The sequence below is a fragment of the Megascapheus bottae genome, chromosome 4 (genome assembly GCF_031878675.1).
Source record: "Megascapheus bottae isolate mThoBot1 chromosome 4, mThoBot2.hap1, whole genome shotgun sequence".
In the NCBI taxonomy this organism is placed as follows: Eukaryota; Metazoa; Chordata; class Mammalia; order Rodentia; family Geomyidae; genus Megascapheus; species Megascapheus bottae.
The window spans coordinates 85,692,244-85,810,827 of NC_143512.1; the positions used below are offsets into that span (position 1 = coordinate 85,692,244).

Sequence of the window (118,584 nt, forward strand, 5' to 3'; positions counted from 1 at the left end):
TGATGGAGTGTGGTCCTGTGATGCTGGAGTGTGGTCCTGTGATGATGGAGTGGAGTGTGGTCCTGTGATGATGGAGTGTGGTCCTGTGATGTTGGAGTGTGGTCCTGTGATGGTTGGGTGTGGTCCTGTGATGATGGAGTGTGGTCCTGTGATTTTGGAGTGTGGTCCTGTGATGGTGGAGTGTGGTCCTGTGATGGTGGAGTGTGCTCCTGTGATGGTGGAGTGTGGTCCTGTGATTTTGGAGTGTGGTCCTGTGATGGTGGAGTGTGGTCCTGTGATGGTGGAGTGTGGTCCTGTGATGATGGAGTGTGGTCCTGTGATGGTGGAGTGTGGTCCTGTGATTTTGGAGTGTGGTCCTGTGATGATGGAGTGTGGTCCTATGATGGTGGAGTGTGGTCCTGTGATGATGGAGTGTGGTCCTGTGATGATGGAGTGTGGTCCTGTGATGATGGAGTGTGGTCCTGTGATGGTGGAGTGTGGTGTTGTGATGATGGAGTGTGGTCTTGTGATGATGGAGTGTGGTCCTGTGATGATGGAGTGTGGTCCTGTGATGATGGAGTGTGGTCCTGTGATGATGGAGTGGAGTGTGATCCTGTGATGATGGAGTGTGGTCCTGTGATGGTGGAGTGTGGTCCTGTTATGATGGAGTGTGGTCCTGTGATGATGGATTGTGGTCCTGTGATGATGGAGTGGAGTGTGGTCCTGTGATGATGGAGTGTGGTCCTGTGACGGTGGAGTGTGGTCCTGTGACGATGGAGTGTGGTCCTGTGATGGTGGAGTGTGGTCCTGTGACGGTGGAGTGTGGTCCTGTGATGGTGGAGTGTGGTCCTGTGATGATGGAGTGGAGTGTGGTCCTGTGAAGATGGAGTGTGGTCCTGTGATGATGGAGCGTGGTCCTATGATGGTGGAGTGTGGTCCTGTGATGATGGAGTGTGGTCCTGTGATGATGGAGTGTGGTCCTGTGATGATGGAGTGTGGTCCTGTGATGGTGGAGTGTGCTCCTGTGATGGTGGAGTGTGCTCCTGTGATGGTGGAGTGTGCTCCTGTGATGGTGGAGTGGAGTGTGGTCCTGTGATGATGGAGTGTGGTCCTGTGATGATGGAGTGTGGTCCTGTGATGATGGAGTGTGGTCCTGTGATGGTGGAGTGTGGTCCTGTGATGGTGGAGTGTGCTCCTGTGATGGTGGAGTGTGCTCCTGTGATGGTGGAGTGGAGTGTGGTCCTGTGATGATGGAGTGTGGTCCTGTGATGATGGAGTGTGCTCCTGTGATGGTGGAGTGGAGTGTGGTCCTGTGATGATGGAGTGTGGTCCTGTGATGATGGAGTGTGCTCCTGTGATGGTGGTGTGTGGTCCTGTGATGGTGGAGTGTGGTCCTGTGATGGTGGAGTGTGGTCCTGTGATGATGGAGTGTGCTCCTGTGATGATGGAATGGAGTGTGGTCCTGTGATGATGGAGTGTCGTCCTGTGATGAAGGAGTGTGGTCCTGTGATGATGGAGTGTGGTCCTGTGATGGTGGAGTGTGGTCCTGTGATGATGGAGTGTAGTCCTGTGATGATGGAGTGTGGTCCTGTGATGATGGAGTGGAGTGTGGTCCTGTGATGGTGGAGTGTGGTCCTGTGGTGGTGGATTGTGGTCCTGTGATGGTGGAGTGGAGTGTGGTCCTCTGATGATGGAGTGTGGTCCTGTGATGGTGGAGTGTGGTCCTGTGATGGTGGAGTGTGGTCCTGTGATGATGGAGTGGAGTGTGGTCCTGTGATGGTGGATTGTGGTCCTGTGATGGTGGAGTGTGGTCCTGTGATGATGGAGTGGAGTGTGGTCCTGTGATGATGGAGTGTGGTCCTGTGATGATGGAGTGGAGTGTGGTCCTGTGATGGTGGAGTGTGGTCCTGTGATGGTGGAGTGTGGTCCTGTGATGGTGGAGTGTGGTCCTGTGATGATGGAGTGGAGTGTGGTCCTGTGATGATGGAGTGTGGTCCTGTGATGATGGAGTGTGGTTCTGTGATGATGGAGTGTGGTCCTGTGATGGTGGAGCAGTTTAGCTTCAGTGCATGGGTTTACTGTATTATATTTTTATTTTATTTCATTGAGGGTCATACTGGGTTGCCGTCCTGTCTTCTTCTGCTCAGCGTGGTCCTAGCCTGTGTTGCTCAGTTTCTCAGCGCCTGGGGAATTTCCTGGGTGCCTTCTCAGGCTGACTTTCTGTTCCCCTTCTCTGTGCGCACAGGTCATGTTCTCTCTTAAACTTTCCTCCGCCCTGGTGGAGCTGAGCGTTTGCAGCACTGGGGAGCAGCAGGGAGTGAGAAGGGATGTCAGGTTTTCTCTGGTTCTGGGAGATTTACTGCCTTGACATTTCAGGACACACATTTGAAGCTTTCCACCACCAGGGTCAATCTTCAGTCAGGGTTTGCTTGCTCACCTTTCCTCTCTCCACCTTCTGCATTTAACACGTCATTTTTATGTTTGTGGCCTGTGTTTCTGTCACTGTGGCTCTAGTATTTTCCGGAGCAGGTTTTTCTGGTCCTGGGCTGGACTGGGTGTCCTCTGCTGGACGGATAAGGGTGGTGGCTGCCATCGTCTGCCCTGCACTTGGAAACTGCAGGTGGATCTTCCTCTCGTGTCTGTGTTTGGACTAGGGAGTGTGCCTGAGTGACTGCATCACTGATGCATCAACCCAGTCCCACCGTGTCTCGTGGTCATCACCGCGCTGACCAATTCCCACTTGCCCTCCTGGGCAGCATGTGAGTGTTCTCCTTTACCCACCAAGACAGATAAGCCACACAGAAGACACGAGGTTCACAGAGGTAAAAAATAAAGAAACCCACCAGGACAAAGAAGAAAACAAATCCAAAAAGCAAAATAACAGAACACCTCCTTCCCGTTTTCAGCGTTCGTTTCCATGAACAGCATTTTATGTGGTCCCCCATGCAGCTAGCTGGTGAGCCTCTGATCCTCTCCTAAGAGCCGCGTCCTCTGGTCTCAGCGGGTGAGGGTTTAGAGTCCTGTTTATGATGACCAAGTGTAGTGTTTTTGTCTTTTACCATCCTTCGTGTTTACTTGTGGATTTAGAGGCATATTTTAGTTACCACAAAGGAATGAAACCATGCAACGTCTGTTTCTTTGGATCTAGCTCACTTGGTGGCCTTCCTTTCAGAGGAATGTTTTGCTAGGATGATGTCGGCTTTGGTTCTGTCAGTCGTGGCCTAGTGGTAGAGTGCTCCCCTAGCATGCACAGACCCCTGGATTCAGTTCCTCCGTACCACATACACAGAAAAAGGCAGAAGTGGTGCCATGGCTCAAGTGGCAGAGTGCTAGCTGAGCAAAACGTGTTCAAGGACACGTGTCCAGGCTCTGAACTCAAGCCCCAGGATGGGAAAAAAAATAATTTAATTAACACCTACACAGAAATTGTACCCATGAGTGGGATGCCGTATGGCATTTTATATAGTACTCATCACGCTGTGTTTAAATCAGGTAGATAGACCTGTACCTTCACTCTTTCAGTAACTAACTCTCGGTGGCCCCTCCCCACCTCCTGGGCTTGGTGTTAAACCTGCAGCCAGCCCCAAGCTGGCCCCCAGCTCCCGCCTTGCTTTAACAAAAGCTTCTTTCCCCTGGATATTCGGTCAGCATCTTGGTATGAAAGGCCTTTGGCCAGTGAAATGTGTCTCTTGGGAAGGCTCTCCCTGCTGAGGGTGGGGATAGGAGAGGGGAGGGCTGGAGAGGGGGCAGCCTGATCTGGCCTCAGTTTGGGTCTGTGAGTCCACGTGATGCTGGTGAGCTTCAATCCCGATCAGGGCTTATTTTTAAAATGTATTTTTAACTCACTGCCTGAGGAAATAGAAATTAGTGACTGAGTATTGGCACACACACCAAAAAAGTAGTTCACATCGATAGCAGTGACTTTTAATAGCCTGTTTGTCTGCCTGGTGCTCAAGGGATGCAAGCCAAATATTTAAGGTTTGAATAGGGCGATTAAGCCAGGAGAACTGTCTCAGTCAACACTCCCCGGGCCAGCTACCTCCCCTCTATCCTCTTCAGGGGAGGGAAGCAGAGAGAAAAAACCAGAAGTGGATGAATGTTCCACTTTCCAAGCAGAACTTAAAGTTTAAAGCTTGAAAAGGAAAGATAGGCCAGCTAGCAGTCAATGGCATGCCTGCAATCCTAGCAACTCAGAAGACTGATGGGAGGGTTGAAGTTTGAAACCAGCCTGGGCAAGAAGGTCTGTGAGACTGATTTCCAATCCGCCAACCAAAAGCTAGAAGTGGAGCTGTGGCTCAAGTGGTAGAGTGCCAGCCTTGAGTGGAAAGGCTCAGGGACGTGCCCAAGCCTGGAGTTCAAGCCCCAGGACTTACACAAAGATAACTAAATCCAGGAAGCTTGAGGAGATGTGGTGACTGTCCCCAGGGGGCTGACCACACGAGTGCCTCACCCTCCTGCTGGCTTTATCGCCCCTGCTCTGAGCTGCAGTTCCTGGAGCTGCCTCCATTCTCCCTCTGCCCAGGCCATTCCTGCGCTCTGCGCCCTACAGAGTGACCTTTGTCGTGTGTCCCTTATCTGTGTTTGGGAACAGTACCTTGAGATCATGAGCTGGGTAAAGCACAGTCTGCTTATCTCCAGGCCCTGCAGCTGGCTGGTCTGAATGACGGTGAGGTATTTTTGTTTGGATAGTGCTTTATATGCTAGGAAATATGACAGATATAGGCAACCAGAGAAGAGCCAGGGGGAGGAAGAGGAGGAGCCAGGGGAGGCAGGGGGAGGCAGAGCGGGGACAGGGGAGGCAGGGGGAGGCAGGGGGAGGCAGAGTGGGGACAGGGGAGGCAGGGGGAGGCAGGAGGAGGCAGAGCAGGGACAGAGGAGGCAGGGGGAGGCAGGGGGAGGCAGGGGAGGCAGGGGAGGCAGAGGGAGAGGCAGGGGAGGCAGGGTAGCCAGGCCTTTTATCCACAGATCGACCCTAGGTGAAGTATCCTGTCTCCCAGACAGGTGTGCGGTTCTCTAGAAGAAGTGGCACACTTTGAATACTTATCACATGTGTACCCGTTCCATACAATAAGGTAGACAGCTGGACAGTTGTTGGGTAGGTTGATGGATAGCCTAGGAGCTGTCTCCTTTGATTGTTCTCTAAAGCCAAGAGGTGGACACCAGTCCCCGTCCATCCGTGAAGGAGGGGATGCTCACACATAGCTGATCGGGTGCCGGCCCTGTGGCTATGCAGTGCCCAGGGGCTGGGCAGGGGTGGCAGGAACAGAGGGGCCATGTGTAATTGGGGCAGAGTTCCCCTTTGGTCGGGCGCAGGTGGTGCAGGCAGAGCCATGACGCTATGTGCCCAGAGGGAAGATGGCAAACTTCCTGTTAGAAACTGTTTCCCAGCGGCCCCGGGTCAGTGCTGAGCCTGAGCACTGCACAAGGGCTTCCACTCAGTCAAGGGGAGGGGCTGGGGACATCTGGCTTCACCCCAAGAGGCACGCGCAGGGCACAAACAGGCAGTGAGCACTGGCTGGGGGGCTGGGGCCGGCAGGGCCTATCCTGCTCCCCTACTCCCCGGGGCTCCTGGAGTTTCTGTCTGTGTTCTGGCTGCCAGCTGTGTGACCCTGGCCAAGCAGCTGGGCCGATGGGGACACGGAGGGCATAGCGCTGTGCCTTCTCCACGATTGGGAGGGTGGAGTAGTGTCCAATGCAGCTGATGCCAGGGTGGGAGGCTATGGAGGGCAACACATTCAGTTCCCCCAGTAGGAGAGGAGCCACCGGGAGCCCAGGGCCCACTGGCTGGAACAGATGTCACCTGGGGATTCCTCCTGTCACCCTTGGAGACATCGTTCACTGGGGACCACGTGACCAGATGAGTTCCTGAGAGCGAGCTGGTTCCATGATTTATTTGCTGGCTTATTCCTTCCTGTGGACACAAGGGTGTGTCAGAAACAACCAGGTCTCAACTCCAGGGCAACGGGGACCTGGGGACTGCAGGTGCAGGAAACCTGGGCAAAGGGCAGGGTTCCAGACGAGCAGAACTGGCTCTGTGTTTTGATGGAATGCAAAGCGGCAGGCCAGAGAGGTCAGCAAGCTTCCCACTACCGTGTGTGTGTGTGTGTGTGTGTGTGTGTGTGTGTGTGTGTGTGTGCGCGCGCTCACGCATACTGCTTCTGAACCCCAAACTCAGTGTTCTCTGCTTTTTGTCTGGCTTTTCTGCTCAAGGCTGGTGTTCCACCACTTGAGCCACAACTTCACTTATGGCTTTTTGGTGTTATTGGAGATAAGAGTCATACAGACCTCTGCCCAGCTGGCTTTGAACCACAAACCTGAGATCTCAGCCTTGGATGACTGAGGTGAGTCACCGGAGCCTGGCAGAGCCACGTTTTCTTCCACCAAGCATGTCTGCACTCGAGTTGAAGCACTACTCCTGCTCTGATGGCCCAGGGTCCATGTACAGGCCAGCCGGGAGCTGCTGCTCTTCATTAGGTCTGTGTTTCCCTCCTCTGAGCTGTGGGTCCGTCACCACATTCTTCTGTTAGCAACTGGGTTGTGAAGGAAGATGGCCAAGGCACCAGCTCTTGAATCCCTCAGGATTCCAGCAAAGGTTCCTCTGGTCACCGTCATGGGGTGGTGTGAGGTGGACTGGTGTGATTGATTGATCGGGAGGTTCCTCTGGTCACCGTCGTGGTGTGGTGTGAGGTGGACTGGTGTGATTGATGGATCGGGAGGTTCCTCTGGTCACATTCGTGGTGTGGTGTGAATTGGACTGGTGTGATTGTCGAGGAGATCCTGTTCTGGACACTGGGTGTGTGCCCCTCCCCACAGGGGTTGTCCTGGGCACTGGGCTTTCTCTTGCACCCTTTTTTGATACTGCCTTGCCCAAGGAGTGTGTTGTTAATGGAGACCCCTGTGCTATCCACTGTGCCTGTGGTGGTTTCCAGGGGCCCCTGTGCTTGTGATCCTGTCTGCAAGTCTCAGTTGGATGTCAGACTGAGTGCTGTAATTGTGGGGCTCCCTCTTGGCCTCATGGTCTTTTGTCCAGCCCAGGGATTCTGGACCATGAGGCCAAACCTGCTGGGAAGGCTGGCACTTACTCCAGGCGTGGTGGAAAGGCTCGAGTGGCTTTTGGGGTGACTCTCCCCTTTGGCATGGACAGATGACTTTGGAAGAGAAAAGAGTGAGCAGGGCAGGTGGTGTGTAAAGAGCCAACTGGGGGACCTTCCTGTCTGCAGCCTGCTACGGTGGCCCAGAGGTTGGAGGCAAGCTCGGTGACAGTGTCTGCCAGCCCTGCCTTTCAGCTGTAAGACTTCCTTGTGGTGCAGTGACAGCAGCCATGTCCCGCTGGGTGGACTCCACCCTCCTGTCAGTCGGCCCAGTTCACCACCTCACTCTCTTTAGTTTCTGCCCCAGCTGCACCCATTCGCCGCTGGGTATTCTGGGCTTTCCAGCTTCACACCACAGCAGTACCGACCACACCCCGGTGGCAGTGCAGTGGTGTCTTTCCTCTTGGATTCCTTCCCATGGCACTGATGGGAACCCTCCAGGGACCTTGGCCCAATCCCCGGCCCCTCTATCTCCAGTGGTCCAGTACACAACTCACGTACTTGGACATTTCCTGGCACTGCTGCCCTCCAGGAGAATTCTGTTGGGTGTGGCTACCGTCTCCTCAATGGCTCAATCACACCGAGTGGGGACTTAGTGGGTATTCTCGTCTCTGTTCAAGGAGTTCAGCACTCAACTCAGTTCTGTGGTGCTGAGCTGCTGGAAGGCCTGCTCTGCCCAGCCTGCGGGGCCAGCCTCACCTCCCCTGGGCTTGGCAGCCTGCATGCTGCTCACCTGGACAGTCTCTGAACTCGGTTTGAATGGTTGTGAGTGAGAGCTTTGGAAAAGCCTGTTCAGGGCAGGATGCTCAGAGGGGCCAGGGAGGTCCCAGGCTCCCTCCCTGTCCCCCTGACTTACAACTGTGGGCTCTAGTGACCCTCCGGCCTCTTGTTGGGGTATCCAGGGCAGCCTTGTGCTCCTGGGCCCTCTGCTCTGCTCCCTCTCAAAGGCTACCGCAGATCTCCATGCACGAGGTATGTGAGCAGTGATTGTGGATCCAGCACCGGAGCCTGGAGGGAAGTGTGAGGCGGGGATCTTGCAGTTGGAGGTACTGGGGCCTCAGGACACCCTGGGGGGTAAAATCCCATGGGTTCTGACAGGAATCCAGGGCGGAAAGTTCAGGCAGGCAGGCTCCAGTTCTCTCTGCCCACAGTTAGCTGCCCATTTTTTTCTTTTATTTCTTTCCTTTCTTTTTAATATCTGTGTGTGTGCGTGCCCACACATGCCAGCCCCGGGGCTTGAACTCAGGGCCTGGATGCTACCCCTGATGTTTTGTTCAAGATGACGCCACAGGTTTGCGTCTAGCTTTTTGATGATTAACTGGAGATCCAGGTCTCAAGACTTTCCTTCGGGGACTGGTCCTGGAGAACTAGGATTACAGACGATTTGGGCTCTTTGTTTTTTCTTTTTCTTTTCTTTTTTTTTAAACTAAAAACGAAACAAAAAATAAAACAGCTTTGGGAAAGCAGAGCCTTTCCTTCCTTCCTCCCTGTTTGCCTCCTCCCTTCTCCCCACTCACCCCACGCTTTCCAGTCCCAGTATCCCTCTGGCAGGCTTTGTCCCAGGGACTGGAGCAGGCGCTGATAGGTCCTCTAGGAGTTCATGGAAGTCAAATTGGCTGGTGCCCCCGGAGGTCACAGGTCCACCTGTGGGTACCCGACATTCGCTGCTACGGGCAGGCAGCTTCTCGTAAGAAGAGGGTACTCTGGCCTTCTGGTGTTCCCTGCACTGATCCTGGGTTCCAGGAGGTCACTCTTCCCTGTCCTCAGCCCCCAGGGCTCGCCCTTCCCTGTCCTCAGCCCCCAGGGCTCGCCCTTCCCTGTCCTCAGCCCCCAGGGCTCCCCCTTCCCTGTCCTCAGCCCCCATGGCTCCCCCTTCCCTGTCCTCAGCCCCCAGGGCTCCCCCTTCCCTGTCCTCAGCCCCCAGGGCTCCCCCTTCCCTGTCCGGCCCTCAGCCCTCTTTCTGACTGTTCCTGATGGAGTAGCATTGCAGTCTCTCAGGACCCGTGCTGAGGGCTTCACTGGGGGTGGGGGGAATCCGTGCTGGAGGGCACTTTGTTCCTTCAGCAACATCCAGGTGTTTCAGCAGAGCACTCCCAGGCTTTTAGGGTGTTAGTTGTTCTCAGGGCAGGCTTGAGCATGAGGCTCTGGCCGGTTCCTCCCTGACCTCTGCAAGGCTGGAGCTGGAACAGTCCCAGAGCCGCTCAGGCCTGGCCCACCAGCTTTCCCTTCCCTGCATAAGGCAGAGAGAGCCACCACCACGGTCTCCTCAGGACCTTTTCTGGCTTTGTGTGGTCACCAGCCTGGTGACCTGGACTTTGGAAAGCAGAGCACCGGCCACATGTGTATGTGTGTGTGTGTGTGTGTGTGTGTGTGTGTGTGTGTGTGTGAACCATGCTGCCTGTCCCGTGTGTGTGTGTGTGTGTGTGTGTGTGTATGTGTGTGTGTGTGAACCACCCTGCCTGTCCCTGCCTTCCTGGGGAGCCGAGGCGGGCACCCCACACCCCAGGTCTGTCCAGGCCTTCCCGGGGAGCCCAGGCGGGCACCCCACACCCCAGGTCTGTCCAGGCCTTCCCGGGGAGCCCAGGCGGGCACCCCACACCTCACACCCCAGGTCTGTCCAGGCCTTCCCGGGGAGCCCAGGCGGGCACCCCACACCCCACACCCCAGGCCGTCGGCCTTCCCGGGAGCGGTGTCCGGGCCTGGAGACGCCTGCGGGCCGAGCCCCTCCCTGGGATCTGGAGCCGCCCAGCGCCGGTTCCGGCATCACCCGCGCTTCCCTTCCTCACCTCCCAGGCCGGGCCAGGGGCGCAGCCAGAGGGCGCGGGGTCCCGGGGTGCCGCGGAGGGAGCCAGGCCGGGCGGGGGTCCCGGGGTCCCGGGAAGGGAGCCAGGCCGGGCGGGGGTCCCGGGGTCCCGGGGAGGGAGCCAGGCCGGGCGGGGGTCCCGGGGTGCCGGGAAGGGAGCCAGGCCGGGCGGGGGTCCCGGGGTCCCGGGGAGGGAGCCAGGCCGGGCGGGGGTCCCGGGGTCCCGGGGTCCCGGGGAGGGAGCCAGGCCGGGCGGGGGTCCCGGGGTCCCGGGGAGGGAGCCAGGCCGGGCGGGGGTCCCGGGGTCCCGGGGAGGGAGCCAGGCCGGGCGGGGGTCCCGGGGTCCCGGGGAGGGAGCCAGGCCGGGCGGGGGTCCCGGGGTGCCGGGGAGGGAGCCAGGCCGGGCAGGGGTCCCGGGGTGCCGCGAAGGGAGCCAGGCCGGGCGGGGGTCCCGGGGTGCCGCGAAGGGAGCCAGGCCGGGCGGGCGGGCGCGGGCTCAGCACCGAGGAGGCGGCCCGGTGCACCGGAGCCCAGGGGGAGGAGACCTGCGGGCGGGCCCGCGGGGAGGGGCGCGAGCGGGGCCCACGGGGGGCGCCGGCCGGGCGGGACCGGGGCGCTGGGGATCCGCGCGGCGGGGCCGGACCAGCCGACAGGCCAAGAGCTGCCCGGAGCGCCCCGCCCTTCCCGCCGGCCCCGCCCCTCACCGCCGACCACGCCCCGCCGCCGGCCCAGCCCCTCGCCGCCGACCACGCCCCGCCGCCGGCCCCGCCCCTCACCGCCGACCCCGCCCCGCCGCCGGCCCCGCCCCTCACCGCCGACCCCGCCCCGCCGCCGGCCCCGCCCCTCACCGCCGACCCCGCCCCGCCGCCGGCCCAGCCCCTCGCCGCCGACCACGCCCCGCCGCCGGCCCCGCCCCTCCCGCCGACCACGCCCCCTCCCGCCGACCACGCCCCCGGCGCCCCAGGCAAACTTTTCCGCGGGCCGGGCGGGCGGGGCGATCACGTGAGGCCGGCGGCCCCGCCCCTCCCGCCCTGCCGAGCCGGGCCGCGGCGGCGGGCGGCGGAGGCTCCGGGCCGAGCGGCGGCGTGGCGCGATGCCGACCAACTTCACCGTGGTTCCCGTGGAGGCGCGCGCCGACGGCGGCGGCGGGGCCGAGGCGGCCGGGCGCACGGAGACGCCGGCGCCCGCGGACGACGAGGACCCGGCCGCGCCCGGCCCGGGTGAGCGCGTCCTGCCGTCCTGCCGTCCTGCCGCCCTGCCGTCCTGCCGCCGCCGCACAAAGGCGGCCGGGCCTCGGCGCCCGCGCTGGGCGGGCTGGGCGGCCTGGGCCCCGCGCACGGTCCGCGCGAGCCCTGCGGAGCCGAGTGCCCGGCGCGGCGGGGCGGGGCCTCCTCCCCGGTCCTCCTCCTCCCCGGTCCTCCTCCTCCCCGGTCCTCCTCCTCCCCGGGTCCTCCTCCCCGGTCCTCCTCCCCGGTCCTCCTCCTCCCCGGTCCTCCTCCTCCCCGGGTCCTCCTCCTCCCCGGTCCTCCTCCCCGGTCCTCCTCCTCCCCGGTCCTCCTCCTCCCCGGGTCCTCCTCCCCGGTCCTCCTTCCCGGTCCTCCTCCTCCCCGGTTCTCCTCCTCCCCGGTCCTCCTCCCCGGGTCCTCCTCCTCCCCGGTCCTCCTCCCCGGTCCTCCTCCTCCCCGGTCCTCCTCCTCCCCGGGTCCTCCTCCCCGGTCCTCCTTCCCGGTCCTCCTCCTCCCCGGTTCTCCTCCTCCCCGGTCCTCCTCCCCGGGTCCTCCTCCTCCCCGGTCCTCCTCCCCGGGTCCTCCTCCTCCCCGGTCCTCCTCCCCGGGTCCTCCTCCTCCCCGGTCCTCCTCCCCGGGTCCTCCTCCTCCCCGGTCCTCCTCCCCGGGTCCTCCTCCTCCCCGGTCCTCCTCCCCGGGTCCTCCTCCTCCCCGGTCCTCCTCCCCGGGTCCTCCTCCTCCCCGGTCCTCCTCCCCGGGTCCTCCTCCTCCCCGGTCCTCCTCCTCCCCGGGTCCTCCTCCCCGGTCCTCCTTCCCGGTCCTCCTCCTCCCCGGTTCTCCTCCTCCCCGGTCCTCCTCCCCGGGTCCTCCTCCTCCCCGGTCCTCCTCCTCCCCGGTCCTCCTCCTCCCCGGTCCTCCTCCTCCCCGGGTCCTCCTCCCCGGTCCTCCTCCCCGGTCCTCCTCCCCGGGTCCTCCTCCTCCCCGGTCCTCCTCCCCGGTCCTCCCCCCCCCCAGTCCTCCCCGGCCCCCCCAGGCCCCCGCCCGCTCTTGGCGCCCGGGGGCGGACACTCGTCGGGTGTCTTCGAGGGCACTTTACACTTTACCCACGCCCGCCGGCCAGGGAGGACGAGGAGGACGAGGAGGACGGGCAGGCGCCCAGCTGCGCTGCGGAGCCTCGGGACATGAGGACGCAGAGTTCCTGGGTGGAATCTGCGGGAGGAGGGCGCTGGTCCCTGCGTGGGGTCTGGGGTGGGTGGTCTCTGGGGTGGGTGGTCAGTATGGTAGGTGGTCTCAGAGTGGGTGGTCTGGGGTGGGTAGTCTCTGTGGTAGGTGGTCTGGGATGGGTGGTCTGGGGTGGGTAGTCTCTGTGGTAGGTGGTCTGGGGTAGGTGGTCTCTCAGGGTAGGTCGTCTCTCAGGGTGGGTGGTCTGTAATAGGTGGTCTCAGGGTGGGTGGTCTGGGGTAGGTGTCTGGGGTGGGTGGCTCCTGGGACCTGGGCTCTCCATCCGGTGGTCTCCCTGGGTTGTGTGTTCCACTACTGTCCGTCTGGGCTGCAGTGGTGGAGGGGTGGCAGTCGGCGCGGGACCAGGAGAGTTACTTGACTGCTCAGCATCCACCGCTCCAGCCTGGCTGCGGAGTCCCTGCCTGCTTTGTTCTGGGCTCCGAGTCTGCCGCCTGGACCTCTTGTGGCTGGGAGTCCACCCCAGCTCCCAGCGTCCTGGCCGTGACTTTCAGATCACCTTGAGCCAGTTGCCTCGTCCCTAGGCCTGGTTTCTCTGTGATGACCGGGCCTTTGTGGGGGTGTTGAGGAAGTGGTGCAGCTGTCCTTGCCACATGCCCTGCTCTGAGCCTGGCTGGAATTCCAGGCCCCTGCTCGTCTTGAGCCTGGCCTCAGAGGCAAGCAAGGCAGGCACTTCCTCTGAGCTCACTTCTGGGAGCCCCAGTGACGTGGTAGGTCGGGGGCTCACCCACTTCCTGTAGTGGCTCTGCACACTCTGTGCGAGGACAGCTTGTACCTCACTGGAGTGGTCTGGGTGACCGCCGGGCTCTCACAGGGTCTGTCTGGTGGGCAGTGTTAAAACGACCCCCTCCCGGGAACAGAGGTTCCCAGTGGCCGAATGCAGACACGTGTGAGTGTGGCTTGTTGAGGGAGAGGCCCCTCCTCTCTTCTGCTCTTGTCCCTGGTGAGCTGTTTGGAAGTCAGGTCTGAGGGAAGGCTCCGAGGACGGGGTGGGCTCTGTGCTGAGTTCAGGTGAGACTCCCACCTGGGCACTGGCTGGGAGGTATGCCAGAGAAGGGCCAGCTTCCTCTCAGGAGGCGTACCAGGTTATTGTGGAGCGGGTTCCTGGGCCAGCCAACCTGCCGAGCAGAGGGACTCTGCCTGTAAGAGGCCTGCTGGCCTGTGACCCCAGGGCAGGAAGAGGCCAGCAGCCCCGGGCCTCGGCGGCTTACGTGCTGAGGAGGCGGGTGACGGAAAGACTGAGTGAGGTTTTTCTAGGACCACTGTTCAGGCTGGACTTTGAGTCTTAACCCGTCCCTGCTGCTGTGTCCAGGGGGCCTGCGCCGTCCTTCAGAGGCCCACATGCACCCCGCGGGCCCCCTGTGGTGACCTCTTGGCAGATGAGTTGATGTGGGAGGGGCAGCCTGGGCAGGTGAGCAGCCCACGCTCACCCTTTGCTTCCTCATGTCCCCCGAGGGTGGGGTTACACGCAGGGCCCTGCACGCGCTGTGCCAGTGCGCGCGTGGTGAGACAGGGTCTCCCTGAGTTTCCCAGGTGGGCCTCCGCGTGTGAGTGTTGGAATTGTAGACATGCCCCTCCACATCCTGCTGTTTCTGGAAGGGTCCTGGGGCTTGCCCCGGAGCAGGCACCACACCCCTTCACACTTGTACAGGACAGAACATTTCCTGTGCTTTGTTCACTGTGAGGCTCCTCTACAAGGGGGGAGCACATGCTGACTTCGGGTGCTGCATGGGGCTGCTCTCAGAGCTGGTGTGGAACCCATGCTGGGAGGCAGGACACTGCTTTACGGATGGGTGGGTGCTCTTCTCCTGAGCCAAGATGCAGCCGGGTGTCCACGGGCCTTGGTCTCTTCCTGTCCTCCCAGGTTTCTGTGGGGCCTCTCCTCCCTGATCTGCCCTTCTGCCACCCAGCACCCTTGTCAGTGATAGCTTTGGGGGCAGACTTCTCCAGGACCGATGGCTGGCCCTCTTTTTGATCCCTTGCCTATGTGTTTGTGCTCTGCAGTGTCTGTGGCGCGGGATCTGGAGAGGAGAGGCTGCCACCATCTGTAGAGCTGACCCCATTCCACATATGCTCATTGTGACATCTGTAGGCCGTCATGCGGACTGGGATACCTTTCTGTGGGGGGCACACTTGGCAGCCCCCCGGGATGGTGCCGTGACACTCGCCAGCAGTCACAGGGGACTCACCACTGGAATGTGGGGAGTCGGGAACAGAGTCAGACATAGGTTTCCTGAGTCTGTCCTAACGGAGGACAGAGAAACAGCTGCCTTCCCAGGGTGTTAGGAAGGGACCTGTGGCCAGAGACTACCTTGGCAGGGTCAGTCATCAGTGGACCCCAGCACCACCTGGTCTGATATTGAGGCTGTGGAGACAGTACAGAGATGGTTGTGTTCATCACATGTGGAGACAGTACAGAGATGGTTGTGTTCATCACATGTGGAGTCAGTACAGAGATGGTTGTGTTCATCACGTGTGGAGTCAGTACAGAGATGGTTGTGTTCACCATGTGTGGAGTCAGTACAGAGATGGTTGTGTTCATCACATGTGTGGAGTCAGTACAGAGATGGTTGTGTTCACCACACGTGTGGAGTCAGTACAGAGATGGTTGTGTTCATCACATGTGGAGTCAGTACAGAGATGGTTGTGTTCATCACATGTGGAGTCAGTACAGAGATGGTTGTGTTCATCACATGTGGAGTCAGTACAGAGATGGTTGTGTTCATCACATGTGGAGTCAGTACAGAGATGGTTGTGTTCAGCACATGTGGAGTCAGTACAGAGATGGTTGTGTTCATCACATGTGGAGTCAGTACAGAGATGGTTGTGTTCACCACATGTGTGGAGTCAGTACAGAGATGGTTGTGTTCAGCACATGTGGAGTCAGTACAGAGATGGTTGTGTTCATCACACGTGTGGAGTCAGTACAGAGATGGTTGTGTTCATCACACGTATGGAGTCAGTACAGAGATGGTTGTGTTCATCACACGTGTGGAGTCAGTACAGAGATGGTTGTGTTCATCACATGTGGAGTCAGTACAGAGATGGTTGTGTTCACCATGTGTGGAGTCAGTACAGAGATGGTTGTGTTCATCACATGTGTGGAGTCAGTACAGAGATGGTTGTGTTCACCACACGTGTGGAGTCAGTACAGAGATGGTTGTGTTCATCACACGTGTGGAGTCAGTACAGAGATGGTTGTGTTCATCACATGTGGAGTCAGTACAGAGATGGTTGTGTTCATCACACGTGTGGAGTCAGTACAGAGATGGTTGTGTTCACCACATGTGTGGAGTCAGTACAGAGATGGTTGTGTTCAGCACATGTGGAGTCAGTACAGAGATGGTTGTGTTCATCACATGTGGAGTCAGTACAGAGATGGTTGTGTTCACCACATGTGTGGAGTCAGTACAGAGATGGTTGTGTTCAGCACATGTGGAGTCAGTACAGAGATGGTTGTGTTCATCACACGTGTGGAGTCAGTACAGAGATGGTTGTGTTCATCACACGTGTGGAGTCAGTACAGAGATGGTTGTGTTCATCACACGTGTGGAGTCAGTACAGAGATGGTTGTGTTCATCACATGTGGAGTCAGTACAGAGATGGTTGTGTTCACCACATGTGGAGTCAGTACAGAGATGGTTGTGTTCATCACACGTGTGGAGTCAGTACAGAGATGGTTGTGTTCATCACACGTGTGGAGTCAGTACAGAGATGGTTGTGTTCATCACACGTGTGGAGTCAGTACAGAGATGGTTGTGTTCATCACATGTGGAGTCAGTACAGAGATGGTTGTGTTCATCACATGTGGAGTCAGTACAGAGATGGTTGTGTTCATCACATGTGGAGTCAGTACAGAGATGGTTGTGTTCATCACATGTGGAGTCAGTACAGAGATGGTTATGTTCATCACATGTGGAGTCAGTACAGAGATGGTTGTGTTCATCACACGTGTGGAGTCAGTACAGAGATGGTTGTGTTCACCATGTGTGGAGTCAGTACAGAGATGGTTGTGTTCACCATGTGTGGAGTCAGTACAGAGATGGTTGTGTTCATCACATGTGGAGTCAGTACAGAGATGGTTGTGTTCATCACACGTGTGGAGTCAGTACAGAGATGGTTGTGTTCATCACATGTGGAGTCAGTACAGAGATGGTTGTGTTCATCACACGTGTGGAGTCAGTACAGAGATGGTTGTGTTCATCACACGTGTGGAGTCAGTACAGAGATGGTTGTGTTCATCACATGTGGAGTCAGTACAGAGATGGTTGTGTTCATCACATGTGGAGTCAGTACAGAGATGGTTGTGTTCATCACACGTGTGGAGTCAGTACAGAGATGGTTGTGTTCACCATGTGTGGAGTCAGTACAGAGATGGTTGTGTTAATCACAAGTGTGTAGTCAGTACAGAGATGGTTGTGTTCATCACAAGTGTGGAGTCAGTACAGAGATGGTTGTGTTCATCACATGTGGAGTCAGTACAGAGATGGTTGTGTTCATCACGTGTGGAGTCAGTACAGAGATGGTTGTGTTCACCATGTGTGGAGTCAGTACAGAGATGGTTGTGTTAATCACACGTGTGTAGTCAGTACAGAGATGGTTGTGTTCATCACAAGTGTGGAGTCAGTACAGAGATGGTTGTGTTCATCACATGTGGAGTCAGTACAGAGATGGTTGTGTTTATCACATGTGTGGAGTCAGTACAGAGATGGTTGTGTTCATCACATGTGTGGAGTCAGTACAGAGATGGTTGTGTTCATCACATGTGGAGTCAGTACAGAGATGGTTGTGTTCATCACATGTGGAGTCAGTACAGAGATGGTTGTGTTCATCACATGTGGAGTCAGTACAGAGATGGTTGTGTTCATCACATGTGTGGAGTCAGTACAGAGATGGTTGTGTTCATCACACGTGTGGAGTCAGTACAGAGATGGTTGTGTTCATCACACGTGTGGAGTCAGTACAGAGATGGTTGTGTTCATCACACGTGTGGAGTCAGTACAGAGATGGTTGTGTTCATCACATGTGGAGTCACTACAGAGATGGTTGTGTTCATCACACGTGTGGAGTCAGTACAGAGATGGTTGTGTTCATCACATGTGTGGAGTCAGTACAGAGATGGTTGTGTTCATCACATGTGGAGTCAGTACAGAGATGGTTGTGTTTATCACATGTGGAGTCAGTACAGAGATGGTTGTGTTCATCACGTGTGGAGTCAGTACAGAGATGGTTGTGTTCATCACATGTGGAGTCAGTACAGAGATGGTTGTGTTCATCACAAGTGTGGAGTCAGTACAGAGATGGTTGTGTTCATCACATGTGGAGTCAGTACAGAGATGGTTGTGTTCATCACGTGTGGAGTCAGTATAGAGATGGTTGTGTTCATCACATGTGGAGTCAGTACAGAGATGGTTGTGTTCATCACAAGTGTGGAGTCAGTACAGAGATGGTTGTGTTCATCACATGTGGAGTCAGTACAGAGATGGTTGTGTTCATCACACCTGTGGAGTCAGTACAGAGATGGTTGTGTTCATCACATGTGGAGTCACTACAGAGATGGTTGTGTTCATCACAAGTGTGGAGTCAGTACAGAGATGGTTGTGTTCATCACATGTGGAGTCAGTACAGAGATGGTTGTGTTTATCACATGTGGAGTCAGTACAGAGATGGTTGTGTTCATCACGTGTGGAGTCAGTACAGAGATGGTTGTGTTCATCACATGTGGAGTCAGTACAGAGATGGTTGTGTTCATCACAAGTGTGGAGTCACTACAGAGATGGTTGTGTTCATCACGTGTGGAGTCAGTACAGAGATGGTTGTGTTCATCACATGTGTGGAGTCAGTACAGAGATGGTTGTGTTCATCACACCTGTGGAGTCAGTACAGAGATGGTTGTGTTCACCACATGTGGAGTCAGTACAGAGATGGTTGTGTTCATCACATGTGTGGAGTCAGTACAGAGATGGTTGTGTTCATCAAATGTGTGGAGTCAGTACAGAGATGGTTGTGTTCATCACATGTGGAGTCAGTACAGAGATGGTTGTGTTCATCACATGTGGAGTCACTACAGAGATGGTTGTGTTCATCACATGTGTGGAGTCAGTACAGAGATGGTTGTGTTCATCACACCTGTGGAGTCAGTACAGAGATGGTTGTGTTCACCACATGTGGAGTCAGTACAGAGATGGTTGTGTTCATCACATGTGTGGAGTCAGTACAGAGATGGTTGTGTTCATCAAATGTGTGGAGTCAGTACAGAGATGGTTGTGTTCATCACATGTGTAGAGTCAGTACAGAGATGGTTGTGTTCATCACACCTGTGGAGTCAGTACAGAGATGGTTGTGTTCACCACATGTGGAGTCAGTACAGAGATGGTTGTGTTCATCACATGTGGAGTCAGTACAGAGATGGTTGTGTTCATCACACCTGTGGAGTCAGTACAGAGATGGTTGTGTTCATCACATGTGGAGTCACTACAGAGATAGTTGTGTTCATCACATGTGTGGAGTCAGTACAGAGATGGTTGTGTTCATCACACCTGTGGAGTCAGTACAGAGATGGTTGTGTTCACCACATGTGGAGTCAGTACAGAGATGGTTGTGTTCATCACATGTGTGGAGTCAGTACAGAGATGGTTGTGTTCATCAAATGTGTGGAGTCAGTACAGAGATGGTTGTGTTCATCACATGTGTGGAGTCAGTACAGAGATGGTTGTGTTCATCACATGTGGAGTCAGTACAAAGATGGTTGTGTTCATCACATGTGGAGTCAGTACAGAGATGGTTGTGTTCATCACATGTGTGGAGTCAGTACAGAGATGGTTGTGTTCATCACACGTGTGGAGTCAGTACAGAGATGGTTGTGTTCATCACATGTGGAGTCAGTACAGAGATGGTTGTGTTCATCACACGTGTGGAGTCACTACAGAGATGGTTGTGTTCATCACATGTGGAGTCAGTACAGAGATGGTTGTGTTCATCATATGTGGAGTCAGTACAGAGATGGTTGTGTCCATCACACGTGTGGAGTCAGTACAGAGATGGTTGTGTTCATCACATGTGGAGTCAGTACAGAGATGGTTGTGTTCATCACACGTGTGGAGTCAGTACAGAGATGGTTGTGTTCATCACATGTGGAGTCAGTACAGAGATGGTTGTGTTCATCACACGTGTGGAGTCAGTACAGAGATGGTTGTGTTCATCACATGTGGAGTCACTACAGAGATGGTTGTGTTCATCACATGTGTGGAGTCAGTACAGAGATGGTTGTGTTCATCACACGTGTGGAGTCAGTACAGAGATGGTTGTGTTCATCACATGTGGAGTCACTACAGAGATGGTTGTGTTCATCACATGTGTGGAGTCACTACAGAGATGGTTGTGTTCATCACATGTGTGGAGTCAGTACAGAGATGGTTGTGTTCATCACATGTGTGGAGTCAGTACAGAGATGGTTGTGTTCATCACATGTGGAGTCAGTACAGAGATGGTTGTGTTCATCACGTGTGGAGTCAGTACAGAGATGGTTGTGTTCATCACATGTGGAGTCAGTACAGAGATGGTTGTGTTCATCACACGTGTGGAGTCAGTACAGAGATGGTTGTGTTCATCACATGTGGAGTCAGTACAGAGATGGTTGTGTTCATCACAAGTGTGGAGTCAGTACAGAGATGGTTGTGTTCATCACATGTGTGGAGTCAGTACAGAGATGGTTGTGTTCATCACACCTGTGGAGTCAGTACAGAGATGGTTGTGTTCACCACATGTGGAGTCAGTACAGAGATGGTTGTGTTCATCACATGTGTGGAGTCAGTACAGAGATGGTTGTGTTCATCACATGTGGAGTCAGTACAGAGATGGTTGTGTTCATCACACGTGTGGAGTCAGTACAGAGATGGTTGTGTTCATCACATGTGGAGTCACTACAGAGATGGTTGTGTTCATCACATGTGTGGAGTCACTACAGAGATGGTTGTGTTCATCACATGTGTGGAGTCAGTACAGAGATGGTTGTGTTCATCACATGTGTGGAGTCAGTACAGAGATGGTTGTGTTCATCACATGTGTGGAGTCAGTACAGAGATGGTTGTGTTCATCACATGTGGAGTCAGTACAGAGATGGTTGTGTTCATCACAAGTGTGGAGTCAGTACAGAGATGGTTGTGTTCATCACATGTGTGGAGTCACTACAGAGATGGTTGTGTTCATCACATGTGTGGAGTCAGTACAGAGATGGTTGTGTTCATCACATGTGTGGAGTCAGTACAGAGATGGTTGTGTTCATCACGTGTGGAGTCAGTACAGAGATGGTTGTGTTCATCACATGTGGAGTCAGTACAGAGATGGTTGTGTTCATCACAAGTGTGGAGTCAGTACAGAGATGGTTGTGTTCATCACATGTGTGGAGTCAGTACAGAGATGGTTGTGTTCATCACACCTGTGGAGTCAGTACAGAGATGGTTGTGTTCACCACATGTGGAGTCAGTACAGAGATGGTTGTGTTCATCACATGTGTGGAGTCAGTACAGAGATGGTTGTGTTCATCACATGTGGAGTCAGTACAGAGATGGTTGTGTTCACCATGTGTGGAGTCAGTACAGAGATGGTTGTGTTCATCACATGTGTGGAGTCACTACAGAGATGGTTGTGTTCATCACATGTGTGGAGTCAGTACAGAGATGGTTGTGTTCATCACACCTGTGGAGTCAGTACAGAGATGGTTGTGTTCACCACATGTGGAGTCAGTACAGAGATGGTTGTGTTCATCACATGTGGAGTCAGTACAGAGATGGTTGTGTTCATCACATGTGGAGTCAGTACAGAGATGGTTGTGTTCATCACACGTGTGGAGTCAGTACAGAGATGGTTGTGTTCACCACACGTGTGGAGTCAGTACAGAGATGGTTGTGTTCAACACATGTGGAGTTGGTACAGAGATGGTTGTGTTCCTCACATGTGTGGAGTCAGTACAGAGATGGTTGTGTTCATCACATGTGTGGAGTCAGTACAGAGATGGTTGTGTTTATCACATGTGTGGAGTCAGTACAGAGATGGTTGTGTTCATCACACGTGTGGAGTCAGTACAAAGATGGTTGTGTTCATCACATGTGTGGAGTCAGTACAGAGATGGTTGTGTTCATCACATGTGTGGAGTCAGTACAGAGATGGTTGTGTTCATCACATGTGGAGTCAGTACAGAGATGGTTGTGTTCATCACACGTGTGGAGTCAGTACAAAGATGGTTGTGTTCATCACATGTGTGGAGTCAGTACAGAGATGGTTGTGTTCATCACACGTGTGGAGTCAGTACAGAGATGGTTGTGTTCATCACATGTGTGGAGTCAGTACAGAGATGGTTGTGTTCATCACATGTGTGGAGTCAGTACAGAGATGGTTGTGTTCATCACATGTGGAGTCAGTACAGAGATGGTTGTGTTCATCACATGTGGAGTCAGTACAGAGATGGTTGTGTTCATCACATGTGGAGTCAGTACAGAGATGGTTGTGTTCATCACATGTGGAGTCAGTACAGTGATGGTTGTGTTCATCACGTGTGGAGTCAGTACAAAGATGGTTGTGTTCATCACACGTGTGGAGTCAGTACAGAGATGGTTGTGTTCATCACACGTGTGGAGTCAGTACAGAGATGGTTGTGTTCATCACATGTGGAGTCAGTACAGAGATGGTTGTGTTCATCACATGTGGAGTCACTACAGAGATGGTTGTGTTCATCACACGTGTGGAGTCAGTACAGAGATGGTTGTGTTCATCACATGTGGAGTCAGTACAGAGATGGTTGTGTTCATCACATGTGTGGAGTCAGTACAGAGATGGTTGTGTTCATCACATGTGTGGAGTCAGTACAGAGATGGTTGTGTTCATCACATGTGTGGAGTCAGTACAGAGATGGTTATGTTCATCACATGTGGAGTCAGTACAGAGATGGTTGTGTTCATCACACGTGTGGAGTCAGTACAGAGATGGTTGTGTTCATCACATGTGTGCAGTCTGTACAGATATGGTTGTCTTCATCACACGTGTGGAGTCAGTACAGAGATGGTTGTGTTCATCACATGTGGAGTCAGTACAGAGATGGTTGTGTTCATCACATGTGGAGTCAGTACAGAGACGGTTGTGTTCATCACACGTGTGGAGTCAGTACAGAGATGGTTGTGTTCATCACATGTGGAGTCAGTACAGAGATGGTTGTGTTCATCACATGTGGTGTCAGTACAGAGACGGTTGTGTTCATCACACGTGTGGAGTCAGTACAGAGATGGTTGTGTTCATCACATGTGGAGTCAGTACAGAGACGGTTGTGTTCATCACATGTGTGGAGTCAGTGCAGAGATGGTTGTGTTCATCACATGTGGAGTCAGTACAGAGATGGTTGTGTTCATCACATGTGTGGAGTCAGTACAGAGATGGTTCTGTTCATCACACGTGTGCAGTCTGTACAGATATGGTTGTCTTCATCACACGTGTGGAGTCAGTACAGAGATGGTTGTGTTCATCACATGTGGAGTCAGTACGGAGATGGTGGTGTTCATCACATGTGGAGTCAGTACAGAGATGGTTGTGTTCATCACATGTGGAGTCAGTACAGAGATGGTTGTGTTCATCACATGTGTGGAGTCAGTACAGAGATGGTTGTGTTCATCACACGTGTGGAGTGAGTACAGAGATGGTTGTGTTCATCACATGTGGAGTCAGTACAGAGATGGTTGTGTTCATCACATGTGGAGTCAGTACAGAGATGGTTGTGTTCATCACACGTGTGGAGTCAGTACAGAGATGGTTGTGTTCATCACATGTGGAGTCAGTACAGAGATGTGTGTGTTCATCACATGTGTGGAGTCAGTACAGAGATGGTTGTGTTCATCACACCTGTGGAGTCAGTACAGAGATGGTTGTGTTCATCACATGTGGAGTCAGTACAGAGATGTGTGTGTTCATCACATGTGTGGAGTCAGTACAGAGATGGTTGTGTTCATCACACCTGTGGAGTCAGTACAGAGATGGTTGTGTTCATCACATGTGGAGTCAGTACAGAGATGTGTGTGTTCATCACATGTGTGGAGTCAGTACAGAGATGGTTGTGTTCATCACACCTGTGGAGTCAGTACAGAGATGGTGGTGTTCATCACAGGTGGAGTCAGTACAGAGATGTGTGTGTTCATCACATGTGTGGAGTCAGTACAGAGATGGTTGTGTTCATCACACATGTGGAGTCAGTACAGAGATGGTTGTGTTCATCACACATGTGGAGTCAGTACAGAGATGTGTGTGTTCATCACATGTGTGGAGTCAGTACAGAGATGGTTGTGTTCATCACACCTGTGGAGTCAGTACAGAGATGGTTGTGTTCATCACATGTGGAGTCAGTACAGAGATGTGTGTGTTCATCACATGTGTGGAGTCAGTACAGAGATGGTTGTGTTCATCACGTGCGGAGTCAGTACAGAGATGGTTGTGTTCATCACGTGCAGAGTCAGTACAGAGATGGTTGTGTTCATCACACGTGTGGAGTCAGTACAGAGATGGTTGTGTTCATCACATGTGGAGTCACTACAGAGATGGTTGTGTTCATCACATGTGTGGAGTCAGTACAGAGATGGTTGTGTTCATCACACGTGTGGAGTCAGTACAGAGATGGTTGTGTTCATCACATGTGGAGTCACTACAGAGATGGTTGTGTTCATCACACCTGTGGAGTCAGTACAGAGATGGTTGTGTTCACCACATGTGGAGTCAGTACAGAGATGGTTGTGTTCATCACATGTGTGGAGTCAGTACAGAGATGGTTGTGTTCATCACATGTGGAGTCAGTACAGAGATGGTTGTGTTCATCACATGTGGAGTCAGTACAGAGATGGTTGTGTTCATCACACGTGTGGAGTCAGTACAGAGATGGTTGTGTTCATCACACGTGTGGAGTCAGTACAGAGATGGTTGTGTTCATCATGTGTGGAGTCAGTACAGAGATGGTTGTGTTCATCACACGTGTGGAGTCAGTACAGTGATGGTTGTGTTCATCACATGTGGAGTCAGTACAGAGATGGTTGTGTTCACCATGTGTGGAGTCAGTACAGAGATGGTTGTGTTCATCACACGTGTGGAGTCAGTACAGAGATGGTTGTGTTCATCACATGTGGAGTCAGTACAGAGATGGTTGTGTTCATCACATGTGTGGAGTCAGTACAGAGATGGTTGTGTTCATCACATGTGTGGAGTCAGTACAGAGATGGTTGTGTTCATCACATGTGGAGTCAGTACAGAGATGGTTGTGTTCACCACGTGTGCAGTCAGTACAGAGATGGTTGTGTTCATCACACGTGTGGAGTCAGTACAGAGATGGTTGTGTTCATCACATGTGTGGGTCAGTACAGAGATGGTTGTGTTCATCACATGTGGAGTCAGTACAGAGATGGTTGTGTTCATCACATGTGGAGTCAGTACAGAGATGGTTGTGTTCACCACGTGTGGAGTCAGTACAGAGATGGTTGTGTTCATCACACGTGTGGAGTCAGTACAGAGATGGTTGTGTTCACCACATGTGGAGTCAGTACAGAGATGGTTGTGTTCATCACATGTGGAGTCAGTACAGAGATGGTTGTGTTCATCACATGTGGAGTCAGTACAGAGATGGTTGTGTTCACCACGTGTGGAGTCAGTACAGAGATGGTTGTGTTCATCACATGTGTGGAGTCAGTACAGAGATGGTTGTGTTCATCACATGTGGAGTCAGTACAGAGATGGTTGTGTTCATCACACGTGTGGAGTCAGTAGAGAGATGGTTGTGTTCATCACATGTGGAGTCAGTACAGAGATGGTTGTGTTCATCACATGTGGAGTCAGTACAGAGATGGTTGTGTTCATCACATGTGGAGTCAGTACAGAGATGGTTGTGTTCATCACATGTGTGGAGTCAGTACAGAGATGGTGGTGTTCATCACACGTGTGGAGTCAGTACAGAGATGGTTGTGTTCATCACATGTGGAGTCAGTACAGAGATGGTTGTGTTCATCACATGTGGAGTCAGTACAGAGATGGTTGTGTTCATCACATGTGTGGAGTCAGTACAGAGATGGTTGTGTTCATCACACGTGTGGAGTCAGTACAGAGATGGTTGTGTACATCACATGTGGAGTCAGTACAGAGATGGTTGTGTTCACCATGTGTGGAGTTAGTACACAGATGGTTGTGTTCATCACACGTGTGGAGTCAGTACAGAGATGGTTGTGTTCATCACATGTGGAGTCACTACAGAGATGGTTGTGTTCATCACACGTGTGGAGTCAGTACAGAGATGGTTGTGTTCATCACATGTGGAGTCAGTACAGAGATGGTTGTGTTCATCACATGTGTGGAGTCAGTACAGAGATGGTTGTGTCCATCACACGTGTGGAGTCAGTACAGAGATGGTTGTGTTCATCACATGTGTGGAGTCAGTACAGAGATGGTTGTGTTCATCACATGTGGAGTCAGTACAGAGATGGTTGTGTTCATCACACGTGTGGAGTCAGTACAGAGATGGTTGTGTTCATCACATGTGGAGTCAGTACAGAGATGGTTGTGTTCATCACATGTGTGGAGTCAGTACAGAGATGGTTGTGTTCATCACACGTGTGGAGTCAGTACAGAGATGGTTGTGTACATCACATGTGGAGTCAGTACAGAGATGGTTGTGTTCACCATGTGTGGAGTTAGTACACAGATGGTTGTGTTCATCACACGTGTGGAGTCAGTACAGAGATGGTTGTGTTCATCACATGTGGAGTCACTACAGAGATGGTTGTGTTCATCACACGTGTGGAGTCAGTACAGAGATGGTTGTGTTCATCACATGTGGAGTCAGTACAGAGATGGTTGTGTTCATCACATGTGTGGAGTCAGTACAGAGATGGTTGTGTCCATCACACGTGTGGAGTCAGTACAGAGATGGTTGTGTTCATCACATGTGTGGAGTCAGTACAGAGATGGTTGTGTTCATCACATGTGGAGTCAGTACAGAGATGGTTGTGTTCATCACACGTGTGGAGTCAGTACAGAGATGGTTGTGTTCATCACATGTGGAGTCAGAACAGAGATGGTTGTGTTCATCACATGTGGAGTCACTACAGAGATGGTTGTGTTCATCACATGTGTGGAGTCAGTACAGAGATGGTTGTGTTCATCACACGTGTGGAGTCAGTACAGAGATGGTTGTGTTCATCACATGTGGAGTCACTACAGAGATGGTTGTGTTCATCACACGTGTGGAGTCAGTACAGAGATGGTTGTGTTCATCACATGTGTGGAGTCAGTACAGAGATGGTTGTGTTCATCACACGTGTGGAGTCAGTAGAGAGATGGTTGTGTTCATCACATGTGGAGTCAGTACAGAGATGGTTGTGTTCATCACATGTGTGGAGTCAGTACAGAGATGGTTGTGTTCATCACACGTGTGGAGTCCGTACAGAGATGGTTGTGTTCATCACACGTGTGGAGTCAGTAGAGAGATGGTTGTGTTCATCACATGTGGAGTCAGTACAGAGATGGTTGTGTTCACCACGTGTGGAGTCAGTACAGAGATGGTTGTGTTCATCACATGTGGAGTCACTACAGAGATGGTTGTGTTCATCACATGTGTGGAGTCAGTACAGAGATGGTTGTGTTCATCACACGTGTGGAGTCAGTACAGAGATGGTTGTGTTCACCACACATGTGGAGTCACTACAGAGATGGTTGTGTTCATCACATGTGTGGAGTCAGTACAGAGATGGTTGTGTTCATCATGTGTGGAGTCAGTACAGAGATGGTTGTGTTCATCACATGTGTGGAGTCAGTACAGAGATGGTTGTGTTCACCACATGTGTGGAGTCAGTACAGAGATGGTTGTGTTCATCACACATGGGGAGTCAGTACAGAGATGGTTGTGTTCATCACATGTGGAGTCAGTACAGAGATGGTTGTGTTCACCACGTGTGGAGTCAGTACAGAGATGGTTGTGTTCATCACATGTGGAGTCACTACAGAGATGGTTGTGTTCATCACATGTGTGGAGTCAGTACAGAGATGGTTGTGTTCATCACACGTGTGGAGTCAGTACAGAGATGGTTGTGTTCATCACATGTGGAGTCAGTACAGAGATGATTGTGTTCATCACATGTGTGGAGTCAGTACAGAGATGGTTGTGTTCATCACATGTGGAGTCACTACAGAGAGGGTTGTGTTCATCACATGTGTGGAGTCAGTACAGAGATGGTTGTGTTCATCACACATGTGGAGTCAGTACAGAGATGGTTGTGTTCATCACATGTGGAGTCAGTACAGAGATGGTTGTGTTCATCACATGTGGAGTCAGTACAGAGATGGTTGTGTTCATCACATGTGGAGTCAGTACAGAGATGGTTGTGTTCATCACACGTGTGGAGTCAGTACAGAGATGGTTGTGTTCATCACATGTGGAGTCAGTACAGAGATGGTTGTGTTCACCACGTGTGGAGTCAGTACAGAGATGGTTGTGTTCATTACATGTGGAGTCACTACAGAGATGGTTGTGTTCATCACATGTGTGGAGTCACTACAGAGATGGTTGTGTTCATCACACGTGTGGAGTCAGTACAGAGATGGTTGTGTTCATCACATGTGGAGTCAGTACAGAGATGGTTGTGTTCATCACATGTGGAGTCAGTACAGAGATGGTTGTGTTCATCACACGTGTGGAGTCAGTACAGAGATGGTTGTGTTCATCACATGTGGAGTCAGTACAGAGATGGTTGTGTTCATCACACGTGTGGAGTCAGTATAGAGATGGTTGTGTTCATCACATGTGGAGTCAGTACAGAGATGGTTGTGTTCATCACATGTGGAGTCAGTACAGAGATGGTTGTGTTCATCACATGTGGAGTCAGTACAGAGATGGTTGTGTTCATCACATGTGGAGTCAGTACAGAGATGGTTGTGTTCATCACACGTGTGGAGTCAGTACAGAGATGGTTTTGTTCATCACATGTGGAGTCAGTACAGAGATGGTTGTGTTCATCACACGTGTGGAGTCAGTACAGAGATTGTTGTGTTCATCACATGTGGAGTCAGTACAGAGATGGTTGTGTTCACCACGTGTGGAGTCAGTACAGAGATGGTTGTGTTCATCACATGTGGAGTCACTACAGAGATGGTTGTGTTCATCACATGTGTGGAGTCACTACAGAGATGGTTGTGTTCATCACACGTGTGGAGTCAGTACAGAGATGGTTGTGTTCATCACATGTGGAGTCACTACAGAGATGGTTGTGTTCATCACATGTGTGGAGTCAGTACAGAGATGGTTGTGTTCATCACACGTGTGGAGTCAGTACAGAGATGGTTGTGTTCATCACATGTGGAGTCAGTACAGAGATGGTTGTGTTCATCACATGTGGAGTCAGTACAGAGATGGTTGTGTTCATCACACGTGTGGAGTCAGTACAGAGATGGTTGTGTTCATCACATGTGGAGTCAGTACAGAGATGGTTGTGTTCATCACACGTGTGGAGTCAGTACAGAGATGGTTGTGTTCATCACATGTGGAGTCAGTACAGAGATGGTTGTGTTCATCACATGTGGAGTCAGTACAGAGATGGTTGTGTTCATCACATGTGGAGTCAGTACAGAGATGGTTGTGTTCATCACATGTGGAGTCAGTACAGAGATGGTTGTGTTCATCACACGTGTGGAGTCAGTACAGAGATGGTTGTGTTCATCACATGTGGAGTCAGTACAGAGATGGTTGTGTTCATCACATGTGGAGTCAGTACGGAGACGGTTGTAGTCACTGTATTCTGGTGGTCTAGCTTGTAGTGCCCTTAAGGTCTGCCATCATGTGATTAAGTGTGTGCACGTAGAACTATGTCTGTAGGCCTATGCCATGTGCTTAGAGGAGTGGGTCTTCTGTGTGTATACTGTGGACTTAGAGGGGTGGTCCTCTGTGTGTATACTGTGGACTTAGAGGGGTGGTCCTCTGTGTGTATACTGTGGACTTAGAGGGGTGGTCCTCTGTGTGTACACTGTGGACTTAGAGGGGTGGTCCTCTGTGTGTACTGTGGACTTAGAGGGGTGGTCCTCTGTGTGTACTGTGGACTTAGAGGGGTGGTCCTCTGTGTGTACTGTGGACTTAGAGGGGTGGTCCTCTGTGTGTATACTGTGGACTTAGAGGGGTGGTCCTCTGTGTGTACTGTGGACTTAGAGGGGTGGTCCTCTGTGTATACTGTGGACTTAGAGGGGTGGTCCTCTGTGTGTGTACTGTGGAATAGAGGGGTGGTCCTCTGTGTGTACTGTGGACTTAGAGGGGTGGTCCTCTGTGTGTGTACTGTGGAATAGAGGGGTGGTCCTCTGTGTATACTGTGGACTTAGAGGGGTGGTCCTCTGTGTGTGTACTGTGGAATAGAGGGGTGGTCCTCTGTGTATACTGTGGACTTAGAGGGCTGGTCCTCTGTGTGTACTGTGGACTTAGAGGGGTGGTCCTCTGTGTGTACTGTGGACTTAGAGGGGTGGTCCTCTGTGTGTACTGTGGACTTAGAGGGGTGGTCCTCTGTGTGTACTGTGGACTTAGAGGGGTGGTCCTCTGTATATACTGTGGACTTAGAGGGGTGGTCCTCTGTATATACTGTGGACTTAGAGGGGTGGTCCTCTGTGTATACTGTGGACTTAGAGGGGTGGTCCTCTGTGTGCACTGTGGACTTAGAGGGGTGGTCCTCTGTGTGTGTACTGTGGACTTAGAGGGGTGGTCCTCTGTGTGTATACTGTGGACTTAGAGTGGTGGTCCTCTGTGTGTATACTGTGGACTTAGAGGGGTGGTCCTCTGTGTGTGTACTGTGGACTTAGAGGGGTGGTCCTCTGTGTGTACTGTGGACTTAGAGGGGTGGTCCTCTGTGTGTACTGTGGACTTAGAGGGGTGGTCCTCTGTGTGTACTGTGGACTTAGAGGGGTGGTCCTCTGTGTGCACTGTGGACTTAGAGGGGTGGTCCTCTGTGTGTGTACTGTGGACTTAGAGGGGTGGTCCTCTGTGTGTATACTGTGGACTTAGAGGGGTGGTCCTCTGTATATACTGTGGACTTAGAGGGGTGGTCCTCTGTATATACTGTGGACTTAGAGGGGTGGTCCTCTGTGTATACTGTGGACTTAGAGGGGTGGTCCTCTGTGTGCACTGTGGACTTAGAGGGGTGGTCCTCTGTGTGTGTACTGTGGACTTAGAGGGGTGGTCCTCTGTGTGTATACTGTGGACTTAGAGTGGTGGTCCTCTGTGTGTATACTGTGGACTTAGAGGGGTGGTCCTCTGTGTGTGTACTGTGGACTTAGAGGGGTGGTCCTCTGTGTGTACTGTGGACTTAGAGGGGTGGTCCTCTGTGTGTACTGTGGACTTAGAGGGGTGGTCCTCTGTGTGTACTGTGGACTTAGAGGGGTGGTCCTCTGTGTGCACTGTGGACTTAGAGGGGTGGTCCTCTGTGTGTGTACTGTGGACTTAGAGGGGTGGTCCTCTGTGTGTATACTGTGGACTTAGAGTGGTGGTCCTCTGTGTGTATACTGTGGACTTAGAGGGGTGGTCCTCTGTGTGTGTACTGTGGACTTAGAGGGGTGGTCCTCTGTGTGTACTGTGGACTTAGAGGGGTGGTCCTCTGTGTGTACTGTGGACTTAGAGGGGTGGTCCTCTGTGTGTACTGTGGACTTAGAGGGGTGGTCCTCTGTGTGTACTGTGGACTTAGAGGGGTGGTCCTCTGTGTGTATACTGTGGACTTAGAGGGGTGGTCCTCTGTGTGTACTGTGGACTTAGAGGGGTGGTCCTCTGTGTATACTGTGGACTTAGAGGGGTGGTCCTCTGTGTGTATACTGTGGACTTAGAGGGGTGGTGCTCTGTGTATACTGTGGACTTAGAGGGGTGGTCCTCTGTGTGTACTGTAGACTTAGAGGGGTGGTCCTGTGTGTGTACTGTGGACTTAGATGGGTGGTCCTCTGTGTGTGTACTGTGGACTTAGAGGGGTGGTCCTCTGTGTATACTGTGGACTTAGAGGGGTGGTCCTCTGTGTGTACTGTAGACTTAGAGGGGTGGTCCTGTGTGTGTACTGTGGACTTAGAGGGGTGGTCCTCTGTGTGTGTACTGTGGACTTAGAGGGGTGGTCCTCTGTGTATACTGTGGACTTAGAGGGGTGGTCCTCTGTGTGTACTGTAGACTTAGAGGGGTGGTCCTGTGTGTGTACTGTGGACTTAGAGGGGTGGTCCTCTGTGTGTGTACTGTGGACTTAGAGGGGTGGTCCTCTGTGTGTACTGTGGACTTAGAGGGGTGGTCCTGTGTGTGTACTGTGGACTTAGAGGGGTGGTCCTCTGTGTGTGTACTGTGGACTTAGAGGGGTGGTCCTCTGTGTGTGTACTGTGGACTTAGAGGGGTGGTCCTCTGTGTGTACTGTGGACTTAGAGGGGTGGTCCTCTGTGTGTACTGTAGACTTAGAGGGGTGGTCCTGTGTGTGTACTGTGGACTTAGAGGGGTGGTCCTCTGTGTGTGTACTGTGGACTTAGAGGGGTGGTCCTCTGTGTGTACTGTGGACTTAGAGGGGTGGTCCTCTGTGTATACTGTGGACTTAGAGGGGTGGTCCTCTGTGTGTACTGTGGACTTAGAGGGGTGGTCCTCTGTGTACTGTGGACTTAGAGGGGTGGTCTTCTGTGTGTATGCTGTGGACTTAGAGGGGTGGTCCTCTGTGTGTATACTGTATACTTAGAGGGGTGGTCCTCTGTGTGTACTGTGGACTTAGAGGGGTGGTCCTCTGTGTGTACTGTGGACTTAGAGTGGTGGTCCTCTGTGTTTATACTGTGGACTTAGAGGGGTGGTCCTCTGTGTGTGTACTGTGGACTTAGAGGGGTGGTCCTCTGTGTGTATACTGTGGACTTAGAGGGGTGGTCCTCTGTGTTTATACTGTGGACTTAGAGGGGTGGTCCTCTGTGTGTGTACTGTGGACTTAGAGGGGTGGTCCTCTGTGTGTATACTGTGGACTTAGAGGGGTGGTCCTCTGTGTATACTGTGGACTTAGAGTGGTGGTCCTCTGTGTGTACTGTGGATTTAGAGTGGTGGTCCTCTGTGTGTATACTGTGGACTTAGAGGGGTGGTCCTCTGTGTGTATACTGTGGACTTAGAGGGGTGGTCCTCTGTGTGTATACTGTGGACTTAGAGGGGTGGTCCTCTGTGTGTATACTGTGGACTTAGAGGGGTGGTCCTCTGTGTGTACTGTGGACTTAGAGGGGTGGTCCTCTGTGTGTACTGTGGACTTAGAGGGGTGGTCCTCTGTGTATACTGTGGACTTAGAGGGGTGGTCCTCTGTGTGTGTACTGTGGACTTAGAGGGGTGGTCCTCTGTGTGTATACTGTGGACTTAGAGGGGTGGTCCTCTGCGTGTGTACTGTGGACTTAGAGGGGTGGTCCTCTGTGTGTATACTGTGGACTTAGAGGGGTGGTCCTCTGCGTGTGTACTGTGGACTTAGAGGGGTGGTCCTCTGTGTGTATACTGTGGACTTAGAGGGGTGGTCCTCTGTGTGTATACTGTGGACTTAGAGGGGTGGTCCTCTGTGTGTACTGTGGACTTAGAGGGGTGGTCCTCTGTGTGTATACTGTGGACTTAGAGGGGTGGTCCTCTGCGTGTGTACTGTGGACTTAGAGTGGTGGTCCTCTGTGTGTATACTGTGGACTTAGAGGGGTGGTCCTCTGTGTGTGTACTGTGGACTTAGAGGGGTGGTCCTCTGTGTGTATACTGTGGACTTAGAGGGGTGGTCCTCTGTGTATACTGTGGACTTAGAGGGGTGGTCCTCTGTGTGTATACTGTGGACTTAGAAGGGTGGTCCTCTGTGTATACTGTGGACTTAGAGGGGTGGTCCTCTGTGTGTATACTGTGGACTTAGAGGGGTGGTCCTCTGTGTGTGTACTGTGGACTTAGAGGGGTGGTCCTCTGTGTATACTGTGGACTTAGAGGGGTGGTCCTCTGTGTGTATACTGTGGACTTAGAGGGGTGGTCCTCTGTGTGTATACTGTGGACTTAGAGGGGTGGTCCTCTGTGTGTACTGTGGACTTAGACGGGTGGTCCTCTGTGTGTATACTGTGGACTTAGAGGGGTGGTCCTCTGTGTGTGTACTGTGGACTTAGAGGGGTGGTCCTCTGTGTATACTGTGGACTTAGAGGGGTGGTCCTCTGTGTGTATACTGTGGACTTAGAGGGGTGGTTCTCTGTGTGTATTGTGGACTTAGAGGGGTGGTCCTCTGTGTATACTGTGGACTTAGAGGGGTGGTCCTCTGTGTGTATACTGTGGACTTAGAGGGGTGGTCCTCTGTGTGTGTACTGTGGACTTAGAGGGGTGGTCCTCTGTGTGTACTGTGGACTTAGAGGGGTGGTCCTCTGTGTGTATACTGTGGACTTAGAGGGGTGGTCTTCTGTGTGTATACTGTGGACTTAGAGGGGTGGTCCTCTGTGTGTGTACTGTGGACTTAGAGGGGTGGTCCTCTGTGTGTATACTGTGGACTTATAGGGGTGGTCTTCTGTGTGTATACTGTGGATTTAGACGGGTGGTCTTCTGTGTGTACTCCTGTACTGTGGACTTAGAGGGGTGGTCCTCTTGCCCCCGATCACGTGGCGTTGGGTTTGGACAGCAGAGTCTCTCATGGGTGGCCTCGGGTCACTGTCTGTTTGTGGTCTTGGGTTTGTGAGTCACCTTCTCTCTCTAGGGTCCAGGGTCTGCCCTCCCCAGCTCAGCCCTCATTCGTGTGAGGGCCTCCCCGGCGTGTGGCAGCGTGGATGCTCCTGTCTCCCGTTCTCCAATGTTTCTGACGTCTCCCGACCTCCACGTTATAGGAGTGGGTGCTGAGATGTCCGTAGGTGGAGGCCTGGGTGCTCCTGGAGAAGGGTAAGAAGGTGGCCACTGTGAGGGAGGGTTCTAGGGCCTGGCTCTCAGTCCAGCATGTCCCTTGAGTCCTGGCAGGTCAGAGTCCGCTGGCCCTGCTCACCACAGCCATTGCTGGGCTGTAAAGATGGTCTGTCGGATGGAGTGCTAGCTTACCCTGCCATCCTGGCTACTCAGAAGGCTGTGTTCTGAGGATCGTGGTTCAAAACCAGCCGGGGCAGGAATGTTCCTGATACTCTTCCCTCCAGTTCATCTCTAGAAAACGGGTAGTAATGGTGTTGTGGCTCAGGGGTAGGATGGTAGCCTTGAGCTGAAGGCTCGGGGACTGTGCCCTGGCCTGGCACTCAAGACCTAGGAGGACCACAAAGAAAAGACCATCTGCTGTGGTGTGGAGTGTGGGAAGGCGGTGATGGGACCCGTATGTCAGCGGGGCTGAGGGCCTTGCAGGACGTCCAGGGCCGTGGTTAGAAGGTGCACTGGAGAGCATGGGCCTGGGGTTGCCTGTGGTCCCAGGGCACCCATGGAGGTGGGCGCAGGGTTTGAGCACTGCTCTGGGCCGGGCTGGAGGAGCCCCAGCATGGGTGGGAATTTTCACCCCTCGCCCGCCTACCTGGCCTTTAAGATCATTCACCACCTGTATGTATGGTGCCAGTGGATTTGGGGGCCCCTCCAGGGCATCTGAGAATGGACTTCCCAGAGAAAGGAGGCTTTTCCTGGGCTCAGGCCATGGGGAAGTCTGAGACCCCAGCTGGGGTCTGCCACCTTGTCCCTGTCCCTGCTGCCTGGCAGGGAGACAGACTGGTGGACACCGGGCCACCGAGCTCTGTTGACCACAGGACCTTGCCAGGGATTCCCCGGCAGGTGCAGGCTCCTGGTCTAGGGTGGCCTCCGGCGCCTACCCAGGACCACTGCCCTCCAGAGCTGTAGGAGGCTGGACTCTGCCGAGAGTGCCCAGTTGCGGAGCCACCCTGGGGTATCTGCCTTCTAGGCCACCAGCCCTGCTTGGTGGCCAAGCCCTGAGGACAAAGGGTGAGGTTCTCAGTTAAGGATTAACTTGAGCCCAGCTTCCCAGTGGCTGGGTGCACCTCTGACAGCCGCATGGGGCTGGCTTGGGGCTGGGAGAGGAGTCACTCTGGGCCCAGTGGGGCCTGGGGATGGGTCTCAGGACAGACAGATGGCCTCTGGGCAGTGGGAGGGTAGGGGTGCTTGGGCCACGGCAGCTGCTCTCAGCACCATGAGAGCCAGCCTCAAAGAGCAGAGCACTGAGGATTACAGCTTTCCTGCATGCAAGGGAGGGAACTTGAGCATTCAGATAGCCTTCTGCTCCAGCACCGCAGGCCCAGCCAGTGTATGTCCACTTCTCCAAGGCCCTCGCACATCCTCAGTCTCCTGCCAGGATATCTGGTGGTGGGTGGCTGGTCCAGGGGTCCCCTTTGGTGAGGGGACGGCAGGAGCTTGTGCTTGCCGCAGCCCCGGAGGTCTTGGGAGCTTACGCAGCTGTGTGAGCATGGAGTCAGGCCTGGCCTGGGTGGTTCCCTCCTTCCTGGCCAGATTGGTGTTCAGGAAGTAGCTGGGCCAGCAAACCGGCCGTGCTGTGTTTTCTTTTGTTCAGACCTGCACAGGCCCTTGTGGGTGGCTCCTCGGGTCAGCCCTGCCCCTGTGGTGTACAGTTAGAATCACCCCTGCTTCCCCGTGCCCTCTGTGCCGCCTGCTGGAGCAGTGGGCCTGGGGTCAGGGAGTAGACCCTGCCCCTGTGTTGTACAGTTAGAATCACCCCTGCTTCCTCGTGTCCTCTGTGCCGCCTGCCGGAGCAGTGGGCCTGGGGTCAGGCAGTGGACCCTGCCCCTGTGTTGTACAGTTAGAATCGTTCCTGCTTCCCCGTGTCCTCTGTGCCGCGTGCTGGAATAATGAGCCTGGGGTCAGGGAGTGGACCCTGCCCCTGTGTTATACAGTTAGAATCACCTCTGCTTCCCCGTGTCCTCTGTGCCGCCTGCTGGAGCAGTGGGCCTGGAGTCAGGGAGTGGACCCTGTCCCTGTGTTGTACAGTTAGAATCACTCCTCCTTCCCCGTGTCCTCAGTGCCACCTAATGGAGCAATGGGCCTGGGGTAAGGGAGTGGACCCTGCCCCTGTGTTGTACAGTTAGAATCGTTCCTGCTTGCCCGTGTCCTCTGTGCCGCCTGCTGGAGCAGTGGGCCTGGGGTCAGGGAGTGGACCCTGCCCCTGTGTTGTACAGTTAGAATCACCCTTGCTTCCCCGTGTCCTCTGTGCTGCCTGCTGGAGCAATGGGCCTGGGGTCAGAGAGTGGACCCTGGCACTGTGTTGTACAGTTAGAATCACCCCTCCTTCCCCGTGTCCTCAGTGCCACCTAATGGAGCAATGGGCCTGGGGTCAGGGAGTGGACCCTGCCCCTGTGTTGTACAGTTAGAATCACCCCTGCTTCCCGTGTCCTCTGTGCTGCCTGCTGGAGCAATTGGCCTGGGGTCAGAGAGTGGACCCTGGCACTGTGTTGTACAGTTAGAATCACCCCTGCTTCCCCGTGTCCTCAGTGCCACCTAACGGAGCAGTGGGCCTGGGGTCAGGGAGTGGACCATGCCCTGTGTTGTACAGTTAGAATCACCACTGCTACCTCGTGTCCTCTGTGCCGCCTGCTGGAGCAATGGGGCTGGGGTCAGGTAGTGGACCCTGCCCCTGTGTTGTACAGTTAGAATCACCCCTGCTTCCCCGTGTCCTCAGTGCCGCCTGCTGGAGCAATGGGCCTGGGGTCAGGGAGTGGACCCTGCCCCTGTGTTGTACACTTAGAATCACCCCTGCTTCCCCGTGTCCTCTGTGCCGCCTGCTGGAGCAATTGGCCTGGGGTCAGGGAGTGGACCCTGCCCCTGTGTTGTACAGTTAGAATCACCACTGCTACCTCGTGTCCTCTGTGCCGCCTGCTGGAGCAGTGGGCCTGGGGTTAGGGAGTGGACCCTGCCCCTGTGTTGTACAGTTAGAATCACCCCTCCTTCCCCGTGTCCTCAGTGCCACCTAATGGAGCAATGGGCCTGGGGTCAGGGAGTGGACCCTGCCCCTGTGTTGTACAGTTAGAATCGTTCCTGCTTGCCCGTGTCCTCTGTGCCGCCTGCTGGAGCAGTGGGCCTGGGGTCAGGGAGTGGACCCTGCCCTGTGTTGTACAGTTAGAATCACCCCTCCTTCCCCGTGTCCTCAGTGCCACCTAATGGAGCAGTGGGCCTGGGGTCAGGGAGTGGACCCAGCCCTGTGTTGTACAGTTAGAATCACAACTGCTACCTCATGTCCTCTGTGCCGCCTGCTGGAGCAATGGGGCTGGGGTCAGGGAGTGGACCCTGCCCCTGTGTTGTACAGTTAGAATCACCCCTGCTTCCCCGTGTCCTCAGTGCCGCCTGCTGGAGCAATGGGCCTGTGGTCAGGGAGTGGACCCTGCCCCTGTGTTGTACACTTAGAATCACCCCTGCTTCCCCGTGTCCTCTGTGCCGCCTGCTGGAGCAATGGGGCTGGGGTCAGGGAGTGGACCCTGCCCCTGTGTTGTACAGTTAGAATCGCCACTGCTACCTCGTGTCCTCTGTGCCGCCTGCTGGAGCAGTGGGCCTGGGGTTAGGGAGTGGACCCTGGCACTGTGTTGTACAGTTAGAATCGCCCCTGCTTCCCCGTGCCCTCTGTGCCGCCTGCTGGAGCAGTGGGCCTGGGGTCAGGGAGTGGACCCTGCCCCTGTGTTGTACAGTTAGAATCACCCCTGCTTCCCCGTGTCCTCAGTGCCACCTAATGGAGCAATGGGCCTGGGGTCAGGGAGTGGACCCTGCCCCTGTGTTGTACAGTTAGAATCACCCCTCCTTCCCCGTGTCCTCAGTGCCACCTAATGGAGCAATGGGCCTGGTGTCAGGCAGTGGACCCTGCCCCTGTGTTGTACAGTTAGAATCATTCCTGCTTCCCCGTGTCCTCTGTGCTGCCTGCTGGAGCAGTGGGCCTGGGGTCAGGCAGTGCACCCTGCCCCTGTGTTGTACAGTTAGAATCACCCCTGCTTCCCCGTGTCCTCAGTGCCACCTAATGGAGCAGTGGGCCTGGGGTCAGGGAGTGGACCATGCCCTGTGTTGTACAGTTAGAATCACCACTGCTACCTCGTGTCCTCTGTGCCGCCAGCTGGAGCAATGGGGCTGGGGTCAGGGAGTGGACCCTGCCCCTGTGTTGTACAGTTAGAATCACCCCTGCTTCCCCGTGTCCTCAGTGCCGCCTGCTGGAGCAATGGGCCTGGGGTCAGGGAGTGGACCCTGCCCCTGTGTTGTACACTTAGAATCACCCCTGCTTTCCCCTGTCCTCTGTGCCACCTGCTGGAGCAATGGGGCTGGGGTCAGGGAGTGGACCCTGCCCCTGTGTTGTACAGTTAGAATCGCCACTGCTACCTCGTGTCCTCTGTGCCGCCTGCTGGAGCAGTGGGCCTGGGGTCAGGGAGTGGACCCTGCCCTGTGTTATACAGTTAGAATCGCCCCTGCTTCCCCGTGTCCTCTGTGCTGCCTGCTGGAGCAGTGGGCCTGGGGTCAGGGAGTGGACCCTGCCCCTGTGTTGTACAGTTAGAATCACCCCTGCTTCCTCGTGTCCTCTGTGCCGCCTGCTGGAGCAGTGGGCCTGGGGTCAGGGAGTGGACCCTGCCCTGTGTTGTACAGTTAGAATCACCCCTGCTTCCCCGTGTCCTCTGTGCCGCCTGCTGGAGCAATGGGCCTGGGGTCAGAGAGTGGACCCTGGCACTGTGTTGTACAGTTAGAATCACCCCTGCTTCCCCGTGTCCTCAGTGCCACCTAATGGAGCAATGGGCCAGGGGTCAGGGAGTGGACCCTGCCCCTGTGTTGTACAGTTAGAATCGCCCCTGCTTCCCCGTGTCCTCTGTGCTGCCTGCTGGAGCAATGGGCCTGGGGTCAGGGAGTGGACCCTGGGACTGTGTTGTACAGTTAGAATCACCCCTGCTTCCCCCGTGTCCTCTGTGCCGCCTGCTAGAGCAGTGGGCCTGGGGTCAGGGAGTGGACCCTGCCCCTGTGTTGTACAGTTAGAATCACCCCTGCTTCCCCGTGTCCTCAGTGCCACCTAATGGAGCAATGGGTCTGGGGTCAGGGAGTGGACCCTGCCCCTGTGTTGTACAGTTAGAATCGCCCCTGCTTCCCCGTGTCCTCAGTGCCACCTAATGGAGCAATGGGCCTGGGGTCAGGGAGTGGACCCTGCCCCTGTGTTGTATAGTTAGAATCGCCCCTGCTTCCCCGTGTCCTCTGTGCCGCCTGCTGGAGCAATGGGCCTGGGGTCAGGGAGTGGACCCTGGCACTGTGTTGTACAGTTAGAATCACCCCTGCTTCCCCCGTGTCCTCGGTGCGCCTGCTGGAGCAGTGGGCCTGGGGTCAGGGAGTGGACCCTGCCCCTGTGTTGTACAGTTAGAATCGTTCCTGCTTGCCCGTGTCCTCTGTGCCGCCTGCTGGAGCAGTGGGCCTGGGGTCAGGGAGTGGACCCTGCCCTGTGTTGTACAGTTAGAATCACCCCTGCTTCCCCGTGTCCTCAGTGCCACCTAATGGAGCAGTGGGCCTGGGGTCAGGGAGTGGACCATGCCCTGTGTTGTACAGTTAGAATCACCACTGCTACCTCGTGTCCTCTGTGCCGCCAGCTGGAGCAATGGGGCTGGGGTCAGGGAGTGGACCCTGCCCCTGTGTTGTACAGTTAGAATCACCCCTGCTTCCCCGTGTCCTCAGTGCCGCCTGCTGGAGCAATGGGCCTGGGGTCAGGGAGTGGACCCTGCCCCTGTGTTGTACACTTAGAATCACCCCTGCTTTCCCCTGTCCTCTGTGCCACCTGCTGGAGCAATGGGGCTGGGGTCAGGGAGTGGACCCTGCCCCTGTGTTGTACAGTTAGAATCGCCACTGCTACCTCGTGTCCTCTGTGCCGCCTGCTGGAGCAGTGGGCCTGGGGTCAGGGAGTGGACCCTGCCCTGTGTTATACAGTTAGAATCGCCCCTGCTTCCCCGTGTCCTCTGTGCTGCCTGCTGGAGCAGTGGGCCTGGGGTCAGGGAGTGGACCCTGCCCCTGTGTTGTACAGTTAGAATCACCCCTGCTTCCTCGTGTCCTCTGTGCCGCCTGCTGGAGCAGTGGGCCTGGGGTCAGGGAGTGGACCCTGCCCTGTGTTGAACAGTTAGAATCACCCCTGCTTCCCCGTGTCCTCTGTGCCGCCTGCTGGAGCAATGGGCCTGGGGTCAGAGAGTGGACCCTGGCACTGTGTTGTACAGTTAGAATCACCCCTGCTTCCCCGTGTCCTCAGTGCCACCTAATGGAGCAATGGGCCAGGGGTCAGGGAGTGGACCCTGCCCCTGTGTTGTACAGTTAGAATCGCCCCTGCTTCCCCGTGTCCTCTGTGCTGCCTGCTGGAGCAATGGGCCTGGGGTCAGGGAGTGGACCCTGGGACTGTGTTGTACAGTTAGAATCACCCCTGCTTCCCCCGTGTCCTCTGTGCCGCCTGCTAGAGCAGTGGGCCTGGGGTCAGGGAGTGGACCCTGCCCCTGTGTTGTACAGTTAGAATCACCCCTGCTTCCCCGTGTCCTCAGTGCCACCTAATGGAGCAATGGGTCTGGGGTCAGGGAGTGGACCCTGCCCCTGTGTTGTACAGTTAGAATCGCCCCTGCTTCCCCGTGTCCTCAGTGCCACCTAATGGAGCAATGGGCCTGGGGTCAGGGAGTGGACCCTGCCCTGTGTTGTACAGTTAGAATCGTTCCTGCTTGCCCGTGTCCTCTGTGCCGCCTGCTGGAGCAGTGGGCCTGGGGTCAGGGAGTGGACCCTGCCCTGTGTTGTACAGTTAGAATCACCCCTGCTTCCCCGTGTCCTCAGTGCCACCTAATGGAGCAATGGGCCTGGGGTCAGGGAGTAGACCCTGCCCCTGTGTTGTACAGTTAGAATCACCCCTCCTTCCCCGTGTCCTCAGTGCCACCTAATGGAGCAATGGGCCTGGGGTCAGGGAGTGGACCCTGGCACTGTGTTGTACAGTTAGAATCACCCCTGCTTCCCCCATGTCCTCGGTGCGCCTGCTGGAGCAGTGGGCCTGGGATCAGGGAGTGGACCCTGCCCCTGTGTTGTACAGTTAGAATCGTTCCTGCTTGCCCGTGTCCTCTGTGCCGCCTGCTGGAGCAGTGGGCCTGGGGTCAGGGAGTGGACCCTGCCCCTGTGTTGTACAGTTAGAATCACCCCTGCTTCCCCGTGTCCTCTGTGCTGCCTGCTGGAGCAATGGGCCTGGGGTCAGGGAGTGGACCCTGGCACTGTGTTGTACAGTTAGAATCACCCCTGCTTCCCCCGTGTCCTCTGTGCTGCCTGCTGGAGCAATGGGCCTGGGGTCAGGGAGTGGACCCTGGCACTGTGTTGTACAGTTAGAATCACCCCTGCTTCCCCGTGTCCTCTGTGCTGCCTGCTGGAGCAATGGGCCTGGGGTCAGGGAGTGGACCCTGGCACTGTGTTGTACAGTTAGAATCACCCCTGCTTCCCCCGTGTCCTCGGTGCGCCTGCTGGAGCAGTGGGCCTGGGGTCAGGGAGTGGACCCTGCCCCTGTGTTGTACAGTTAGAATCGTTCCTGCTTGCCCGTGTCCTCTGTGCCGCCTGCTGGAGCAGTGGGCCTGGGGTCAGGGAGTGGACCCTGGGACTGTGTTGTACAGTTAGAATCGCTCCTGCTTCCCCGTGTCCTCTGTGCCGCCTGCTGGAGCAGTGGGCCTGGGGTCAGGGAGTGGACCCTGCCCCTGTGTTATACAGTTAGAATCACCCCTGCTTCCCCGTGTCCTCTGTGCTGCCTGCTGGAGCAGTGGGCCTGGGGTCAGGGAGTGCAACTGCCCTGTGTTGTACACTTAGAATCACCTCTGCTTCCCCGTGTCCTCAGTGCCACCTAATGGAGCAGTGGGCCTGGGGTCAGGGAGTGGACCCTGCCCTGTGTTATACAGTTAGAATCGCCCCTGCTTCCCCGTGTCCTCTGTGCTGCCTGCTGGAGCAGTGGGCCTGGGGTCAGGGAGTGGACCCTGCCCCTGTGTTGTACAGTTAGAATTACCCCTGCTTCCTCGTGTCCTCTGTGCCGCCTGCTGGAGCAGTGGGCCTGGGGTCAGGGAGTGGACCCTGCCCTGTGTTGTACAGTTAGAATCACCCCTGCTTCCCCGTGTCCTCTGTGCTGCCTGCTGGAGCAATGGGCCTGGGGTCAGAGAGTGGACCCTGGCACTGTGTTGTACAGTTAGAATCACCCCTGCTTCCCCGTGTCCTCAGTGCCACCTAATGGAGCAATGGGCCTGGGGTCAGGGAGTGGACCCTGCCCCTGTGTTGTACAGTTAGAATCGCCCCTGCTTCCCCGTGTCCTCTGTGCTGCCTGCTGGAGCAATGGGTCTGGGGTCAGGGAGTGGACCCTGGGACTGTGTTGTACAGTTAGAATCACCTCTGCTTCCCCGTGTCCTCTGTGCTGCCTGCTAGAGCAGTGGGCCTGGGGTCAGGGAGTGGACCCTGCCCCTGTGTTGTACAGTTAGAATCACCCCTGCTTCCCCGTGTCCTCAGTGCCACCTAATGGAGCAATGGGTCTGGGGTCAGGGAGTGGACCCTGCCCCTGTGTTGTACAGTTAGAATCGCCCCTGCTTCCCCGTGTCCTCAGTGCCACCTAATGGAGCAATGGGCCTGGGGTCAGGGAGTGGACCCTGGCACTGTGTTGTACAGTTAGAATCACCCCTGCTTCCCCCATGTCCTCGGTGCGCCTGCTGGAGCAGTGGGCCTGGGGTCAGGGAGTGGACCCTGCCCCTGTGTTGTACAGTTAGAATCGTTCCTGCTTGCCCGTGTCCTCTGTGCCGCCTGCTGGAGCAGTGGGCCTGGGGTCAGGGAGTGGACCCTGCCCCTGTGTTGTACAGTTAGAATCGCTCCTGCTTCCCTGTGTCCTCTGTGCCGCCTGCTGGAGCAGTGGGCCTGGGGTCAGGGAGTGGACCCTGCCCTGTGTTGTACAGTTAGAATCGCCCCTGCTTCCCTGTGTCCTCAGTGCCACCTAATGGAGCAATGGGCCTGGGGTCAGGGAGTGGACCCTGCCCCTGTGTTGTACAGTTAGAATCGCCCCTGCTTCCCCGTGTCCTCTGTGCTGCCTGCTGGAGCAATGGGCCTGGGGTCAGGGAGTGGACCCTGGCACTGTGTTGTACAGTTAGAATCACCCCTGCTTCCCCCGTGTCCTCGGTGCGCCTGCTGGAGCAGTGGGCCTGGGGTCAGGGAGTGGACCCTGCCCCTGTGTTGTACAGTTAGAATCGTTCCTGCTTGCCCGTGTCCTCTGTGCCGCCTGCTGGAGCAGTGGGCCTGGGGTCAGGGAGTGGACCCTGCCCCTGTGTTGTACAGTTAGAATCGCTCCTGCTTCCCCACTTCCTCGGTGCGCCTGCGGGCTCTGAGACACGGTCTTGGGCGACCCGCCCAGGTGCCCCAAGGCAGCCTGCCGCTGTCCTGGGGTGTCCTCATGTGGGGGAGCGGCCCTCGTCTGGGGCGGCCTGAGCCCCTCTCAGGAGACATCTGTCCAGCTCAGGGTGATGCATTCCTGAGGACATGAAAGTGTTGCTCGTGGCCTCTGCGTGCCTCAGTTCTGCCGGGAAGCAAGCCACGACAGAGGGGGCTGCAGTGTCTTGGCTCCCCGAGTGTGGGCTGTGGTGCCAGCAGGTCGGGCTGGCTCAGGGAGCGCATGGCAGTCACTGGGGAGGATTGAATGAGCAGGAAATCAGAGCAGGGAAACTTTCCATTTAGTGGAGGGTCTTGACCGCAGCCAGACAGCCTGAAACAGGAGCCACCCCTGGGAGGGCCTCGCTGGTGCCTGGATGGCGGAGCTGGTGACCGACCTGGGCCTTCCTTCAGCCTGCATGTCCTTCCCTTGTCCTTGTCTCCCTTCAGCCTGCATGTCCTTCCCTTGTCCTGACCTCCCTTCAGCTGCATGTCCTTCCCTTGTCCTGACCTCTCTTCAGCCTGCATGTCCTTCCCTTGTCCTTGTCTCCCTTCAGCCTGCATGTCCTTCCCTTGTCCTTGTCTCCCTTCAACCTGCATGTCCTTCCCTTGTCCTTATCTCCCTTTAGCCTGCATGTCCTTCCCTTGTCCTTGTCTTCCTTCAGCCTGCATGTCCTTCCCTTGTCCTGACCTCCCTTCAGCTGCATGTCCTTCCCTTGTCCTGACCTCCCTTCAGCCTGCATGTCCTTCCCTTGTCCTTGTCTTCCTTCAGCCTGCATGTCCTTCCCTTGTCCTGACCTCCCTTTAGCCTGCATGTCCTTCCCTTGTCCTTGTCTCCCTTCAGCCTGCATGTCCTTCCCTTGTCCTTGTCTTCCTTCAGCCTGCATGTCCTTCCCTTGTCCTGACCTCCCTTCAGCCTGCATGTCCTTCCCTTGTCCTGACCTTCCTTCAGCCTGCATGTCCTTCCCTTGTCCTTGTCTCCCTTCAGCCTGCATGTCCTTCCCTTGTCCTTGTCTCCCTTCAGCCTGCATGTCCTTCCCTTGTCCTTGTCTCCCTTCAGCCTGCATGTCCTTCCCTTGTCCTTGTCTCCCTTCAGCCTGCATGTCCTTCCCTTGTCCTGACCTCCCTTCAGCCTGCATGTCCTTCCCTTGTCCTGACCTTCCTTCAGCCTGCATGTCCTTCCCTTGTCCTTGTCTCCCTTCAGCCTGCATGTCCTTCCCTTGTCCTTGTCTCCCTTTAGCCTGCATGTCCTTCCCTTGTCCTGACCTCCCTTCAGCCTGCATGTCCTTCCCTTGTCCTTGTCTCCCTTCAGCCTGCATGTCCTTCCCTTGTCCTAACCTCTCTTCAGCCTGCATGTCCTTCCCTTGTCCTGGACCCCAGACACCTGGGCATTTGGGGACTTGTTCACAGCCCCTTCCTTCGTGCCTGCTCCCCAGCTGACACTGTCAGAGAGAGGCTGGACCAGGACTAGCACCAGCCTTGTGACTGGGTGTCAGGAGCGAGGTCCCCACCACGGGTCACGCCGTATGGGTTTCGAGTTCCAGACCACAGCTTGCAGCACGGCGTCCCTGGCCCCAGGCCCACTGGATGGTGTAGCCATGGCCCTGTGGGGCTTTTGTCCAAGTACGTGGGCCGCTGTGTAGATTAATTATGTGTATATGAATGTTGTACATGGGTGAATACACACATGCAAGTATATATCTACAAGTCCAAATATGTATGCGTTTACACATGCTGGGTGCATGTCAGAGGTCTAAGCACACATGTGTGTCCATGATGTTTCTGTACATGTAGGAACAATCATGCATATATATGCATGGGCAGATTCATGCCCATATGAGTGCACGTTGTGTGGTATCTCATGCACACATGAGCATGTGTTTCTGAGTCAGTCCTGTGTCATGAGTAGCATGTGTGAGCTGCATGGTTCTAAACCTGAGCAATGCATACCTGCGTACGTGCAGATGGGCAGATTCAGGTGTCCAGGAGCGGCTGCCGGTGATGTGGTGTCTGAACGTGAGCACGTATCTGAAGTACACGTGAATGTTTCCGATTGCTGCGTGTCACGAGTGGGTATGATCCCGAGAGGATGTGTGAACAGCACACACGTGTGTGTGCACAAACAGCAGATTCATGTGTCCAGGAGTATATGGCAGGTGTGTTGTGGGGCCTGTACACCAAGCGTGTGCTGTCTGCAGCCTGCTGGGTAGTGAGCTGTGCATAGCTGGCGTCTGGGCTGGTCCAGTGTCAGATCAGACATGCAGGTAGAGGGCAGTCTGCCCAGACGGTCCTGAGCAGCTTAGAGTCTGTGCAGGGTCGGGGCCTGGGGCTCTCTCCGGGCGTGCCGGTCCCCCTGTGAGAGCAGGAGAGCTCCCCTTCTTTGAGGCCTTTCCTCACCCAGGCCCAGATCTTCTCAGTGTTTCCTCTTGGCTGCTAGGGCGGGAGGGACTGCCGGGCTGGGCTGGGTGAGTCAACGTCTCGGCCCCTCACTCAGCTGGCTTGCCCATTTCTGTTCCTACCTGTGTCTACACACTGGTCTTGAAGTCAAGGAGGGGTGCAGAGAAGCCGGGCTAGGAGAAGGCATGAGTGCAAAGGAGAAATCCCGGAATCCACAACCTCAGTGATGGTCACGGCACAGGGACTCCAGCCAGGGTCTCTACACTCATCTCCTCCTTAGGGAGGCCCAGAAGGGAGTCACAGGGTGTCACAGTGCTGGGAGGGGCGAGAGCCGGGCCAGCTGTGTGGCCCCATCCTGTGGGACAGGCCTGCTCTGTCTTCCAGCCCTCGAAACCCGAGGCAGAAGCCCAGGGTGGCGTGCCTGAGTGTACTTTCTTGAGAGGAGAATGCTGGGTGGAAAGGCCAGACTTGGGGGCTGGGAAGGTGGTCTAGTGGTAGAGTGCTTGCCTAGCATGCATGAAACCCTGGCTTCGAATCCTCAATGCCACATGAATAGAAAAGGCCAGAAGTGGTGCTGTGGCTCCAGTGGTAGAGTGCTAGCCTTGAGCAAAAGAGGCTCCGGGACAGCGGCCAGGTCCTGAGTCCAGCCCCAGAACTGGCTAAAAAAGAAGGAGAAAATGCCAGATGCATAGCGGCCTTCTGAGGCCAGCGAGGTAGTGGGTGGTTTCTGCTTCTCAAATATTTCTTTTGTCTTGGCCTTAGACTGTTCTGCTGTTTCAGCTCACTGTTGAGAGCCCTGGCTCTGGCAGTTTTCTGTGGCCTAAGGCATACCGTCCTCTGTCCCCTGTGTGCTGTTTTCCATGGTCTATCACATGGGTCTGTGTGTGCCGGGCAAAGGAGAGCCTGCTCCTCCGAGTGGAAGTCTGGTTCTAAGAGAGCCGTGGGGAGCAGGAGGAAGGTGGAGCACTGCCGGCCGTGGGGAATGGGAGAAAACGTTCAGGGCATTATGGTCGGCCCACGTTGTCCCCACCAAGATGTGCTGTCTTGGGGAGGGCAGTTCGTTTCCCGAGACCGGGCGTCTAGGCAGAGTCCCAGGCAGAGGGCTTGCCCAGGACCCTAGCTGAGCCCTGCCCGTGCCTGCTGTGCGTCTGGATTTCTGCCAGGAAGGTCCATGGCACCCCTGGCTGATGCATGCGCCTCCATCCGGGGTGTCGGGACCCTGGGGCCTGGCTGTGGAGAAGGCTGCTGCCTGAGGAGGCTCTCGCCTCCGTGCTCTGTTCACCGGCCGTGTCTGCAGGCTCTGGGGCCGGGGGGAGCTTTCTGTGGGGTCCATGTGCCCCCAGCCTTGGCAGCAGATGTGTCCGAAGGCTCTCAAGGTACACGGAGTCATATCCAGTCATCCTCAGCACAGTGATAGTGCCAGACGCATGCCCAGACCCTGCTGGCTGTCCCTTCCATGCCATGGGGTGTCACGAGGCTCTGGCTGCCCATGTGGCCTCCCGTGTGACGGGAGGTCCCCGAGGCCGGACCCGTGAGGTGCTCTTCCCTGCGCGGCTGGAGGCAGAGGTGTCAGTGGGCGCAGAGCCTGGTGACAGGGAGCAGGACCGGCAGGGAGCCCTGTTGTCTGTTGCTGCCGCCATGCAGGCGCGGAGGCCTCCCCTGTGCCCAATGGGCATCACCTGATCTCTTCTCTGGCTAGGCCAGGCCTCTCCTTTGGGAAGGAACCCAGAGAGCCACTGCCAGCCCTGTGACTGACTTCACGTCAGGCCACACACCAGGCCCCGGGGTGGAGGCCTCTTCTCCAGTCACCGCAGTGAACCTCAGGAAACCTCCGCCCCTGTCGTGACCCAGTGGTAACTAACATCTGCTCTGGTTTCTGCTGAGACCCCTGTTTCCGGGCACCAGGTTGGAGCGGCGGGCATTGTCTGGGCACAGCTGGCGGCCAGTGCAGGCCCAGGGAGCTGATGGCTGCTCAGGTTACCTGAGACCATTAAAAATGTATTTAGAGGCTTTAAGGAGACGTCACTGCAGGAAGTAGCTGTGTGTGGCCCAGGCCTGGTGCTGCTGTGAGGAGGTGTGTGTGTGTGTGTGTGTGTGTGTGTGTGTGTGTGTGTGTGTGTGTGTGTGTGTGGCTGTAGACAGCATCTGTTAGTTGGGGTCTGAGGAAATCAGACTCTACCCTGTAGCAGGTGAGCCCCAAGGTCAGGACACTTTGGTACCCGCCGCCGCCCCCATGGAGGGCCTAGACAGCCCTCCTCTGTGGTCCAGAGGAGCCCTCAGCCCTGGCTCTTTGTGCCATGTTGTGTGGCTCTGGGGTTTCAGTGGCCCTGGAGCTCTGTGTCAGGCAGGGGACTGTCAGCCTCCTGTCTCCACATGGATGAGGAGCCCTCAGCCCTGGCTCTTTGTGCCATGTTGTGTGGCTCTGGGGACTCGGTGGCCCTGGAGCTCTGTGTCAGGCTGCCACTCTGGGGGCCGCGTCTGTTCTGTCGTGGGTTTTCTTGGCTGAAGGTCGTTGGAAGAAGCACCCAGGGCTATCGGGGCGTGAGGCTAGAACCCGCGGGGTGACCTCTCCCAGTCCTCCCAGCCTGCAGAGCTCATGCAGCTCTCTGTGGCTGTCCAGGCTCCGTTCTGTGCTCAGAGGAACTGTGTGGCCCTGACACTTCCTGAATCTTATGCATATGGGCCCTGGAGGCTGTGGGCTCAGCCTGAGGGGTGGATTCCAGATCAGCCTTTGGATGGTGCACGCAGCGAATGGCAGCGCGTTTCCTCCGTCCTGTAGAATGGATCAGGGCTCCCAAAGGGTTCTGTCAATGTGGCAAGGTGGGCGGTTTCAGTCCTTCATTGAAAAGGTGCATCAGAGATGGGTCCACTTTCTGGGGGAGGGGAGGGGCGCTAGGATGTCTTAGCCATACTGCAGTTAAACCTCTGACCCTCAGTGGATCCTGGCCTGCCCATCACAGGCCGGCTCTGGCGGGGAGGGCTCTCTCCTGGCCCCGGAAGGCGGCTGGATGGGGCTCTCCACCAGCCGTGCTGGCGGCTGTGTTGAAGGGCCTGGTGGTAGACACCTGATCCAGGTCACCGTTTTTTCCTTATCTCTCCATCCCTCTGCTTTATTTGGCTGGCAGAAGCCACCCCGCGCAGTGCCCTGCACCGTGGGGGCTGCTGGCTGGGCGGGGACCGTGGAGGACCGCCCTCAGGAGGGCGTCGCCGGGGGTCCGCTCAGCCTCCTGCCAGCACGCCCGTCCTGCCCTCCTCCCAGGACGGCCCTCGGACCTTTCCATCGTGATGCAGGTGGACGGGAATGGGGACCCCAGCCTGGGTGAGCAGCTGTATCCCAGAGCCTGGGGTCCTCAGTGGGAGCACCCCTGCCTCCCGGGCCCAGGGGCCCTGGCGGTCACGTCTGGTGACATGAGTCCAGATGGGGGAGTGTAAAGGGGGTCCTGCATGTAGCTCCTATGGGGGAGGGATTGGACAGGTAGGTACAGTTCTCAGCTGAGTCCTGTGTTCATGTGTGCACAGGCATGTTTGTATGTGCGTGTACATATATATGTGTGTGTGTTCAAGGCAAGATGTCTGCTGTGCAAACTGAATTGTAGCACGGTGTCTCAGGAACTGAAACTTGAGTGTATTTAGGAGTAAAAGTAACGAGGGGAGATCTTAAAACTATGAATCAATCCTCCAGGAAAGGAAGGTTGGAGGCGCTTTCATGATGGAAATGCAGGAGAGTTGCTCAGTTTCCTCTTAATTAAGCATTTCCTGACTCAGGCAGCTTCCAGAGGGCGCTTGTAGCCTCTCCGGGGCTGGCTGGCCGGCCATTGGTTGGTGGGCATTTTCTCGTCTGCGCTCCAGCTCTGTCAGGACACTCTTCCAGTGGCAGAGACAGCGTCTTCACATCACTTTCATCGTGACTGGGTGACTTTTGTCAACAGAGAAGCATCTTCCCTTTAAAGGATTGGAGCTGGTCCTCTGAAGACAAGAACACTTGCCTGTGGGCCGTATTCTAAAGTTCTGGTGGTGTGTTTTTGCTGTGGTTTCCGTTGTTCTTTCTGTGCTCCCTGCTCTCCTGAGCAGGGGTGAGAGCCCACCTCCCTCCCCATCTAGACTCTGAAGCCTGGCCCTGGCCGGACTTGCAGCTTCATGGTCATTCTCTGGGGTGCAGGAAGGCCTGGATTAGCCGTTTCTTGTGTTGTTTTCTCCTTTCCTGCAGGCAGCTTGTGGGGGCTGCCCTGGGCTCTAGGCCTTGATTCTTGGTCATCCATCCTGTGAAGGTGGAGTTCCAGTACCAAGCTGTGTGAGCCAGGAGAGCCGTGTGGTGTGTGCCTATCAGTGGGACCTTGTGAGACTTTAACTGGGTTCAGCTGCCTCGCTCTGGGCCCTGCGCTGGTGGGGGGGCTCCCTTGCCTTTCCTTGTCCTTCATGTTGGCTCTCCCTGGTGACTGGAAACTCGAGCTGAGAAGGGGTGGCTTTGTCCAAGGTCATAGGCATGGGTTGTCTTCTAGGGTGAGGCTCTGACACCGCTATCAGCCCTCTCCCTAGGGCAGTTGGCTCTTGGCCACACCCTGGTCCTCTGTGTCCTTAGAGCGGGTGACAGACAGCCAGCCCCAAGGCCAGGGTGTGACCTCACGTGAGCTCTGGCTGGCGCTGTGGTCCTCAGATGAGCTCTCACGCTCTAAATGCCCATCTCTGTAGAACTGACCACTTGTACAGAGGGTGCTGAGTGGCCAGCTCTGACGTGGAGAGCCCGGGAATCAGGCCCCGGGGGCTTCTCTGGAGCAGCCATGATTTACTGCAGACATTCCAGCATCTGCCACAGAGAATAGGTCACTGGCAGTCAACGTGGGGATTTCTTAGGGTTTCCTCGCCCCACACGGCTGCCTGCAGGAAGGAGACTTGGGTCCAGCGTGGTGTGCAGTCGTTGGCCCCTTCAGTCTGCAGCTCTGTTCAGTCTGTCAGTCTGACTGACAGTGGGAGTGGTGGCTTGCTGGGGTCCCTCAGTCTCTGGGGGTGAGATGTCTTGCTAGTTCTCTTCTAGGCTGTGGCCTCAAAGACTTCTTTCTCTCCAGTTGGGTTTTGGACACGTAATCAGACGTCACATTTTTGGGCCCTGGGAGGGGCTCATATCGAGTTCATGGCTGTGCTTTGTGTTCCTTTGTGCACTGGCCCTGACGAGGCCTTGACGGTGGACTTCGTGGCTGGAGCAGAAGAGGCTGGGTGGTGGCAGGGACGTGGGTGCACCAGCAAGTCCAGGCAGTCCGTGGTGAGCAGCTGTGCTCAGGGCAGGCCTCTGTGTTTTGGTAGGCGGGAGCACTTACAACTTGTCTGCTGCCTTCAGGAAGAATGCCATCGCCCCATTCATACGGAAACGGAAAGACCTGGGAAAAGTCCTATTAAGGGAAGGAAGCCAGACCCAGAGGCTCCATGGCTTCCCTCATTTGTCATAATTAGTGCACACCTAGGACTCTCCTAGGGAAGGTTACGATAGGTCAGTGCACACAAGGTCCTATAGGATGAGAGTAAAGAAAGGAACTCTAGCTATGGAAACAAGAGTTATTTCTCTTCTTTTTTTTTGCCCTATGGTTAATCTCAAGTGGTTCCTGGATCTGCATCTGATTGTGTTACCCGGTTTGTTGTATATGCATTTATTTGTTTGTTTGAAGTAGGAAAGGGAAGGGGGGACAAGATGACTGGAGGGGCTGAGGGGAGGGAAAGGGGGGGAAAAACATGAGAAGGGGTATCAAGGTTCTATACCCCTTACCTGATGAATGTAACTGCAACCCCTCTATACATTATCCCGACAATAAAATACTATTAAAAAAATTGTGCTCTGAAAGGCAGAAGTCACCCCTGAGCCCAATATAATCCATCAGGATTTGGGGGATTTGATCTGCACCTCACTGTAAGAGGTCTAGTCGGGGATCGGAACTACAAAGCCCGTAACAGAAAGTGACACCCTGAAAACCTGCAGACTAGAATGCAGTTAGTGCAAAGCTTCTAAAGGCAAAACCACATCACGAGGAACTGACTCCAGCAAAGGCTCACTAGTTAAAGGTTATCTAGGGGGTGGCCATGGAGGGTAAAGGATAAGAATTCCCTGGAGCAAGACTTTCCTGGAACTGAAGGGCCCTTGACACACCTGCTGTAGTTCCTGTTAAGTCACCTCTGCAGTTCTTGGAACTGGGTGAAAAGTCCCCATCACCCATTGAGAAACCACGGTGGCAGTGAGGACAAGATGGCGTTACTCAGTCCAGTGTCCATACTTCCGAGTGAAGCAGAGCCAGCCGGGCCGTGTGTCCTCGCCCACCCTGTGGCTGGGGCCAGTCTGCAGACGCAGAGCCTGCCTGCTCTTTTGGAATTTTTCGCTTATTTTTTGTGCCTGTTATTGGGGCCTGAGCTCAGAGCCTGCTCCTCTTGCTTAGCCATTTCTGCTCCACTGGTGCTTGAGCCACGCCTCCATTTCAGGCATTTTTAATTGGCGATGAGGCTGGCTCTGTCAGATTATTCTGAGTGGGCCGGCTCCAAGCCTCAGGTCCTAGGGGGAAGTTGGTTTTTTCGTTCTGCTTTTGACATTGTCCTCTGAAATATTGAGAAAACATACCTATTCCTGGAACCTGAGCCTAAAGTCAAATCAGACTGGAGAGTGACTCTCCCGGGTCTGGAGGTGTGGCCCAGAGGTTGAGCCCGTCCTGCCAAGGGTGAGGCCAGGTTCAAACTCCAGTACCTCTCCAGATAACCGCCCTGCTCCCAGCTTTCCTCTCGGTTCTCCGGGGTTTGGGCAGCCTGTGAGGGTGGGGACAGCAGCTTGGCTGTCCTCAGGCATTCCTGGCTTTGTCAGGAGCTCTGGGCTCTTGAGTTTGCACTGAGGGGACTCCTGCTCTGAGGAGAGAGGCTTGCGGGGTCTGGTGGACGGGACAGCCCGGGCTCCTTCCTCCTGCAGACCCGTGGCACGCAGCCTAGGGCTCTGCGGGTCACTCCCCAGTGTGCCCCTCCCTCCGCGGTGGCTGCGTGGTTGAGCGAGCACCGTGACCCTTAGCACACTGGGTGCACAAGCCAGTGCCTGGGTGTCCACCTCGCAGTCAGAGGCGGACGGGAATCTCATGAACTTGTTTGTGGGGGCGGGAGGGGGGCTCCAGCCCACTGGCACCCCCTCTGAGGTCTCTGTTTGCCAAGCTCGTTCTCATCTCCCGTCCTGCCTTGCTTCACGCCCTCACTCCCAGACCTCGCCCCCAGCCCTTCCTGTCTCCTCTGTGGTCTCACTAGAGAGGGCAGGGCCCTCTCCCAGGGTTGGCATGCTGAGGCCCAAAGCCCTGCGGAGGGGATGCCAGCACCCTTTGTAGGACCAGTTGACGAAGGGGTGGGTGGCCTGCAGTCTGTGCCTCTGTGTCTCCTTTCCCATGAGGGCTAACTGAGGTAGGGAGGTCGACGTTAGTTCTCCCCTGTCTGTGCTCTGGGGTCTCCCGTGTCTGTGGTCAGGGGTCTCCCGTGTCTGTGGTCTGGGATCTCCCGTGTCTGTGGTCTGGGGTCTCCCGTGTCTGTGGTCTGGGGTCTCCCGTGACTGTGGTCTGGGGTCTCCCGTGTCTCTGGTCTGGGGTTTCCCGTGACTGTGGTCTGGGGTCTCCCGTGTCTCTGGTCTGGGGTCTCCTGTGTCTCTGGTCTGGGGTCTCCCGTGTCTGGGGTCTGGGGTCTCCCGTGTCTGGGGTCTCCCGTGTCTCTGGTCTGGGGTCTCCCGTGTCTGTGGTCTGGGGTCTCCCGTGTCTGTGGTCTGGGGTCTCCCGTGTCTGGGGTCTCCCGTGTCTGGGGTCTCCCGTGTCTCTGGTCTGGGGTCTCCCGTGTCTGTGGTCTGGGGTCTCCCGTGTCTCTGGTCTGGGGTCTCCCGTGTCTGGGGTCTCCCGTGTCTCTGGTTAGGGTCTCCCGTGTCTGTGGTCAGGGGTCTCCCGTGTCTGCGGTCTGGGGTCTCCCGTGTCTGTGGTCTGGGGTCTCCCGTGTCTCTGGTCTGGGGTCTCCCGTGACTGTGGTCTGGGGTCTCCCGTGTCTCTGGTCTGGGGTCTCCCGTGTCTGGGGTCTGGGGTCTCCCGTGTCTGGGGTCTCCCGTGTCTCTGGTCTGGGGTCTCCCATGTCTGGGGTCTGGGGTCTCCCGTGTCTGGGGTCTCCCGTGTCTCTGGTCTGGGGTCTCCCGTGTCTGTGGTCTGGGGTCTCCCGTGTCTGGGGTCTCCCGTGTCTCTGGTCTGGGGTCTCCCGTGTCTGTGGTCTGGGGTCTCCCGTGTCTGTGGTCTGGGGTCTCCCGTGTCTCTGGTCTGGGGTCTCCCGTGTCTCTGGTCTGGGGTCTCCCGTGTCTGTGGTCAGGGGTCTCCCGTGTCTCTGGTCAGGGGTCTCCCGTGTCTCTGGTCTGGGGTCTCCGTGTCTCTGGTCTGGGGTCTCCCGTATCTGTGGTCTGGGGTCTCCCGTGTCTGTGGTCTGGGGTCTCCCGTGTCTGGGGTCTCCCGTGTCTGTGGTCTGGGGTCTCCCGTGTCTCTGGTTAGGGTCTCCCGTGTCTGTGGTCTGGGGTCTCCCGTGTCTGGGGTCTCCCGTGTCTGTGGTCTGGGGTCTCCCGTGTCTGTGGTCTGGGGTCTCCCGTGTCTGTGGTCTGGGGTCTCCCGTGTCTCTGGTTAGGGTCTCCCGTGTCTGTGGTCTGGGGTCTCCCGTGTCTGGGGTCTCCCGTGTCTGTGGTCTGGGGTCTCCCGTGTCTCTGGTTAGGGTCTCCCGTGTCTGTGGTCTGGGGTCTCCCGTGTCTGGGGTCTCCCGTGTCTGTGGTCTGGGGTCTCCCGTGTCTGGGGTCTCCCGTGTCTGTGGTCTGGGGTCTTCCGTGTCTCTGGTCTGGGGTCTCCCGTGTCTGTGGTCAGGGGTCTCCCGTGTCTCTGGTCTGGGGTCTCCCGTGTCTGTGGTCTGGGGTCTCCGTGTCTCTGGTCTGGGGTCTCCCGTGTCTGTGGTCTGGGGTCTCCCGTGTCTATGGTCTGGGGTCTCCCGTGTCTCTGGTTAGGGTCTCCCGTGTCTGTGGTCTGGGGTCTCCCGTGTCTGTGGTCCCCCGTGTCTGTGGTCTGGGGTCTCCCGTGTCTGTGGTCCCCCGTGTCTGTGGTCTGGGGTCTCCCGTGTCTGGGGTCTCCCGTGTCTGTGGTCTGGGGTCTTCCGTGTCTCTGGTCTGGGGTCTCCCGTGTCTCTGGTCTGGGGTCTCCCGTGTCTGTGGTCTGGGGTCTCCGTGTCTCTGGTCTGGGGTCTCCCGTATCTGTGGTCTGGGGTCTCCCGTGTCTATGGTCTGGGGTCTCCCGTGTCTCTGGTTAGGGTCTCCCGTGTCTGTGGTCTGGGGTCTCCCGTGTCTGTGGTCCCCCGTGTCTGTGGTCTGGGGTCTCCCGTGTCTGTGGTCTGGGGTCTCCCGTGTCTGTGGTCTGGGGTCTCCGTGTCTCTGGTCTGGGGTCTCCCGTATCTGTGGTCTGGGGTCTCCCGTGTCTGTGGTCTGTGGTCTCCCGTGTCTCTGGTTAGGGTCTCCCGTGTCTGTGGTCTGGGGTCTCCCGTGTCTGTGGTCCCCCTTGTCTGTGGTCTGGGGTCTCCCGTGTCTGGGGTCTCCCGTGTCTGTGGTCTGGGGTCTCCCGTGTCTCTGGTCTGGGGTCTCCCGTGTCTGTGGTCTGGGGTCTCCCGTGTCTGTGGTCTGGGGTCTCCCGTGTCTGGGGTCTCCCGTGTCTGTCTCTGGGGCAGGGAGGGAGTCTCTGGTGGTCTCCCGTGTCTGTGGTCTGGGGTCTCCGTGTCTCTGGTCTGGGGTCTCCCGTGTCTCTGGTTAGGGTCTCCCGTGTCTGTGGTCTGGGGTCTCCCATGTCTGGGGTCTCCCGTGTCTGTGGTCTGGGGTCTCCCGTGTCTCTGGTCTGGGGTCTCCCGTGTCTCTGGTTGGGGTCTCCCGTGTCTCTGGTTATGGTCTCCCGTGTCTCTGGTCTGGGGTCTCCCGTGTCTGTGGTCCCCCGTGTCTGTGGTCTGGGGTCTCCCATGTCTGGGGTCTCCCGAGTCTGTGGTCTGGGGTCTCCCGTGTCTCTGGTCTGGGGTCTCCCGTGTCTGTGGTCTGGGGTCTCCCGTGTCTCTGGTTAGGGTCTCCCGTGTCTGTGGTCTGGGGTCTCCCGTGTCTGGGGTCTCCCGTGTCTGTGGTCTGGGGTCTCCCGTGTCTCTGGTCTGGGGTCTCCCGTGTCTGTGGTCTGGGGTCTCCGTGTCTCAGGTCTGGGGTCTCCGTGTCTCTGGTCTGGGGTCTCCCGTGTCTGTGGTCTGGGGTCTCCCGTGTCTCTGGTTAGGGTCTCCTGTGTCTGTGGTCTGGGGTCTCCCGTGTCTGGGGTCTCCCGTGTCTCTGGTCAGGGGTCTCCCGTGTCTGTGGTCTGGGGTCTCCCATGTCTGTGGTTAGGGTCTCCCGTGTCTGTGGTCTGGGGTCTCCCTTGTCTGGGGTCTCCCGTGTCTGTGGTCTGGGGTCTCCCGTGTCTCTGGTCTGGGGTCTCCCGTGTCTGTGGTCTGGGGTCCCCGTGTCTCTGGTCTGGGGTCTCCCGTATCTGTGGTCTGGGGTCTCCCGTGTCTGTGGTCTGGGGTCTCCCGTGTCTCTGGTTAGGGTCTCCCGTGTCTGTGGTCTGGGGTCTCCCGTGTCTGTTGTCCCCCGTGTCTGTGGTCTGGGGTCTCCCGTGTCTCTGGTCTGGGGTCTCCCGTGTCTGTGGTCTGGGGTCTCCCGTGTCTGTGGTCTGGGGTTTCCCGTGTCTCTGGTCTGGGGTCTCCCGTGTCTCTGGTCTGGGGTCTCCCGTGTCTCTGGTCTAGGGTCTCCCGTATCTGTGGTCTGGGGTCTCCCGTGTCTGTGGTCTGGGGTCTCCCGTGTCTCTGGTTAGGGTCTCCCGTGTCTGTGGTCTGGGGTCTCCCGTGTCTGTGGTCCCCCGTGTCTGTGGTCTGGGGTCTCCCGTGTCTGGGGTCTCCCGTGTCTGTGGTCTGGGGTCTCCCGTGTCTCTGGTCTGGGGTCTCCCGTGTCTGTGGTCTGGGGTCTCCCATGTCTCTGGTTAGGGTCTCCCGTGTCTGTGGTCTGGGGTCTCTCGTGTCTGGGGTCTCCCGTGTCTGTGGTCTGGGGTCTCCCGTGTCTGGGGTCTCCCGTGTCTGTGGTCTGGGGTCTCCCGTGTCTGTCTCTGGGGCAGGGAGGGAGTCTCTGGTGGTCTCCCGTGTCTGTGGTCTGGGGTCTCCCGTGTCTCTGGTCTGGGGTCTCCCGTGTCTCTGGTTAGGGTCTCCCGTGTCTGTGGTCTGGGGTCTCCCGTGTCTGTGGTCCCCCGTGTCTGTGGTCTGGGGTCTCCCATGTCTGGGGTCTCCCGTGTCTGTGGTCTGGGGTCTCCCGTGTCTCTGGTCTGGGGTCTCCCGTGTCTGTGGTCTGGGGTCTCCCGTGTCTCTGGTTAGGGTCTCCCGTGTCTGTGGTCTGAGGTCTCCCGTGTCTGGGGTCTCCCGTGTCTGAGGTCTGGGGTCTCCCGTGTCTGGGGTCTCCCGTGTCTGTGGTCTGGGGTCTCCCGTGTCTGTCTCTGGGGCAGGGAGGGAGTCTCTGGTGGTCTCCCGTGTCTCTGGTCTGGGGTCTCCCGTGTCTCTGGTCTGTAGTCTCCCGTGTCTGGGGTCTCAGAGGCCAAACTTGGGGACTTCCGTGCTGGTGTTAGGGGTGGGTGGGAAGGGAGGGTAGAGTTGCCTCACTTGCTCATGGTGTCTGTGCCGGCCCAGGGCCCCCATTTCCCCTGTATCCCGGTTCTCTGGACAGGATGCAGGGGGAGAGAGAGAGGTTGAGAATGGGAGCCAAGTGCACCAGGCGAAAAGTAGAGGCACTGTCCCTATCCTTCCAAGATGAGGGGGTGGGGAGGACCGGCAGGGCAGCTCTGCTCCAGTGGGGGAGGGGGGAGGAGGGGGAGGAGGAGCGGCAGGGCAGAGCTGACAAAGGCCGCATATGTAGGAAGGCTGAGCTTCTTGGCTGTAAATGAAGTCCCGCGTGGCACAGGAGGCACAGGCGCCCTTTTGACACGGCTGCGTGAGCAGAGCCTGCGTGGACCAGGCCGTCCACGGCTGCCGTGTAAAAGTGGCCCATCTTCTCCCCCAGGAGACGGGGCTGCCCGGGAAATCAGCCCGTTCCTCAGCAATGTGGAGGTGGAGCGGGAAGGCTACTTTGAAGGGAAGAACATGGCACTTTTCGAGGTAATATTGTGTACTTTCCACCAGAGGAGGGGCGGGCAGTGGCTCTCCCACGCTGAGGTGGAGCTGCTATCCCGGGTCGAGGGCTGGGTCCACCCTGGGGGCCGGAGATGCAGCTGGTGGTGGACTCGGGTGCCTGGCGGCACAGGCACCATGGAGCCCGAGCCCTCACCCTGGACCCCGGGCCTGGGAGGGCTCTGGGCGGGGTCTGCCCGGCCTCAGCTGCCGATGTGTCCACAGGAGGAGATGGACAGCAACCCCATGGTGTCCTCCCTGCTCAACAAGCTGGCCACCTACACCAACCTGAGCCAGGGCGTGGTGGAGCACGAGGAAGACGAGGAGAGCCGGCGCCAGGAGGCCAAGGTACGGACAGTGGGGCCATCCCTGCCCCTGGGCCCTCCCCCCACAACGAGCACCCCTCATTGCCCTCCCCCCCACGGAGCGGCCCCTCCCCCCACACCGAGCACCCCTCATTGCCCTCCCCCCACACCGAGAACCCCCCATTTCCCTCCCCCGACACCAAGCACCCCCCATTTCCCTCCCCCCACACCGAGCACCCCCCATTTCCCTCCCCCCACACCGAGCACCCCCCATTTCCCTCCCCCCACACCGAGAACCCCCCAATGCCCTCCCCCCACACCGAGAACCCCCCATTTCCCTTCCCCCACACCGAGCACCCCCCAATGCATTCCCCCCACACCGAGCACCCCCCATTTCCCTCCCCCCACACCGAGAACCCCCAATGCCCTCCCCCCACACCGAGAACCCCCCATTTCCCTCCCCCCACACCGAGAACCCCCCATTTCCCTCCCCCCACACCGAGAACCCCCCATTTCCCTCCCCCCACACCGAGAACCCCCCATTTCCCTGCCCCACACCGAGAACCCCCCATTTCCCTCCCCCCACACCGAGCACCCCCCATTTCCCTCCCCCCACACCGAGAACCCCCAATGCCCTCCCCCCACACCAAGCAACCCCCATTTCCCTCCCCCCACACCGAGAACCCCCCATTTCCCTCCCCGAACACCAACCACCCCTCATTGACCGCCCCCCCACGGAGCGGCCCCTCCCCCCACTGAGCATCCCCCCATTGCCCTCCCCCACACCGAGAGGCCCCGCCCCCCACACCGAGCACTCCCATTCCCCCCCATGGAGCGCCCCTCCCCCCACACCGAGAACCCCCCGTTTCCCTCCCCCCACACCCAGCACCCCTCATTGCCCTCCCCCCACACTGAGCCCCCCCCATTGCCCTCCCCCACACCGAGAACCCCCCATTTCCCTCCCCCCACACCGAGAACCCCCCAATGCCCTCCCCCCACACCGAGAACCCCCCATTTCCCTCACCCCACACCGAGAACCCCCCATTTCCCTCCCCCCACACCGAGAACCCCACATTTCCCTCCCCCCACACCGAGCACCCCCCATTTCCCTCCCCCCACACCGAGAACCCCCCAATGACCTCCCCCCACACCGAGAACCGCCCAATGCCCTCCCCCCACACCGAGAACCCCCCAATGCCCTCCCCCCACACCGAGAACCCCCCAATGCCCTCCCCCCACACCGAGCACCCCCCATTTCCCCCCCCACACCGAGAACCCCCCATATCCCTCCCCCCACACCGAGAACCCCCCAATGCCCTCCCCCCACACCGAGCACCCCCCATTTCCCTCCCCCCACACCGAGAACCCCCCAATACCCTCCCCCCACACCGAGCACTCCCCATTGCCCTCCCCCTAACTGAGAGGCTCCTCCCCCACACTGAGGCGCCCCCCATTGCCCTTCCCCACACCGAAAGGCTGCTCCCCCCACACCAAGAATCCCCCATTGCCCTCTCCCACACCGAGCACCCCACTGTCCTCCACAATGAGCACCCCACGGCCCTTCCCACATGAGCACCCCACTGCCCTCCACACTAAACCTCCACACTGCGCACCCACTATCCACACTGAACACCCACTGTCCTCCACACTGAACACCCACTGTCCTCCACACTGAGCACCCACTGTCCTCCACACTGAACACCCACTGTCCTCCACACACTGAACACCCACTGTCCTCCACACTGAACACCCACTGTCCTCCACACACTGAACAACCACTGTCCTCCACACTGAACACCCACTGTCCTCCACACTGAACACCCACTGTCCTCCACACACTGAACACCCACTGTCCTCCACACTGAACACCCACTGTCCTCCACACTGAACACCCACTGTCCTCCACACACTGAACACCCACTGTCCTCCACACACTGAACACCCACTGTCCTCCACACTGAACACCCACTGTCCTCCACACACTGAACACCCACTGTCCTCCACACTGAACACCCACTGTCCTCCACACTGAACACCCACTGTCCTCCACACACTGAGCACCCACTGTCCTCCACACACTGAACACCCACTGTCCTCCACACACTAAACACCCACTGTCCTCCACACTGAACACCCACTGTCCTCCACACTGAACACCCACTGTCCTCCACACACTGAACACCCACTGTCCTCCACACACTAAACACCCACTGTTCTCCACACTAAACACCCACTGTCCTCCACACTGAACACCCACTGTCCTCCACACACTGAACACCCACTGTCCTCCACACACTGAACACCCACTGTCCTCCACACACTAAACACCCACTGTCCTCCACACTGAACACCCACTGTCCTCCACACACTGAGCACCCACTGTCCTCCACACTGAACACCCACTGTCCTCCACACTGAACACCCACTGTCCTCCACACACTGAACACCCACTGTCCTCCACACTGAGCACCCACTGTCCTCCACACACTAAACACCCACTGTCCTCCACACTGAACACCCACTGTCCTCCACACTGAACACCCACTGTCCTCCACACACTGAACACCCACTGTCCTCCATACTGAACACCCACTGTCCTCCACACTGAACACCCACTGTCCTCCACACTGAGCACCCACTGTCCTCCACACTGAACATCCACTGTCCTCCAGACTGAACACCCACTGTCCTCCACACACTGAACACCCACTGTCCTCCACACTGAACACCCACTGTCCTCCACACTGAACACCCACTGTCCTCCACACTGAACATCCACTGTCCTCCACACTGAACACCCACTGTCCTCCACACACTGAACACCCACTGTCCTCCACACACTGAACACCCACTGTCCTCCACACTGAACACCCACTGTCCTCCACACTGAACACCCACTGTCCTCCACACACTGAACACCCACTGTCCTCCACACACTGAACACCCACTGTCCTCCACACTGAACACCCACTGTCCTCCACACTGAACACCCACTGTCCTCCACACACTGAACACCCACTGTCCTCCACACTGAACACCCACTGTCCTCCACACACTGAACACCCACTGTCCTCCACACTGCACACCCACTGTCCTCCACACACTGAACACCCACTGTCCTCCACACTGAACACCCACTGTCCTCCACACTGAACACCCACTGTCCTCCACACGCTGAACACCCACTGTCCTCCACACACTGAACACCCACTGTCCTCCACACTGAACACCCACTGTCCTCCACACTGAGCACCCACTGTCCTCCACACTGAACACCCACTGTCCTCCACACACTGAACACCCACTGTCCTCCACACTGAACACCCACTGTCCTCCACACACTGAACACCCACTGTCCTCCACACACTGAACACCCACTGTCCTCCACACTGAACACCCACTGTCCTCCACACACTGAACACCCACTGTCCTCCACACACTGAACACCCACTGTCCTCCACACTGAGCACCCACTGTCCTCCACACTGAGCACCCACTGTCCTCCACACTGAACACCCACTGTCCTCCACACTGAACACCCACTGTCCTCCACACACTGAACACCCACTGTCCTCCACACACTGAACATCCACTGTCCTCCACACTGAACACCCACTGTCCTCCACACTATACACCCACTGTCCTCCACACACTGAACACCCACTGTCCTCCACACACTGAACACCCACTGTCCTCCACACTGAACACCCACTGTCCTCCGTCTGAACACCCGCTGTCCTCCACACTGAACACCCACTGTCCTCCACACTGAACACCCACTGTCCTCCACACTGAACACCCACTGTCCTCCACACACTGAACACCCACTGTCCTCCACACACTGAACACCCACTGTCCTCCACACACTGAACACCCGCTGTCCTCCACACTGAACACCCACTGTCCTCCACACTGAACACCCACTGTCCTCCACACTGAACACCCACTGTCCTCCACACTGAACACCCACTGTCCTCCACACACTGAACACCCACTGTCCTCCACACACTGAACATCCACTGTCCTCCACACTGAACACCCACTGTCCTCCACACTATACACCCACTGTCCTCCGTCTGAACACCCACTGTCCTCCACACTATACACCCACTGTCCTCCACACTGAACACCCACTGTCCTCCACACTGAACACCCACTGTCCTCCACACACTAAACACCCACTGTCCTCCACACACTGAACACCCGCTGTCCTCCACACTGAACACCCACTGTCCTCCACACTGAACACCCACTGTCCTCCACACTGAACATCCACTGTCCTCCACACTGAACACCCACTGTCCTCCACACACTGAACACCCACTGTCCTCCACACACTGAACACCCGCTGTCCTCCACACTGAACACCCACTGTCCTCCACACTGAACACCCACTGTCCTCCACACTGAACACCCACTGTCCTCCACACTGAACACCCACTGTCCTCCACACACTGAACACCCACTGTCCTCCACACACTGAACATCCACTGTCCTCCACACTGAACACCCACTGTCCTCCACACTATACACCCACTGTCCTCCGTCTGAACACCCACTGTCCTCCACACTATACACCCACTGTCCTCCACACTGAACACCCACTGTCCTCCACACTGAACACCCACTGTCCTCCACACACTAAACACCCACTGTCCTCCACACACTGAACACCCGCTGTCCTCCACACTGAACACCCACTGTCCTCCACACTGAACACCCACTGTCCTCCACACTGAACATCCACTGTCCTCCACACTGAACACCCACTGTCCTCCACACTGAACATCCACTGTCCTCCACACACTGAACACCCACTGTCCTCCACACTGAACACCCACTGTCCTCCACACTGAACACCCACTGTCCTCCACACTGAACATCCACTGTCCTCCACACTGAACACCCACTGTCCTCCACACACTGAACACCCACTGTCCTCCACACTGAACACCCACTGTCCTCCACACTGAACATCCATTGTCCTCCACACTGAACACCCACTGTCCTCCACAACTGAACACCCACTGTCCTCCACACACTGAACACCCACTGTCCTCCACACTGAACACCCACTGTCCTCCACACTGAACACCCACTGTCCTCCACACTGAACACCCACTGTCCTCCACACACTGAACACCCACTGTCCTCCACACTGAACACCCACTGTCCTCCACACACTGAACACCCACTGTCCTCCACACTGAACACCCACTGTCCTCCACACTGAACACCCACTGTCCTCCACACACTGAACACCCACTGTCCTCCACACTGAACACCCACTGTCCTCCACACTGAACACCCACTGTCCTCCACACTGAACATCCACTGTCCTCCACACTGAACACCCACTGTCCTCCACACACTGAACACCCACTGTCCTCCACACACTGAACACCCACTGTCCTCCACACACTGAACACCCACTGTCCTCCACACTGAACACCCACTGTCCTCCACAAACTGAACACCCACTGTCCTCCACACACTGAACACCCACTGTCCTCCACACTGAACATCCACTGTCCTCCACACTGAACATCCACTGTCCTCCACACACTGAACACCCACTGTCCTCCACACACTGAACACCCACTGTCCTCCACACTGAACACCCACTGTCCTCCACACTGAACATCCACTGTCCTCCACACTGAACACCCACTGTCCTCCACACTGAACACCCACTGTCCTCCACACTGAACACCCACTGTCCTCCACACACTGAACACCCACTGTCCTCCACACACTGAACACCCACTGTCCTCCACACTGAACACCCACTGTCCTCCACACTGAACACCCACTGTCCTCCACACACTGAACACCCACTGTCCTCCACACACTGAACACCCACTGTCCTCCACACACTGAACACCCACTGTCCTCCACACTGAACACCCACTGTCCTCCACACACTGAACACCCACTGTCCTCCACACTGAACACCCACTGTCCTCCACACTGAACACCCACTGTCCTCCACACTGAACATCCACTGTCCTCCACACTGAACACCCACTGTCCTCCACACACTGAACACCCACTGTCCTCCACACACTGAACACCCACTGTCCTCCACACTGAACACCCACTGTCCTCCACACACTGAACACCCACTGTCCTCCACACACTGAACACCCACTGTCCTCCACACTGAACATCCACTGTCCTCCACACTGAACATCCACTGTCCTCCACACACTGAACACCCACTGTCCTCCACACACTGAACACCCACTGTCCTCCACACTGAACACCCACTGTCCTCCACACTGAACATCCACTGTCCTCCACACTGAACACCCACTGTCCTCCACACTGAACACCCACTGTCCTCCACACTGAACACCCACTGTCCTCCACACACTGAACACCCACTGTCCTCCACACACTGAACACCCACTGTCCTCCACACTGAACACCCACTGTCCTCCACACTGAACACCCACTGTCCTCCACACACTGAACACCCACTGTCCTCCACACACTGAACACCCACTGTCCTCCACACACTGAACACCCACTGTCCTCCACACACTGAACACCCACTGTCCTCCACACTGAACACCCACTGTCCTCCACACACTGAACACCCACTGTCCTCCACACTGAACACCCACTGTCCTCCACACTGAACACCCACTGTCCTCCACACTGAACATCCACTGTCCTCCACACTGAACACCCACTGTCCTCCACACACTGAACACCCACTGTCCTCCACACACTGAACACCCACTGTCCTCCACACTGAACACCCACTGTCCTCCACACACTGAACACCCACTGTCCTCCACACACTGAACACCCACTGTCCTCCACACTGAACACCCACTGTCCTCCACACTGAACATCCACTGTCCTCCACACTGAACACCCACTGTCCTCCACACACTGAACACCCACTGTCCTCCACACACTGAACACCCACTGTCCTCCACACTGAACACCCACTGTCCTCCACACTGAACATCCACTGTCCTCCACACTGAACACCCACTGTCCTCCACACTGAACACCCACTGTCCTCCACACTGAACATCCACTGTCCTCCACACTGAACACCCACTGTCCTCCACACACTGAACACCCACTGTCCTCCACACTGAACACCCACTGTCCTCCACACTGAACATCCATTGTCCTCCACACTGAACACCCACTGTCCTCCACACACTGAACACCCACTGTCCTCCACACTGAACACCCACTGTCCTCCACACTGAACACCCACTGTCCTCCACACACTGAACACCCACTGTCCTCCACACTGAACACCCACTGTCCTCCACACACTGAACACCCACAGTCCTCCACACTGAACACCCACTGTCCTCCACACTGAACACCCACTGTCCTCCACACACTGAACACCCACTGTCCTCCACACTGAACACCCACTGTCCTCCACACTGAACACCCACTGTCCTCCACACTGAACATCCACTGTCCTCCACACTGAACACCCACTGTCCTCCACACACTGAACACCCACTGTCCTCCACACTGAACACCCACTGTCCTCCACACACTGAGCACCCACTGTCCTCCACACACTGAACATCCACTGTCCTCCACACTGAACACCCACTGTCCTCCACACACTGAACACCCACTGTCCTCCACACTGAACACCCACTGTCCTCCACACTGAACACCCACTGTCCTCCACACTGAGCACCCACTGTCCTCCACACTGAACACCCACTGTCCTCCACACTGAACATCCACTGTCCTCCACACTGAACACCCACTGTCCTCCACACTGAACACCCACTGTCCTCCACACACTGAACACCCACTGTCCTCCACACACTGAACACCCACTGTCCTCCACACTGAGCACCCACTGTCCTCCACACTGAACACCCACTGTCCTCCACACTGAACATCCACTGTCCTCCACACTGAACACCCACTGTCCTCCACACACTGAACACCCACTGTCCTCCACACACTGAACACCCACTGTCCTCCACACACTGAACACCCACTGTCCTCCAGACTGAACACCCACTGTCCTCCACACACTGAACACCCACTGTCCTCCACACTGAACACCCACTGTCCTGCACACACTGAACACCCACTCTCCTCCACACTGAACACCCACTGTCCTCCACACTGAACACCCACTGCCCTACACACTGAACACCCACTGCCCTACACACTGACCACTCGCTGTCCTCCACACTGAACACCCACTGTCCTCCACACTGAACATCCACTGTCCTCCACACTGAACACCCACTGTCCTCCACACTGAACACCCCCTGTCCTCCACACACTGAACACCCACTGTCCTCCACAGTGAACATCCACTGTCCTCCACACTGAACACCCACTGTCCTCCACACTGAACACCCCCTGTCCTCCACACACTGAACACCCACTGTCCTCCACACTGAACACCCACTGTCCTCCACACTGAACACCCACTGTCCTCCACACTGAACACCCACTGTCCTCCACACACTGAGCACCCACTGTCCTCCACACTGAACATCCACTGTCCTCCACACTGAACACCCACTGTCCTCCACACTGAACACCCACTGTCCTCCACACTGAACACCCACTGTCCTCCACACACTGAACACCCACTGTCCTCCACACTGAACACCCACTGTCCTCCACACTGAATACCCACTGTCCTCCACACACTGAACACCCACTGTCCTCCACACTGAACACCCACTGTCCTCCACACTGAACACCCACTGTCCTCCACACTGAACATCCACTGTCCTCCACACTGAACACCCACTGTCCTCCACACACTGAACACCCACTGTCCTCCACACTGAACATCCACTGTCCTCCACACTGAACACCCACTGTCCTCCACACTGAACACCCACTGTCCTCCACACTGAACATCCACTGTCCTCCACACACTGAACACCCACTGTCCTCCACACACTGAACACCCACTGTCCTCCACACTGAACACCCACTGTCCTCCACACTGAACACCCACTGTCCTCCACACTGAACATCCACTGTCCTCCACACTGAACACCCACTGTCCTCCACACTGAACACCCACTGTCCTCCACACACTGAACACCCACTGTCCTCCACACTGAACACCCACTGTCCTCCACACTGAACACCCACTGTCCTCCACACACTGAACACCCACTGTCCTCCACACTGAACACCCACTGTCCTCCACACACTGAACACCCACTGTCCTCCACACTGAACACCCACTGTCCTCCACACTGAACACCCACTGTCCTCCACACACTGAACACCCACTGTCCTCCACACTGAACACCCACTGTCCTCCACACTGAACACCCACTGTCCTCCACACTGAACATCCACTGTCCTCCACACTGAACACCCACTGTCCTCCACACACTGAACACCCACTGTCCTCCACACTGAACACCCACTGTCCTCCACACACTGAGCACCCACTGTCCTCCACACACTGAACATCCACTGTCCTCCACACTGAACACCCACTGTCCTCCACACACTGAACACCCACTGTCCTCCACACTGAACACCCACTGTCCTCCACACTGAACACCCACTGTCCTCCACACTGAGCACCCACTGTCCTCCACACTGAACACCCACTGTCCTCCACACTGAACATCCACTGTCCTCCACACTGAACACCCACTGTCCTCCACACTGAACACCCACTGTCCTCCACACACTGAACACCCACTGTCCTCCACACACTGAACACCCACTGTCCTCCACACACTGAACACCCACTGTCCTCCACACTGAACACCCACTGTCCTCCACACACTGAACACCCACTGTCCTCCACACTGAGCACCCACTGTCCTCCACACTGAACACCCACTGTCCTCCACACTGAACATCCACTGTCCTCCACACTGAACACCCACTGTCCTCCACACTGAACACCCACTGTCCTCCACACACTGAACACCCACTGTCCTCCACACACTGAACACCCACTGTCCTCCACACACTGAACACCCACTGTCCTCCAGACTGAACACCCACTGTCCTCCACACACTGAACACCCACTGTCCTCCACACTGAACACCCACTGTCCTGCACACACTGAACACCCACTCTCCTCCACACTGAACACCCACTGTCCTCCACACTGAACACCCACTGCCCTACACACTGAACACCCACTGCCCTACACACTGACCACTCGCTGTCCTCCACACTGAACATCCACTGTCCTCCACACTGAACACCCACTGTCCTCCACACTGAACACCCACTGTCCTCCACACACTGAACACCCACTGTCCTCCACACACTGAACACCCACTGTCCTCCACACTGAACACCCACTGTCCTCCACACTGAACACCCACTGTCCTCCACACACTGAACACCCACTGTCCTCCACACACTGAACACCCACTGTCCTCCACACACTGAACACCCACTGTCCTCCACACTGAACACCCACTGTCCTCCACACACTGAACACCCACTGTCCTCCACACTGAACACCCACTGTCCTCCACACTGAACACCCACTGTCCTCCACACTGAACATCCACTGTCCTCCACACTGAACACCCACTGTCCTCCACACACTGAACACCCACTGTCCTCCACACACTGAACACCCACTGTCCTCCACACTGAACACCCACTGTCCTCCACACACTGAACACCCACTGTCCTCCACACACTGAACACCCACTGTCCTCCACACTGAACATCCACTGTCCTCCACACTGAACATCCACTGTCCTCCACACACTGAACACCCACTGTCCTCCACACACTGAACACCCACTGTCCTCCACACTGAACACCCACTGTCCTCCACACTGAACATCCACTGTCCTCCACACTGAACACCCACTGTCCTCCACACTGAACACCCACTGTCCTCCACACTGAACACCCACTGTCCTCCACACACTGAACACCCACTGTCCTCCACACACTGAACACCCACTGTCCTCCACACACTGAACACCCACTGTCCTCCACACTGAACACCCACTGTCCTCCACACTGAACACCCACTGTCCTCCACACACTGAACACCCACTGTCCTCCACACTGAACACCCACTGTCCTGCACACACTGAACACCCACTCTCCTCCACACTGAACACCCACTGTCCTCCACACTATACACCCACTGTCCTCCACACACTGAACACCCACTGTCCTCCACACTGAACACCCACTGCCCTACACACTGAACACCCACTGTCCTCCACACTGAACACCCACTGTCCTCCACACTGAGCACCCACTGTCCTCCACACACTGAACACCCACTGTCCTCCACACTGAACACCCACTGTCCTCCACACACTGAACACCCACTGTCCTCCACACTGAACACCCACTGTCCTCCACACTGAACACCCACTGTCCTCCACACTGAACATCCACTGTCCTCCACACTGAACACCCACTGTCCTCCACACTGAACACCCACTGTCCTCCACACTGAACACCCACTGTCCTCCACACACTGAACACCCACTGTCCTCCACACACTGAACACCCACTGTCCTCCACACACTGAACACCCACTGTCCTCCACACACTGAACACCCACTGTCCTCCACACTGAACACCCACTGTCCTCCACACACTGAACACCCACTGTCCTCCACACTGAACACCCACTGTCCTCCACACTGAACACCCACTGTCCTCCACACACTGAACACCCACTGTCCTCCACACTGAACACCCACTGTCCTCCACACTGAATACCCACTGTCCTCCACACACTGAACACCCACTGTCCTCCACACTGAACACCCACTGTCCTCCACACTGAACACCCACTGTCCTCCACACTGAACATCCACTGTCCTCCACACTGAACACCCACTGTCCTCCACACACTGAACACCCACTGTCCTCCACACACTGAACACCCACTGTCCTCCACACTGAACACCCACTGTCCTCCACACTGAACACCCACTGTCCTCCACACTGAACACCCACTGTCCTCCACACTGAACATCCACTGTCCTCCACACTGAACACCCACTGTCCTCCACACACTGAACACCCACTGTCCTCCACACTGAACACCCACTGTCCTCCACACACTGAGCACCCACTGTCCTCCACACACTGAACATCCACTGTCCTCCACACTGAACACCCACTGTCCTCCACACACTGAACACCCACTGTCCTCCACACTGAACACCCACTGTCCTCCACACTGAACACCCACTGTCCTCCACACTGAGCACCCACTGTCCTCCACACTGAACACCCACTGTCCTCCACACTGAACATCCACTGTCCTCCACACTGAACATCCACTGTCCTCCACACTGAACACCCACTGTCCTCCACACACTGAACACCCACTGTCCTCCACACACTGAACACCCACTGTCCTCCACACTGAACACCCACTGTCCTCCACACACTGAACACCCACTGTCCTCCACACTGAGCACCCACTGTCCTCCACACTGAACACCCACTGTCCTCCACACTGAACATCCACTGTCCTCCACACTGAACACCCACTGTCCTCCACACTGAACACCCACTGTCCTCCACACACTGAACACCCACTGTCCTCCACACACTGAACACCCACTGTCCTCCACACACTGAACACCCACTGTCCTCCAGACTGAACACCCACTGTCCTCCACACACTGAACACCCACTGTCCTCCACACTGAACACCCACTGTCCTGCACACACTGAACACCCACTCTCCTCCACACTGAACACCCACTGTCCTCCACACTGAACACCCACTGCCCTACACACTGAACACCCACTGCCCTACACACTGACCACTCGCTGTCCTCCACACTGAACATCCACTGTCCTCCACACTGAACACCCACTGTCCTCCACACTGAACACCCCCTGTCCTCCACACACTGAACACCCACTGTCCTCCACACACTGAACACCCACTGTCCTCCACACTGAACACCCACTGTCCTCCACACTGAACACCCCCTGTCCTCCACACACCGAACACCCACTGTCCTCCACACACTGAACACCCACTGTCCTCCACACTGAACACCCACTGTCCTCCACACTGAGCACCCACTGTCCTCCACACTGAACACCCACTGTCCTCCACACACTGAACACCCACTGTCCTCCACACACTGAACACCCACTGTCCTCCACACTGAACACCCACTGTCCTCCACACACTGAACACCCACTGTCCTCCAGACTGAACACCCACTGTCCTCCACACACTGAACACCCACTGTCCTCCACACTGAACACCCACTGTCCTGCACACACTGAACACCCACTCTCCTCCACACTGAACACCCACTGTCCTCCACACTGAACACCCACTGTCCTCCACACACTGAACACCCACTGTCCTCCACACTGAACACCCACTGTCCTGCACACACTGAACACCCACTCTCCTCCACACTGAACACCCACTGTCCTCCACACTATACACCCACTGTCCTCCACACACTGAACACCCACTGTCCTCCACACTGAACACCCACTGCCCTACACACTGAACACCCACTGTCCTCCACACTGAACACCCACTGTCCTCCACACTGAACACCCACTGTCCTCCACACACTGAACACCCACTGTCCTCCACACACTGAACACCCACTGTCCTCCACACTGAACACCCACTGTCCTCCACACTATACACCCACTGTCCTCCACACACTGAACACCCACTGTCCTCCACACACTGAACATCCACTGTCCTCCACACTGAACACCCACTGTCCTCCACACTATACACCCACTGTCCTCCGTCTGAACACCCACTGTCCTCCACACTATACACCCACTGTCCTCCACACTGAACACCCACTGTCCTCCACACTGAACACCCACTGTCCTCCACACACTAAACACCCACTGTCCTCCACACACTGAACACCCGCTGTCCTCCACACTGAACACCCACTGTCCTCCACACTGAACACCCACTGTCCTCCACACTGAACATCCACTGTCCTCCACACTGAACACCCACTGTCCTCCACACACTGAACACCCACTGTCCTCCACACACTGAACACCCGCTGTCCTCCACACTGAACACCCACTGTCCTCCACACTGAACACCCACTGTCCTCCACACTGAACACCCACTGTCCTCCACACTGAACACCCACTGTCCTCCACACACTGAACACCCACTGTCCTCCACACACTGAACATCCACTGTCCTCCACACTGAACACCCACTGTCCTCCACACTATACACCCACTGTCCTCCGTCTGAACACCCACTGTCCTCCACACTATACACCCACTGTCCTCCACACTGAACACCCACTGTCCTCCACACTGAACACCCACTGTCCTCCACACACTAAACACCCACTGTCCTCCACACACTGAACACCCGCTGTCCTCCACACTGAACACCCACTGTCCTCCACACTGAACACCCACTGTCCTCCACACTGAACATCCACTGTCCTCCACACTGAACACCCACTGTCCTCCACACACTGAACACCCACTGTCCTCCACACACTGAACACCCGCTGTCCTCCACACTGAACACCCACTGTCCTCCACACTGAACACCCACTGTCCTCCACACTGAACACCCACTGTCCTCCACACACTGAACACCCACTGTCCTCCACACACTGAACATCCACTGTCCTCCACACTGAACACCCACTGTCCTCCACACTATACACCCACTGTCCTCCGTCTGAACACCCACTGTCCTCCACACTATACACCCACTGTCCTCCACACTGAACACCCACTGTCCTCCACACTGAACACCCACTGTCCTCCACACACTAAACACCCACTGTCCTCCACACACTGAACACCCGCTGTCCTCCACACTGAACACCCACTGTCCTCCACACTGAACACCCACTGTCCTCCACACTGAACATCCACTGTCCTCCACACTGAACACCCACTGTCCTCCACACTGAACATCCACTGTCCTCCACACACTGAACACCCACTGTCCTCCACACTGAACACCCACTGTCCTCCACACTGAACACCCACTGTCCTCCACACTGAACATCCACTGTCCTCCACACTGAACACCCACTGTCCTCCACACACTGAACACCCACTGTCCTCCACACTGAACACCCACTGTCCTGCACACTGAACACCCACTGTCCTCCACACTGAACACCCACTGTCCTCCACACTGAACACCCACTGTCCTCCACACTGAACATCCATTGTCCTCCACACTGAACACCCACTGTCCTCCACAAACTGAACACCCACTGTCCTCCACACACTGAACACCCACTGTCCTCCACACTGAACACCCACTGTCCTCCACACTGAACACCCACTGTCCTCCACACTGAACACCCACTGTCCTCCACACACTGAACACCCACTGTCCTCCACACTGAACACCCACTGTCCTCCACACACTGAACACCCACTGTCCTCCACACTGAACACCCACTGTCCTCCACACTGAACACCCACTGTCCTCCACACACTGAACACCCACTGTCCTCCACACTGAACACCCACTGTCCTCCACACTGAACACCCACTGTCCTCCACACTGAACATCCACTGTCCTCCACACTGAACACCCACTGTCCTCCACACACTGAACACCCACTGTCCTCCACACACTAAACACCCACTGTCCTCCACACACTGAACACCCACTGTCCTCCACACTGAACACCCACTGTCCTCCACAAACTGAACACCCACTGTCCTCCACACACTGAACACCCACTGTCCTCCACACTGAACATCCACTGTCCTCCACACTGAACATCCACTGTCCTCCACACACTGAACACCCACTGTCCTCCACACACTGAACACCCACTGTCCTCCACACTGAACACCCACTGTCCTCCACACTGAACATCCACTGTCCTCCACACTGAACACCCACTGTCCTCCACACTGAACACCCACTGTCCTCCACACTGAACACCCACTGTCCTCCACACTGAACACCCACTGTCCTCCACACACTGAACACCCACTGTCCTCCACACTGAACACCCACTGTCCTCCACACTGAACACCCACTGTCCTCCACACACTGAACACCCACTGTCCTCCACACACTGAACACCCACTGTCCTCCACACACTGAACACCCACTGTCCTCCACACTGAACACCCACTGTCCTCCACACACTGAACACCCACTGTCCTCCACACTGAACACCCACTGTCCTCCACACTGAACACCCACTGTCCTCCACACTGAACATCCACTGTCCTCCACACTGAACACCCACTGTCCTCCACACACTGAACACCCACTGTCCTCCACACACTGAACACCCACTGTCCTCCACACTGAACACCCACTGTCCTCCACACACTGAACACCCACTGTCCTCCACACACTGAACACCCACTGTCCTCCACACTGAACACCCACTGTCCTCCACACTGAACATCCACTGTCCTCCACACTGAACACCCACTGTCCTCCACACACTGAACACCCACTGTCCTCCACACACTGAACACCCACTGTCCTCCACACTGAACACCCACTGTCCTCCACACACTGAACACCCACTGTCCTCCACACACTGAACACCCACTGTCCTCCACACTGAACACCCACTGTCCTCCACACTGAACACCCACTGTCCTCCACACTGAACATCCACTGTCCTCCACACTGAACACCCACTGTCCTCCACACTGAACACCCACTGTCCTCCACACTGAACACCCACTGTCCTCCACACACTGAACACCCACTGTCCTCCACACACTGAACACCCACTGTCCTCCACACTGAACACCCACTGTCCTCCACACTGAACACCCACTGTCCTCCACACTGAACATCCACTGTCCTCCACACTGAACACCCACTGTCCTCCACACACTGAACACCCACTGTCCTCCACACTGAACACCCACTGTCCTCCACACTGAACACCCACTGTCCTCCACACTGAACATCCACTGTCCTCCACACTGAACACCCACTGTCCTCCACACTGAACACCCACTGTCCTCCACACTGAACATCCACTGTCCTCCACACTGAACACCCACTGTCCTCCACACACTGAACACCCACTGTCCTCCACACTGAACACCCACTGTCCTCCACACTGAACATCCATTGTCCTCCACACTGAACACCCACTGTCCTCCACACACTGAACACCCACTGTCCTCCACACTGAACACCCACTGTCCTCCACACTGAACACCCACTGTCCTCCACACTGAACATCCACTGTCCTCCACACACTGAACACCCACTGTCCTCCACACACTGAACACCCACTGTCCTCCACACTGAACACCCACTGTCCTCCACACTGAACACCCACTGTCCTCCACACTGAACACCCACTGTCCTCCACACACTGAACACCCACTGTCCTCCACACTGAACACCCACTGTCCTCCACACACTGAACACCCACAGTCCTCCACACTGAACACCCACTGTCCTCCACACTGAACACCCACTGTCCTCCACACACTGAACACCCACTGTCCTCCACACTGAACACCCACTGTCCTCCACACTGAACACCCACTGTCCTCCACACTGAACATCCACTGTCCTCCACACTGAACACCCACTGTCCTCCACACACTGAACACCCACTGTCCTCCACACTGAACACCCACTGTCCTCCACACACTGAGCACCCACTGTCCTCCACACACTGAACATCCACTGTCCTCCACACTGAACACCCACTGTCCTCCACACACTGAACACCCACTGTCCTCCACACTGAACACCCACTGTCCTCCACACTGAACACCCACTGTCCTCCACACTGAGCACCCACTGTCCTCCACACTGAACACCCACTGTCCTCCACACTGAACATCCACTGTCCTCCACACTGAACACCCACTGTCCTCCACACTGAACACCCACTGTCCTCCACACACTGAACACCCACTGTCCTCCACACACTGAACACCCACTGTCCTCCACACTGAGCACCCACTGTCCTCCACACTGAACATCCACTGTCCTCCACACTGAACACCCACTGTCCTCCACACACTGAACACCCACTGTCCTCCACACACTGAACACCCACTGTCCTCCACACACTGAACACCCACTGTCCTCCAGACTGAACACCCACTGTCCTCCACACACTGAACACCCACTGTCCTCCACACTGAACACCCACTGTCCTGCACACACTGAACACCCACTCTCCTCCACACTGAACACCCACTGTCCTCCACACTGAACACCCACTGCCCTACACACTGAACACCCACTGCCCTACACACTGACCACTCGCTGTCCTCCACACTGAACATCCACTGTCCTCCACACTGAACACCCACTGTCCTCCACACTGAACACCCCCTGTCCTCCACACACTGAACACCCACTGTCCTCCACACACTGAACACCCACTGTCCTCCACACTGAACACCCACTGTCCTCCACACTGAACACCCACTGTCCTCCACACACTGAACACCCACTGTCCTCCACACTGAACACCCACTGTCCTCCACACTGAATACCCACTGTCCTCCACACACTGAACACCCACTGTCCTCCACACTGAACACCCACTGTCCTCCACACACTGAACACCCACTGTCCTCCACACACTGAACACCCACTGTCCTCCACACTGAACACCCACTGTCCTCCACACACTGAACACCCACTGTCCTCCACACTGAACACCCACTGTCCTCCACACACTGAACACCCACTGTCCTCCACACTGAACACCCACTGTCCTCCACACTGAACACCCACTGTCCTCCACACACTGAACACCCACTGTCCTCCACACTGAACACCCACTGTCCTCCACACTGAACACCCACTGTCCTCCACACTGAACATCCACTGTCCTCCACACTGAACACCCACTGTCCTCTACACACTGAACACCCACTGTCCTCCACACTGAACACCCACTGTCCTCCACACACTGAGCACCCACTGTCCTCCACACACTGAACATCCACTGTCCTCCACACTGAACACCCACTGTCCTCCACACACTGAACACCCACTGTCCTCCACACTGAACACCCACTGTCCTCCACACTGAACACCCACTGTCCTCCACACTGAGCACCCACTGTCCTCCACACTGAACACCCACTGTCCTCCACACTGAACATCCACTGTCCTCCACACTGAACACCCACTGTCCTCCACACTGAACACCCACTGTCCTCCACACACTGAACACCCACTGTCCTCCACACACTGAACACCCACTGTCCTCCACACTGAACACCCACTGTCCTCCACACACTGAACACCCACTGTCCTCCACACTGAGCACCCACTGTCCTCCACACTGAACACCCACTGTCCTCCACACTGAACATCCACTGTCCTCCACACTGAACACCCACTGTCCTCCACACTGAACACCCACTGTCCTCCACACACTGAACACCCACTGTCCTCCACACACTGAACACCCACTGTCCTCCACACACTGAACACCCACTGTCCTCCAGACTGAACACCCACTGTCCTCCACACACTGAACACCCACTGTCCTCCACACTGAACACCCACTGTCCTGCACACACTGAACACCCACTCTCCTCCACACTGAACACCCACTGTCCTCCACACTGAACACCCACTGCCCTACACACTGAACACCCACTGCCCTACACACTGACCACTCGCTGTCCTCCACACTGAACATCCACTGTCCTCCACACTGAACACCCACTGTCCTCCACACTGAACACCCCCTGTCCTCCACACACTGAACACCCACTGTCCTCCACACACTGAACACCCACTGTCCTCCACACTGAACACCCACTGTCCTCCACAGTGAACACCCCCTGTCCTCCACACACCGAACACCCACTGTCCTCCACACACTGAACACCCACTGTCCTCCACACTGAACACCCACTGTCCTCCACACTGAGCACCCACTGTCCTCCACACTGAACACCCACTGTCCTCCACACACTGAACACCCACTGTCCTCCACACACTGAACACCCACTGTCCTCCACACTGAACACCCACTGTCCTCCACACACTGAACACCCACTGTCCTCCAGACTGAACACCCACTGTCCTCCACACACTGAACACCCACTGTCCTCCACACTGAACACCCACTGTCCTGCACACACTGAACACCCACTCTCCTCCACACTGAACACCCACTGTCCTCCACACTGAACACCCACTGTCCTCCACACACTGAACACCCACTGTCCTCCACACTGAACACCCACTGTCCTGCACACACTGAACACCCACTGTCCTCCACACTGAACACCCACTGTCCTCCACACTATACACCCACTGTCCTCCACACACTGAACACCCACTGTCCTCCACACTGAACACCCACTGCCCTACACACTGAACACCCACTGTCCTCCACACTGAACACCCACTGTCCTCCACACTGAGCACCCACTGTCCTCCACACACTGAACACCCACTGTCCTCCACACTGAACACCCACTGTCCTCCACACTGAACACCCACTGTCCTCCACACTGAACACCCACTGTCCTCCACACACTGAACACCCACTGTCCTCCACACTGAGCACCCACTGTCCTCCACACTGAACACCCACTGTCCTCCACACACTGAACACCCACTGTCCTCCACACTGAACACCCACTGTCCTCCACACTGAACATCCACTGTCCTCCACACTGAACACCCACTGTCCTCCACACTGAGCACCCACTGCCGTCCCCACACTGGAGGGGCGTCCACTGGGTGCTGTAACTGCAGAGAATTAGTGGGTCAGCCCAGTCCTGAGCACCGGGCCGGGCCTCGTTCCTTAGGTCCACCCCGGTGGACCCTGCAGGCCCCAGGACCTTAGGTCCACCCCCTTCGTCCCCAGCACTGGTGTTCTCAGCTGGATGCCAGTCAGTGGAGGAACCAGATTCTGTGTGTGAGTGCGTAGGTCTTGTCTGGAGCGAGCTGGCCCCACTGAGGCACCCTGACACCCCAGGAGGGAAGGGCTGTGTCCAGGACTGCCCAGCCGGCACCCTGCACTCTGTGCGGTACTGGGTTGAGTTGACCCTGCAGCACTTGCGTTGTGTGGGGGCGCGAGGAGGCTGGGGTAGCGTGCCCTTTCTGAAGGACCCTGGCTTCAGGCAGAGCCAGCGGAGGGGGTCCCCAGGTCACCTGCACCCAGGGGAGGGGTTCGCAGGTCACGTGTGCCCTGGGCTCCCCAGAATGCGGTCCCGGGATGCAGCATGCGCTGGGACTCTGCTAGGCAGCAGCCGAGAACCGTGTGAGGAAGCCCGCTCCACACACCGGCCACTTCCCGCAGACCTCTGAGTCTCCCACGGCAGAGCCCAAAGCCCTGCTCCTGCTGGGCTCTCAGGGAGCGGGTCTGGGTGGAATTCCCAGCACTTTGCTTTCTTTCTGGAGCTTGGACTCTGGACCTGGGCGCTGTCCCTGAGCTCTGCAGCTCACTGAGCTCTTCAGTTCAACGCTACCTACCGCCCTCCCCCTGGAGCCATAGCACCCCTTCCCATTTTCTAGAGGTTCCCTGGAGGTAAAAGTCTCAGGGACTTTAGGCCTGGGCTGGCTTTGAGTCGCGATCCTGAGATCTCGGCGTCCTGAGTAGCGAGGACGACAGGCGAGAGCCCGGTGCCCGGGTCTCAGCACGTTCTTGGCATCTGCTCATCAGTTCCATCCCTGGGCCCCCAGAGGCAGCCACGCCCCAGCAGGGCTCGGGGTGGCCTTGCAGGCTTCTGGGAGAGGCTCCGTTCTCAGCCTCGCCCCCACCCCGGGGGGGGGGTGCACGCTGGAGGCCTCTCGGCTCTGAGGTGTGCTTCCTGCTGGGACGCCACCCTCGTCCCCATCAGCAGCCGCCTCCCCGCTGGCTGTCAACCAGGCCCAGGTCTGAATGGCTGGCTGGTGTTGGGGAGGCAGCCCGGCTGCCGGCTCGCTCCCGCCACGTTCATCTCGTCCTGGTGGATTTGTCGAGAGTGACAAGTGTGTCCCTCTTCCACATGGCCCCTCAAAGCCTTGGGCTCCGGAGGGTGAGCGAGAGCAGGGGAGGTGGAGGCAGGCTGTGACCTCCACCGTCGGCCGGGCTGCCTCTCCAATGCCCTCTGGAGCCTCCTACCCGAGCGTCCCCCACAGCGGGGCCGAGCCGCGCTGGGTCTCTGCCTCACTCTGCCCTGTGCAGGAGGGGGCAGCGCCATGCCGAGTGGCTGGGCTCTTGTGCCGGGCCCTGAGCCTCCACTGCTGCTGAGACCTGGCTGTGTGGACAGCCCTTTCCCAGGTCCTCCTCCCTCCTGCTGCTCTGGGGCCTCAGAGCCTCGCTGGGCAGGGCTGTGAGCGGAGCAAGGCTCTCCCCTCCTGACCACTCTCCTGCAGGCTCCTGGCATGGAGCAAGGCTCTCCCCTCCTGACCCCCGCTCTCCTGCAGGCTCCTGGCATGGAGCAAGGCTCCCCCCTCCTGACCGCTCTCCTGCAGGCTCCTGGCATGGAGCAAGGCTCTCCCCTCCTGACCCCCGCTCTCCTGCAGGCTCCTGGTATGGGCACCTTCATTGGCGTGTACCTGCCCTGTCTGCAGAACATTCTGGGTGTGATCCTCTTTCTGCGCCTCACGTGGATCGTGGGCACCGCCGGCGTCCTGGAGTCCTTCCTCATCGTGGCCATGTGCTGCACCTGTGTGAGTGCCCTGGCCGCCCCGGGGCCGCCCCGTTCTTCTGCCGTGACAGCGGCTGCGGGGGGCGGGGGGATGGGGAGGGGGGGGCTTCCTCTACCACACACGGCCTGGTCTGATGAGCTGTTCTTGGCGGCCCCAGAGGGACGCTCTCCGGCCCGGGGCAGGTGCTGTGAGGTGGGCACTGGGCTGGGGGCTGCACAGGCTGCTTGTCCACTCGGCAGGGTCCCGCCTCGAGCTGGCAAGCCACCGCCGGTCCTAGAGACGGGCAGCCAAGGCTCCGTCCTTCAGAGCCGGTGCCGTCCGGCCTTCCGTGTGCCTCAGATGTGGAATCTGTTCCTTAACTCTGCTCTTGGTCATGTCCGCGTTACCTTGCACGCGTGTGTGTGCGTGTGTGTGTGCACGTGAACTCAGCCTGTGCAACAATGGTGCTCCAGCTCTGCTTTCACCTCTTTGGAGGTTAATTGGAGGCAAGCCTCATGAACTTTTCTGCCCGAGCTGCCTGTGCTTCTGTCCTCAGGGGCTGGCTTCGAACTGCGATCCTAAGATCTCTGCCTCGTGAGGAGCCAGGATCCAGTTGCTTTGCTGCTTACTATGCCCCAGAGCCCCTTACGAGTCCACGTTCCTCCTTACTGTGAAGAGTCTGCCCACCCCCTGTCCTCAGGCTGGTCACTCCTGTGTGACTGTCCCAGGCTGCCCATCCCCCTGTCCTCAGGCTGGTCACTCCTATGTGACTGTCCCAGGCTGCCCGCCCTCCTGTCCTCAGGCTGGTCACTCCTGTGTGACCGTCCCAGGCTGTCCATCCCCCTGTCCTCAGGCTGGACACTCCTGTGTGACCGTCCCAGGCTGTCCATCCCCCTGTCCTCAGGCTGGTCACTCCTGTGTGACTGTCCCAGGCTGCCCATCCCCCTGTCCTCAGGCTGGTCACTCCTATGTGACTGTCCCAGGCTGCCCGCCCTCCTGTCCTCAGGCTGGTCACTCCTGTGTGACCATCCCAGGCTGTCCATCCCCCTGTCCTCAGGCTGGACACTCCTGTGTGACCGTCCCAGGCTGTCCATCCCCCTGTCCTCAGGCTGGACACTCCTGTGTGACCGTCCCAGGCTGTCCATCCCCCTGTCCTCAGGCTGGTCACTCCTGTGTGACTGTCCCAGGCTGTCCACCCCCTGTCCTCAGGCTGGTCACTCCTGTGTGACTGTCCCAGGCTGCCCATCCCCCTGTCCTCAGGCTGGTCACTCCTGTGTGACTGTCCCAGGCTGCCCGCCCCCTGTCCTCAGGCTGGTCACTCCTGTGTGACTGTCCCAGGCTGTCCATCCCCTGTCCTCAGGCTGGTCACTCCTGTGTGACTGTCCCAGGCTGTCCTTCCCCCTGTCCTCAGGCTGGTCACTCCTGTGTGACTGTCCCAGGCTGCCCATCCCCCTGTCCTCAGGCTGGTCACTCCTGTGTGACTGTCCCAGGCTGCCCATCCCCCTGTCCTCAGGCTGGTCACTCCTGTGTGACTGTCCCAGGCTGCCCGCCCCCTGTCCTCAGGCTGGTCACTCCTGTGTGACCGTCCCAGGCTGTCCATCCCCCTGTCCTCAGGCTGGACACTCCTGTGTGACCGTCCCAGGCTGTCCATCCCCCTGTCCTCAGGCTGGTCACTCCTGTGTGACTGTCCCAGGCTGCCCATCCCCCTGTCCTCAGGCTGGTCACTCCTATGTGACTGTCCCAGGCTGCCCGCCCTCCTGTCCTCAGGCTGGTCACTCCTGTGTGACCGTCCCAGGCTGTCCATCCCCCTGTCCTCAGGCTGGTCACTCCTGTGTGACTGTCCCAGGCTGTCCATCCCCCTGTCCTCAGGCTGGACACTCCTGTGTGACCGTCCCAGGCTGTCCATCCCCCTGTCCTCAGGCTGGTCACTCCTGTGTGACTGTCCCAGGCTGTCCACCCCCTGTCCTCAGGCTGGTCACTCCTGTGTGACTGTCCCAGGCTGCCCATCCCCCTGTCCTCAGGCTGGTCACTCCTGTGTGACCGTCCCAGGCTGCCCGCCCCCTGTCCTCAGGCTGGTCACTCCTGTGTGACCGTCCCAGGCTGTCCATCCCCCTGTCCTCAGGCTGGTCACTCCTGTGTGACTGTCCCAGGCTGTCCATCCCCCTGTCCTCAGGCTGGTCACTCCTGTGTGACTGTCCCAGGCTGTCCATCCCCCTGTCCTCAGGCTGGTCACTCCTGTGTGACTGTCCCAGGCTGTCCATCCCCCTGTCCTCAGGCTGGTCACTCCTGTGTGACTGTCCCAGGCTGTCCTTCCCCCTGTCCTCAGGCTGGTCACTCCTATGTGACTGTCCCAGGCTGCCCGCCCTCCTGTCCTCAGGCTGGTCACTCCTGTGTGACTGTCTCAGGCTGCCCATCCCCCTGTCCTCAGGCTGGTCACTTCTGTGTGACTGTCCCAGGCTGCCTGCCCTCCTGTTCTCAGGCTGGTCACTCCTGTGTGACTGTCCCAGGCTGGACACTCCTGTGTGACTGTCCCAGGCTGTCCATCCCCCTGTCCTCAGGCTGGTCACTCCTGTGTGACTGTCCCAGGCTGCCCGCCCTCCTGTCCTCAGGCTGGACACTCCTGTGTGACTGTCCCAGGCTGTCCTTCCCCCTGTCCTCAGGCTGGTCACTCCTGTGTGACCGTCCCAGGCTGTCCTTCCCCCTGTCCTCAGGCTGGTCACTCCTGTGTGACTGTCCCAGGCTGTCCATCCCCCTGTCCTCAGGCTGGTCACTCCTGTGTGACCGTCCCAGGCTGCCCGCCCTCCTGTCTGTCTTGATGTTGGGTCACGTGTTTCTCTGTCCTCCACTCCCCACCTGCCTTTCCATTATCTGGTCTCTCCATGTGTCTGCCCAGGGCATTGTTTTTGTCCTTGCATGGTTCCTACGGGCACCTCCTGGAGCCAGAGGGGTGGTGGCTCGAGGTGATGCCTGCCCACGCCCACCTGGACATCTCCCCACGTGGTGGGCCCTGGGATCCTGTGGTGCACCCAGCTCCACGTCCACCCCCAGGCCCGGTCTGAAGGCGAGGCTTCCTGTGGGCTGTGGACGGAGGGGACAGGGCTGTGGTGTCTCTGCAGCTGTGCTGCGGTCAGGGCCTGGCCCCAGCGCTGGCTGCCCAGGCCCCTCGGGGTGCGTCTTCCTGAAGATCCACTTTTCCCTTTACAGACCATGTTGACCGCCATCTCCATGAGCGCCATCGCCACCAACGGTGTGGTCCCAGGTCAGCGCCATCGCCACCAGCAGTGTGGGTGGTCCCAGGTCAGGGCCATCGCCACCAGCGGTGTGGGTGGTCCCAGGTCAGGGCCATCGCCACCAGCGGTGTGGGTGGTCCCAGGTCAGGGCCTGCTGCCTACAGTCCTTGAGTTGGTGTAAAGAACCCTTTTCACGGTGAGGTACCGTGGGCAAAGGGTTACCCAGGAGTGACCCTGGAGTGGCAGAGCCTCTTGACCGTCAGCCAGGGGGAAGGGGCGGCCCTGCCGGGGGTCCTGTAGTCCAGTGTGCTGGCACGCTGTGCTGTGCTGGCACGGGCGACCCCAGGGGTCCAGGGCTGTGCTGGGTCTGCGGCCCGGCCGGGGCCTCTGAGGTCCCCTTGGACTTTGTTAGGCTTGGTTGGCAGCTCTGTGCATTGGTGTGGTGCTGCCAGGCTGAGAGCCTAGACGTTCCTTTATCCTGCTGGAGCAGGGGCCTGGGGGACAGGAAGGCATGGCTGTTCACGCTGTGCCCTGCCCCCGGACATAGGCTAGCCGCAGGGACGTCCCTTTTGATTCTCTGTTCTCATTTCCAAGACAGCGTCTGGCACCGTGGTTATGTGGGGAGGCCGGAGGCCAGGCACCCCCAGTGGGCCTCCTCTGAGGAGGGAGTGGGGATGAGCGGGGAGGGCTGTGAGTGGACCCTTATCCCCTGGGAAAGGGGAGGCAAATGTTCTTTAACAGAGGAATGGCAGCACCCCCTCAGCTGACACACTGACCCTGACAAGTTGGTCAGTTGCTGCAGGACTGAGTGTGCTGACATCTGTGGCCTGGCAGGTCCTGAGTGTGCAAAAACGGGGTCTGCGTTCGTTTAGCACCATAACCTCGAATTGCTGTCCCTTTCCTCTGGAACTCAATTCCTCGAGCTCCGTACACACTGTGCCAGCCCAGGCTCCACAGGGAGGCGCTGAGAGCAGGGCGTGCTTTCCCCTGCCCGGAGCCTTCGGGGCCGGGAGGTTGTTGTGGCAGGCTGTGCCAGCCTGGCAGGCACCAGCCACACGAGGACCGCCACACGGCGGTGGAGCAACCCCATGTTTCTGTTTTTGAAAATGACATCGTATTCGTAGTGTTGGTCCAACGCCACACGTACAGACCCCTCCTCGAGCACCTGGGCCCCGGGGCCTTGGCCCGGACGCTCAGCGTGTCACGAGCTGCCCACGGCCCCCAGCGCACCAGCAGACCTACAGGCATTGTCCTCCTTCTTTTCTGGAGTCAAGGCCCATGTTGTAGCCCAGGCGGCCTTGAACCTGCTGCCCTCCTGCCTCAGTCGCTCTCCCCAGAAAGAGCTGGCCGCAGGCATGCAGAAAACACGGTCGGAGTGGTGTTTGAGGATGGGCGCAGACTGCGCTGTCCAGAAAGAGTTCTTCCCTTGAGCCCCGAGAGACTGCACCTCCTCCCCCTGTAGACAGAGACACAGTGCTCCTCCCCCTGTAGAGAGACACAGTGCTCCTCCTCCTCCTGTAGACACAGACAGTGCTCCTCCTCCTCTGCACACACAGACAATGCTCCTCCTCCTCCCCCCCTCTGCACACACAGGCAGAGCCCCTCCTCCTCCTCCTCCTCCTCCTCCTCCTCCTCCTCCTCCTCCCCCCCTCTGCACACACAGGCAGAGCCCCTCCTCCTCCTCCTCCTCCTCCTCCTCCTCCTCCTCCTCCCCCCCTCTACACACACAGGCAGAGCCCCTCCTCCCCCTCCTCCTCCTCCTCCTCCTCCTCCTCCCCTCTGCACACACAGGACCCCCTCCTGACCTGCTCTCTATGGTGCTTTGCAGCGGGCGGCTCCTACTACATGATCTCCCGGTCTCTGGGCCCCGAGTTTGGCGGGGCTGTGGGCCTGTGCTTCTACCTGGGCACCACTTTCGCAGGGGCCATGTACATCCTGGGGACCATCGAGATCTTCCTCGTGAGTGAGCGGGGCTCCGGGCAGGAACCTCCTCCCCCGTCCTCCCCGATCCTCCCCGCTCTCCTGCCCTGCCCAGTGCGCTGGTGGTGTCCAGGTGTAGGGGAGGGTGGGGCGCCGGTCGGGGCCGCGGGGCTCCCCTGAGCCGGTCTTGTCCCTGCAGACCTACATCTCCCCGAGCGCGGCCCTCTTCCAGGCCGAGGCGGCGGGCGGGGAGGGGGCCGCCATGCTGCACAACATGCGGGTGTACGGCAGCTGCACCCTGGCGCTCATGGCCGTGGTGGTCTTCGTGGGTGTGAAGTACGTCAACAAGCTGGCCCTGGTCTTCCTGGCCTGCGTGGTGCTCTCCATCCTGGCCATCTACGCCGGCGTCATCAAGACGGCCTTCGCCCCGCCCGACGTCCCGTGAGTCTCAGGGTGCTGGGGGTCTGCCTGTCCTCCCTTCCGCCCTCCCCTCCGGGGCCTCTCCTCCTCTCCATCCTCCCCTCCCCTCCCTCTTGCCCTTGGTCCTCCCCTCCATCCTCCCTTCCAGGGCTTCTCCTCCTCTCCATCCCCCCTCCCCTCCATCTTCCCCTCCCCCTCCAGGACCTCCCCTCCTCTCCATCCTCCCCTCCATCCTCCCCTCCCCTCCATCTTCCCCTCCCCCTCCAGGGCCTCGCCTCCTCTCCATCCTCCCCTCCATCCTCCCCTCCCCTCCATCTTCCCCTCCCCCTCCAGGGCCTCGCCTCCTCTCCATCCTCCCCTCCATCCTCCCCTCCCCTCCATCTTCCCCTCCCCCTCCAGGGCCTCGCCTCCTCTCCATCCTCCCCTCCATCCTCCCCTCCCCTCCATCTTCCCCTCCCCCTCCAGGGCCTCGCCTCCTCTCCATCCTCCCCTCCCCTGGGGCCTCTCCTCTCCATCCTCCCCTCTCCTCTGTCTTCCCCTCCCCCTCCAGGGCCTCTCCTCCTCTCCATCCTCCCCTCCAGGGCCTCTCCTCCTCTTCATCCTCCCCTCCCATCCCTGTTCCCCTTGGTCCTCCCCTCCATCCTCCCAGGGTTTCTCCTCCCCTCTATCCTCCCCTCCCGGGCCTCTCTTCCTCTCCATCTTCCCTTTGTCCTCCCTTCCGGGGCCTCTCCTTCCCTCCATCTCCCCTCCATTGCCTCTCTTCCCCTCCGTCCTCCCCTCTGGGGCCTCTCCTCCCCTCTGTCTTCCACTCCGTCCTCCCCCCCCACACCCAGGGCCTCTCCTTCCCTCCATCCTCCCCCCCAGGGCCTCTCCTTCCCTCCATCCTCCCCCCCTGGGCCTCTCCTTCCCTCCATCCTCCCCCCCAGGGCCTCTCCTTCCCTCCATCCTCCCCCCAGGGCCTCTCCTTCCCTCCATCCTCCCCCCGTGGGCCTCTCCTTCCCTCCATCCTCCCCCCAGGGCCTCTCCTTCCCTCCATCCTACCCCCCAGGGCCTCTCCTTCCCTCCATCCTCCCCTCCTGGGCCTCTCCTCCCCCCCCTCCTCCCCTCTGGTGGAGGGGCTGTGTGGGGTCCCCTGGGTGGCTCTCCTCCCCACCTCTCCCTCGAGGAGTGTTTCTGAGGACTGTGGACTGGGGGTGGTGTCGGTGCTCTGGAGCAGGGCTGAGTGCGTCTGTGTGGGGGCTCAGGTGGCCAAGCTCCAGAGAGGCCTGCTCCCTCCTTCCTTGGCTCATCTCTCCATCCCCACGGAAGCTCCTCACGTGGGTTCTGTGGTTGAGAGGGCAGGCGCTGCTCTCAGTGGGCCAGTGGATCAGAGAGGAGCCTGGACCCCATGGCGGACTGGGCAGGTGGTGTTGGAGGGCTTGTGGCTGGGTCAGCGCTGAGATGTGTTGGACAGGGCTAAGCCTTGAGCTCCTCTGGTTCTGGTTCACACGTAGAGAAATATTCTCGCCCTACGACAGCCTCTCCTCCCTGCAAAAGCTGTGGGCAGTGAGGTGGCAGTGGTGGCTGCAGGGCTGCGGGCGGGCCTCCTGCAGCTGCAGGCTCTGGCTTGGGGCTGGCTCCGGGTACAGGGCTGCGGGCGGGCCTCCTGCAGCTGCAGGCTCTGGCTTGGGGCTGGCTCCGGGTGCAGGGGGGCCATCAGAGCCGCTGGGAATCTGAGCTGCTGCGGTGAGGTGAGCACTGTCCCTGCTGCAGGGTCTGTCTGCTGAGGTCACTGCCCTTGCTGCAGGGTCTGTCTGCTGGGGAACCGTACGCTATCCAGACGCCACTTCGGCGATGCCTGTGCCAAGGTGCATGTGGTCAGCAACGGGACGGTGGCCACCGCCCTCTGGGGCCTCTTCTGCAATGGCACCGGCTCCAGAGCCACCTGTGACGAGTACTTTGTGCAGAACAACGTCACTGAAATACAGGGCATCCCTGGCGTGGCCAGTGGCGTCTTCCTGGGTGAGTACAGCCAGGCCTCTGCCGGGGATGGCTGGGGCGCTGCCCTGCCAGGGACTGTGTCTGAGGCCACTCGAGGCCTTGGCTAAGTCGGGGGCTCCTGACCAGCTGCACCTGAGGCTGGGCTCACCCTCCCTGGCATTGCCAGCTGGCCAGGGGGCGGCCTGTCTGCCCACATGACCCGAGTCCTGGACACGGGTTCCAGGTCAGCCAGCTGTTTCAGAGCCCAGCTGTGTAGGTGTGAAGAGGGACGGTGACCCTCAGATCGGGGCTGGCCTCATACTCCTGGGATGAGGAAGGGTAGCTCTCGCCGCCCTGAACTTTAGCTCTGGGGGACTGGAGTGCTTGCTCCCTGGTCTTAGTCCCCTGTGTCTGCAGGGGCATGGTGTGGGTGGCCGAGCACTGTGTCCAGCTTGTACAGGCAGGAAGAGGGCAGGCACCTGACCCCCGCTGGATGAGATGGCTGGAGAAGGTGGCCCCAGAGTCTCTTGGGTGGGGGGGCCACGGGGTAGCCTGTGCAAAGGTCCTGAAGCTCGTCCGCAGCCGTGCGAGGCTGGGCCTCGTGGACTCCAGGACCCTGGTGGCTGCAGTACACGGGTCCTTTAGGCCGGAACCTCCCACAGAGGTTGGGAAGCAGCTTCTCAGAGGCCTCTGAGCCACGGGAGAAGAGCAAGCCATCTTGATTTCAGAATTCCTTGAAGAAGCTTCTTGTGTGGCCTGTTCTCCCCACAGATAACCTGTGGGGCACCTACTCAGACAAGGGGGCGTTTGTGGAGAAGAAGGGCATGCCTTCCGTGCCCGTCGCTGAGGAGGGCCTGCCCCGGGGGCCGCCCTATGTCCTCACCGACCTCATGACCTACTTTACCCTGCTGGTCGGCATCTACTTCCCCTCCGTGACTGGTGAGCTCTTCTCCCTGCTGTCCCTGTCGGTCCCCCTGGTCTGTGTGTCTGGTGTTCGCATCTAGTTCCGTCTCCCTCCCGTCTTGGTCTTCGTGTCTCGCACGACCTCTGTCTCCTCTGCTGCAGGGGTGGCTCTTCCCGTGGGCTGCCCCCGTCACGTGGGGCTGTGCGGGGCCCTGGTGCGCCTGGCATTGTTGGTGCTTTGGTCTGTTCTGCAGGTATCATGGCAGGATCGAACCGCTCCGGGGACCTCAAGGACGCCCAGAAGTCCATCCCCTCGGGCACCATCCTGGCCATCGTCACCACGTCTTTTATTTGTATCCTTGGAGGCTGGGGTCCCGCGCTTCAGTCCGTGCAAGTCCGTGCTTGCTGTGTGTCTTCCTGTGTGTCGGGCCGGCTGCTCGTGGTATGAGAGCGCGGGGTGCGGCCGGGCACCCACTCGGGCTCCTGGCAGTTGGATGTGTGGCGATGTGTCATGCGTTAGACCTGAGCCACGATCCTGCCGTGGCAGTTGACATATAGCACTAACAACAGCCACCCGTGTGGCAGACCCTCGCCACCATCTCTTAGGAAGCTGAGACTGCAGGGGGCCTCGGGCCAGTTCAGCGAGCTGCTCCGCCTGGCGTCAAGCCGCCGGCCGCCTGAGGCCCCGGCTGCAGCCAGTGCAGGTGAGTGGAGATGTGGGGAGGTGCTCCAGGGAGGTGGGGTTGAGATAAGAGGGGGCGCCGGGCCCCCGAGGACTGCAGGTGAGCTGTGGTGTGGGAAGTCGGCACGGGCTCGGTCTAGGCACTGCTAGAGGACGAGACCACTGGCCCTGGGACACGTCCACCCGGAGGCTTCCCCAGGCAGCCCTTCATCCAAGACAGACTGTGCCTTGACTCGCCCTCCAGACCTCTCCTGCATCGTGCTGTTTGGGGCCTGCATCGAAGGAGTGGTGCTGCGAGACAAGTACGTGTGCCCCTCCGTGCACGGTGCAGGCTGGCCGGGCTGTGACCCCAGGGCCACCGTGCCTGAGGACGCGTTCACATTTGGAGTCACAATCACTCGGAGACGTGAGCTGAATGCTCAGGGATCAGACTGCCATTTGCCTGACCCAGGGCACCAGGTGTCACACACACACACACGGTGTCACACACACACCCCAGGTGTCACACACACACACACACACACACACACATACCCGGTATCACACACACACCCCAGGTGTCACACACACACACACACACATACACATACCAGGTGTCACACATACACACACCAGGTGTCACACACACCCAGTGTCACACACACACCCCAGGTGTCACACACCCCCCCCCACATACCAGGTGTCACACACACACACACCCCAGGTGTCACACACACACACACACCCGGTGTCACACACACACCCCAGGTGTCACACACACACACACACACACACACACACACACACACACACGGTGTCACACACACCCCCCAGGTGTCACTCATACACACACACACACACACCCAGGTGTCACACACACACACACACACACCCGGTGTCACACACACACCCCAGGTGTCACTCACACACACACACACACACACACACACACACGCCCGTCCTGGAGCCCGGGACACCGACCAGAGCCGATGTCTGGGGTGGCCGGTGGCGGGGAAGGGCCCGGTGGGGCCTCTGCTGCCGTGGCAGGGAGCTCTTTTCATCACGTCCTCGGCTCTGAGGGGCCTGGGCGCCCCCTGGTGAGGACATCTGAGCTTTGGGGCCTGTGGACATCCTCCACCAAGGCACAGGCGGAGACCCTCCTGGGGCCGGACCAGGGCTTTCTGCTGATCAACCCGGCAGGGCTGAGGCAGGCAGAGCCTCTGGTCCTGTGCCTTGCCTTCCTTTCCCTTGGCCCAGGGGTTTGCACTGGAAACAAAGACAGTTCCCCCAGTCTCGACTGCTGACTGCGCCTCCCCCCTTCAGGTTTGGGGAAGCCCTGCAGGGAAACCTGGTCATTGGCATGCTGGCCTGGCCCTCTCCCTGGGTCATTGTCATCGGCTCGTTCTTCTCCACCTGTGGCGCTGGACTGCAGAGTCTGACGGGGGCACCCCGCCTCCTGCAGGCCATTGCGCGGGATGGCATCGTCCCTTTCCTGCAGGTGAGCTCTCCGCTCTGACGCAGTCTGCCAGGCTTGCCGCTGTGTGAGGCTGACCCGCCCTCGGCAGCTCTCACCATTCTCTCGGTGTTCCGTGTGCTTTCTGTGGTAACTGTCTTATTTCTTCTCTGCCAGCCTCCTCCATCTGAATGGTCCTTAAACCTTCAGGTTATCCCCTCTATTCCTGTGATTTGTAGGTTTGGTCTTTTGATCGTGGCCCAGAAGCCTTGTAAATTCCAATAGTATTGACTTAATGGCTTATAGAATGTCTTTAATGGTCTAATTCTTCTACTCTGTCTCTGTTCTCTGATACCCTCTTTTTAACTTGTTCTTTGTACTACCTACCTAGGTCTTTGAGTTTTTAATTACCTCTTCTGTTTTTTGGTCCCGGCCCAAGATAATTTTTTTTTTAATATTAAAAATGAAGAGCTTAGAGGCCGGGAGTTTGGCCTAGTGGTAGAGTGCTTGCCTAGCATGCACAAAGACCCCGGTTCAATTCCTCGGTACCACATACATAGAAAAAAGCCAGAATCAGTGCTGTAGCTCAAGTGGTAGAAAGCCCGAGCCTTGAGAAAGTCCAAGGACAGTGCTCAGGCCCTGAGCTCAAGCCCAGGACTGGCACATAAATAAATAAATAAACATAAATGCAAAAAAAAATTATCTCAGTAAAGCAGAATTTACTTTTGTGAAAGAATGCACCATCGGCCAGAAATCTGGCAGGCAAGCCCACAGGAAGGGACGGCTTGTTCCTGCTTATCCCTAATGCATAGGCTCTGCCCCTCCTCACACAATGGTCGAGATCAAGTTCAAAGATGTATTTATATAAATACATTAAAAGATTGTGAAATAAGATTAACTACACAAGTAACCTCAAAACATACCTGCACTCTCTGCCATTTCTTGAACAACCTGAGGGGCATCTTCTGCGGTGTGCCTTAATTCCATCTTGGAAAAACCAGTGAAGGGAATACCTTGTACTTCAAAAATACATCCTGATCCAAAAGTCTTTCCTCCGCTTCTTCTGTGCTATTGGCAGAATGACCAGGCGCCCAGCCACTAGGCTAGAACTTTAGAGCAATCCACCTTGATAGAAAGACAGTTGTTCTCACAGCTTATTCACAGATTTTGTCATCTCACTGAAATGTCACACTGGGGCCTCCAGTCTCCTTTCAGCTGGGGATAACTCAGAGGTTGCCCAAGGCTCGGGAAAAACCCTGGATTCCAGTGCTCAGGCTCCCGAGTGCAGACGTGTCTGCTCAGAGTGGAAGAGCTGCCGCCACTCATAAACCACACCTCTACTGTGGCAATCTCTAATCAAGACTCATCCTGGCGACTGTCCAGTCTGCCCCAGAAGCATCCGGAACAAAGACTTGCCTCTGCCATCAGTGAACATAGAGGCTCTTGTCATGGCGCCGTCCCCCTCCCCTGTCCTGGTGCCTGTGTGCTCTTGTCATGGAGCCTCCTTCCCAACTCCCCACCCCGTGCAGGCTTGGCCCTGCTGCTCTCCCACTGCTGGCTTGATTGCTTCGTGTTATCTGCCTTCCCGTGACCTCCATGGTGGCTGGCTTTTCTTCTTCCTCTTGTTAACTCTTCAGAATCTAGTCTCTGAGCCCTCAGCTCAGATGAATGAAGGCTGCCCTTCTGGAGAGGAGGAGACCCAGGGAGGCCCAGTCGGGTGTATGAGAGCCCTGGTGGACCCTGGTGTGAGGGCCCTGCTGGGCTTGGGCCTGAGGATGGGGGAGTTGGCAGTAGGGTCAGGCTGTGTAGGCCCATGTAGGCCTATGTGGGTCTGGGGGAGGAGGGGCTGTGTAGACATATGTGGCCCTGGGCTGTGGGGGTGGGCTGTGTGTGGAGGGGCGAAGAGATATGTGGGTCTGGGCGATGTGGGGCGGTGTAGACATATGTGGGGGTGGGGTGGCCCAGGCATGGCAGGTGAAGGGTAGGGGTGGGGTGGCCCAGGCATGGCAGGTGAAGGGTGGGGGTGGGGTGGCCCAGGCATGGCAGGTGAAGGGTGGGGGTGGGTGGCCCAGGCATGGCAGGTGAAGGCCCTCCTGAGACACAGCGCACCGAGCTCACATTCCTCCTGGGTGGGCCGTGTCCCAGGTCAGGGCCTGCAGGTGTAGATGGGCTCCTTTGTTGCTCCCGTGTCTGTGGCGGGCCGTGGAGCTGGGTGGGGGCAGAGGCGGCCCCTGCACTGGGAGTCCCTTCTGTTCCCGATCCTCCTTCGTGGGTGTCACTGGTTGTGAGCAGGGGCCTGGGTCCCGGCTTCCTCTTCTGGTGCGAGGCTTTCTGGGCTGTCCTTGGTGTGGCTGCTCTAGCAGGACCCCTGGCCAGGTGCTTCCACAGCAGAGGTTTATCTTCTCCACTTCTGCAAAGTGAAGTCTCAGACTGCGGTGCTGCAGGCTGGCTCCCCTGAGCCTGCTGGTGCCATCCTTGGGTTTTCCTCCTGGTTCTGTCCGTGTGCGGCCCAGGGACGGGGCGTGCACAGAAGCGGGGTTCTGTTGCCTCACATCAGACTCTTCTGGGCGGCGTTGGTCAGGCAGCTCCCTACCTCTGGGGACCCCCGCCCTGCCCCAGCTCCCACTTCCCTCCATCCTGCAGGTGTTTGGCCACGGGAAGGCCAATGGGGAGCCCACGTGGGCCCTTCTGCTCACTGCACTCATCTGCGAGAGCGGCATCCTCATCGCCTCCCTGGACGCCGTGGCCCCCATCCTCTCCATGTGAGTGCCGGGAGCCAGGCTGCGGGCGGAGCAGGAACGGAGAGGACAGGGCCACCATTGTCATTCCCCTGGGGAGGGAGGGGACCAGTGAACATACGGAGCAGGTCGCTTACCCAAGACCAGGAGAAGCTGATGTGGCTGGGCAAACGGCTGGCCACACTTGGGTCTGTGCAGCATGTGGTCATTTGTGGCAGGCCCAAGACGGGCCCACCGTGTAGAGCCAGTCTGGAGGGACAGGGAGACCCTGTAGAGGAGACCGTGGTGTGGACAGGGCCGGGTGGTGAATGGGTGCGGCCAGGGCAGCAGGGGAGGGACACTCTGTGACTCGGTGGTCTCACGTGGCTCTCACGTGGCCCATCCTGCCACAGGTTCTTCCTCATGTGCTACATGTTTGTGAACCTGGCCTGCGCGGTTCAGACTCTGTTGCGCACACCCAACTGGCGTCCACGCTTCAAGTACTACCACTGGTAAGGCCACGTGGTGCTGGCAATTGGGTGGGGCGGGGGCCGGGATACCAGCCGTTGTCGTCAGGGCCTCACGCCCCAGGCTGCACCCATGAGGCCCGAGCGCGGGCAGGGTACCCGGTCACAGGTCCCGTAGCTCTCAGCCCGCAGGGCCGAGTGAGTACAGTGCACGCCTGAGCGTGTTGGTGGGGCGGGGCTGAGGTGCTGGCTGTGCCGTGCTGCTCTGAGCCCCGCGCCCCTCAGGACCCTGTCCTTCCTCGGCATGAGCCTGTGCCTCGCCCTCATGTTCATCTGCTCCTGGTACTACGCGCTCTTCGCCATGCTCATTGCCGGCTGCATCTACAAGTACATCGAGTACCGAGGGTGAGTGCAGAGGGCCCCGGCAGAGGCCTGGCCGCGCTGGGGCACCCAGCAAGGTCAGCCCCCAAAGTGGACTTGAGAGTTGAGGGCCACAGACGGCCGAGACGTATTAACACGTGTATGGACATTTGCATGCCACAGAACCCTGCTCTCTACTTTCCCAGAGTCCTCTACCTGCTTGTCCCAGGGCAGAGTCCCCTCTGTGGCGATGCCCCGGGGGGTGAGGCCGGCCTGGCCGCTCCCTCCTTGGGGTCTGAGCTCTCCACCAGCTCTGTCTGAGATCCCAACTTTTCATGGCACCGTGTCCGTCCCTGAATCGCCCCTCTGTCCACAGTGGCCCTGGGGGTCAGTCCTCAGCCAGAGGACACGCCCCTGTCCTGGGTCTGTGGAAACCCCTGAGCACCTGTGTGGCTGGACTCGGTGGTAACGTCTGCCTCTGCCCCACAGTGCCGAGAAAGAGTGGGGCGACGGCATCAGGGGCCTATCGTTGAACGCCGCCCGCTACGCCCTGCTGCGTGTAGAGCACGGCCCCCCACACACCAAGAATTGGAGGTCAGTGTCCAGACACAGCCAGAGGTGAGGTGGCCCGGTGGGAAGCACTGGCCTCCAGCGGAGCCTTCAGTCTCCAGGCTGTGGGGCCCTGACAGGCCCGGGGGCCGTGTGGTGAAGGGTCGCTGGAGGCAGCAGGCCCCTGCCCCACCTGCAGGCTGCTCCGGTCTGCTCAGAGCACTTTGAGTGGTGCAGGCACTGGAGCCTCAGACTCAAGGCCCGGGCCACTCGGGGTCTGGCCTGACTCACCCGGTGTCCCTGTTGTGTCTCTGCCAGGCCCCAGCTGCTGGTGATGCTGAACCTGGACGGGGAGCAGTGCGTGAAGCACCCCCGCCTGCTGTCCTTCACCTCTCAGCTGAAGGCCGGCAAGGGTCTGACCATCGTGGGCTCCGTGCTGGAAGGCACCTACCTGGACAAGCAAGCCGAAGCACAGCGGGCAGAGGAGGTGGGCCACAGGGCTCGGGGTGGAGTGAGGAGGACAGCGCTGTGACACGTGTGGGCAGCACTGTGACACGTGTGGACAGGACAGCGCTGTGACACGTGTGGGCAGGACAGCGCTGTGACACCTGTGGGCAGGACAGCGCTGTGACACCTGTGGGCAGGACAGCGCTGTGACACGTGTGGGCAGGACAGCGCTGTGACACGTGTGGACAGGACAGCGCTGTGACACGTGTGGGCAGCGCTGTGACACGTGTGGACAGGACAGCGCTGTGACACGTGTGGGCAGCACTGTGACATGTGTGGACAGGACAGCACTGTGACACATGTGGGCGGCATACTGTGAGCCCTTTCTCTCTGTGTGGCCCCCAGCCAGGCTCTGACATGTAGGTCTACCATACTGAGTTGTCCTCCATGCTGGAGGGGTGGCTACGTGCAGGGTGAAGCCTTCCTCTCCCTGTAATCGGGAAGGGGTGGACGTGGCCACAGCCCTCGGAGCTGTCTAGAGCCTCACAGCCTGGCACAACAGACACTGATGGGTGTTGTCAGCATTAGCACCTGTGATGGGGGCAGGGGGAGAGCCACAGGCCCGAGCCCTCTTCTTCCGGCTCTGGGTCCCCAGATGTCTCTGGGCCAGTGGCTGTGTCGCTCTATGGCCTCCATCCCCATACCGTGTCTTCTTCTGTCTGGAAGCTCAGCCTTTCTCACCGGCACGCTCGTTACAGCACTCGCGCTATCTGCACGACCGAGGCCGTGTGCTCCGGCCGTCGGGCCAGGCCACATAGGTGCCTCTCAGGGCTCACAGCCTGCTCCACACCATTCCCCGCTCACAGCGCCTCATGTGTGAGATGCACCCCTACCACGCCGCAGAGTGCCAGCCCACCAGCGTCCCTGGGCCAGTCCCGCCTCACACGCATCCACCCTGAGCTAGGCGCTGGTGGGATCCAACAGGGCCCACTCTCACAGGGCCTCCTCTGTGCAGACCCCAGGCTCGCGGAAATAAGGTGTCTGTGTGCCCACGGCAATGGCAGCATGTGCCTGCTCCGAAAGGGAGAACCAGAGTTCACTGCCCATACACACGGGAAACCCAGCAGGGCAGCTGTCCTTCACGGCAGAGGCCTTGTCAGCCAGCCAGACCTGGGAACCCGGCTGTCAGAAAAGGCCAGCGTCCCCTGCCGTGGCTCCTGTGTGGCCAGCGTCCCCTGCCGTGGCTCCTGTGTGGCCAGCGTCCCCTGCCGTGGCTCCTGTGTGGCCAGCGTCCCCTGCCGTGGCTCCTGTGTGGCCAGTGTTCCCTTAGAACCTGACTGGTCAGCAGGGGTGCTGCCCTGGCAGCCATGAGGGAGGGAGGGAGGCCGCGCGTTATCTCTGGCTTATCTAGTACTTCCTGGAACCTTCACAGGCAAGGAGGGCTTGTGGCGGCTGTATTTTCACTTTTCAAGTGAAGCAACACCTGGCCCGAATGTCCAGGAGCCCAGTGAGTGTGTGAGGACAGAGATGGCCGTGCACAGCCCCTGGCATCTTGTGCCCTAGGGTGGATCTGCGCATCTCCTGCACCGGCTCTGCTCCTCTCAGCTCCTGGCCCCGCAGCCCTGCGCCTCCCCTTCCCCCAGCACACCGCGCTCGGGTGCCCGCGGGACCCTCCCGCCATTCTTGCCAGGCACTGACTCTGCCCCTGTCCTGCAGAACATCCGGTCTCTGATGGGTGCAGAAAAGACCAAAGGCTTCTGCCAGCTGGTCGTGTCCTCAAATCTGCGGGATGGCACGTCCCACCTGATCCAGTCAGCCGGCCTTGGGGGCATGAAACACAACACGGTGCTCATGGCCTGGCCCGAGTCCTGGAGGCAGGCAGACAACCCTTTCTCCTGGAAGAACTTCGTTGGTGGGTATAGGGGGAGTTTGTGGGTGTCGTGCGTCGTGCCTGTGTGTTGTTCTAGGCAGGGCCATCTTCAGAGTATGTCCAGGGCTTGAGCAGCCCTGCACAAGCTGCCACTAGACAGACACATGTCCCCTTGAAAGGGTGCAGCCCGCCCTCTTCTCCCCTGGTGCTCTGCCTTTTGGGGGAAGGAGATGTGACCTGCCAGGCCCGAGTGTGGGGGAGCTGGTGACGTGGCCCTCCGTCTTCCTACCCCACGGGAGGGGTCTGGTGTGACCCTGCCCGCCTCTCCGGCTCGCCCTCCACAGACACGGTCCGTGACACCACCGCGGCCCACCAAGCCCTGCTGGTGGCCAAACACATCGACATGTTCCCACAAAACCAGGAGCGCTTCAGCGAGGGGAGCATCGACGTGTGGTGGATTGTCCACGACGGGGGCATGCTCATGCTGCTGCCCTTCCTGCTGCGCCAGCACAAGGTGACGGGGCGGGGGGCCGCCGCAGCGCGCGGGCAGGGGGGGCTGGCCTCGCGCCGACCGCTGGAGCCTCCCTCCCCCAGGTGTGGCGGAAGTGCCGAATGCGCATCTTCACGGTGGCCCAGGTGGACGACAACAGCATCCAGATGAAGAAGGACCTGCAGACGTTTCTGTACCACCTGCGCATCAGCGCGGAGGTGGAGGTGGTGGAGATGGTGAGGGCTCTGATGCTCCGTAGTGCTGGTTCACCAGGGCTGCACGGGCAGTGCAGGGACCCCACGCCCTGGGCTGCACCCTTACTCCTGATCCTCGGGGTCAGAGACAATGCCTGCCCAGGGCAGGCCACCCCTGGGGCAGGGTCTGGGGTCCACTCTGGAGCAGACATGTTGGGGATGTGGGGCAGAGCACACTGTTTACCTGCACGCTTTGGAACTTTTTAGGTTGAGAATGACATTTCCGCATTCACTTATGAAAAAACACTGATGATGGAGCAGAGATCCCAGATGCTGAAGCAGATGCAGCTGTCTAAGACTGAACGGGAGAGAGAGGTGAGTGAGCAGAGACCTGGAGCTCCAGGCCCTCCCAGAACCCAGGCTGTGGTGTCCAAGTTCCAGAATCCAGGCTGTGTGTCTCCAAGACGCGGAACAGGCTGTGTTCAAGAGTGAATGGAGGACCTGGAGCTTAGCCTAGTGGTAGAGTGCTTCCCTAGTATACATGAAGCCCTGAGTCTGATAGAGCAGCGTGTGTGTCTGTGTGTAGACATGGGTGTCCACAATGTTCAGTGTGGATGATGGAGCAGCATGTGTCTGTGTGTACACATAGGTCCCCCAGCGTTCAGTGTGGATGATGGAGCAGCGTGTCTGTGTGTACGCATAGGTCCCCCAGCGTTCAGTGTGGATGATGGAGCAGCATGTGTCTGTGTGTAGGCGTGGGTGTCCACAGCGTTCAGTGTGGATGATGGAGCAGCGTGTCTGTGTGTAGGCGTGGGTGTCCACAGCGTTCAGTGTGGATGATGGAGCAGCGTGTCTGTGTGTAGGCGTGGGTGTCCACAGCGTTCAGTGTGGATGATGGAGCAGCATGTGTCTGTGTGTAGGCGTGGGTGTCCACAGCGTTCGGTGTGGATGATGGAGCAGCGTGTCTGTGTGTAGGCGTGGGTGTCCACAGCGTTCAGTGTGGATGATGGAGCAGCGTGTCTGTGTGTAGGTGTGGGTCCCCCAGCGTTCAGTGCAGCTGCTGATAAGTGTGGTGACCCCTTCTCGTGCAGTGTGACCATGAGAACACCCCTCCTTTGGCAGTGTGGAAGGAGGGGGACTCTGACCTCCCAGGCCCTGTCCCCACTGGGCAGGTCTCACACCATCCTCATGGGTGGGCTGGGTGCCCGGGTGGTTTTGGGCCCGGCCCAGGCCCACGAGACACCCTGTCCTGGGAACTCCATGGCCAGGGTGCCCAGGAGCATACCCGTGAATGGAGAGCCTTCCCGCGCATGCCCGCACTGCCCCGAGGACCCTGTGGCTTCATTTGTGTCACATCCTGTGGCTTCAGGAAGCCCAAGGCCCTGCACCATGGGTCAAGCAAGGTTAACGTGGGGAGATCCTAACCCTTGATGAGAGGGGGAGTGGGGGAGGGGGCAGGGGAGGCCTCAGCTCCACGGCACCATGCACACAGGTGGGTGAACACCAGGTTCTGCTTCCCTGGTGTAGGACATGGGAAGAACGGGCCCAGCAGGGCCGAGGGCACCAAGCCCTCCGCTGCACATCCGTAACTGAACGCGCACAGGAGGCCTGGGGCCCGGCGCCTGGGACCCTGCAGTCCCGGGGGCGTGAGCCGACCCCAGCCGTCACTGGGCTCTCGGGACTGCGTGGCTACATCCCACCCAGCAGGCTCAGGCGCCACGGTGGGCAGGCGCTGCCTGTTGAGCCATGATTCAGGGGGTACCTCCCGCCGCATGGCCTCAGCCTTGACTGCCTCCACTCCCTGTGTCACCTCTAGAGCTCAGAGCAGCCGTGGCCTCTGCCAGCACTCCGTGGTCAGACCTGCTGTGGGTGTCCGCAGTGGGCCTTGTTCAGGTCAGCTGTCCAGACCCGTCCAGAAAGGAGGATGTGGGCACTTTGTGGGAGAGCAAGGAAGGACATTGGCCTTCCGTCTGCAGTGTCCCAGAGTCGCCTTGTGTCGTAGGTGTCCAGCCTGACCCAGGGCCACCCAGGGCTCCTGAGCCTCGGCTGCCGCCTGCTGTGGTGCGAGTCTGGCTGGGTTCATGCCATCGGTGAGGCGGCTGAGCCAGTCAGCGTTGACAGGAAGGTCCCCTGAGGCCAAAGGGTAGGACCCTGCAGTCATCATGGGGTTCTCCCAGGCAGAACTGGCAGTGGTGCAGCAATGAATGAGACCTCTTTCCCATGGCTTGCAGCATTCTCGCACTGTCATCTCCCCGTGGCCGATGACACGCTTACACAGTCCTGTGTTATCTCCCTGTGGCCTATGACACACAATCCTGCGTCATCTCCCCGTGGCCTACAGCACTCTCCCTTCAGTCTGACTGTGTCTCCCCGTGGCCTATAGCACTCTCTAAGTCCTGTGCCGTCTCCCCATGGCTTGTGACACTGCCGCATCAGTCCTCTGTTGTCTCCTTGTGGCTTCCAGCAGTCTTCCACCAGTCCTTGTGTCACTTGCACTGTCCAAGGTCCACGAAGTGGCGTGGTGTTGGGTACCTGTCGTAGTTGAAGGTGGCGTGGTGTTCGATGCCTGTGGTAGCAGGAAGTAGCTCGGTGTTGGATGCCTGTGGTAGCAGGAGGTGGCGTGGTGTTGGATTCCTGTGGTAGCAGGAGGTGGCGTGGTGTTGGGCGCCTGTGGTAGCAGGAGGTGGCGTGGTGTTGGGCGCCTGTGGTAGCAGGAGGTGGTGTGGTGTTGGATTCCTGTGGTAGCAGGAGGTGGCATGGTGTTGGATGCCTGTGGTAGCAGGAGGTGGCGTGGTGTTGGATTCCTGTGGTAGCAGGAGGTGGCGTGGTGTTGGGCGCCTGTGGTAGCAGGAGGTGGCGTGGTGTTGGGCGCCTGTGGTAGCAGGAGGTGGCGTGGTGTTGGATTCCTGTGGTAGCAGGAGGTGGCGTGGTGTTGGATGCCTGTGGTAGCAGGAGGTGGCGTGGTGTTGGAGTCCTGTGGTAGCAGGAGGTGGCGTGGTGTTGGATTCCTGTGGTAGCAGGAGGTGGCATGGTGTTGGATGCCTGTGGTAGCAGGAGGTGGCGTGGTGTTGGGCGCCTGTGGTAGCAGGAGGTGGCGTGGTGTTGGATTCCTGTGGTAGCAGGAGGTGGCGTGGTGTTGGGCGCCTGTGGTAGCAGGAGGTGGCGTGGTGTTGGGCGCCTGTGGTAGCAGGAGGTGGCGTGGTGTTGGATTCCTGTGGTAGCAGGAGGTGGCGTGGTGTTGGATGCCTGTGGTAGCAGGAGGTGGTGTGGTGTTGGGTGCCTATGGTAGCAGGTGGGTGGTCGCTACGTCAGCCTTGTCCTGGCCAGTCTGCTGGCCACACAGCACCAGGCTGTAACGGCCACATTCTGCAGAGTAGGTGCCCTGGCACCTGCCCAGTGCACTCCTACCTCAGGTGACCCCCTCCAGAGGCACGGGGCGGGGGGCACGGGAGGCTCTGCTGGGGACCTGTTGTGTGGAGGGCACAAGGGACCTACATAGGAAGTCACAGCCAAGACTGCAACCAGACTCAGAAGCTGCCCTAGTGGCCTTCACCGTCCATGCCAGGAAGCTTCACTTTCCCTGCACGCAACGTGCTTTTGTGTGCAAGTGTCTGACTGGACTCTGCCCACTGAGGCTTCCTTACCCCCTTTCTGCTCTGGATGGGTGGCTCTGCAGAGGGGACCGAGGCCCTGCTGGTCCTGGGGCTACACGGAGCGCGTAGGGTGTAACTGGCAGGAAAGGCCAGGGGTCGAGGGCCCTAGGAATGGCCTCTTGACCCCAGCCTGCGACTCTGGTCTGGCCTGGCAAGGCACGTGCTTTACCTAATGCCCCCCCTCCCTCAGCCCCCGTGAGCCTGACTGAGCAGACCTCAGCTCAGACACTGCCTGCCTCTCCAGCCTGTCCCCTAGGAGAGGTGTCCTGTCACATAAGCAACACTGCCTGCATCCCCTCGTGTCCACACAGCCCTGGTGCCGCCTCTCTGTGGCATTCTGGGGTGGAAGCTAAGGAGAGATACACACAGGAGCAGAGGGTCCGTGAGGTCCAGGCCCTGGCCAGCTGGTCACCAGGCCCTGGGACTGCGGGCCACGCCGGCCATGCTCCCTGCAGGGTGGTGATACCAAGCCCTGCTCCCCTTGCCAGGCCCAGCTGATCCACGACAGGAACACTGCCTCTCACACCACGGCTGTGGCTAGCACCCGGGCTCCCTCCACCCCAGACAGAGTGCAGATGACGTGGACAAAGGAGAAGCTGGCCGTGGAGAAGCACAGGAGCAAGGACACGGGCACATCTGGGTTCAAAGATCTCTTCAGCCTGAAGCCGTGAGTGTCACTGGGTCCTGGGGGCGTAGAGCCTGGCAGAGCCAGGGACAGGCCCGGGGGGCTGGCGTACCTGAGGTGGGGACAGGCCTGGGGGGCTGGCCTGCCTGCAGTGTGGGGACAGGCCCTGAGGGCTGGCCTGCCTGAGGTGGGGACAGGCCCTGAGGGCTGGCCTGCCTGAGGTGGGGACAGGCCCTGAGAGCTGGCCTGCCTGCAGTGTGGGGACAGGCCCTGAGGGCTGGCCTGCCTGAGGTGGGGACAGGCCCTGAGGGCTGGCCTGCCTGAGGTGGGGACAGGCCCTGAGAGCTGGCCTGCCTGCAGTGTGGGGACAGGCCCTGAGGGCTGGCCTGCCTGAGGTGGGGACAGGCCCTGAGGGCTGGCCTGCCTGAGGTGGGGACAGGCCCTGAGAGCTGGCCTGCCTGCAGTGTGGGGACAGGCCCTGAGGGCTGGCCTGCCTGAGGTGGGGACAGGCCCTGAGGGCTGGCCTGCCTGAGGTGGGGACAGGCCCTGAGGGCTGGCCTGCCTGAGGTGGGGACAGGCCCTGAGAGCTGGCCTGCCTGCAGTGTGGGGACAGGCCCTGAGGGCTGGCCTGCCTGAGGTGGGGACAGGCCCTGAGGGCTGGCCTGCCTGAGGTGGGGACAGGCCCTGAGGGCTGGCCTGCCTGAGGTGGGGACAGGCCCTGAGGGCCCACTGAGGGGCTTTGGGATGGCTCATCAACCAGTAGGCCCGTTAGAATGGGAGCTAGCTCAGGGCTGGCTGTCCTCCTGTTTAGTCCAATGTCTTCAGAGCAGTGCCTGGTCCTGGTGGTGAGCTCTGCATCTTCGAGGCAGACTCGGCTCCCAGTCCTCTCGGGCTGTGCCCCAGGCGTGGTGCTGAGAATACCCAAGGTGGTACCGCTGGTGAGCAGGAGCCGTGGGCAGTGAACGGAGCCCATCCAGCTGACAGAGCTCCTGCTCAGAGGCCTGAGCTCCTGCAGTGGGCTTCCAAGGGGGCAGTGGGACATGTGGCCTTGGGACTAACCACTCTGTTCTTCTCTTCCACGTAGAGAATGGGGAAACCTGTAAGTCCACCTGCATTGCTGAGCTGCCTCTAGCCACGGTTGCAGTGCATGCCTCTGTGTGCAGCCCCGTGCCCTGTGCACGCACAGCTCTGTGCATGGCCTTGTGTGTGTGTGCAGCCCTGCGTGTATGGACCTGTGCACGTGTGCATATGCAGCCCTCTGTGGCACACCCTTGTGTGTGTGGTGACCTGTTTGTCCCGCCCCCTCCACCTGAAGTGGCCCGGGTGTGTACCCAGTGTGACGCTCCAGGGATAACGCCTGCTGGCCCATCTGTCCAGAGCTGCTCTGACAGGGATTACATCCACCCACACCCTGCGGGCACAGCAACCCTGTCCCTCGTCCCTGCCATCTCAAGTAGAAAGGGGTGGGGGTCAGATGTTTACGTCAGCATCTGAGCTCCAAGGCCAGGAGTCCAGGCCAGGGTGTCTCAAGAGCCGTGTAGCTCCTGGGCAGACATGGAGACAGTAGGGCCTGTCTCAGGTCCTTTGTGCATCTGGCTCGCTGTCCCAGTCCTTCTGCCTGTCACCCCTCACGAGGAGTTGGTACCTGGTGACTTTATGATCACACCTAACTCACCAAGAAATCTGGCCCTCTGGGGCTGCATACAGGAGGCCCTGCTCTCTGCTCTTTTCCATAAATCAGAACTGAAAACCCTACGAAGACAAGCCAGGCAGACACGGGGCGCCACGCCCGCGCCCACACGTGTCCGTGGGGCTTGTGGTCAGGGTGGCCGTACGTCTTCAGCATCCCGAGACCCAGAGTCAGCCTGGGCAGGGGGTGTGCTTCCCCTGACAGAGTCCTGGGAAGCGCCCACGGGACGTGTCCCTGTGCTGCGTATGCTGCTAGCGTGCAAGTGTGCTTGTGTGTGCATGCCTGTTACACATACACGGGCTTGTTCGCGGGCTCGTTGGTGAGCATCTGTGTGTTCCTGCCCTCTGTGTCTTGGCCTGTCTTGGGTGGCTCCTCTGCTCTCGGGCTACCACGTGGACACAGCCCTAGACCCTCTGTCTGGAAAATGGGAGTAGATTCAGCCGTCTGTAGGGAACGGGCGGGGTAGCCACTCACACAGCCCTCACGTGGCTTCTGAACCTCAGCGCCGCCAGGCCCACGCCGTGGTTCTGTGCTTCCCCGTCCTGCCTTGTTCCACGTGCAGTTCCAGCGCTGGAGCAGGCACGGGACCACGGCCTTCCCAGGGGCTCGCGGGCTTTTCCCTGTCTTTCTCTTCTGTTCTTTTCTTTCTCTTTCTTTTTTCCTTTTTTTTCTTTCTTTCTTTCTTTCTCTTTATTCCTTTTTCTTTTCTTTTTCGTGCTGGTCCTGGGCACTGTTCCTGAGGTTTTTTTGCTCAAGGCTAGCACTCTCTCTTGAGTCACGGCTCCACTTCAGAATTTTGGAAGTTCATTGGGGCTAAGAGTTTCATGGACTTTCCTGCCCAGGCTGGCTCTGAACTGCAGCCCTCCGATCTCAGCCTCCTGAGTAGGTCTGCAGGCACCCAGCAGTGTCTGTATTCTCAGGTGGTGCCATGGACAGAGGCTCAGCTGTGATTTCCTCAAATTAAACTAGCGAAAGAAAGATAAGAGCCCGCTGCACTGCTCTCCGCTTGGTATTGGCAGTTGGTTACAAGCTGTTTTAGTTGACTTAAGGCTTGGGTTGATGACAGGGCATGAGTCTGATCTCAGGGCCTTTCTGTGACTCTGCACATGGAGGTCCCTGTGTTTGGGACATAGGTGGTGCCCGCAGGAGAGCTGCATTGAGCTCGTGTCGCTGGATTTGCTGGCTACCAGGGCCCATCCTGCAGCTGACCTCAGCCAGCAGGCATGTTGCAGTGGCGGCGTGGGCATGCTGTGGCTTCAGGGTGGAGACTCTGCCAGCGTGGCTTCTTGAACATGGTCTCATGGGGCCTACCTGGTGTCCGGGAGGAGGCCTTCGGCCACCTGGTGGAAGACACGGGGGGGGGGGGTGCACAGAGCCCAGGCCTCTGACCTGAGGGCGTCCCACCCCCTGTGCAGTGAGTGCACCTTAGGCTGGGAAGGTGGCTGGTGGTGGCTTGCCTGCCAAGCGTGCTCAAGCCCTGGGCTCGTCATTGGCATGGCCTCTCTGTGTGGTCGCAACCTCGGGGGCCACCGCTGGGTCAGACCACCAGAGCACTGCTCTGCAGGCTGCAGACTGGACCCGCACCGGAAGCCCTGAGAGCAGGGGTGGCAGCCTCTAGGCTGGCCAGGCACAGAAGCTGGGGAACCTGGGTGGCTGTAGGCACGAAAACCAAGCCCAGCTCCCGGGTCTCCGGGACTCATTCCCAAACCTGACTGTCCGGACACAGACCCGGGGGGTGGGGTGCAGGCTCATGCTGAAGTGCTTCAAGGGCTTCACAGAGGGGGGAGGCACAGGGAGGGGTCGAGGTCCACAGCCCCCCGTCTGCCATGCACAGCTGCTTTGTAGTTGGCTCTGCAGTTCGCCAGGTGTGTCTGGCCGCTGTGCTTTCCCGTACAGTTGTCAAGCTTGGCAGCTTCGAAGCTTGATTCTAGAATGCCTTAGGCCTCCATGGCTGTGATCAGATGATTCTCGTGTGGGATCGCCGTGTCTGGGGCCGGGAGCGTGTCTGGCCACGGCCCTTCCATGCCTGAGGGCTCTGGGCTCGCCTGAGGCCCGGCCGCCCACCGCCGCCGCCCTCCCGCAGGGACCAGTCCAACGTCCGAAGGATGCACACGGCCGTGAAGCTCAACGGGGTTGTGCTCAGCAAGTCCCAGGATGCCCAGCTGGTCCTGCTGAACATGCCCGGGCCCCCCAGAAACCGGCAGGGCGACGAGAACTGTATCCTTCCCCGCAGAGCTGGTGGCTGCAGGGGTGTGGTGAGGATGTGGCTGGGGCTCCCTGCAGTGGGATTGGGGTGCCCCTGGGCCTGTCCAGCGGTCCCCAAGGTAAAGTCATGACCTGGTGTGGGGTGCGGGAGGCGCTGTGGTCCTGCCCTACTCCACGCCCTCACGCCACCGTGGCCGCACAGCAGGGAGAGGTCAGGCAGAGCAGAGGCCTGGGTCCCGGAGCAGACAGGGAGGGGCATTTGAGCCGGGGAGGCCGGGCAGCGTGGCCCGAGCGTGGGAGCGCTAGCCCAGGACAGCGCTCCTGACTCACGTCGGCTGCAGGAGGAGGTGCTGTGCACACCTGAGGGGAAGGGAGGCTCAGATGGGGGAAAGGAAACAGACTGTGCACTGGGGCATCTGTGGAGTGGTGGGCCTCCAGGCTGGAGGTCAAGGCCTAGGACCTGAACTCGGGGCCTGGGCTCTATCCCTGAGCCTCTTTTTGCTCAAGGCTAGTGCTCTACTACTTGACCCGCAGCGCCACTTCCAGGACATGAAAGGAGACCCTCCCATTCCCACCAAAGCTGCTTAAATAGGTAGAGAATTCCCGAAGGGCGGGCCGTCCAGGCCGTTGACGGTGAGGCTGTCCCCGCACTCTGACCATCCTCCCCTCGTCTAGGGAGAACCCACCCCTGCCTCCCCACACGTCCTCCCCTGTGGTTGAGAGGACAGGAGCCAGGGGGCAGCCTGGCTCTGTACTTGCAGCAGAATGGCAGCCCTGTGTTTCTGAGCCAGAGCGGGGGCGTCTCCCGTGTGTGCGGAGCAGGCCTGCGGCTCCTCCTTTGTGACAGACCAGGCCTCAGGTTTGAGGGGCAAATCCACAGGCCTCAGTATCGCGGGGTATCCTGCTAGCTGCGTCACTGGGCCCCGGCCTCTCGGAGAGAGTCCATCCGCCTCTGCAAGGCCCTCTGAGTGCTGGCTCTGCCTGGTCTCCCGCCAGACTGGGTGGGTGCCTGTCCTTGCCCCATGTCCCTAAGCCTTGAGAAGCAATGGCTCCTTGCCCTTTTGGGGACTTCCCCCTCCCTTCCCTTTCCTGGGCCCCCCAGGTCTCCCTAACCCCACGGGCCCACCACTGTCTGGTGGAAGCCATCTTGCCCTCAGGTTGTGCAGCCTTAACCCCACCCCATAGACATGGAGTTTCTTGAGGTCTTGACCGAGGGTCTCAACAGGGTCCTCTTGGTCAGAGGTGGTGGCCGGGAGGTCATCACCATCTACTCCTAACGCCGGACAACACCGAGGACAGCGCCAGCAGCCAGGCCGCCCTGCCACGGCTGGCTTCGTCCAGGTGGGGAGTGCGTCCAGCCGTGCCGCGTGGGCAGGCACTGGCCTGGGCTCCCGCTGGGGCCTGCGAACGGCCTCTGTCCACCAAGGGTCCTTCTCAGACTCCCCCTCCAGAGCCCGGGCTTGCCTGTCCACGGCAGCACTTTCCAGCTCACCCCGCTGCGAACCTTCACGCCGTCCCTCGGAGTGGAGGCGGAGGACTGCCGGGCCCGGCTGCGTGTTCCTGAGACTTCCCCGTCGCCGTGTGCCTCGCCGTGTCTGCAGGCTGTGCAGAGCTTCACGGGCTGCCAGGCCTCGCTCAGTCTGGCGCTCCCCGTGCCACGCCGCGGGGACGGTGTGGGCCGTGGCCGCCTGGTGTGTGAGGAGGAGGTGGTCACGCGAGGCACCTCGCTCGCTCTCGGTCTTCTTCCAGCTGGGATTTATCCTTTTTGTGGAAACTCAGCCGCTTCCTTTCGAAAGCACTGGTAGGTTCCCGCTGGAGCACACCCACGAGCCCCGTGTGGTCACTGTAGTGAGGACAGGGCACCCACGAGCCCCGTGTGGTCAGCGTAGTGAGGACAGGGCACCCACGAGCCCCGTGTGGTCACTGTAGTGAGGACAGGGCACCACGAGCCCCGTGTGGTCAGCGTAGTGAGGACAGGGCACCCACGAGCCCCGTGTGGTCAGCGTAGTGAGGACAGGGCACCCACGAGCCCCGTGTGGTCAGCGTAGTGAGTCCCTGTGCCGCGGGCAGAGTGTGAATGCTGCAGTGCCTCTCGGCTGCCCAGCACAGGTGCAGGAGCCCTGCAGGAGCCCTGCAGACGCTGTGCGCATCTGTTCCTGCCCGTGTCCGGTGGCGAGCCCCTTCCGCCCGGCCTTCAGAATGAGGCCATCAGAGGCCTCTGTCTGAGCACGCCAGGCCAGAGCACTGGGTCTGCCTCACTCACGGAGGCCTTGTGTCCTGTAGGGTGGCAGAGCCCTTTACTTTCAATGACCTGACAGAGTTGCACTTTACCTCGAGCCTTGCTTTGTGGGTCGTGTTCTGTCTCTCAAGCTGTGGGCAGTGCAGCAATCCATGCCCCTGCTCTGTACGGCACGTTTATTTATTTAAACATCCTGGTGGGGTAATTGCCGTGAAGGGGTTTCCTGGGCCGGGTCCTGGATTGTCTTGCTTCCAGGATTCCCAACAGAACCAGTCCTGCCTTTGGAGCTCAGGGAAAGGCAGAGGCCCTGCGGGGCATTTGTGGGCCCAGGAGGGTCGGCTCACCCCAGGCATGGCCACCCAGAGTGCCTCCATCGCCTTGCTCCTTTCCAGCTTGGCTTAGATCTGAGTTAAAGCCACGCCCCCTCCAGCCTGGCCCCCCCCCCCCCCCGTTCTGAGGGCCTCCCCGGGGAGATGGGCAGCGCTCCCTGGCCAGTATAGGAAGCTGACCCTGGGTGGCAGGGCACCGCTCAGGTCCCAAGCCTTCTCACTGTCGAGGCCTGCCAAGGTGAAGGCCTCCATGCCTGGTCTCCCCTGACCAACTCCCCGACCCCTGTAACTGTAGCCATGCAGAATTGCGTTCACGATGTTTGGGGCTTTCTATTTTATTTGTTATTTTTAGGTTTCTTGTATGATTTTGTTAGTAGAATAAAGTTCTGAAATTGGAGTGTTTGGGGAATCTCGTCTCTTACTGTGAAGTTAAAAACAGCTAGAGAGCCGGGCGCGGTGGCTCGCACCTGGCGTCCTCAGCTACTCAGGAGGCTGAGATCTGAGGATGGAGGTTCAAAGCCAGTTCTGGCACTGAAGTCTGTGAGACTCTCAACCCCGGTGAACCACCAGAAAACTGGAAGTGGTGCTGTAGCTCAAGGGTAGGGTGATAACCTTGAGCTGTAGAGCTCGGGGACAGCGCCCAGCCCCAGAATTCAAGCCCCACAACTGACCAAAAAAAACCCCAACAACAACTAGAGAAAATGTACACACGACTTCTGTCCTGGGTTCCTGCTGGCTGATCGGCCAGGCCCAGTTTGAGTGACCCTGACGGAGGCCACGCAAGGCGAGGTGGATGGCCCATCTCACGATGCGGGGCCCCGAGTGACGAATACTTCTGAGTTTGCGTTTTCTTGGAGTGGTGCAGAAGATCCCTGCAGTCCAGGTACGGGGCAGGGTGTGTGCATGTGCATGTGTGTGCGTGTGTGTGTGTGCGCGTGCGTGCATGTGCGTGCGTGTGCGCGTGTGTTAGAGCCAGACTCGTTCCTCTGCACACACTTCTTGGAACCACACCTGTGGTCGCTGTACACACTCGTCCGCTGTGGCCTTTGGAAAGCTGGTTTTCATGCAAGGCACACGTATTATAAAATGTACCTATTTCTTCTGCACAAGAAGGAGCATCAACCACCAGCCAAACAAACGGCTGTCCGTTTGTTTTTTAAGGAATGATGCAAGACGCTGGTGTAGAGACACACGCGGTGGGAACCTTCCCTGGGGCTGATGGAGCCACACCTGGCCTGCCAGCCAGCCAGGCACCCTGCAGCCCCTGCCAAGCCTCGTCATGGGTGCTTCAGGTGGCCTCACTCGAGTCTGCCCCGCTTGCTGGGATGAGCAGAGTGGCACTGCCCCTCTGGCCTCACTCCTTGCTAATTCTTGGGCCACCCTTGTTCTCTGAGACTCTTGCCTTTCTGGGAAGCAGAACACACCGCACACCGAGGAAACCCCCCCTCCCCCCCGCCGTCCCTTGGTCTTTATAGAAGGGCGATGCACGCTCGTGTCGGCTATTTGTGAGAAACCCCACAAAGCTTTGCGTTTTCTGTACGGCACCAGAGGTCAGAGCCGAGGGCTGACCTCCCCACCCCCCACTCCCCCCTCAGCATCTGGGTGGAGCCCCAAGCTCTGGACCCCGCTTGGAAATCGCAAGGGGGAGAAGTTAAAATGTCTTCTGTCTTCCATGCTTTTAGGAGTTACACAGAGCAGCTTGGGACAGAGCTGCCCGCAGCACCGAGCACGCTGGGCCGGCGTGTCTGGGAGGGGACACGGAGGAGCAGGTCCTGGAGTGACAGGCCCACAGACAGCAGCCGGGGCCATTTGAGTCCCCGTTCTGTGCGCTCCCTGGGACCCGAGCTGCTAAGATGGGTGGAGGTGGTGATGGTGGTGATGGTGCCTTTGGATTGTGGCCCTCAGGGCCCTGCACGGGTGGCAGGTCCCTCACCGCCTCGTGCTCCACTGTGGCAGGCTGGCTGGGCCTGGGCTTGAGTGGTGAGTGGCCTTCCCGGCCCTTTTGCCGGTGCCGCCTTTGGCCGTGGGGCCGTGGCCAGGGCTGTGGAGGAGGCGGTGGGAGCTGGTGACTGTCCTGGGCTGTCTGGGGTGGCGGGGTAGCAGCCAGGCAGTGGCTAAGGGCTCCCCCCACCCTTGCTGCGGCCCGGCCCTTGGGGGACCTGAGGAACTGCTCCTCCAGCCCCTTACGGCCAGGGCCCGGGGGGCCGGCTCGGCAGCTGCCCCTGTGTGGTCAGCCAGCACTGGTGCCCTGCGCTGGTGCCCGCTGTGGACATCGGACTCCTGGGAGCGGCGCTGCCTGGCTGGGGTGCTCCTGCCGGGCTTGTTCTGGCGGCGACCCCGCAGCAGGACACAATGGGGCTGAGGTCAGACGTTTGCGCCCTTTTCCTCCCTGCCCCAGGCGAGCCACGTGTGCCCACGCCCACAGCCCACACCGGGCCGGGCAGCCCCATGCAGCCCGCGCTGGCCCCCAGGAGCGGCCCCACTGCTGGCTCGTGTCCCTGTCACATGGGTGTCCTGTGAGTGGGTCTTCTCTCCTGGCTCATCTGTGGCCCTGCCTGTGGGGCGCCAGTGCACCCCCTCTTCTGGAATGACCTCGCATGATAAAATGCGGGCCCTGCCTCTTGGAGCACCGGTGCCCAGCGGCCTGGGAGGTGGGCCCGGCACACAGCCAGCTCCATCCCACGCGACATCAACAGGCAGGAGCTTCCTGCGTGGAAACCTCCCGGGGCCACCCTGCTGTGCCCTGCCCTCAAGGCCTCAGTAGGCAGGAGGGTGAGACTTGGTTCCCACACCTGGGTGCAAGGAAGGATTGGGCCCTGGGCGGGGGCGGGCGGGCACCCTGGCCCCTGCTGCGGGGCCCGCCTGGTATGGGGAAAGGGCCTGCGATACCCACCAGGACCAAACCTGAGGTGGGGCCTGACCCCCTGCCATGGCCAACAGCCCATCCCGACAGCCGGAGGGTGCTGAGCACACCGTCCAGGGTGAGCGGGAGAGCGGCGAGCCCTCCCACAGCAGCCCCCGCCCGGGCTCCCGCCAGTCCTCTGCAGCGTCACTCTCAGAGCCAGGGCTCCGGGTCTGGAAAGGTGGCATCCTCTCTCCAGCTCCACGTTCCATGACTGAAGCCCCACTCAGGCATCCCCACTGCTGCTCCTCCTCCTCACACGCCCCTCCTTGGCTCGTCCACTCACACCTCTGCCTTTCCTCACTCAGCCCTCACTCACTTGTCTATACGCCATTTGTCCGCAGTCTGCTTTCCGGGCATGGAACCTGAGCTCAGCGCCGAGGCACTGTCCTCGGACACTTTTTGCTCAAGACTGGAGCTCTACCACGCGAGCCATGGCACCACTTCCAGCTTTTTCTGTGTATGTGGTACGGAGGCATCAAGCCCTCCACCACCAGGCCACGCGCTCAGCCTGCCTGCTCGTGTTTTCATCGTGTCTTTGTAATTGACTCACCCAGGATGGCATGCTTGGCTTGGCTTGGCTCAGCTGTTGCTCTGCGAGCCACCCTTCCACGTGAGCCTTCCGAAGGTTATTTTCTGCCTAAGCTGGTCTAGCTACTCCAAGTACATAGAATTACAGTGCCCAGCTCGTGTGTGTGTACGTGTGTGTGTGCGTGTACACACTCAGGAGCACATGCACGGCACGTGTACGTGACCCGGGGGAGACGTGTAAGACATAGCTGCGCTGTTGCTGGGCTGAGGTAGACACCACCCCTTCCTCAGAGGGGAGGGGGAGGGGAACCCCTCCCCGGCGCAGGCCCGACCTTGACTGGTAGGAGGGGCCCCCTTCCTCTGCTAGAGGGTTCTGGGCTCACGGTCAGTTCACTCAGTCTCTCTGCTGCCTGAGGAATGGTTGATGGAGGTGTCCGCAACCTCGTAGGTGGTGTGCATAAGACCGGACACGACCTGGGACCCACACAGCAGGCTTCGGGGGCTCTCCCGGATCCCGTCTCTCTCACCTCCCTCCGACACCAAGCTTCCTGCCAAATCCCCTCTTCACGGGCTCAGCAGCTGGATGCTGAGGTGTGCCCCAGCCTGAAGCCTGAGGGTGCTCTGACCAGGCCAAGCTTGGCCTCCCAGCAGTGAGGATCCCCTGGGGACAGAGCCAGGCCTGTCCCAGCTGGGCCATCAGCACGTCCCTGGTCCCTGCTGTGGATGAGCCACAGAGCCTCCCATGCCTCCTCTTGCCCTGGCCGGCTCCAGGCACTGTCCCTGCGTCCTGGTCCTTGCCTGAAGTGGCCCTTGGGCTCTCGTCTTGCTGAGACATGCCCCCTGCCACACAGGGGTGAGGGTGCCTTAAGCTCTAGTCACCAAGATTCCCTTTCCTAGAAAGAAGACACGACATAGAGAGGCAGTGACATTGTTGGGCGCTGGCTTCAGGCCTGGGTGTTGTTCTGGATGAGATTCACACTCTGCTTTCTTCTCCTCCCCTCAGATGGGAGCACTCCGTCCTGACCTCAGACAGGCTCTACCTCCTCAGCTTCAAAGCCAGCAGGGGCATCCTGGAGGGTTTGGTGGTCCGGCGGCTGTGGGGTGCAGGAGAGACCTAGGTGCCCTGAGATGCTGACTGAGGCCACTAGAACACTGCATGAGTGGCTGCAGGCAGGCAGGCAGGCATGAAGCCACACGGGCCAGCTATGAGAAGGCAGACAGACACCTGGCCCCTGCCTCAGAGACACGGGATTAATGTGAGCAGCAGGACCAACACTAACCCAATGGGAGCCTAACTCCTGGGGGCCCAGGGTGGGGCCTCACCCCCGGTCCTGAGGCCCAAGTCGAAAGCACGTGTTGAAGGAAGCTGAAAGCAGACCCTGCAAGGCGAGGGGCCCGCAAGCCGCCTCCTCCACAGGGCAGGCTTAGTGCCTTGCTTTCTCCCGAAATCAGATGTCTTCTCTAGTCTGCCTACCTGCTGCATTCTTGAGTGAGGGTTGGTCCGTCTGATTTTGGGGTAACTGTGTTGGAAATCATCGCTAGCTTGGTAAGTTGAGGTCACGTGGTCTCCTAGAATTCCCACGTGCTTCATTAAAACCCTGCTTCCTGGCCAGGCCAAAAAGTACACACCTTCCGTTGTGATCTGCCTGTCCCCGCCATGACTTCCTGTCACTTCCAAGGGTGGCAGGCGCCACATGGGGCCATGTCCTCTCACCCCTCACACGCTGACATGGCCACCTGCTGTGGACATGGCTGGAGGGCCGTACACTGTCCAGAGGGAAGCACACAAGGATTAATTCAGTGCTACAGGGAGGAGTCACAGTCCTCGGCTGGTGAAACCTCTCCGGCACCCGCAGCGCCAAAAGACCAGCAGTGAGTGGTCAGCAACATCGCTGCCTGAATGCGGGGTGGCCGTGGCTCCCCCCCCCACAGGGACCTGGACAAGCTGTGTTTTAGGCACTGGAGGGAGCTGCAAAGCCCTTCGGCGTCCGTGCTCAGGTGGACCTCCACGGGGAGGGGGCATGCCGGGGAATGTTCCTAGCATACAAAACCAGGCCCTGCACACACACACCGGCTCGCATGGGCCTGCACGCACACCTTCTTTTCTGGGGGAGCAATGGGCCTGCCTTGGGACGGCCCCTGTCCCCTACCCCCCCTCCCTGTCCTTGCCGCCGTCATCTCGACTAGGCCAGGGCCACTGCACTCACCCTCCTGCTGTGTGCCTGCTGTGTCCATGCCTCGCAGGGGACTGCCTCTCATCCTCCACACAAGGTCACGAGAGCTCATTTCCCAGGTGCCCTGGGCACTGTAGGTGCACAGGAGAGTTCCTGCTTGGGCTGAGTGGAGACGGCCACTGTCATGGCAGCCAGGACAACGGTGGGCAGCAATCTCCAGTGTGTAGCCTGTCCACTGGAACCCTCCCTGGGGATGTGAGGTCAGAGGGTCAGTGCCTTCCTCACGCCCCAGGGCTCGGCCAGGGGCCTAACGTGACGCCTGCCACCTACCCCAGAAGGCAGGGGCCAGGATTCCAGGAGGTTCCTGGGTGTCAGCTCTGGCTGGGGAGCCCCTAGCTATAATCAAGACAGGAACGAGGATTCCCTAACTTCTCACTAACCCCTCCGGGGTGGGCCAGCGGGCAGCCACCCCCAGGCTATCCCCCACCCTGCACCAGGAGGTATAGTATGGCTGGCCCCAGGCAGGAAGGAGGCCCCGGGGGTCCCCCAGTTAGTGGAGGCCCATGGGCAGGGTCAGGATTCTTGTCGGCTGAAACAGACAGAGGGGAACTTGCAGCTTGCTAGGGTGAATGGCAGTACCCCGAAACATCCACATTTTAACCCTCCAGTGTGTGGAGTAAGGCCTTCATAGATGGAATCGAGGATCTGGAGTCACCCTAGATGTGGGCTGGGCCTTCATTCGAAGACAAATATTTGTATGAGGAAGCAGGAGTGCCTCAGACACAGACGGGCGAGAAAAGCAGAGCTGAACCAGTGCCCTCGCCCAGGTGCCAGTGAGAGCTGGGTGTCTGGTCCCTGGCTCTCCCTGACCTTCCCGCGGCCTTCGGTTTCCAGACTCCAGATGGTGGGCAAGGAAAGGAACAGCTATTCAAAGCTTCTGGTTCTAAGTCCATGCTAGCTCCATCCTAGGGCTAACCCTGACCAGCTCGGCAAGTAAGGCCACCCCGATTGATCGATCGATCTATCCATCTACCCATCCATCCTACCTACCTATATGCCAAACTCAAAGGCTTCACTTCAGGGCCTTGTGATCTCCCTTAGTGTCATTTTTTTTTTGGGGGGGGGGGGGAGTTCTGGGGCTTGAATTCAGCCTGGGCATTGTCCCTGAGCTCTTCAGCTCAAGTCTACCACCCTACCCTTGAGCCAAAGAATCTCTGGTCCTCTTGTGCCTGGGCTGGCTTTGAACCTTGATCCTCAGATCTCAGCCTCCTGAGTAGCTAGGACGACAGGCGTGAGCCACCCGCCCCAGCTCTCTTAGCTTTTTCACACTCAAGGCTGGCATTCTGCCCTGAAGCCACAGCTCCACTTCCTCCCTCCTGATCTTGAGTACACTGTGTTCTGCTTAGCAGGGTCAGAGAGTGCCCACAATAACCTTCTGAGCGCCAAGTCCCTGCTCTGGGTCTGCTCCCATTCTCAAACCCCAGCACACCCAGGACCTCATCCCCACACTCTCACTCCTCTGCAGATAGATTCATGCACATCACACACACCACGGGGGGAGCTGACAGTGGCACGGCAGCCTGGCAGGGAATGGGCTAGGTGGGACAGACCACAGCCTTCAGCTTGGCTGTCCCCTCGCTGGCTGCTGCTGCCCTCTTGTGGCCTGAGCAGGCCCACGGAACAGCCTCTCTTCCTTGGTCAGTATCCCAACCTCTCCTCCTCAGGCCTCAGGCCTCCTGCTTCCCATCCAGGCATCTCAGCAGCAGTGTGGTCCTTGGTCACACCAGTCCCAAACATGGCATGTGGAATGCACTCTGCTCCCTACCTCCCGGCTCCAGTGCTGGGTCATTGTCTCAAGGCTGCGGGGACGCTGCCATCTGTGGCATCTGTTGTCTTCCAGATGGGCACTGGCTGGGAGGGCCTGGATCATTTGCTCTGCTCTACAAGTCATATGTGGGCACCGGAGTCCAGCACCGCCCTGGACCCCCACAACTTCTCACCCCGTCACCATCAGGGCACGGCTGTCCTGAAGCCACTCCAGCGCTCGGGCACTGCCTGTACTCACGCACCTGCACAGGCTAAAAAAACTCACAAACGCCTGTCACCCCACCAGCGCCCAGAGGCAGTGGTAAAGGAAAGGATGTTCTGCTGGCCAGCAAGCATGCACAAAGGGGCTAGGAGCAAGCAGGGGTCACCAAGGGACAGGTCTGGGCAAGGAAGGAGTCCGCCCACATGCTTCTAGGGGTGGTGTCACTTACCCATGTGTCCACCGTGCTACTTTCAGGCATCTTTCTTCTTACCTTGTCTGGAGGACACCACCTCAGGAACAAGCAGCTCCTGCCTCCTGCACAGCCCCAAGTCGCTAGAACCAAGCTGAACCCACAAAGTCTGGCACTTGAAAATGTAAATTTGCAATGTGTGGCATTCAATGAAAAAATTAGTAGCTAGGCCAGGTGCAGTGGCTCACACCTGTAATCCTAGCTACTCAGGAGGCTGAGATCTGAGGATCAAGGTTCAAAGCCAGCCCAGGAACAAAAGAACCTGAGACTCTTATCTCCAATTAACCTCTAGAAAACTGGGAAGTGGGGTTTGGCTTAAGGGTGGGGTGGTAGCCTTGAGCTGAAGAGCTCAGGGACAGCGCCCATGCAGAGTACAAGCCCCATGACCCCCCCCCACAAAAAGTAGGTAGTTGTGACCTACAAATTGAATTAAAGAACCAGCCAATGGAAGCAACCCATAAACAGTAATATGGACAAGGATGTAAAAAGGAGAATAAAAAAGTGGGCTGGGAATTTGGCCTAGTGGTAGAGTCCTTGGTACCATATACATAAAAAAAAAAAAAAGCTGGAAGTGGTGTGGCTCAAGGGTTAGAGGTCTAGCCTTGACAAAGCCCACAGACAGTGCTCAGACCTTAAGTTCAAGCCCGAAGACTGTCAAAAAAAAAAAAAAGACAATAAAAAGTAAAGCAGCTGAAATGAAAAGCTCAATGGGCTAAATCAGCAGATTGTTCAACAGAAGGAAAATGTGATCAGGAAATCTGAAGACAGAAAAAGAAAGTATTTTGAAATAAAATGTAAAGAAATAAATATAAATGCTTCAGAGACCTGTGACAATATGTGATCAGTTTAACACTGATCAAGAGTTTTAGAACAGGGGGCCAGGAGTTTGGCCTAGTGGTAGAGTGCTTGCCTAGCATGCATGAAGACCCGGGTTCAATTCCTTGGTACCACATACATAGCAAAAAAAGCCAGAAGTGGTGCTGTGGCTCACGTGGTAGAGCTCTGGCCTTGAGAAAGTCCAAGGACAGTGCTCAGGCCCTGAGCTCAATGCCTAGGATTGGGGGGAAAAAAAAGTTTTAGGACAGGAGAGAAAAGGGTATAGAAGGCAAACAAATGGTCCAATACTTTCTAATTTGATATAAATTATTAACTTACAAGTCTAAGAA

General features: G+C 58.1%; 1 protein-coding gene and 1 long non-coding RNA gene across 2 annotated transcripts; both read left to right on the plus strand.

Moving 5' to 3' along the window:
- The first annotated feature begins 10,913 nt into the window (after positions 1–10,913).
- Slc12a7 (solute carrier family 12 member 7) lies at positions 10,914–108,271 on the plus strand. Its single transcript, XM_090332158.1, has 24 exons — positions 10,914–11,093; positions 58,187–58,281; positions 58,519–58,641; positions 81,047–81,193; positions 84,356–84,410; positions 86,210–86,340; positions 86,501–86,742; positions 88,508–88,722; positions 89,452–89,619; positions 89,838–89,936; positions 90,510–90,567; positions 91,568–91,742; positions 94,341–94,459; positions 94,828–94,926; positions 95,167–95,286; positions 95,731–95,835; positions 96,109–96,277; positions 97,954–98,149; positions 98,452–98,621; positions 98,702–98,833; positions 99,059–99,166; positions 102,933–103,111; positions 106,843–106,976; positions 108,150–108,271. The coding sequence occupies exons 1-24, from the start codon at positions 10,967–10,969 to the stop codon at positions 108,239–108,241; spliced, it is 3,258 nt and encodes a 1,085-aa protein (XP_090188284.1). The 5' UTR covers positions 10,914–10,966; the 3' UTR covers positions 108,242–108,271.
- On the plus strand, positions 101,352–102,089 carry LOC150064722 (uncharacterized). The gene is made up of 3 exons (XR_016535287.1): positions 101,352–101,440; positions 101,509–101,916; positions 101,985–102,089. It is a non-coding gene; the product is annotated as an uncharacterized LOC150064722 (long non-coding RNA).
- Positions 108,272–118,584: the final 10,313 nt, after the last annotated feature.

Excerpts from the sequence above, each read along its gene's own strand:
- Slc12a7 (XM_090332158.1), top strand. The coding sequence starts at position 10,967 with ATGCCGACCAACTTCACCGTGGTTCCCGTGGAGGCGCGCGCCGACGGC. Across the intron at positions 91,743-94,340 it reads GCATCGTCCCTTTCCTGCAG|GTGTTTGGCCACGGGAAGGC; the intron begins GTGAGCTCTCCG and ends TCCATCCTGCAG. Across the intron at positions 106,977-108,149 it reads CCGGCAGGGCGACGAGAACT|ACATGGAGTTTCTTGAGGTC; the intron begins GTATCCTTCCCC and ends CCCACCCCATAG.